Source organism: Amblyomma americanum, chromosome 10 (assembly GCF_052857255.1).
Source record: "Amblyomma americanum isolate KBUSLIRL-KWMA chromosome 10, ASM5285725v1, whole genome shotgun sequence".
NCBI classification, from domain to species: Eukaryota; Metazoa; Arthropoda; class Arachnida; order Ixodida; family Ixodidae; genus Amblyomma; species Amblyomma americanum.
The window spans coordinates 60,371,664-60,483,272 of record NC_135506.1 but is presented as its reverse complement, the minus strand read 5'-3'; the positions used below and the strand labels follow the sequence as shown (position 1 = coordinate 60,483,272).

At 47.3% G+C, this 111,609-nt stretch overlaps 4 protein-coding genes and 1 pseudogene across 10 annotated transcripts; 3 read left to right on the top strand and 2 right to left on the bottom strand.

The window, feature by feature from the left end:
* Positions 1-7,095: 7,095 nt before the first annotated feature.
* twf (twinfilin actin binding protein) lies at positions 7,096-25,299 on the top strand. The gene is made up of 8 exons (XM_077640064.1): positions 7,096-7,481; positions 7,991-8,068; positions 8,181-8,231; positions 9,470-9,597; positions 11,907-12,239; positions 16,116-16,266; positions 18,111-18,232; positions 21,667-25,299. The coding sequence occupies exons 1-8, from the start codon at positions 7,457-7,459 to the stop codon at positions 21,820-21,822; spliced, it is 1,044 nt and encodes a 347-aa protein (XP_077496190.1). The 5' UTR covers positions 7,096-7,456; the 3' UTR covers positions 21,823-25,299.
* On the bottom strand, positions 24,980-41,315 carry 140up (RPII140-upstream gene protein). Its single transcript, XM_077640065.1, has 7 exons — positions 40,916-41,315; positions 34,421-34,580; positions 32,691-32,779; positions 31,843-31,910; positions 28,891-28,969; positions 26,764-26,865; positions 24,980-25,404 (listed from the first exon to the last, which is right to left on the bottom strand). Exons 1-7 carry the CDS (start codon positions 41,056-41,058, stop codon positions 25,344-25,346), a joined length of 702 nt encoding a protein of 233 aa, XP_077496191.1. The 5' UTR covers positions 41,059-41,315; the 3' UTR covers positions 24,980-25,343.
* Positions 41,316-45,646: 4,331 nt separating this feature from the next.
* On the top strand, positions 45,647-86,747 carry LOC144106817 (RNA-binding protein 5-A-like). Of its 7 annotated transcripts, none has more exons than XM_077639763.1 (23): positions 45,647-45,818; positions 45,992-46,139; positions 46,207-46,327; positions 46,440-46,760; positions 49,853-49,922; positions 51,826-51,899; positions 56,240-56,362; positions 57,136-57,196; positions 58,835-58,888; positions 59,167-59,394; positions 60,885-60,924; positions 61,161-61,218; positions 61,364-61,396; positions 63,064-63,153; positions 66,613-66,663; positions 70,661-70,928; positions 72,278-72,396; positions 74,682-74,901; positions 75,750-75,946; positions 77,275-77,328; positions 78,507-78,616; positions 84,292-84,421; positions 86,517-86,747. In XM_077639763.1, the coding sequence occupies exons 2-23, from the start codon at positions 46,027-46,029 to the stop codon at positions 86,640-86,642; spliced, it is 2,661 nt and encodes an 886-aa protein (XP_077495889.1). In that variant the 5' UTR covers positions 45,647-45,818; positions 45,992-46,026; the 3' UTR covers positions 86,643-86,747. The 7 variants fall into 7 exon arrangements, with proteins under 7 accessions (XP_077495889.1, XP_077495886.1, XP_077495885.1 ...); XM_077639760.1 differs by having other exon boundaries at positions 58,829-58,888; positions 72,281-72,396; XM_077639759.1 differs by having other exon boundaries at positions 58,829-58,888.
* On the top strand, positions 79,429-81,744 carry LOC144107258 (uncharacterized; annotated as a pseudogene).
* A 1,150-nt stretch (positions 86,748-87,897) lies between the features above and the next one.
* LOC144106819 (uncharacterized) lies at positions 87,898-92,076 on the bottom strand. Its single transcript, XM_077639766.1, has 2 exons — positions 91,844-92,076; positions 87,898-88,692 (listed from the first exon to the last, which is right to left on the bottom strand). Exons 1-2 carry the CDS (start codon positions 91,913-91,915, stop codon positions 88,405-88,407), a joined length of 360 nt encoding a protein of 119 aa, XP_077495892.1. The 5' UTR covers positions 91,916-92,076; the 3' UTR covers positions 87,898-88,404.
* Between the last annotated feature and the right edge of the window lie 19,533 nt (positions 92,077-111,609).

Here is a 111,609-nt window from a genome sequence, read left to right as displayed (position 1 = left end):
CGTTCACTTCAAACGGCTTCGCAGAATGCTGGCGCGGTGCTCCCGGGTAAAAAACGTCGAGGATGTTGGTGTACCATTGATTAGTTCAGTTTTGAAGGAAAACAAGTGATTGACTTAAAGCAGCTTGTCTCAGATTGGTTGCCGAAATGGTACCCAGAATTCTGTTGCTGCGTATGAGTACTTAGGCGTTTTTTTTTATTCACGGGAGGGGGGAGGGAGGAGGAAAAAGGAGAAACCAATTTTTCCCCTCCCCCAGGGAGGAAAAAAATTGGTTTCCCAGGAGAGCAAATGAAATAATTTTTTCCCCTCCCCCAACTCGCCGCGGTGGCTCAGGGGTTAGGGCGCTCGGCTACTGATTCGGAGTTCCCGGGTTCGAACCCGACCGCGGCGGCTGCGTTTTTATGGAGGCACAACGCTAAGGCGCTCGTGTGTTGTGCGATGTCAGTGCACGATAAAGATCCACAGGTGGTCGAAATTATTCCGAAGCCCTCCACTACGGCACCTCTTCGTTCATTTTTTCTCGGTTCCTCAGTCAATCAACTTTATTTAGCCAAAAGGTGGTAGCTTGCTCCCCCGTGGGCCTCAGCCTAAGCCGAGGGCCCGGGGGTTGGGCTACCGGGCTGGGACAGAGAGAGACACACACGCCCAACTTTAGGTGTCGGGAATTAATGCAGGCGAGTCCTGTGTGGCCTCCCGATAGGGGCGACGTCCTGGGCCCACAAAATCAGTGCAATATGAGTGGCCTTGTCTGGCTGGGTGAGGAGCTGGTTCCAGGTTTCCGCAGAGGGGACGGTGCCGTTGGCCGGTCACAGCCTCGGCCGCCAGGCTGATGAGTTTTTCCTGTGCAACGGGATCCTCGCTTCGCAGCACATCGTCCCAGTCTGTTTCAACTCCGCAGCCCCCGGGTGGCTGCCACATTCTGTAGTTATGTGTGCCAAAGTACCTTTAGCTCCACAGTATTTACATGCCCTGCCCTCTACCTTGTGCTGATTGTGTATACCTAAGATTCCTGGCGAAAACTAGGTGTTCATTTGTATTTTCCTCCAGGCCATTGCTTCCTTTAGTAAGAGCGATTTGTCTGGGGGTGGTAATTTCCTTCTATTGAGTCTGTGGCCTTCCGTGATTTCTCGGTATGCGACCGCTGCTTCTCAGGTTTTTGCATGCTGGTAGCTCCATTGTTGCCCGGAGGTAACTTGCTCGGGCCAGGATGTGCGCTGCTTCGTTCCCTCTGACGCTTTGATAGGCCGGTGCCCACATTTATGTCCTGGTTCTCTCCCTATATATTCAGACCACTCAGGATGCATTCTGTCTCCTTACAGATGCGGCCTTTGCTGTAGTTGCGCAGTAATGCTTTGCTGTCGCTCATTATCTCCCTTGCGCGAGTTCCTCTACAGGCTAGCGCTACTGCAACTACTTCTGCGATTTCGATGTCTTGCGTGTTGATCGATCCAGTGATGACTGGATTGCCCTCCCCGTCTGCAACCGCCGCTACGGCAGCTCCGTCCTTTCCTTCTGTGGCATCCACGTATGCGACGTCTTCTACCGGCATTTATCTCTAATCTCTTTTCCAGGGCTCTGGCCCTTTGATTTCGTCTTTCCTTATTAAATTCTGGGCGCATGTTTTTAGGTATTGAAGGGTGGGGGGGGGGGGGATCCTGAGTAGTTCCCTCCGTCTATAGAGTGGGGCCCCTGTCGTGTTGAAGCCCTACCCATGACAGTGTTGCTCGTCCGGTGTCAGACAGACTGAGCCACTCTCTCTGTGTGGTTCGTGTGGCTTCTGTCAACTCGTCTACTGTGTTGTGCACAGTAATCCGTAATAAGAAGGAGTATCAAGAACGCACTCAGTCTCCCTCAGTCAGCCTCGACGACCAGAGAAGAAAGGAATAAAGAGGTGCCGCAGTGGAGGGCTCCGGAGTAATTTCGACCACCTGGGGATCTTGAACGGGCTCTGACGTCACACAGCACACGGGCGCCTTTTGAGTTTCGCCTCCATCGAAACGCGGCCGCCGCGGTTGGGTTCGAACCCGGGCGTGATAAAGTGCAAAAACAAAAAACAAATAGAGAAAATAACAGACAATGAAAAATGAAGGTAGAATGAGGACAGAGAAAGGCTTTCGAATTGGCGCTGAAGTCTTCACGTTTGCGCGTTTGCGCTTAAGAGAGGGGCAATCCTGTAATTTTTACGAAGACCTCCACTATGGCACATCTTTGTTCCTTCTTTCACTCCTTGCTATATTTTGTTTGACTTTTCAGTATTCGGGTGTGTGTGTGTGTGTGTGTGTGTGTGTGTGTGTGTGTGTGTGTGTGTGTGTGTGTGTGTGTGTGTGTGTGTGTGTGTGTGTGTGTGTGTGTGTGTGTGTGTGTGTGTGCGTGCGTGCGTGCGTGCGTGCGTGCGTGCGTGTGTGTGTGTGTGTGTGTGCGTGCGTGCGTGCGTGCGTGTGTGTGTGTGTGTGTGTGTGTGTGTGTGTGTGTGTGTGCGTGCGTGCGTGCGTGCGTGCGTGCGTGTGTGTGTGTGTGTGTGTGTGTGTGTGTGTGTGTGTGTGTGTGTGTGTGTGTGTGTGTGTGTGTGTGTGTGTGTGTGTGTGTGTGTGTGTGTGTGTGTGTGTGTGTGTGTGTGTGTGTGTGTGTGTGTGTGTGTGTGTGTGTGTGTGAGCCAAGCCCGCTTCAGGAACATATCGCACTACGCCACGATGGCGAAGTGGTTATGGCGCTCGGCTGCTGACCCCAAAGACGCGGGTTAGATTCCAGCCGCGACGGTCGCATTTCGATAGAGGCGAAATTCCAGAGACCCGCGCACTGTGCGACGTCAGTGCACGGTAAAGAATCCCAAGTGGTCGGAATTTCGGGAGCCCTTCACTATGGCGTCCCTCATAACCTGAGTAGCTTTGGTACGTTAAACTCCCTTAAAGCAAACCAAACCTCAAACCGGAGGTTAAGTCCCCCCTTAATATTTTTGGGCTCGGATCCCAGAGGCTAGGATACTCCACCGTTTACTTCAATATGTTGATCACTGAGTCATTTTTGACGTAGGTGTCGCAGACTTGCAATCGAGGGGTAGGAAAATTTTACACATTTTCTCAGCAAATGAAAAATACAAATTGATTTTTGGGGAAAGGGAATGGTGGAGTATCTATCTCACATATCGGCGGACACCTGAACCGTGCCGTAAGGGAAGGGATAAAGGAGAGACTGAGATAAGAACGGAATGAAGAGGTGCCGTATAGAGGGGGGGGGGGGGGGGGGTATATTCTAAATATACGTAGCCCTTCACTAAGGCGTCCCTCACAACACATGTGTCCCTTCGGGAAGTTAAACCCCACTCTTCGCCTTCACGGCGACGAGTACCGGCGAAAAAGGGGCTAAGGGCGAGATGACCATGAGCGCTGCTCCGACTCAAAAACAGGAGGGAAGTTCAAGGACCCGGTAGTCCCGACCTGGTACAAATTGACAAGCAGGACAGCCGCGCGGAGTTTCCGACGGGGTACCGATGAAGACGTCAAGCAAACTCCAACAAGGCGGGCCCTGGGGGTCGGCGAACATGTCCCTGGAGGACATGTTCACGGTGGACATAGTGCTCTGGTGGGCCACGAACGTTTGATAGAGTGAGGTACGGCTCCTGTCGATGTTGAAGCCGGAATTGTGATGCACACTGCCCGGGCGCCAGCCATGAAGTCCGCCTTCGGCCACGTGGCCTCGCTTACTGCGAGGAACCGCTTACTCTCCTTTCATGACATGTGTCACCAATACGGCCTCGGTCGGCTTGTATAACCCCTGCCCACCACAAAACCTCTCTGTATAGCGAGATTCTGTGGCGTCAGCTTCAGATTCGAACTTATCCTCCTCGTATACCTTCCGCCACCTCATCAACTCAGCTGTGTATATCCATCCTCAGCTTGTAATTTCTGCCCGGCCAGAGCCAACCTCGACTGCATAATGCGGGGCTGTGATCTTAATCCCCTTACCGAAATCCCTGAATATTAATTCAAAGGAATAGTGGGAAGCTTCCCTAAGCAGTCTAGAAGCGCCTGATCTCCAGGACCAGATCCTAGATTCGACTCAGACGATACCGGATCCCTACCCAGCCTAGGACCTCTTTCCCTCCCTCGCTGCCCCCTTTCCTTTTGGGATTAAGTTGTCACGCACTCACTTACTCTCAAAAGCAGCCTCAGTAGAATCAATAAACCAGTATTTCGTCCCTTATTTTGAAGCTTGGATATCACTGGGACGTTCACGTCAATTGGTAGGGCGGCATGCTCGTCTTCGATGCTCGACAAGGATGCAGTGGCGAAGCTATCCCAGCGCATGTGCACTCAGGACGTTCGGTATTCGTAACCCTTGTGTAAAGCTCTTGAGTAGCGCACTGGGCTCCAAATAAAGAGATACATCGCCACAGCTTCTAGACTCTTGAAGCAAACTTCGCGCCGAATAAAAGCCTCATAGACCTACGCCCGAGATGGGCGACATCTGCTATCTGATTTCAGGTTTCATTGATTGGTGCGTTGCGCACTGCTCGGCCGCTTTGCACAAGGATGGCGCAGACTATCTGCCGTCTGCTCTCTGCCTGCACGCGGCATCATCGAAGAAGGCGGAGTTTCAGCTGGGGACGCGACGCATGCCACGTGGCCAGATGGGCCAACAATGCTTACATTGACATTGTCGCACAAATTTCTCAAATCGCTCTCATTGCTTAACCACTGCCTGTGCTCTAGTTTCACTTTGGACGCTGCCCTTGTCTGGCGTTTACCAGGCTTCTGCTTCCAGTTTCGGTACTTTGCCTGCGCGGCACACACACACGCACCGATTGACCTCCTGGCCCGTCGGAGAGCGTTTGGCCGGCGGTAACCTGCAATTTCAACGCCTCTTTTCTATTGATTTTTACGTGTCGACACTTCCTTCCAAAGAGATGACGGGAGTTGGGAGACGCTCTTCGTTCTCAGCGCTGAAGGAAAGCGCACGTTTTTCGTCTTCGCGGACGAATTCACAGCGCCTCCTCGTTGGTTATAACCGAGTAGGGCGGCCACGTGCGGTTGTTCGCTTTATATGAGACGCACTTCCGTAGCCCTAATACATATTTTGACGGTACCTGCACCCTCGTTCGTAATAAGCGAGCTTTCGCTATAACTGCGACCGTTATAACTGGGTTCGACGGTAGATTTTAGCCGAATAAATTTCTTGTACTACTACTGAATGTTTTTTCGATAAATTTCTGATTTGATTTGAGTCTTTTAGGAGTGGATTACACCTTGCGGCTCAGAACTTATCCTGGCGCCGTTAACGGAAGGGCTTCTATTTGGCGAGCGTAGACTTGAGGATGTTGCCATCTTTCATGGGTGGCTTGGAGCTCGAGCTTCCGCACCTTGGTATCCGCCGCGGTGGCTCAGTGGTTAGAGCACTACGGCTACTGAGCCCGGGTTCGAACCCGGGCTCGAACTCGGCCATGGTGGCCGCGTTTCAATACAGGCGAAATACAAAACACATCTGTGTGCGGTGCGACGTCAGTGCGCATTAGATTCCGGCGCTCACAACTACAACACCTCTTCCTCTCTTTCATCTTTCACTCCCAACTTCCTCCCTTCTCTCAAGGCGTCTGTGTACTGTGCGAAGTCATAGCGCGCTAAAGTCCCCAGCTGGTCGAAATCCTTCCGGAGCCCTCCACTGTGGTACGGCATACTCCTTTCTCTCCCACCTTCCTCCATTCTCTCAAGGTTTCTGTGTGCTGCGCGAAGTCATTGCACGTTAAAGTCCCCAGCTGGTCGATATCCTTCCGGAGCCCTCCACTGCGGCACCTCTTCCTCCTTTCACTTTCCTCCCTTCTCTCAAAGTGTCCTCTGTGGGAAGTGATTGCACTTAAAGATCTCCGAGTTGACGAAATTATTCCGGAGCCCTCCACTGCTGCAGCTTTCTCCTTTCACTGCCACCTTCCTCCCTTCTGTCAAGGTGTCCGTGTGCTGTGCGAAGTGAGTGCACGTTAAATGTCCCCAGCTGGTCGAAATAATTCCGGAGTCCTCCTCTACGGCACATATTTCCCTTTTTCTCCTTTCACTCCCACCTTCATCCTTTCTCTCAATGTGCCCGTGCACTGTTTGAGGGCGGTTGTAGCTTGGAAGGAGTAAGGTATTGCGAGAGCGTAGGGAGCAAGCGGAGTGGCCTTCCGCCGTTTTCCTCTGCTGGTTCCCTGGTCGCTCAGGGAGTGACGTCAACGAGCTGGCTCGTCGGCTCGACCGCGACGCTCTTCAGCGAGCACCGTTGATCCCCTGACCCAAGCATTCGAAGGACGGTGGGAGACTTTCCCTGCGCTTAAAGAGGTCTCACCTCCGTCTAGATAAGCGCCTCAACCCAACTCCTCATCCATCACTCACCCCGCCGGAGGCTTGCCCTCTCTGGTGCATCCAAATGAACGCATTCATCAACCCTTCCCGCTTCTTTACCGCGCGCTACCTATCCGACCCCTCGTGTGCCAATTAACTGCCCCTCTTGCTGTGCTGACCCACCATATTGTCTTTTCGACTGGACCGCGGCTGCTCAGCAGTCAGATTCCTATTCCCGTCCCCCACTCCTTTACATCACCACCCAGGTCCTAGCTCGACTGGCTTGGCGCTGAAGGGGCAGAAGAACAGCGTCGGCTGTTTGCCCAGGCGATCGGCATGCTCTACCTGTGATTCTTAGTCAAATAAGTCCTTTACTATTATATACCCCAAAAAATATGGTAGCCACACGAGCCGAAGCGGTGAAGGCGCCCCCCCCCTCCCCCCCCCCCCCCCTATAACTAGAGCACTGTACCCCCAATTATAATTTTGTGATCGATACTAAAATATGCTGCCGGCTGTGGCATCGCGTGCTTATGTTTGGATAGCAAGAAAAACACTGGGTAAGGTAAGCACGAACAGGTATACCACGACCATGGTCCCGACGTCACGAGGAGGAGGAGGCGGTAAACTTTATTGAAGAAGAGTTTTCAGGCGTGGGTTGGGGTGCTGTTTTCCTACCACATCACTGCGTACCACAGCCACAACTGCAAATTCGTTTTCCGCGCCTTTTGGTGATGATGATAGTGACAGACATCGGTAGAACCCTGGTGGATAGAGGTAGGTTTTAATAGCTACGCTGCTGGTGGCGTTTCGCGTTGCGTTGGGCAGCGGCACGAGCAGCAGCAGCGTTCGGGGTCGGGTTGATCAGGCCACGCGCGGCTGGTCGTGATCGGAGCTGTGTGGACTTGAACGTCACGTCACAGTCCTGCGACGCCGCGGCGCTCGAAATTAGCTGCATCCTCAACGGCTCCGCATGAAGCGTCAGCAGTATTCTACTCGGGACAGCTGATTTGACCTGGGACACCTGTGTGTAAAGTGAAACGTGCTCGCGGCGACCTGCAGGGGCGGCTTCGAATATCCGGCAGGGTGTGTTTTAAGGACTGTGATAACAAAAAATCCCGCCCTACTAGGAGGGGAGCGCCAGCAGGATGTCTCACCAAACCGGAATACAAGGTAAAGGAGCATGTTTTAGTGCCTGTGACCCGTCGGGTAGGGTCTTTAACTTGGTTTCATTGTTGGGTGGCCTGAAGTGGCATAACCACTGTCTGTGTGCGTCCGTTTTGATCGAAAGCCTGCGTGTCCTTGACCTCAGCAGCGACGAAATCAAAGCCAAGTACTAGAAATAAACTTAGGTGTGCTCTAACACGCTGGCGTCCACCTGAAATCGGTACTTTGCGACCGCCGAGTGCCCCGAATACCTGCGTGTTTGCATATTTATGCTTGTCGCGTACTGCTTGTCACCGTTTTTGAATGTCTTGCATATGTTATGCAAGCGCTTCATTTCCTTCGCGTGCGATCGTTAACCAGCTTCTCTTGTAGTTGACACCCCTCGTTTTTTTTTGTTCTCATTTGGATGTCCATGTCGTCTTGTTTTCATTTCCCCGACTGTAAACAGAGCCTTTAAGAGGCCTTTGTAGTGGTCGGAAGTGAAATGAAAACAAATCCTTTATTTTTTTTTTCAGCGAACGAGGAGCTGAGAAAGTTCTTCGGAAAGTGCCGCAGCGGTAGCGCCCGCGTTTTTAAGGTGTCAATTGTTGATGGCAAGTATTGTTCTTATCGTTTCCACTTAATTGCCGCGCCAGTGAGTTGCACAGCTGTGATTGCTGTGCTGGTTTTTAACGGCTGTAAACGTTCGTTGCGCCATTGTTTCAGAGCAACTAACGCTTGTTGACGAGAAGCCACCGAAGGACAACTGGGAACGAGGTAAGAGCACTGTTTTTCACGCCTGAGAAGAACGGGTTGTTAAGGTCCGGAGAAGAAAGGAGACCCGGGTTTAAGCATAACTCTTGGTTGTAATTAGTTACTAAACACAGTCGTCTTGATCTGACATAAGTGAAAAAGAAACATTTGATTCACAGCAAACAGTGTAATATGTTCTTGACAAGTAATTTGTGATATAAGGTTAGCATTTCAAGTGTAACATATTTCAATACTACACTTTCCCGAAATCCTTTCAGACTTTTCCTCCAATTTTCGTTCTCTAGGTTCTAATCCGTGTGGAAATCATATTTCGTGTGCTCAGCCTTTAGACTGTTCGGAGACCTTGTCTGATTCCTGTGTAAAGCGATGGTGCTCGGGTAGTTTTCACCACTTAAGATAACATTGTTTCTTTGACAGCGGTCTACAGGAGTGTTGCTGCAACGTTTTGGCTTGTGTTGAAGAGGATAAACTCGAAATTTTTGCTTGTGCATTTTCTTTTTCAAGGATGCATAAGATGTTATAATACATATATTCCCACGTGGCATTCTCCTACGGCCGCTGCTTAATGTATAATTTAATTTCTTTATGTTTTTGGTTTTCGGTTTTTGGTTTCATCAACTGAACACTGGCTGTGACGTGTACGAAGTGTTTGGGTTGTGTGAGGCATGAAAAAAAAAACTGCTGAAAAGCTGCTCATGCTTAGTTCTAATTCACTACAATGCTTAAGCCAACCTGCTTCAAGAACCAGAAGGACAACAAAAGAGACGAAACGAAAACAATAGCTGTGACGTGCAAAGCTGTGACGCAAAGTCTTGCGAGGCAGGAAAAAAACTTCAGTATAACCGCTGAGACATCGTTTGTTTTCGTTCTAGCTCTTGAACCAGACTGGAGTAAGCATTTTAGTGAATTCAAACTACTTACGGCAGTTATTTTGAAGTTTCTTTTTTTTCATGTCTTACATGACCGAAACACCTCTTACACGTCACAGCCATCGTTCAGTTGAGGAAACTGAAAACGAAACATCATCTAGAAGAAATTCAATAATAATTTATATAGCAATCATAGGGGAGTACTACGTTAAGATCCATGTATAATAACTTATAGAGCGTCATTGCAAAGAAAGGAACATGCAACCAAAATGTGGTGTCTATTCTGCTTCAAGTATGTAGGATTCTTCTGTGTGTTGTACAAGATATGGAAAGCATTGCGTTGGCTAGCATTTTTTTTTATCCCTGATGCAGACTACGACACTCTTGTACTTCCCCTGCTCGAGCGTGGCCAGCCCTGCTACCTTTTCTACCGGCTTGATTCGACGTGCCCCAATGGGTATGACTGGCTCTTCATCAGCTGGTCACCTGATGATTCCCCTGTAAGTAAGGGTTTTCTTATCTACCCTAAGTCCATGTATTTTGGCAGTTCTTTCTCAAAGGCCTCTGGTATTAAAGAATCGTTCTCAGTCAAACATACAGGTTCAACAGTGCTACCAGAGAAAAGCTATCAAGCAATAATTGATTCCAGTCAAAAGCTGTTGGCTGAGTTCGAGAATGTTAATGCTTTCTAAAATTTGTTCCTCATTCTTGCATTATGAACTTGCATTGCAGCTGAGTCAGCTTGCACTTTCTTGTTTGTGCCTTTGCTCTATGGTAGAAGTAGCATCTCTCCTGCAGCCCCTCCTGTCTCACTGAATTGTGTTAAAGGGGAACTACCACGAAACTTCAGTTGTGGTTCGTTTCTGTGCACTGATACACGAGACATTAGTTGGCAGAATTTGCACTTGGAATTTGGCTATGCACAGTAAATAATTTATACCTGAAATTCTGTCATTGTTTTGATTTCAATTTCATTGGCTAAATGATGTCTGTTATGTTAAACTAGAACTTAGATCATGCTTGGCACTAACTAAGCTGCAGTATTGTAGCTGCTTGTTCATTCATTACCGTTTTTTTTTTTTTCATAGCAGGCTGGCATAACTGTTGCAAAAAGTTAGAAGGACAAAGCAGTGATTTTATCACAGTGTTTTTTATGCCGCACGTGATGTGAAGTTAACGTTGATGTCATAGCCACCATTTGGTTTTGAGGCCTATTATAGTGTGAGTGCCTAGCAAACTGCATTGTCATTGTCATCGTTTGCCTCTAAAAAGCTGCTTAAGCACGCCAGTGACGTCAGGCATTCGGCTTATGGTTACACAATGGTTTTGGGAATAAAAGATTGTTTTCTGTTGGACCATCGTCATCGCTGGTTGCTATTCATTTCAAGACCAAAACAGCATGAAAGAAGAAATTTTATTATAAATTTGTTTAGCAGGTGTGGACAAATTTTGAGTGGTGATACATGTGTACTTGCATCTTATGCAGCATTCTGAAGGAAAAAAAAAAGGGGAAAACTGCCTCTTCCATAATCGAGGGTAGAAGTAGGAATAAATAGCTTTTTTTTTGTGCTATCTCGAGCGATCTGTTCTGGCTTATAACTCTCAAAGCAATCCCTTTTCACACGACCCTGCCTAGCTCTCCTGTCATCTGGCTCCATTTCTGGGCTTTAGCAGTTCTCACAGCGACCTCATTGAAATGCAGAATAACCCAGGAGCGCACATGCCCATGACTCGACACAGGCCTAAAAGCTTACTGAGACAAACTGAACCTCGTTTCAGTGTATTCGTGTCGGCAGTGCGCACAGCTGGAGACCAGCATCACCGCTGAGCACTGACAGGGCAGGCTAATTAGAGCTGGTTACTGGCTGTGCTGATGGATGGCGCCACGAGACCTGTTCTTAAGGGTTCTCGGCGCGCACATTAAGTAATGACGGCAGCTCACGTGGTACTGTTGACTTGCTCATAAAGTGCCACTAGGACTGCACATGCACCTCTCAAGTTGCAGAAACTTTCACTCCTTCATGCTTCGCACTGGCTTCGCTAGCTTTGTCCACCACGAGACTTCAGAATCGCTGTTGTTGATGCATGCCCAGGGCAGTGCACCAATACGGCACTGGGGGGCAGACGGAAGGTTTCACCAACGTTCGTTCAGGTTTGCTACATGTCCTCAACCCATTTTGGCACCAGGGCCACCTACGACATGCCGACAACAGGAGCTAAAAGTAATTCATTAAGACTCAACCAGAAATTTTGGGCTTGTAGTCCTTTAGGTGGCAGCACAGTGTGCGTTCCTGTTGAGGCTGCACTTGTGTCCACTCCTAGCAAGCAGTGTGGGAGGTTCATGATGGTGTTTTGCCTGTGTCATAGTAATGGGAATCCATTCTCTTTGAAAAGACTTCCTTAAATAAGACCTTTCCAGCATAGCGACTTGTGCACAAGGAATTAAGAGCAGCTTGGGCATTGTTGCTGCATCACATACGGCAAAGCAAGGGTATAGTTTTAAGATATTCTCAGCGATCAGTTGTTGATTCACATTAGCAGTGAAAATTGCATGTTCTATTTTGCCAGTGTTGCCCACATCAGGCTTCAGGCAGTCAGATCTGTCTGACCAAGCCTTCCTCATTAATCAGCGTGGTTGCACGGTGCATATCGAGGAGCACTTTCATGGTGTGACAGCATTCAGAACTCACCCAAGCCAAGAGCAGAGGGAGCACCTTAGAGGCACAGAAATGGCAGAGTCAGTGGACAGATTCTCATGGCTTTTGTATTAGTCAAGATTGTTGCCTTAAACCTGGCTGTATTCACACAGGTTCGCCAGAAGATGTTATATGCGTCAACAAAAGCAACGCTCAAGAAGGAGTTTGGCGGCGGCAACATCACGCACGAGCTGTTTGGCACATCGCGCGACGAAATGCGCCTTCAAGGAGTGCGACGGGTGCTGGCCTCGGAACACGAGACGTCACCTGCTCCGCTGACAGAAGCGGAAAAAGAGCTTCGTCACATCCGCCGCGGAGAGGCATCAGCGACAGGTGGCGTCGACTCGCGGCACCAAACCCTTCGCGGCCTCCAGTTCCCCATCTCTGATGATGCAGTTCGGGCATTGTTCGACCTCAAGAACGGCGATGTCTCCTATGTTCAGTTGGTGAGAGCTCTTCACAGCGGCCGGTGGTGTGATCATTGGTGAATTGAAATCGTATTTGTAGGTTAGTGTAAGTTGAGCGTTGCACTGATTTATTCGCTGCTCAGAAAGTGATATTTACTTTAAGCTACTGATATCAGCCAATCATTCCTTCATTGCACTTCTTAAAGGGCCCATGAAATGGTTTTGAAAGTGGCTATAAAATGCAGAGTAAAGGCCATTGAGTGTTCATGCTGCGTACAAGTACTGAAGAGCGAGCCATTAGCTTGCAAGCATCTTACAAAACTTTATACCCATGAAACAGAGGAATCCTGTTAATGGACACTATGGTGAGGTGGCCACAAACCATATCTTATTTTCATGCAGAAAGCTCGAGAAACATAAGAAAAAAAGCATTTCACAGTATTTTATGAAAAGCACGTTCCTATCCACCCCAACTTAGTCTTGGGAGAGAATACTGTAGTAGGCTTATCGCTAGTTGTCAGATTTTTAAAAGAAAGAAATGTCCTCAGCAAATTTAACATTTCAAGGACTAGTCTACCAGCACAACAAGTGAGATGTTTCCAACTCTCTTTTTGGCACATGATAGCCTCAGCTGCTTATGCACCATAAAACTGAATGCACCAACCAAGCAATAACTTTTAGAATTATCATCACCACGCCTTACGATGATGTCCGATGCTTGTCTCATGCGAATCTTCTCATTCGACTTGTCATTCGCCCACTAGACCTCAGTAGTGAGGGGCTGTTTTTGGCTGACCAGAAACCGCAATGATGTTCATAGATGAAGGAGGCGGGGGGCACAGTAGGAAACCGTTGTCTCCTCTTGCGCTGCATGCATGTGCAGAAATAAATTGTTGTTAAACTAGTTCCCCTCTACACAACAGGTGCACTGGAACTAAGTTTCCTTCCCCTTGTGTGTCCGTGGACGAAGTGTGGTCGTGGCCTGTAACATTTACGAGTGCCATTAGGCACAAATACTGGAGTTTGTCTCCCCGCAGCCGCTGAGTGATGCCTCCGGCACCTGCAGTGTTCAAGTGCGGTGAGAAGGCAACTGGTACCAAAAGTGAGCATGCGTCATCGGCTGATCCAGTGAAGTGCGCCAAGCAGGGTGGAATGTGTATAATTCAAGTGGAAAAGCATAAAAAAAATCATTAGCAAAGCCATAAAGCCAGCCCAGGTAAAGTGAAGTGTAAATGCATCAAATGTAAAGCATAAAACTTTTAGTGGGCTATAAAAGCCAGCCATAGTAAAATGAAATTAAGTGGTGCAGCTTCCTGGTGATAGAATGTGGCAAAGGGGAGAGATCGTCCTTAGGGTGGGTTCTGCCCTCGCAGGTCGTCTCATTTGGCATCTGAGCATCATTTTTATTTTTTTCTGGCTCACTCCGGTGTACCGAGTTGAGAGGGAAAAAAAGGCAGAGACTTTTTTAACCGCTGACATCTTTGGTGCTAGATTGAGAATCTTTTCGGGGGATAATGGGCAATTCAATATACCATGTTTACTCTTGTAATTTGAACACTTTTTTCTTTAAATTAGGGCTTCAAAAGGGGGGGAGGGGGCAAACCTAACATGTCCTAAAAAATCTCTACAATGGTCGTAACACGCAATATAGACTGTACATCGCAGCCTATATGTAACCCCCATCTCGCGCCCTTCCGCTGGCCAAAAAAAGAGTTGATTTCAACTTTAAGACCCATATCCCCTCCCACCCCGCCCCACGTTACTTAGTTCCCCTTGGGATGGCATGACGGCGCGTGCATAGCTCAAAGCAATAAGTGAGCATGGATGCAATCTCCAAGCCAGCAGTGGGGGACGAAGGAGGTAACAGGCGATAAAACTACAAGCTTGCATGCGGCCCAGCTGATTAGGGGCGAACCGAACAGCAAACAGTTCGGTAGTTTCGGATTCGGGCGTACGCCCAACTGTTCGTCCGGGAAAGCGACTGCCAGCACGAGGCAGCTGTGTAAACGTCGCACAATTCGTGCCGTTGCCACTCGCACCTTTCACAACCGCACACGGCGACGCGGACGCGCCGTTCTTTCCAAGCCTGTCTTGCGCGCATCCGCATACATGCTGGTGGGCTGGCGGCAGAGAGCACAAAATATGCGAGTGAACGTTCTTTTCTTTTTTAAAAAAAAATCTGGGTGGAGAGTTGTGGCTGCGCAAATTACACATGTAAATATGGTATATCAGTGTTTCGCTTTCTTACCCTCAGTTAAAACCGTTTCAGGGGCCCTTTAACCTGCAGAGAATACCACTAACCTTTGATGGCGCTTCTGCACTCATTTCCACATGCATGCATAAAGAAGCACTGACATAGCTTATATGTGACATTTGTGGCATGTGGTGTGAAGGTTTAAGTGCTGCTGGTGTTTCACCTTTCTAGACATTGAAGTCAGCCCCACTTTTCAGCGCAAACTTTATTTGCATGAGAACGCTCACTGAAGGAGACAGAATGGTAGTATAAAATACATAACAAGCACTTCTTTAAAAAGCATTGTGAACTTGAAATTTGACCAATGTTGAGCTGTATATAGTGGTTTAGGATTGCATTTTGGGGTACACCGCTTGTACCTGTTTTAATGATAGCATTAGAAGCGCCCGTGTTGGAAAAATCTGGCCATCTGGAGCCTTGGTTGGCAGGGGGCAGTGTGGAGAGAGAGAGAGAGAGATCCTCTCTGGGGGAGAGTGAAGGTGGAGAGGGGGTGTGACACTGCTGTGTGTCACGCTGATTGATTGCTGGATTGGATCTGGAGAGTAAAGGGAGTGTGTACAGCACATCGCATCGCAGGGTGATTGACGGACTATATCACACCACCCGCTCACACGGTCTAAACGTGTCAAGCGGCAGCAGCTGCTCCTTACAGGGGGAATGCTGATGCTAGCGCATAATCTGCCACATCAGTCGCATTGATCGGCTGTAATTTTTTTCACCACTGGATGTTGCTTCATTTAGTCTTAACAAAAATTTTCAGTTAAATGCTCGAGACCACCCTTTTTTTCACACCAATCTTGTAATATGTTTTGTTCAGTGGCTGGTACCTTTGGTCCTTTTTAGTGCAAAATGTACAGTTCAGCTTGTCATAAACAGAAACACATTAAATTGCAGCTTACAATTACTCCTCAGTTGCGAGAGTGAACAGCTCTTTATTGTATTTCCTAAGTAGTTTTCCCCGGATGAATGAGCCTTACAATGCCCTGTTCAAGGTTGAAAAAGAACTTTTAGGCACCACACTGTCCTGTATGGGAAATAAATGACAGCACTATGTGCACATGTGGTTCTCCACACTGTGTTCCATGAGAGTGTCTACTTTGAGGCCCACGTAAATGATCTGACCGCTAAGGCCACATTCTGGACAACGTACCCACTAGCCAGTCCATGTATCCCTTTTGTTATCCATGTGGGCGCCTGGATAACATTCTCATGAGGCGGCAGGTGAATGCAGGAGTTTTTGATTGTGATGTACAATGCTGATGTCGATGCCTTTCACCTGGGAGAAAGTCTCGTTTATAGGTGTCACTATAAAAGGTAAGGTAAACTTTGGTTCTGGAGTGCCAGCTTCCAGTTTCCTTTTATATTGGACTGTGATGCACATGGTATTCTTGGAATACGGGGCGTATTTTGTGTTTGTTGCTCAAAGTAGTAAACGAGAAAATGTCCGAGCTTGTAACCCCCCATGGCCCCCTTTCCTCCGCCTTCCCTCGTGTCCTTGAGTGTTAGACCTTAGTGGTAATAACCTTTACTAACCAGCGTACACTTCGCTTGGAACATTATGGCGTGAGTTGTCACTGTGCCATATCACTATTACTACTACTAGTACTATACTCCTGTACGCTCGCCTGTACTCCTGTTCAACACTGTTTTTGCATTTGCAGAGTATCGACCCAGCCAAGGAGGAGATCAACCTGGAGGTGCGCGACAATGTCACAGTGGAGGGGTTGCCATCTCGTGTTCCCCGCGACCACCCCCGCTACCACCTCTTTCTTTTCCCCCACAAGCATCAGGGCGAAAAGTTCAAGAGCATCGGTGAGCAGTTTTCACCTGCTTTCAAAAGTTGCGTTGCTAAGGGATGTTCGTCAAAAGTAGAGACTGTGTGGAACCCTCGAATGACACATGCAATTCTGCATCTCAGCCCTGACACACACACACACACACACATCTTTCGTAATGAATTCCGGCATCCCACATACCATGCTGACATAAACGGCTGCTGCCGTTGGCGGATGTGCAAGGCACGGTAACAGTTTCCAGTGTAAAATTGGCCCCTCTCTCTTTGCGCACGTTGCATGAAATTCTCTACATGCTCTCTGCATGCCTTTAACTTCCCCAGTAGTGTAATGTTGCACACATGACAGGAGTCAGCCGTGGAATGTGACAAAAGCTTTAGCCTCCAAGTGACCCGAGATCATTACTGAGAGTAAGGAAACTGCTGTGTTTGACTGTTCATACAGTCGAACCCGGATATATCGAACCTACCTACATATTTCGAATTGTTGGCTATATCAAACACAAAGATTATCCCCTTGAATATACTGTGTAAAAGCATAGGACAGTTGCGTAGTATATCGAACTCCAGTTTCGCCGGCCGTTCGATATTTCGAACGCCGCGTCGAGTCCCTGGAAGGTGCACTTTCCCTAAAGACGCTCGCATTTCCGGTCACACAACGCGCGGTACGGAGGTGAGCGGTGACATTCGCAAGCCATGCCTCCTCGGGAAAGGCAGAAAATCCGCCCTAAGTGATGACGAGGACAACTGTGTTCCAGAAGAGATGCACCCATGCACAGCTGCTGAACTGGCATCAGCGTTCAGCCTCATTCAGCGTTGTTGCGGCACAACGGAAGGTACCAGGATGTCGCACCTGGACAGTCTCGAGAAGATCGAGACCAGTGTTTTCAACTTCACTACTCACAGCAAAAAGCAGTCCAAAATTTGCAGTTTTTTTTCCATGACAAAGTTCTGTCACGTTACATGCCCGGACTTTGTGATTCATGACTCTTGCTATTGACAAGCCTCAATTTGTCTTGATCACGAGTGCGGTGTAAGCCTCTATCTGTATATTGAATTTTCGCTATAACAAACTATTTTCCGATTCCCTTAGAATTCAATATATTCGCGTTGGACTGTATTAACACATCATGCGAGTGAAGACTTTGTTTTGTGTCTAGGTGCACTGCTCTCTTCAACTGGCCACAGTATCAGCTAACAATTTTACTTAGTGACAAGGTGTAAAAATTTCGACTGTTAAATGTAGGTGTTCAGCTTCTGTACCTTACTTCAGTTTTAAGAGCGTTAGCTCTTACTCATCACGTTTGTCGATTTCTTGGGGTCTGCTACCACCTCCCTTCGGCGTGAAATTTTCTGTCCCGAGGAATTCAAGATGGCGGCCCCGATAGTAAATCGATATAGCAACCCAATTGGTGATTGACTGGTGTTGTCATTAGTATATCGAATTGGTTGATTGATTGGTGACGTCACTTATAAATCCAAGATGTCAGATTCGTATTTCCATTGGTGTACCTCACTTTAATCTGGTTCGTATCAATTCTAATAAACCAAACACCTAAAGCTCGTTACTTCGTCTTCCAGACGGTGGCGGCTTCTTTCTTTTTCGGCTTGATAAATGATTATGTCACAGGAACCTCAACCCACGCACTTCTGTAAAAGATGTTAAGAGAGTAGCTTCAGTAGCGTGCGGTACGCTTGTACCATTCAAACTGTGCCCTTTATACAACCATAGCATTTTTTGTAATCTCTGTCTCGGCATAAGGGACATGTTGTGCTTTCCTCTGTGGGCTTTCGGCCTGTGTTGAAAGTAGAGAATCGCTCTCACTGCTTGACGCTCACTCCACCTCTGTGCCTGCGCGTGCAGTGTTCGTCTATTCCATAGCAGGCAGTGAGTGCCCCGTCAAGGAGCGCATGCTCTACTCCAGCTGCAAGCTCCCGCTTGTGGAGACCATCGAGACGCACGTTGAGGTGCCCATCACCAAGAAGGTGAGTCAGAGTGCTCGCTGCCATTGCCCTGGGGCAGGAGAACAGTTCATGTATGGCGACTAGCTCAGTTCGTGGCCCCACCTTGACATTTTTTGTGTAGCATGAAAGTTGCTGTTTCTCTCGTGTACATGATTACAGTGAAACCTCGTTATAGCGAACAAGTAAGAAATCGTAAAATAGCTTGCTATAGCCAAAATTCGTAATAAAATTTCGTCAAACGCGCCCAACACCGGCGCAATTTAGTCATAGAAGGGAATTCTGGCGATCCTTACTAGAGAAACGGAGAGGCGTTTTGCCAGGTTTTGAAGGCGTTTCGAAGGCACTCGCAGCTATTCTGAAGGCTACAAAAAAACAAACGAGCGCCAGTTAGGTTGACTTCCCCATGCAGCACCACAAGCGCAGGCCGAGCGTCGGTTACAGTGGCTTCTCCGCATCACAGTCGTGTCGCGTGGAAAGCGGTACGTCAGAGAGAAAGCTGGCGCCGTTTTCACTACCTCCGTGACAGCAGACGCGAGTGCAAGATGGTTACTGCAAGCCTACAACCGTCCCCGTCGCTGCTTCCAGGGTGCTGTTGACAGGTACAAGAGGCGTGAACGCATGCTGACTGCCGGACTACAACCCTACATGCCGCTGTTTGCGAATGCAGAATTAAGCAATAAGCGTGAAACTTAGCGTGAACACTTGCCACACTACCGCCAGTCACTTGTGTAGTGTAGTGCTGCGAAGCCTGTCACCTGCCATCTGAATGGGTACCACGTGGCGCTGAGGAATTCTATCTATCCGTTTCGAGGAAAGCCGCATTCGATATATGAAGTAAAAAAATTTCATGTGTTTGTTAATAACGTTTAGCAGTAGTTCAATATATCAAATAATTCGTGATATCTGTCTTTGTTATATCGAGGTTTGACTGTACATACGAGGGTTGATCCAGAAATAAGGTTCCCAAAGAGCTCCAGCCACACTGGAAGGTGCGAGGTGAAATCTGGCAACACTGCTGCGTGCAGCTGTGCCCCCACTCTCGATTCCCCCCAGCCGTGCTTAGCTGCGCCACTCATTCTTGGCTCAGCAGCCGTCCGATATGGAGGTTCCCATCGTTGATCCCGCCAAGTGCGAGATTCGTTCCGTAATTCGTTTTTTGCACGCCAAAGGGCTCCACCCGTGGATGTTCATAGTCAGTTGACAGAGGTGTATGGTGACAAGTGTATGTCCGTTCAACATGTCCGAAAGTTGTGCAGGGAGTTTAGTGCCTGTCGGAAGGCAGTCCACAGTGAAGAATGGAGTGAAAGACAGACTGTCAGTTTCGAAGGCGGTTATCGAGATGGTCCAATGCGAAGCGCTTCAAAACAGGGGGATCACTGTCCGTGAACTTGTTGCTCAGATTCTTGGGAATTCTTACGGTACAGTGGAAGGAGCTTTGACGGAAAAATTGGAGTATCACAAGTGTTGTGCTCGATGGGTACTGCGGCCATTGACATCAGACCACAAGGAGAAACGCCTCGACTGTGCTCGTCAGTTTCTTCAAAAGTGCCAAGAAGGTAAAGGATTGTTGGACTCCGTTGTTACGGCAGACGAAATGTGGGTGTTTCTGTTCACTCCCAAAACTAAACAAAAATCCAAACAGTGGCATCACCCAGGATTCACCAGTCACAAAGAAGTTCAAACAAACACCTTCTGGTGGCAAAGTCAAGGCCAGTATTTTTTTTTTTTATCGTAAGGGGATACTGCTGATCGATTTCATGGAAAGTGGGACAACAGTCAACTCAGACAGTTGTTGTATAACACTAAGAAAACTCAGGCGAGCTATCCAGAACCGCTGGCGAGGACGACTGGCTGCCGGTGTAACGCTGCTTCACGAACGCCCGACCTCAAGTCTCCTGTCAAACCCAGGAACTTTTGACAAACTTTGGGTGGACTGTCATGCCCCACCCACTGTAAAGTCCAGACCTCGCACCTAGTGATTGTCACTTGTTCCCCAAGGAACATTTGAGTGGCCAGCGCTTCCGGAGCAACGATGCAGTCAAAGAAGATGTGAAACGCTTCAACGGGTTGGCGGTGGAGTTCTACGACATTGGGATACAGAAATTGGAGCACAGTCTACAAAAATGCATAGAAAAATATGGCGATTATGTAGAAAAATAGAGCAAAGTTTCATCTTTTTAGTGATGTAAAGTCTATGAGAATAAACAATGCTGTCTATTTCTAAAATTGATGAGAACCCTATTTCTGGGTCAACCCTCATATATGTGTCAGTAGCGTAAATTCTCTCTTCCTAAGCCACTGGCTAGTTGCACTCAGATTTCACACAGAGGTGGCCCTTTTTGTGATGAGGCAGATATAATCCTGCGCTTGATTATGTACTGTATATTTTGAATGCTCTCAATTGCCTCAAGCAGTTACACAGGGTAGAGACAGGATCAAACTTAGGTATCCAAAGCAAGTTCCAGGTTTTCAACACCATGTACAGCTTTCAAGCAGGCAGGAAGGTCGTTTTAAGTCGTTTGATGTTCTTGGGTACAAAGAGGTTGGCACAAGAAATGGCTTTGGGTGGTGGCAGCCAGTCACAAAGAGGGTCAGCAGTCCAAGTTGACATATGATGGCTGAAGGAGCAGCTCTCCTTCAGGGCACTTGGAAATATTTTACAAAAGAGGCATGAGACAACTTGCACCACACGGTGAGGACTGCTGGGCGGAGGGTTAGCTGCATTGACGAGGCACTGAAATTCATCGCCGGCCTATTTTTCGGGCTAGTCAGGACCCCAAAATTGGTCCGAATAATCGAACAGTGTGAAAAATCTCTGAACAGAGAAAAAAAAAAAATTGCTCTTCTTCGAGAAATTAGCAGCAAATCCAAATATTTACGTATATATGTTCTAACGAAATCAATTTCATCCATTTTTAATGACCTGTAATATTTTGTATTCATCCTTTGTAATTGTTCACCTGCCTTTTTACCGAATGTCAATTATATTTTGCGTCCGGACTCAAGAACTAGCCACTTGATATTGGGTCCAGCAGTGCTCTACATATTCTTTGTACTGAATACGATGTTAATAAATATCTTCCTCTTAGGCCGATTTTGAGAGATCGCGAATTTCACCATCTCCCGCATTCCGTTTGCAAGTGATATTAAATCATATTTGAGCCAGAATAATGCTATCCCCCCCCCTACTGTCTCCCAGTCGGTCCTGCACCATGGACATCGTCGTCTATGCGTGTCAGACGCTGCTGCTATTGGTCATAAGTACATACACATACCTATGAGATGCCTGGCGGTTGAAAGTCTGAATTACTGGGGTCCGAAAAATCCGTATGCTACTGTATCAGCTTATTTGCACAAAATGAAGCGGGCAGTGCAGTTTTAGTTAGTTAATGTTACCTGTGTAAGATGCGTAACTGTACGGGCATGTTCAATTTTCTTTCCCTCTTCTGTGCCAGGTTGAAATTGACGACCCGAGTGAGCTGAACGAGGCCTTCCTGATCGACCAGCTGCACCCAAAGCAGAACATCTGCAAGCAGAAATTTGCCAAGCCAAAGGGTCCGGCCAACCGTGGGGCCCGGCGGCTCATTCGCACCGCCGAGCCGGAGAATTGACGCTGGCGCCACCCGTATTTATGGACTTCTGTGTATTGTCTCTTACATGGCAAGGCTGCGAGGTGTGGCGGCTGTTTAGCGTCAGCCTGTTGAAGAAGTGCTGGTCAGACAGAAAGCAGCCAGACCTCTCCCTAGTGCAAAAACATGGGTGGGCTCTGGCTCTCAAGATTATTATGCCCGCAGCTCATAATGTGCTGCTTCAGCGTGCCCACTTTAAGTGGTGTTCGTCTATGCAACACTGCATCTAGACGCAAAGGGATGGTCGTCACATGTCTTGCTCTGGTCTCTGCAGTTAGCTCGCTTGTTGTCCCACTCCCATGCGTGGTTGCAGTGGTGTTTGTATATGGTGTGTACATCTTCAACTATTACTGTATTGGTTTGAAAAAGAATGGCTGAAAAGAAAAAAAAAAACCCGGTCCCGAAGGTCTAACAACTTATCTCGAAGTGTTTGCTTTGATTGAGCGATGGAGTTTTTTTATTTCTTAAAACTGCAACTTTCTTTGCATACGAAGTCTTTATGGTTATTGCCTGCACACAGTGCCATTGCTGATGCAACAGAGTTGACAGCCAGACTGGCTTTTACTGTCTACACGAAGCTTCACAGTCTCCATCAAAAGTGTGCAGGCTGTCTTGTGCTTAATTGAAGACGTTGCCATGGTGTGACAGGGATGTAGAGACTGAGAGAGGTCCCTTGCCAACTCTAAAAACTCACAATTGCTGAGGGCAGCACAGGACGATTCCCTACAAGTGCCGGTGACTTAGCGTGCACACTAAGTGGCATGCATGCTTTTTGATGAAACTGTATGTCTCTGCTGACCTGTGCAGTGTCATGCTTGGGCACTATGGGCTTCTAGAGAACCCCTGCCCTTTTGCGTGCATCCAGCCACAATTGCCCCTCCACCAGTGTGTCTTGCTGTTGGAGCTCAAAGGCCTGTAATACAAACAGCCCTGTGATAAGGAACACGTGACATCACGCATGTATGTATACGTGTGCCAGAAGGTGACAGTGTATAGCTAACAGTGCATTTGTACTTTGACAGCGTGACAGTTCTACCGGTGTGCTGCAGCAATGTCAAGAATAGGTACCATGGGACAAGTAGTTGAGGCAGCCCTGAAACGAATAAATAAAATGCCTCTGCCAGTGTCACTGTGTATAACTGGCTTATAGGGAGTGGAAACATAGTCGAGGGTGGAAGAAAATAGGGCGGAGTGACAAGGGTGAACAATCTGCCAACCTATGCTGGCCACGAATGGCACGGGATTGGGTTGATTTGAGAATGCTGGCTAAGTCCCTTTTTCTGCAGTTGACTAGACTTTTGTTTGTGGTTGTGATGGCAATAGAATGTGCACTGCACCTATCTCGCCAAGAAAGTCGTCCTAAATGTGTGCTGCAGGACTATGGCATGCATCCAATGCATGGTGCAAACGCTAGCCCCGCTTGGCAAACATCTCGCGAGATTATTTGCGGTAAAAATGAGCTAGCTGGTACCAATTTCAACTACGGTTCAGTATTTAGCAAACCAATTCAGCACATTCATATGTCAGTGCTAGTGTAAATAACTTGAAAACTGAGGCTAGCTGCGGTAATTACTGCCATTTGCAACTACTAGATACTAGTCGGACTTCTAGACAGACACAACAGTCTATAGATGGCAAAAGCAGAGAGTAGGCAGTGAGGGTGATGGACAAGAGCAGTACACACACTATTTTTTCTCTTTCTAAATTGGTCAATGCAAGCAAGGTTCGTGCGGTGGTCATATGTAGCAAGTGGATGTGGTGGCACTTTTGTTGTATGTTCAACTTCAGAGTAACTGTATGTTAGTTCCCACAATGAGATCTCAAATTTATACTTCATATGGGTAGTGTCAACATGAAAATAACTGCTTTCATGCCGACTGAACAAAGGTAAATTTTTCCTGGAGTGACAACCGCTACTCTGACACAAGAGTTGAACGGTAGAGCCACCAATGGGCCAGCTATTGCCATGGATTTCGTTTGGCCTTCTTGCAAATGCAAACTGCAGCAGACCGTTTCATTCGAATATGTTAGCCCTAAAGTCTTCACCTCAGTACAGATTGACACACTCTGTACTCGTGTCGTTAGATTACAGTTCCTTGACCCAGATAGTTCCACTGCTTTGTAGAACCTGTAGCACTAGTGTTTTTCCGGTGACGATGTCTGTTTGGAAGTTGAGAGTAAGTGCTGCTGTAACTGGAACAGTGCCTTCCTATGCTTGCACAACTCACTGCCACCACAGCACAGTTAGAAACGAGAAGAGCTGAGGGTCGAAGGCCGCTTGTTTCAGAGTGTGGCTAAAGCCATAAGGAGACTGTGCGTATGGAATGTCGAGGTGCTCGCCAAGTATTTGATCATTGCTTTCTTGTTAGTGCGAATACCAGCTCTGTCATGGCTCACAAATGTTGTTTCATTGTGTTCGTGGACTTGCACCTCCATTGATTCGACAAAAAATGAACATGCTCAGGCACAACGCTGAGCATGCCATCGATTTCTCAAGCTGATACACGTTTGTATCATACTTTTTGTTAAACTGTGGTGCTACTTAATCATTTGTGAAAAATTTCATTTGGTACTGACAAAACTTATTTCTCAACAGCTGATGCGGTTACTCAACCACATAAGCCTATTCTCATTTCCTAGTGGTTGTCTTCCTGTGGCTCAGAAGCACAGTTTCAAAAGCAAGTTCACAAACTGGCTGTAGGCTGTTTTAGTATCTGTCACCGGGTGCAGTGGCTTCGAAAAATGTTGAGCTGTTGCTAAAAAAATTTTCTCACTGCTTCATTTGGCTTTCCTCGCATAACTTATACATGAAGATTAAGCAAGTCTTAAAGGAACTTAATTTGCAGTGCGACTGTAACATGCAACCAAAGGCCAGTGATGACAGTTGCCTGAAGAGTCGCAATTAAGCCTGCGCCATCTAGTGGTAAAAACTAGAGTGGTGTACTTCTAAGTGGTTTAGTTGTATTCAGTGTAAACTAGTAGTGTGCTTCACATTTCAGGATTGAAGCCCGAGAACTAGTGATCTTGTGACAGGTCGCAAAACAAGTAGAGGTACAACCTCTATTCAGTGCCTTGCATTATTAGTGGTGGGTACACGCAATGCACGCTGCAATCATTTTTTTTTCCCTTTAAGTTTGAGTCATGGTGCACAAGACACAAGGGACATGTGAAAGGCAGGTAGAACGTTGTCTCGTGAACACCATTCCAGCACAGCAAAACTGCTTCGGAATCACTCACTACTACTTCAAGAGGGATAAGAAACTTATGTATGAGACATTTTATTTTTTACCAATCAGGGTTTCGGTACCATGTTCAATTGGGGTTCCCAGAAGATCAAGAAACCAGTAGACGTGTTGGTTTTTACACACTTGGTGGCACTGTCCAAAGAGCCGGTTCTTGTATTGCAAACGAGGTACCCAGGAACATGAATGTGGTTTTAATAAAAGGATCTATACAGGGTTTAATGGGCAAGTCACTCTATTGAACAATTTTTTTGCCTTGCGTCACGACTGTGGCACTGCTGCTTTTGCTTCTTTTTCCTTTCTCCACATTTCCTTCTTCTCGCTGCAAAGTTAAGAAAAATATAAGCAATTTGTACACACCGCAGAATAGAACCAACTTGTTTGATTTTCTGTTCAAAGTGAAATGTGTATTTGAACTGAAACAAAAGAGCACGTGAGAGTTTGCTTTGACATTCCAGTGGCCATGGAAGGGGTTATTCAAGGAGCGGCTACAAAAAGTCTTTTAAAAGGCCTTGCATGCGGAGTAAAAATATGACAAAATATAAAGGATGCACAATCAGAGACATACCTGCCCAAAGGTGAAAGTGATCATTCTATAATGGCCCAAAACTTGGCTAATATCAAGGCACTACTTTTCTAGCGAGAAGCTCCTGCTTTAATTAAAAGGCAATGTCAGCTTAGGCTTTTATTTGACACCGCTGTCACCGAGTCAAAACCCTGCAGTTTCAAAACATTCATGACAGGAGGTAGGCACAACGCAGTTATAATCTGACACAACTCTAGAATGAAGCCGCAAATGCCCCTCAAGGGAGCCCCTCCAACCACTGGTATCGGCCAGTTTTCATGATGTCCTGGTTAATCCCCTGTCATGCTAATATGATGGGATTAACAACGTGACAACGAATTAACCATGCTACGTAGCATGATGGATTAACGACGACATCACAAAAACCGGTTGATGCCATTGCTTGGAGGGTCTCTATGATGATTCTTGAGTTGCACTACCTGACTACAGACAAAGCGGTAATGACTCGCATTCCGGTTAAACATTTCTTCGCAAAATGCCGCCGCAAGCACTGATCTTGCAGCCACATGTTGGAATGCGAATACACTAAATGTGCAGTCCCTGTCAAAATTATGCATGCCATCTAGCATCACTGGAATTGTAAACAGGCGACATGGTGGGGATTCCACGTCAGAAGTGGTATTTGGAACCTCGATTGAGTGAAAAGCATTGCACTCTTCTATCCCCCAAATCAATGACTTGCCTCAGGGCCCCCAGTACACACTTTAGCAGCATCTAAGGCTGGTTGTGCAGTTGCCTATATATACTTCTGTCAAAGACTGACTGTCAAGCTGTATTCTGTCTCGCACTTTGTGCGCAACATTCTCATCGACTCCATTCACACCTTTTAAGATGTGTCTCCCGTTCAAGCAAAGGAACTCTAAGCTCTGCTAAATCAACACACAATGACAGAATGCGTACATAATGTATGCGGCGATATATTGAGTTTCACATAATACCACAGCTTCAAGCAGTGCAGAGTTGATGGATAGAGTGACATATCTTTGAGCACGCACAACTTTTGTTGTTTGCATAGCATTGCAATTAAGTACGAAATGCATCGCACGTCTTGCAAGCTTAGATTAGTTCCAGCCACTGCTACTGTGGATGCCCTACCTGTATTCCCGCATCCAGTAACTATGCTGCCAGTACCGGAACTCCTGCACTGTCAGCCCACACGCCTTGGTACCTAGGCTCATAATTACCCCTCCAGCAAACCTGCAGAGGGAGGAGGAGGAGGAGGACAAGATGCAGTCAATCATCAGTCAATGCTGCATCTGTCATGAGCAGGAATCCAGTTGTGTGAAAGGTGATGAGCTGAACTTGAATGCAGGGCTTCCTTGTTATGGGACACCTCTGATCGAAGAGAAAAACCAAGATGAGTAGTGAAGGCAAAAGTTTCTGGACCCACTTGAATTGTACAACCAGAGACTGGACTCTCCACAGTTGCTGCTCCTAGGACTATATTTCATTGATTTATTAATTTTATTTCTTGCATACTGTGGTCTCGATCAGGCTATTTTTCAGGAGTTGAGCAGAGAAATGTGAACCAGCAAGGTTTTACACAACAAACGCTAACTGATCAACGCATTAAAAAGATGCAACGTCTCCCAACATTGAATTTACATACTAAGGCAAGGGATGGATGTTCACCAGGCAGTGAATTCCGAAGTTCAGCGATCAAGCAAGAAACTTTATTTGTATGGATCACCGTGACAATAAAAAGGAGAATGGTTAAGGCTATGAAAACTACTCTGCCTTATGACCCAGGCTCAGCTAGACAGCATTCTCTGTGAGCAACAGAATGCAGAAATTGTTAGTTATGACACACTGTGCCGGCGGCCAACCCAGTCTATCCCTTAGAGCTTTTGTTGTACAGCTACTGTGGTAAAAAAAAAAAAAAAAATTCGCCGATGGTTACTACGTCTGTGTAAAGTGACATTCGGCGACAGTAGTTTATGGTGGCCACTCAGATCCCGCCGCTGTGCAGAGGGCGTCGCGGACCAGTAGTGCGTAACGAACCACTCAACAATGAACAAAAGTAGTGCCATCTCCTCCCTCCTCCTCCTGCACCGCCACTCCTTCTATTTTTGACTGCGGCTCCCCTTAGGGGAGAAGAGGAAGCAAAAAAACAAAAAAAAGAGCACACAAAAACGTGACGGTGTTCGGCCAATGGGAATGGGAGGGCTGTACATCAAGGAAATGTGCAGGGAAGGAGGAGGGGTGGCATTCTGCAAAGGTTGGCATTACTTCAGTTCATTGACGAGCTCCCCTTTCCCCCCTCTCTTTTCCTTGCACCCTGCATTACACTGCAGACGCCATAGATTCGGGAAATGTGCCCTTGCTGCCGTTGCAGTATAAAGAAAATAAAACTTGGCAGCACAGTAATCAGTACAAGTAGTCTGCAACTGTAGGTGTGAATGCTACAACTAAAGGCCAGCTGCACGTCACATCTTGCACCCACACAACTGAGGCAGATCACGACTAAATGGAAGACCTTTTAGTGCGACAGCACTTAAGGGCACATTTCCCGGTTCCACAGTGTTGGCGTATAAAAACGAAGGAGCTGAGCGACACTGCGTCGCCGAGCTGCCCGACGGTCAAGTCCGGATCCGGATCCCAGTGACGTCCAATCAACCCTTGTCCTGTGCCACTTCCAGCCAACTTATCTCCGCAAACTTCTCTGCTGCATCCTCCTGTGCTTGGCTTCTCTCGGAATCCAGTCAGTTACCCTAAGTGAGAATCGATTACTGTTCTCCGCATTACATGCCCTGCCCATGCCAATTTCTTCTTCTTGGTTTCAGCTAGGCTATCGTTAACTAGAGTTTGTTTCATAACCCACTCAGCTCTGTTCCTGTCTCTAAGCCCATTACACCATTCTTCTCTCCTCAGCTCGTTGTGCAGTGCTTAGTTTCATTTGGGGCCTTTTCGTTAGCCTCCACATTTCTGCTACCAGTAAGGTGCAGTTGCTACATACCTTCCTTTTTTGAGGGATACCGGTAAACTGCTGCTCATCACCTGAAAGTGCCTGCCAAATGCACTTCACCCCATTCTTATTCTCCTAGTTGCTTCACTATCGTGGTTCGGACCTGCAGTCATTACTTGTGCTGGACGGATGTATTCCCTCACCACTTCCAGTACTTCGATGCCTATACTGTGCAAGTGAGCAAACCCAAAGTCTGCATGCTGTAGCTGCCTTGATTCCAGCAGTGCGAATGCAATACAGGTGCCCAGCATACTCACCCTAGTAGGCCTCCGAGGCCGGCACCGACAAGGGAGCCCCTAAGTCCCATGTTCACTTTGAAGCAGAAGCCTGCAAGCGCTGTAGAAAGGGGGGGGGGGGTGGGGGGGGGGGACTCGGTGCATGACGGCAATGGCAATGAAAGACCCAGAGAGAGTGTTTCCATGCAGTGGGCTTTTGAGCTGAGATAGCAGCCTTGAGAGAGTCAGAATAAACTTTATTGTATAAAAGAAGACAATAGGAAAGCTTATGTGCACTGCAGCATAAGTGTGATGGCAGACATTTTAGCACCCATAAAGCATACAAAGAAATAGCATAAGTGTGATGGCAGACATTGTAGCGCTCATAAAGCATGCAAAGAAATAGCACATTGATAATTGATAACTGCTTGGAGAGCAGTGCTTAAGAAAACTGTCGTGGGACATGTGTGCCGTTCGCGTCTCGCCTCCATCAAAACGTGTCCACTGTGACCAGGATCGAACCCGCGACCTTGGGATAAACAACCGAATGCCTAAGCCACTGCGGTGGGTCAATTCATAGATGCAAGAGATATGCTGCAGATGAAGTGGATATCTATTTAATTCTGATCGAATCAGACAAGTACGTCATCCAAACATATTATTGCAATAAATACTGTAGTGTACCATCTCTGCGTCAAATTTCAGCACAAAAGCACGAGTGGTTTAACTGAGAGCAGCATTTTATGGAGCGCGTTTAGCGTTGCAACTGTCAGTATAGTATACATAGCTTTAGCTGCATATGGGAAGGAGGGCCAGATTCGCAATGCTCGTCATATTTATGTGTGCATATGCAGGCACAACCAATGACCAAGATTTTCATCAACATCACGCCAAGAACCCTAAGCTCAGACATAAAAAATTCAGCTGGTACTTTCATAACACAAGTGTTCAGTAAGAAAGGAGCTTTCTCGAGATGCAACCATAATAGTCTGAGATGAGCCAACATGTTTTCACAACACACTATTAATCGGTTTTCTAACTCTTCAGTGTTAGCTGTAAGGTAAATTCTTAACCAACAATGCACTTGGTGTTGACAACTATTAACTTAAAATAGTTGAAGGTGAATCACCAGTGCACTAACACCATGAACTTTGCACTGTGTAATTTGGATGCTATATCTCGCTCGTGCCACACAATCAACATCATCATTAGCCTGACTATGCCCACTGCAAGGGAAAGGCCTTTCCCCATGTCTCTCTAATTAACCCGCCTATGCAAAACCATCGTATGCTAAGTGTGACCTCAATTAATCGTTTCTTGGATGATACTGTAACAAGTTGTACAGAAGGTTATTGCTATCACTTTCCACTGAACTTCACATCAAAGCCTCTTTTGAAACTTGTCGGTCTTAACAAAGTTGCTCCGAGTCAGCACTGTACCAACCCTAACAGGCCACAAAAAAGAATTGATGGTCGATTTGTATAGTTAGGCCAAATGCGAGTTAGGTACGCTATAGTAGGATACAACTTAAAAAAACAGCAGTTAACACTGGGCCACGGTCTGCGGCGATATTACTCCGCTAGCCAGTCACAAAAGTGAACGAAATCAGCTTTTTAATATTTGACTTTATTAAACAAGGCAGGTATCAAAATTCTTGAGCTTATAACTTTTTTCTCATGGTTAGCTTCTTGTTTAGGTGACAAGAGAAGTTTTAACAACGGCCTACATTTTTGTCGTGGAGGAATTCTGTGCGCCGGTCCTGAATGTGGGCGGAGCTTCACTGCAGACTTAAGTTGTATCCGACTATAGCACTTCGGTTTTTACTTGGGTTCCGGTGTTTGGATCCGCTGTTCATGAATGGAAGTTGTTCAAATAGGAATAATAGATTAACGCCTGTATAAGCATCATAGTTTACTTTACAACCATAGATCCCTTGAAGTCTTCATACCACATCTGGCACAGTGATGCAGTGGTTAAGCGATGCACCAGTGCCCTACGATGGCAGGTGCTGCCAGCGGTGGTGTTTGCAGGACCCGGGTTGCGCTTCCCAAGTAACCTCTTGCGACCAATCACTACATGAACTGCCACAACTGTACATCGTGTCCCCGACGTCAGGGTTTGCAGACGCTGTCTACCATGAGAAAACAAGCCCAGCATATGGAAAAAATAGGCTTTAAATTGTTCTGTTGTGTTTCTCTGCACCAAAGCCGGGTATTCGTTTATCTGGGCAAGGAGCTTTCGATCGGTGCAAAAAGATATATAGTCGATAAAAGTCGCTCTCCCTTCAAGTGTTGCCTTGACACATACAGTTTGTCATACAGTTCGAATGCCACAAAGTTGCACTTTATTCATTCATTGAAGCATCACAACACAAATTACCCTAGATTTACAGATAGCCAGGCACTAAATCAAAGCCTTTTTCCCAAGGAGACCACATTATTTACACCTCCATACTATCACGGCAACTGGCCTTCCACTTGCAATGGTTCCCCTTCGGTTCACAAAGCTTCAATTAATGTTGGCATCAACCATGTCTAGCCTCCTTCAAGACTTCAGAAGCACAAACACTGTAACTGAAAACCTCAACCAGCAACCCAGAGTGGTGGTATGCAGTACTCAGGGTTTAAAATCCCGAAACTACACTTGGCTAGGGGCAACATCATGGTGAAGGACTCCAGGTTACTAATATTGATCACCTGAAATTCTTTTATGCACACTGGCATCACGGGGCCCACATACTTCTTTTGCATTTCGCCTTCATCAAAATGCTGCCATTCCCACTGGTATTCGATCCCACTACCTTGGGCACAGCAGTCAAGTGCCAAAGTCACTTAGCCAACGCACCGAGCAGCTCAGAGCTTTCTGGCGACTAATGGTAACCAAGAGGCGTTTTTAGAGACATCTGTGACTAAAACAAACACGCAACTTCACGACATCACACTAGTTCTGAATTGGTTGGAACTCCCATCATACAGATTTTAAAGATCAACTTACCTCCTCCTACAACATGTTCTGCTATGCCAAACTTATTCCTATATGTGAATCCTGCAGAAACAGCAGTCCTGAAAGAAAGGAAAATGATGAGTTTATTGGAAACACCTTGTCCACAGGCTCAGCTTTTGTCTAAAGTGGACATCTCGAACCAGGTGTTCATAACAGACAGCAGGTGAATTCTGTTTGCTCGTTATGCTAACCTGCCACAAATGGATGCCTTCCAGAACACTAGCTACAAATATGCTGGCTAGATGTGAAAGTCTTGCGCCGCCCTCCTATGAATAAATTTATTCACTCAATTCTCTAAAGACTTGCCACATAAAAAAACAAGACCACCCTGTTAATAGTAGCAAAACAAAAGCAGTCACAGATGATTGATGCGAGTCATGTTGCAGAGTATGCGTTAGCATTAGTGTTTTCCGCCCTGACAATGGCAGGCGGCATGTCTCAGCCCATCAATCACCATGTGACAAGCTGTACTCACCATTCGTAGACTACTATATTACACACTTTTCATTACCACTCCTCTCGCACACCACATTATTCAATGGATGTCACTAGCTGCCCTTTATGATGGAGTTGACTTTCAGAAAACTTTTCAGGAATCTGTGCATGAAGTAACCTGAATTAAAACTTTCACAGGGTAGTTCCCACTCGGCTGTTAAAGCCGAAATCGAAACGTACGAGAAACACTGCGATTAAAAATCATTTACAAAGTATAGACTAATTCCCCACGGTGATTTACGTCCACTAATGTCTTGCTAGTCATAACAACACAGCAGAAATTTGGTCTCAGCGCTCCTTTATGACCACCAGCATTTCGGCCGCTAGAACTGCGCTATACTTACATGTAAATCATTGAGAAAGCTCCCGTCCTCCAACCAACCTTGAAGGCTCCTTTGCCGAATTGTAGAACCATTGTGTCCTGGAGTTCACGCTGCGAGCAAAGGGAATCAATTAAAACAGAAGTCCTTCCAAAGTCGTGAACACCATCAAAACTGGCACAACTCCTCACGGCCACAAATGATAAATATGATTGAGCATGCAGACACAAACAAGGCTTCACATACACACAGGAAGGGATGCTTTTCTAATTACAGCCATGCCAGCCTGACAAGGTACGGATACACTCATGCCTAAGTTGCCTGGCAGGACTGAGATGGTAACCACTATCGAAAATTTATTTAAAGTGACTTCGACACAGAATTTTTATTTCTTGTGTGAGGAGCATTGTTTAAGATTTATTGGTGCACTATGTAATTCGCATTCTCAGAGTCAGGCTGCACAAATCTACTGCAGGCCATATGGGAAGACGACGAGGAAATATATTTTTTTGTCCAGCACTGTGCTTCATTTACTTTTGACTGCACATGTACAATTTCATTACAAATTTACAAAGCTTCAAGGCACCCTGAACTTCTTCAGTCTCACAGACTAATCACTTCACAACAGCACCTTGCGTGCCGTGTGTTTAGTGCCGAGAGACAGAGTCTTGGCTCTGAACTCGACCATCTTCAGCCTGCTGACAAAAATTCTCGGATGGTGACAAAAAGAGATTTGCTGCCTTGAAAGCATACCAAGCACTGTTCCACTTCCTGTGGGAGCCGTACTTATGCAATGACTTACAACTTCGGTGCATGGATGTCCTTAACTGACATGTTTTCTTTCCTTACTTCGTTCTTTTTTCCCACTAAGTCCCCTTTCCCTAGTGTGGGGTAGCCAACCAAACGTTCCGTTCCTTACTCTTTCTCTAAACTAAAGGTGTTGAAACAGCGTCGCCATGGAATGCCATCAGGACAGGCAGACACATCATAGGCAACGGCATGTAATACCAGCTCTGTGGGCACTGCACATTTCAGCATGACATGCTTTCTAGAAACGATTTCAAATGCAGCACAAGCAAGTTTAACATTATCTAGTGAAACTTAACTGGAGGGGAAAAAATCCAAACAAAATTCCATCGACTTTTAAAAGGGGCTAAATGTTACTAGTACACCAGAGGTCTTAAACATGCAGCCCGCAGGATTCCAGCCATTGTTCCTGATGAACCTCGATCGTCCTTTCTTATTTTCCCTCTGATAATCTGTAGCTGTATATAATTCCTTGAAGTGTGGTTGCCATCATCGATTAGTGTTCCATGATAAGGGTCAGAAAGCTTTGAATACAACTGAAGAAGCAAGTGAAAAAGAATAAAAGTTTTGAATTTGCTTCTCTTTTTTAACCCTTTATTTTTTTCTTTGCTCCCTTCTTGATCCCCTCCATCTCAAGCCCACACTAGACAATTGGCACACAAGGCACCGTACATAATGCAAGAGACACAACTACTACTCTCAAATCTTCACATACTAAGGCAAATTGAGACTTTCTTTTCTCCCTTTTACTTTTTTTTCCCTCCTTTTTCTGTAAACTTGTGCTGTCACAGTTAGTCAGATAGCAAAGAAAGTTTTATGTTAACTACACTGTACAAAACGAAGGCAAAGTTATAAGATATGGCGACCACAGACTATACGAATATAGAGGTGGGATAGCAGGGAAATGTGAAAAAAAATCCCGACAGGCTTTTATGAAATGCACAGACCGCTGCCTGCCTGGCGTGGAGAAAGGCGTTGCCCTGGTTCTGACGTATGTAGTTGGCCCTGGCGGTCATGGCGTAGTTCCATCCACCGACAACGGACCCTGCGGCGGCTCCGAGAAAGCCCGCCGTCTGCACCATACACAGTTCCGGCCCCAGACCAGCACTGCAGAAGCACAGGTGTGAAAAGTAATCCTTTCTCACTTTAGCATAGTAGTGAGAAACACACGAAAGCAACGTACCCCTGTGCGTTCTTAGTTTTTAATTACTACTGCCATCTTTCCTATACATTATCTAACGAGCACCCCATTTCCTGTCTGCTCGCAGCAGACAGAAATAGGGGAGGTCTGTTCTGGCAGTCCGACACCATAAGTAGCATAAGAGGGCTCCCGCACAGCTTCCACCCTCATCGCTCAGTCAGCCGCCCTCAACGTTCGGTCATGTTCCACTTGACGCTTGAGGTAACACAGGGTGTTCTATGCCCGCTGCTGTAGACGAGGGCAGCGCTGGTGAACACTGTCAAGGTTAGGCTACATGCAGCATGAATACAATCGAAAGTACAAAGCGAGACCGCTGCAGCCATAGCCCAACAGGTAGGGCAATGCGTGCAATGCGCGGATGTTGTGGATTCAGATCCCACAGACAATGGATACCTTTTCGTCTACTCTCTTTCATGTCTTGTCTAAAATCACTGCACAACCAATTTCTCACTCTAGCCAGCATCAACATAAAAAGCAACAATCCCCAACACTTGTCTTGGTTTCGATGACTGTCGTCTTCTTTGATATGCACGTCCAAGTATGGTGAACTCGGCAAGTTTGTTTTGTTTTGTTTTTTTTAAATGATAACTGAGTAGCACATGAAACAATGGAAACTTTTTACATTGCAGTATCTCACAGCTGTGCAAGAGTAAACCTTTAGTCAAGTGAAAGTTGGAAAGATACCCCTCACAATGTACCCAATAATAAATTACAAACACATTGATTGTGCACGGCAGTGCATGCCACACATTTCAGTGAACACAAACAAATACTAAAAGAACTAAAAGTGTTTTAGTAAAGCACGTAAGTAGTAATAAATAACAGGCCTTTCAAGGTACAAACACTGCGTCTTCAGAACTGCAGTTTCAGCAATGGCGTGTCAGATGAATGTCACAGAAACAGCAGACTTGTGCAAACTCAACTGAAACAGCTCGCATAAACATCAATGCACATTCGGGATTGAAGTTCGGAACTGTGAGTCTGCACCGTGTCCCACATATCCCCATAAGTTTTACAACCACAGCTGCACTTTGGACTTACTCCTGACTGTGAATAGACATAGCATAGAGATAGCAGTCAAGTGGACGAATGAGGTCAGGACATTTTCAGGGGACAGGGTGGTGACATTGGCTGAGGAAAGGACTAACTGAATGCCAATGGGAGAGGCCCTTATACTGCAGTCTTAGTTGGGCTGATTATTATTATTGTTATTATTATTATTATAGCTATTATTATTACTAGCTGTAGTAGTATTATGCGATGAGCATAATACTACTCAACAGTGGCAGTGTTGTCACTGCCACTGTTGTTGCTATATATATGTATATAAACTGAAACTGAAAACTGAGAGGTCAGTACGGAGCTGACCCCAACTCACGTCTCATGAGGTGGAAGGAGCACAGCGCAGCTAATTACTGCCACTTCGTTGCCCTAAAGATGTAGAGGTTTTTCATGCCATCTTCCTTACCAAAGCATCTATGCTTTATGATGTACCTGCCACAGTGGCTTAATAGTTAGGGCGCTCGGTTACTGAGCCGGAGTTCCCGGGTTCCGGGTTCGAAGCCAGTCGCGGCGGCCACACTTCGATGGAGGCGAAACGGAAAAGACGACAGTGTTCTGCGGGATTTCAGTGCACATTAAAAATCCCCAGGTGGTTGAAATTATTTCGGCACCCTCCACAACGGCCCCCATCTCTTTCTTCTTCACTCCCACCTTCCTCCCTTCCCTTACAGTTCAAGTGCCCACCCAGATGTGAGACAATTACTGCGCCATTTCCTTTCCCCAAAAGCCAATTTTCAGAAACCAATTTTCTTTATAATGCACAGACAAAATAGAACTAGCAGAGTTATCAAAGTTAATAAATAAGCTCAAGGTAGCCGACGTAAGGGTGTTTAATATGGAGAGATTCGAGCATGCTCTAAAGAACGGAGGTAGCCTAAAAGCGGTGAAGAGGAAACTAGGCATAGGTAAAAACCAGATGTATGCATTAAGAGACAAGCAGGGCAATGTCATTAGCAATATGGATAAGATAGCTAACGTAGCCGAAGAGTTCTACACAAATCTATACAGTAGCCAACGTAATCAGAATGTTAATGATAGACCCAGTAGCGCACAGCAATGCGTCATCCAGCCAGTAACGAAAGTGGAAGTAAAGAAAGCTTTAGGAGCAATGCAAAATTATAAAATCAGCTGCTGAGGATCAGGTAACAGCAGATCTGTTAAAGGACGGAGGGGAGATTGTGCAAGAAAAACTAGCCACCCTGCATACGCAATGCTTTATGACCTAGACCGTACCAGAAGCTTGGAAGAACGCAAACATAATTTTAATTCATATGAAAGGAGATGCCAAGGACTTGAAAAATTAATGACCGATCAGCTTACTGTCCGTTGCCTGCAAGGTATTTACTAAGGTAATCACTAATAGAGTCAGGGCAACCTTAGACTTTAATCAACCAAATGATCAGGCAGGCTTTCGTAAAAGATATAAAGGATTGTCGACAGCCTCCAGCGTCACCTGAGAACACTAGGTGACAATATTTACACTGTCAATCAGGTGGTAGAGAAATGCGCAGAATATAATCAACCCTTATTATATAGCCTTCATTGATTACGAGAAGCATTTGACTCAGTGGAAACCTCAGCAGTCATACAGGCATTGCGGAATCAGGGTGTAGAAGAGCCTTATGTAAAAATACTTGAAGATATATATAGCAACTGCACAGCTACCATAGTCCTCCATAAAGTCAGCAATATAATTCCAATAATGAAGGGCGTCAGGCAAGGAGACACAATCTCGCCAATGCTATTCACCGCTTGTTTACAGGAAGTATTCCGAGGCCTGAATTGGGAACAGTTGGGGATAAGAGTTAATGGAGAATACCTAAATAATCTCCGATTCACTGATGACATTGCCCTGCTGAGTCACTCAGGAGATGAACTGCAAGTCATGATCAATGAGTTAGACAGACAGAGTAGAACGGTGGGTCTAAAAATTAACATGCAGAAAACCAAGGTAATGTTCAACAGCCTAGCAAGGGAACAGTAGTTCACAATTGGCGGCGAGGTGCTGGAAGTGATAATTAGGGCAGGTAGAGACAGCTGATCCGGATCATGAGAGGGAAATAACTACAAGAATAAGAATGGGGTGCAGTGCATACGGCAGGTTCTCACAGATCACTCAAAAGAAAACTGCACAACTGCTGTATCTTACCAGTACTCACCTGCAGGGCAGAAACGTGGAGGCTAACGAAAAGAGTTCAGCTTAAGTTAAGGACAACACAGTGAGCCATGGAAAGGAAAATGATAGGTGTAACGTTAAGAGACCGGAAGCGGGCAGAGTGGGTGAGGGAACAAACGCAGGTAAATGACATCCCAGTCAAAATCAAGAGGAAGAAATGGGCTTGGGCAGGGCATGTAATGCGAAGGCAAGATAACCGCTGGTCCTAAAGGGTAACGAAGTGGATTCCAAGAGAAGGCAAACGTAGCAGGCGGCGGCAGGGGGTTAGGCGGGCGGATGAGATTAAGAAGTTTGCAGGCATAGGGTGGGCGCAGTTGCAAAGGACAGGGTTAATTGGAGAGACAAGGGAGAAGCCTTTGCCCTGCAGTGGGTGCAGTCAGGCTGATGATGTAAAAAAGAATAAGACGCAAAAGAGAAACAAGCTTATGATAAGGATTCTGCTAAGCATCCACCAATTACTTCACCAACAAGTTCTACTGAGAGGCCAATACCCGTTCTTTTTCTTTCGCGTCTTTTTGTTGAAAAGTATGAAACCCACTTAAACAGCTCACCTTGGCATGATAACTACAGGCAATGATTGTTCAGCAAGTTGGTTGGATATTGCTGGAATAAAATAGCCTGAAAGGACTGACAAGGACGAAGACAAGGGCACATACATTACAGTAAGGTTGGACTTTTATATTTTTTTAATATTCTGCGCCATGCTTTTTTGTCTCTTGGGTAATGACTTAGTACAACATGAAAATGTTCACAAGTACGTGAAACAGACAGGACAGCACTATTGACAACTGATCAGTTGCCAGTAGTGTGCTGCCATGTCTGTCTCACTTGTGAAAATGTTACTTTGTTACTTTAGAGAATGAAGCCCCAAATAGCCCCGCGAAACATTTGCTTGACCACACTTTTTTGGAGTTTTTTTCCTTTCAAAATGTAATTTGCTTGTTTTGTTGTTGTTTTTGGAGACTACTATTTTCAGCGGAACAATTATAGTTTTATTTGGGGGGGGGGGGGGGGGGGGATTGAAATATGTAGTATCTCTCTAAAAGTAAAAAGTTATGCACAGCCTATTTTGGCTTTTTTGCTATCACTAGCAGTTGACAAGCCATTTGACAATCATACTTAGAGCTGTGCTTGCAGGAGGAGGTGTTATCACCAAAAAAATTTAACAGAAGGGGAATTAGTGGAATTTAACTTCTCTGAACTGGGCTGTGCAAAAACCAAATAAATGAAAAGCAAATATGCAAAAGCAACAGGCGAGCTTAATGCAGCACGTACCCTTGCCATGCTTAGGCAAGTGAAACCTTGACTTTATGCCTACAAGCCTTCACATTGTAAATCATTTTATCTGTTGTAATAGATGCACATGTATTTCTCCAGGAGTTTTCTTTACTATGTTGCATCTATTGACTTTTCCTGATAAGCCTCAACTTTGAAAAAGCCCTCTCGACATTCATCCCTGGGACAGGAAAGCTCAGCAGATGAAGGGCTGCAGGGGCTAAGCACAGCCACTTATCCTAGCACGAGTATTATAAACCGGATGGTGCCACTTTTGAAAGGGCTACGCACCTTTTTAGACCACAAAAATCTTGCTACACCTGCATCAAAATGCACAACATCTCAGAATACACAACCGTACTACTCAATCATGATCCCACTCCTTTACCATGCCCTTCGCTTCCGCACTTTGTTAATATGAGCGATCAAGTGTAAACTATTCTCATCCGCCAGCTAGCTAGCCATGGCATGCATTTTGAGGATACACACCTTTCCTGGACAGAGTTTAAAAGGAAAGACAAGAAAATCTTCAGTTGCTTTTTTTTTACAGTTCAAAGCGAAGAAACTCACCATTAATTATAGCAGTCATTCCGTCAACTTGTGTGTCCTTGTCTTTCTTTTTTTGCAGCATTTAATGTCTGCAGGAAGTAGAAGCACTGTTCCGTGTTGTATATCTTTATAGTATTTCCACCTCAACTGCAAGCTCGTTAAAGGTGAAACTGCGCACAGAGCCTGCATGTTGCAGTAACTTTTGTCTTTTAGCAAGTTTGGTTTGGTTTGGTTTGGTTTACGGGGTTTTAAGTTCCTTAAGTGACTCAGGCTATGAGGGACGCCATAGTGAATGGGCAGCGGTACTTACCTGGTTTGAGCGTGCATGATGTAAGCCTGTAATAATGCCTGTAATAGTCTGCGTGTCTGCAGGCCACACATGACGTCACCGCCGACTAACTTACCACAATATGCAAGCTCTGTGCGCAGTTTCACGACAAACGAGTTAGTTGTTCAGGCGCGAAAATTTTAAACAGTCACTACGACAACAATGCACAACACTATACACTGGTAAAATGATGGCTATGAACAAGACAGGTGTGTGGTTTAGTGCTACATGGACACAGGTGCGCCCAGGAAAGCTCTTTTCATTGAAACTGGAAGCTAGAAAGCAACTGTTTGCAGCAGTCGCTGTATATCTAGGGGCACACATTTAGACCAATTGTAGAGTGCACACTTCAGAAAAGTTTGAGATTCTTTGAATCTGCTTGTTGACCACTTCGTTACGTGTGTACTGCTTTTCTCGACGCATTTTTATCGCATCACGATTTCGCTGTGCGCATTTCTGACCACGTCATCTAGCTTGTATACTTATATCGCCCAGGACTTGGACACGCGCGTGAAATTGCAACAGCCTTACGGTCTGAATTGTGTCACCACAAGCCATGAAAACCATGAAAGCACGTCTGTTTACCAAGGTTATGAGCTTGGCATGTTCTGAAATTTAAAAAAAAAAAAACGAACCGAAAGCCGCGTACATAGGCACACTAGTTGCCCAGCACGCTTGCTCGTCTCAATTCGCCTATTTCGCGCGACGGATCCGGACTTAAGACACACACCTAGTGTAGCGACTGCTGGTTCTTTCCAGGCAAACTAGCAGCGACCGAAACAGAGGTGGTTTCATCCTCTGTAAGAGCACAAGCTAGCAGCTGCAGAAAGTGCTTGCCAGGCCAAACCTACCTGATATCGAACATCATTTTTAAGCGCTCCATGCCGGTTTCGTTCGCGAGGAGAGTGCTCATTTCAGGATTCTCCGGTCGAAATATTTCGCTTCGCAGGCCCTCAGGGGCACTGCTGATTTTCAAGTTGTCTTCGAAAGGCATCGTCGGAGGCTTCGATTCGAATTCGCTCGAACACTGTCGTTACATAGCACCGATTAAAAACTGCGCCTATGTTCCTCCTTTGCTAACGATGTCGAGTTCAAGGCAATGTGCCAATGTGTGGTAGACCCGTTGACGCCGCACAGCAATTCCGCCTTCAATATGCGCACAGTTTCTGTTACCGGTCACCTCCACCGCACCGGAGAAACCAACGTTGGTAGAAACCGCATCCGCACATCGCCATGCGGAATACAAAGGGCCAACAAAATAGCTCGTGGTAAGAAAGGGCCTATTTTCACGGCCTTTTTCAGCGCAACCAACCGGCGACCAACAAGGTTATAACAACTATAACCTCCTTGAGCGCGACCATCGTTTGGGCAAAAAGTAGTGCCTGACAATTAAAATATAAAAATGTGCGCAGTTCGGCGGGTCGGCCAAAGTTCAGCCAAGTACGCGTCATAAACAACTACATCATGCGGACCTCGCCTGGCCACTCTGCTAGGCTGCCAGATCCGCCAGCCAATCATTGAAGAGTAAATTTAAAAATAAATGGAAAGAACAGTCTTCAAAAAGAGGCGCGTACTTCGTCTCTATTGTAGACTCAACTGCGAGCATTCTCGCCTTTCGCACATCTACATGGAAGTTCGACCACATAACGTTCATGAACAAAGGCTGCTTTCAACTGCTGAAAAGTCTTGATTGGTTGGCTGCGTTGTTTCTGGGTGTTGTGTCTCAGGACACAAGCTTGCACGAACAAAAGATCTGCCGGTAGGAAAAATCACGTACGGCGGCTATTAATACTGCGTCACCTGTTAAAGGGGCTGTGAAAGGGGGTCTCAACAACTATGTGATGTACAGTACTCACGGATTGAAATAGGACATTCGGAGCGCGTGGCCGTCGCTTCATGGAGCGCCGCCCGTAGACGCTCATGGAACCAAGGTGGTGCATTGTGGTATGGCGTGAGAGGGAGAACATCTACAAAGCAGAATTGTTCCTTCCAGTAGCCAATCAGCCGGCCTGTGGTTTACCACATGCCTGCGTGGCACTGCAAGGCTAGCGCTCCGAATGTCCTATTTCAATCCGTGAGTACTGTACCTAGGATGCTAAAGGACGCCGCCTCACAAATATTCTCCAGCAAGAATTTTTCACATGCGTTTATGGAATCAGTTCTGTAGTCAAAATTTAAATTTTCCGCATCTTCGCGTTTTTCTCTCTCCTCTCGTCACTTTTTGCACGCTGAAATGTTGTCGCTCCTCTGCCGGCCCCTTGCACTCGCCTTTTCGCCGGCTGCCGCTAGCAGTCCGCTACAGAAGTAACGACATGACGTAAGAAGCGCAGATGTTGACGTAACGAGCGCTGATCGGGTTTAGGCTTCGGCCGAGCCTGAGATGCAGTGATTTCTAGTTCACTGTGCCTTAGAGGAGGTAGGGAGACCACCACCAACCGGAAATAGTTTTTCTGGACTGGCGAAAGCCCAGCACCGCAGGTCGCCGCTGTTAGGCGCGGAAGCGGGAGTTTTAACAATTGTATTGTGAATTATCGGCTCGCTTTTGAGGTCTTGTACGCGGCATGAACGCTCGATCGTTGGCCTGTACTCTACATAATGCAAGCATTTTATAGACAACCTTAAACACTCTTTTCCGGGACCCTTTAATGCGACGTCTCGGCTAACACGGTAACACATACATATTCATTCATATTCCAACTCCGTATGCTCCAATAAAGGGCGCATGCGCAGAAAGAGAGAAAAGGTTCTGCTTTCTCATTTTTCGTATTCGCTCGTTGTTTTTGTTTTTTATATATGCAGCCACGTGCATGTATTTTCTGTTAAGCACTTTTACTGCCCCAATTGGGCATAAAAAAGATTCAGTGCATGGAAAGAGGTTATTTGCTGTCCCAGAATTGAGGAAGGTTGATATCTGATGAAAGGAGCCGAATCCCAGGTGAAAACGGTTTGTGGGTTTGGTGATGGCGCGACTCCATGGCTTTGTCGTGAGTGATGGTAACCCGCCGCGGTGGCTCGATCAGTGGTTAGGGCGCTCGGCTACTGATCAGGAGTTCCCGGGTTCGAACCCGACAGCGGCGGCTGCGTTTTTATGCAGACAAAACGCTAAGGCTCCCGTGTGCCGCGCGATATGTCAGTGCACGTTAAAGATCCCCAGGTGGTCGAAATTATTCCGGAGCCCTCCACTACGGCACCCCTTTCTTCCTTTCTGTACTCCCTCCTTTATCCCTTCCCTTACGGCGCGGTTCAGGTGTCCGCCGATATGTGAGACAGATACTGCGCCATTTCCTTTCCCCCCAAAAAAACTTTTTTTGTGATGGTGGTGATGGATTTTTATGGCGCAAGGGCATCTGTGGCCAAATAACGTCATGGCACAGGATATTTTATTCTCCTCAAGGTGGAGTCAAATACCCATTTCCCAAGCATTTCACCCTAAATAAGCCGAGCACCAGACCAGGGGAAAGCTTGTACCCATTGTATCACCGGTGGGTACCCGGCGGCACTGGGTATCAAACCCCGCACCTCCCGCATGCGAGGCGGATGCTCAAACAAATATAGTCCACCGCTGCGGTTAGGTTTCTTGGGTTTCATCTGTTCCCATATTAGGAAGCCACATTTGCTCCGAGGTGAAAATTTCCAAATGGGATTTTTTATGGTCCCAGTTCAAATGGCTTATTGGCCCATTCCCTGTAGCTGCTGAGACCATTAGCTGCTGGACCAGTAGTATACCGGAACCAGTAACTGCATATGCTGATAGCGCAGGAACATTTATTTGGATAAATCATCCGCGTAATATGTTCTTAGATTTCTAACCTCTCTGACAAGTTACGAAATGATTTAAAGAGCTGCCTAATGATAATAACCACACCAAAAATTCAGGAAGGTGGAAGCAACCTACACTAAATGTGTTACCCTGCAGAAACCAGTGCAGATCTGCCTACAGCTAGAACACACGTACAGCTTTAATCGTAGCAAGCGCCAACAATTACCAAAGCACTGCAATACACATAACTTATATGAGAAACATGCACTCACGTTAATACAACTATGAGCTCATTCTATTATGTACTCCCTCATTAAGGGCATATATCCCACGGGTATTAGTGGGGAACAGTTAATAAACATAGTTTTCTCATTAAATTTCAGCACTATTTTTGCAATTTTAGCAGAAAAACTCGAAGAAATTTAGGTGAAAAATTTTCATTAATTGATGAATACCGTTACAACATAAAAAACAGAAAAAAGTCAATCGAACAACAAAAAGCTCTCTGTAAGAGCCAGTAGATCCCACTTCAGAACCAGAAAGCAGGGACCAGAAGATGCTCCTTACTTCTTACAAGGACCATTTCAACCAGCAGCAAACCAGAAGGCTTCCATCTAGCTGGGACCGGTAGACCCCAGCACAAGACCAGAAGACCAATAGACCCCAGCACAAAAGCAGAAGGAATTCCGTCTGGGACCAGTAGGTCCAAGCAAAAAACCAGTTGGTGCCCTACAGGGACCATTTCAACCAGCAGCAAGCAATAATTAAGGCTTCCTTCTGGGACCAGATGAAACCATTAGAAACCAACACAATCTCATTAACAAATTTCCACCTGGGGGTTGATATTAACATCCCTGTAGTGCACAGTTGTTTCCTGCTAAAAAAATGCCCAATGGTTTGCTGCCGGTTGAGTGCTCCCAGTAGGGCGCGCTAGCTTAATTGTTTTGGGCTGGTGTCCACATGGTAAATACAGAGGAGAAGGACGTGTATACAGTGTGCTCGGAGCATTCAGCTATAGGGATTCGAGTTGTGAGGGGTGAACTGCCACGCGCCAAGCAGCGCCTCTCGCTGTTTGCAGAGTGAAAGCGTGCACGAGGGCCACGTAGTTTTGCCAGCGTGCTCGACGCGAAATTAAAAAAATCGTGCTTGTCATATACTAAACAAAATGTAAGAGCAGGCTGCATGCAGATACCGCGCGCGGCATGCAACCTAGCTTCTTGCTTAGAACTGAAAACTGATCTCTGTGTGCAGCAACTAAGCATCAGGTGCGTGCGTGGACACAAAGGGTATTGTTTGATCAAGTTTCGAATCGTGTGCTGGATAGCCTCGCACACGTTTGCAAGTTTTTTTTTTTTTGACGATTTGTAAACAGCCGCACCGTCATCTATCCTGGCCATTGTGGGCTACATTTAATACTAATACAGGCCACTGATCTCAGTTTACAGCGGTGGCAGCAACAGCTGCCACTGCATGCTTTTACCATGAAATGAAGAGGACAGGTATTGTTTCGCACTCTCTAAAGCCTTCTGTAATATAACTACCATACAAATCAGGTAGGGTGGCACGTAAGGGTGGCAACAGGGGCAAGCTCCGAAGCATTATCTACATCTTCATATCTTTCACCGCAGTGTTCCTGTAACACTAATTCACCGTGCTAGTTCTAGGCTGCTGTACCGTGCTGGGAAGCGCCGGGAGCGCTCGGATACAGCATGATACAGTGGCTGGAAGCCTCGTCGGCTTCGTCTGCGCAAGCGGCTGATGTTGGCTAGAGCGTTGATTCGGCTTCGTGGCTTCTACTCGTGCACTCAGCGCCTCTGGAGGCGTCGGTGCGCGCAATCGCAACAACGCGTTTCCGCCATTTTGGTAGCGTGAAAGTGTCCCTAGGCGTCTTTTTTTGACGATCGCAGAAACGCCGCGCTTGCGTTTCGGTGTTTTATTTGGGCCCTGAAGCGAAATCTGTGCAAGAAGGAAGCGATCCGGCACTTCCACCCAAGGTGAGGCTCGCTGTGTAGGGGTTTCGCGGCCAGGAAGAACTGGAAGCGGCGGTATGCAGGCAAATGCGCAACGTTCTTTAGGCGCGTCAGCGAGCTCGATGCGGCTGGGTTCTGTTCCTTGTGGCTTTGTGAAATCCCGTGTGACCGTCTCAACCCTGGCTCGTCGTCTTCAGTGCTTTAAGGAGGAGCTCACGAGCCCGCTGCAGTGATGAGCATTGAATACCTGCGCGAGTACGGCGACATGGAACCCGGCGACTACGACGGCACCGCGATGACTGCCCCCCCGCCTGTCCGAGAGGAGCGCCAGAGAGATCGCGACAGGTGAGTAGTCCCCGTCCGGCGCTGGTCGTTCGCTACCTGCAACATGTTTTGCTCTCACCGACTGCAGGGACCGACGCAGCGAGCGAAGCCGAGGCCGGGACCGGGACTACCGTGGTAGCGACCGCGCTCGAGACCGGGACCGGGACCGGGCGGACCGTGACTACTACGACCGCCGCGACTACGATGCCGTGTGTGCTGGTTTCTTGGACAAGCGCTTGGGAGCTGTCCGCACGCCCTAACGTGTACGACGGTTGTTCGTCTCTTCCCCCTCCTTTTTCCCTTCGACTCCTGCCGCTGCAGCAGCCGGCGCCGCTGAGTCGCGACATGGCAGCCCGCGACGTGGACTACCGGGACATCGACGAGCCGGACCGGTACCGGCGCAGGGAGCGGGAGTACGACGCCGCCGACGGGGACCGCGACCGCTCTACCAGGCGCCGTGAGCGGGAACGGGACCGGGAGCGTTCGTACCGTGACCACTCGTGGGAGCGGGACCGCGGTCGAGACCGGGATCGCGACAGAGACCGCGATCGGGACCGCGATCGAGGCCTGGACCGGCGTGACGAGATACCCAACAGCACTATCATGGTCCGGGGCATGCCGGTCGAGACCACGGACGCGGAGGTAATGCCGTTGGCATAACTTCTGTGCGCTGTTGTATAGTGGGCCCTACCGTTTGCTAGAGGGAAGCTGTCGCCAGGCTGCGTCAAGTTTAAGCTGCCTCAGTAACACGGCTTTTGGGGCCCTTCGGAGTGGGCATCATGTGCTTAAATTTTAAGGCTTAGTTTAAGGTTAGATTGCTGTCATGAAGTTTGCATGGTCATTGGCTCCTGTTGTCTTTGAGGTTTGTGCTGTGTACATTGTGCAGCTGTGTGGTATTTGCACACGTGTACACAGAAGAGAAAACAGATCCAACAAAATTTGCATGTGAAGATGGAATTTCGGGAAATACATCATAGGTTTGCCAGGCCATAACATTTTGGGGAAGTGCATATCCCTGACAGTGTACGCGTGTCCCATGCGGTGCATTGCGTTGATGGAAAGGCTCAGGCGCCTTGTGTTCAGGAAACTGCCAGCAGTTCTCCTACTTCGCACTATAACTGGCTCTTGACGGTTTTACAGTGTGCAGGCCGGTGTATAAACAGAACCACAAGCAGCAGGAGGCTTCAGTTGGAGCATGGATTGCTTCGTATATGAATTGACCTGCACCTTGAATTGAGTAAAGCTGGAAACTGTTGTACTCGAGAACTTAACCAGTGCATGTGTGCTTTAGACCTCTTTTGTCCAAAGGCGTCTTTCCAGTCTTGTTATGCATTGTAAGCGGGCACGTGAGGCATAAATAGCGCCCCTAGTTTTCTGCAGTTCCACAAAAAATTGGAAATTGTAGTATTTTTTGTGGAATTGGTGTGAGGCATAAATAACGCTCATAGTGTTCCGTAATTCCGCAAAAAAAATTGCGATTTTAGCATTTTTCATGGAATTGGTGTTAGCAGCCACATTGTATGCTTTTTTTTTATGATGTAGTGTGCGTGGCCATCAGCAGGAATGATGGAATGATGGAAATTTGGTTAATTTAATTTCTGAATTTTTTCAAAAATTAAAATTTGGTAATGAATGATGTTCTGCTGATGCCATGACGTACTTGCTCCCCCATCCGCTAAAGCAGGCTAGCGCATCTGGCACCGCGGCTCTGGTAGCATTGTGCTCGCGTGTTTGGATGAGAAGACAGAGTCGTGATACTGGCAGCTGTCGAAAGAAGTATTACCGTATTTACACAATTATAACTCAGATTTTTTTTTCTTTAATCATCTGTTTCAGAAACTACTATTGCGATCGAAAGAAATGCAAAGAATGCAGTGCCTACGCCCTCTGCTGTTTGAATTTCTTTTGATCACGCTTTTATCTGGCTGGTAAAAAAAAGACGGAATCTTCCTAGAATGCATCACGGATTACTCTAGCGTCTTTTTGCTACCACTGAAGTAAAAAGGGTGATTTTTATTTTTGGAGCTTTCCTTTTTTTTGGGGGATACCTAAAGCAAGCTTACCCACTAGGCTCTTGAACTGCGAGGAAAAGCCAACTTCACGACAAACTTGGGCCATCGAGGCAAAGTGTGGCATGCGCTGGTGGGAAAAAAGGGGTTGCTAAAAAAATTGGTAGTAGACATGCGAAAGCAGCTGCTCATTTTTCAGTTGGAGGGGGAACTTAAGATTCGCTTTAAGTGTATAACGTGATATCTTTAGTGGGTTAGTGCCCATATATGCAGAATTGGTCATTCTCTGCATTCATAGATTGGGTCGAATCCCCATACCACTATCAGTGCAGTGGTTAAGAGAGGCTCCACTGCACTGGTAGGTGACTGTTTCTAACTGGTAGGGATTGTGCGACCCATGGTGCCCTTCCTCAGTGACCTCTCTCACAGCTGGCGTGACGCTCTTCTGAATATACGAGCTTAACCGAGTGACTCGTTGCTAGGCAACGGCGCAAGATCGTACGTACATACGGTGACAAGATTTTTGGACCATGTTGATAAGCGTGTGAGGGCTTTCACATTAAAACGCAGAAAGAAGGCGGCGCGGGCCGTAGGGAAAGAAGAGAAGGCAGTGAAAGAGCCGTGAGCAATAGGAAAGAAGAAAAAAGGGTCGGATGGCTGCATTCGTTGACACGCGGGAAGCTTCCTGTAGAATATTGCAGATTCTTTGCTTTCAGTCTGCGGAATTTCAGATTGTGCACTGCAGAAAATTAGGGGCTTGAGGCGTATAAAATGTGTGCCTCATGCACAAGCAGCACAGGTGGTAGATGGAGCACGCTGCTATGAATTGACAGCATTTATGCTTGATGGGTGTACAGCTAGGATTTAACTGTATGCTTCACCTGTTCAGGATTCATTTAAGAATTAGGTTGGGCTAGTTGGTGCTTCTGATCCACAGACTGCGACATATTACTAGCGTTAAAATACAAAGGACAAAGAGCAGAAACACACAGGACAGGCGCTAGACTTAAAACTGGAGCAGTGCACGAACCAGTGCATATACCTTGCTTCTGTACTTAAGAGTCTACGTTAAAATCAACAAGAGTAGAGGAAAGATAAAAACTCAGCAGTTCCCCAGCAACTCTTGTTGATTTTAACGTTGACTCCTACGTACAGAAGCAAGGTATATGCATTGGTTCGTGCACTGCTCCAGTTTTAAGTCTAGCGCCTGTCCTGTGTGTTTCTGCTCTTTGTCCTTTGTATTTTAACGCTAGTAATATGTCGCAGTCTGTGGTTCAGGATTCAGTGCCGTGGTATGTTGCTGTGAAAGTGCAGTAGGACGGTACTATAGCAGGCTGGATTCTGGTATTATGCTTGATAACATGCACAATCTTTTCACGCAGATATAAGCACACAAGTGCGCTGTCCTGTGATTTGTTTTCTTGTCATTGATTAAGGGAATGGTAGAAATCTTTGAAGTGCTTTCATTCTGGTATGTTACGTGCACAGTGTTAATTTATCTTCATGCACAGTAAAGGTGCTCACATTTGTGCATTTCATAGGGCTCAAATGGTCTAGAAGTATGTGGGGGATTCAATTGCCATTAGGAAACTTTATTGGGAACCTGTGGCATTCAAGATTTGTGTTGTGTAATTGCGCAGCTGATAAAGGCACTCTAGTGGCCAAGCATGCTTGAAGCAGCATTAGGATTGACAAATCCCCTGACTCGCACTTTCGTGTCTGCAGCTTCGAAATGAAGTGGTTCGCTATGGCCTTGAGCCTAAGGACATCAGGCTTATGAAACGCAAAGACACAGGTGGGGATACTTTCCTTCTTTCTTTACTTGCTGCATGCCCTTTTGAGACTTGCTTGAATTCTTTGTGTGTGTGTGAGCTGACCTTTGACCAGTTGTTTTTCACCCCGTGTGTTATAGTGATCCTTACAGTTATGCCACAGCCGTCTTGGATGCTGACAGCACACTACCTGATTTGAATTCCTAGCTGTCCTTGCAAATGTACAGGTGTAGTGCCTTTTGTTGGCACATGCGACCGAGTCTCATACTATTTTTTGCCTTCTGTTTGCTCAGTGGAAAGGCATTTCTGTACTTCTCGAGCAGTGTTGTTTGTTGTTTTTGGGTTTGGATGAGTTTGAATGACAGTTTAATTTATTTGTGCCCTCAAGGTCTGGGGGCACCAAAGCATTTGTGTATTTCTCGAGCAGTGCTGTTTTGTTGTCTTTGGGTTTGGATGAGTTTGTACAACGATTTGTTTAATTTATTTGTGCCCTCAAGGTCTGGAGGCACTCGAGACAAAAATAATCTGAATAATTTGTAAATAAACCTGTTTAGTGCACTTGTTAAGATGATAGTTGGAGCATTTCATGTACATCAGTGTTTTCTGACATTTAACATGAATGATTTTACTGCTTTTGAGTCGACTTCTCATCAGAGGTAAGTCTCACGCCGTCTAGGAATTTGCCAGGAACTCGCTTGCATGGACATTTGTTGTGGATATCCGCGGCTGACTTGGGTGCCAGTGTACTACCATTCACGCCTTGCTGAAACATTTTGACACAACTGTCGCTAACATTTCTGCATGCTGCTTTTACACTTCATGTTCATTTACATCTCAGTGCCTATAAGCATGCAAGTGGTACATAAAAACTAATTCTAAAGGCCCGTGTACTGTGCAGTGTCAGTGCACGTTAAAGAACCACAGGTGGTTGAAGTTTCCGGAGCCCTTCACCACGGCGGCCCTCATAGCCTGAGTTGCTTTGGGACCTAAAACCCCCGTAAACCAAACCAAGCCGATACATAAAAAACTAAGGCGAACCTTGAAACACCGTCAGGTTAAGCCTAATCTGTCTGAGGCACTGCATATGCGACGAAATATTATTATTATTTAGTGCACGAGAGATGTATAGCCCTGAATTAATTTTATTACCGAGTGATGAGAGAGTGCTGAAGCTTCACTCATGCATGGATAACTCTACGGACATGCTCTGTCTCATAAGATAAAGGGCCCTTGAAACAACCTTCATAGAAGCTGCTTGTCTCCTAGACCTTCCTTCTCTCCGTAGTGTTGCTAGGGAGCTACACAGTACAGGGCTGTGGCCAGTGCTGCGCATGCAGTGGCCTGACACTGCCTACACCTTCATGCTACATCTCTACGCATTCGTGAATGCACTCTTTTCTCGCATGAGGAAACTGGTCCCTAGCGGTGCGTTATTGGGTGATGGAGCTGACGCCACGAAGGATGGCAAAGGATTCAGTGAATCGCAAAACAGGAGTCTTACAGTGGCCCTTTAACAGTGTAGGCCAATCGCTGGAATCCACAGTTGGAATCTTGTCAAAACACAGCATAGCCACATAATGGCCCACTCTGAATATGAGCAGCATGCCTTGGAGGGGCGCGCCATTTCAAGTTGTCTCGCGTAAAAATATTCTTGCAAGCTTGCCATCCTTTCCTGCTGGTGGCTGGAAACACGGACGGTCGAGGTGGTCCTAGCACCTTCTAGAGACGACGGACTGCACGGGAATTCGGGAGCAAAATCAGAAAAAAAAAATGCCATGGGAAAGCTGAGAGCGGCCAGCGGAAGGCTTCAATGTGTTGCGGTTGTGCCGGAAAGTGTCGCCGTGTGGTGTGGCGCGCGACTTTGTTTGCCCCTCGGCGGGATACTAATGGTGCGCTCCCTTTGGCTTTGTGACCACCCCTTTGTAGGTGCCTCCAGGGGGTTTGCATTTGTGGAGTTTCGCTATCTCTCCGAAGCGGTTCGGTGGAAGGAACTTACAAAGGTGTCGTCCCCTCGTTCGGCCTCTTGGAAAAGCGGGCCCCATCTGTGCGCCCATCACCACCTCCTACCTCCTCCTCCTCTTCTGCCCTTCCCGGTTTCTCTGTGTCGGTGCCGGGAACAGGGTGTCTTTCTGACGCGCGCACGCATGCGCGCCGTGACATGTCGGCTGTGCCAGTGTGCAAGTGCTTTGCCCAGACTCGTGAACGCAGTAGACTGTGGGCTTTTTTGCCGAAGCTGGCAGAACTGCAGTTGAGAATCTGCCCCGGTTTAATGTGGGCGCTAGTTCTTTCAGTCAGGGTTTGCAGTTGATAATTTAGCCAATGGCTGCAGTTCTAGAGACTTAAGTTTTTGCAACAAATTTCCTAGAGCCTTGTGTAGGTATGCCAAAAGCATGGATGCCTTTTGATGTTGAAGGCACAGTCTACCGGCTTTTTTCGGACCATTGTTTCTATGCGGCAATCAAAATCACATTGCTCAAATAAACATATCTGGCTGTGGGGGCTCGGAAACTTGGCTGAGCAGTTTAAAACAATTTTTTATTTCACCATCTTGATTTGTGAGAGAGCATAGTGGCCAAGTGTTTTAATCAGCACTCTGTCTGTGCAACTTGAGTTGAAAGTAGCTGTAACCCACAGTGTACTGTAGTTGACGAGCTAGCAGTCAAGCCACCAGCTCAGCTCGCAAGCTCTTTAGCTTGACCTTGTGAGAAGCAAAAGCATTGGCATGTGGAAGATTTATACTGGGAAGCTTACACCTATTCCGTTATATAGCATTACACACTGGGCAGCATTTCTGGCACAGTCGAATGACCCTCGATTGATGTGTCGGGCCTGCAGGTCTAGGCAGCCATTGCGTGCATGCCGATAATTTGTTTACCACTCTGAATCCATTGGCCAAAGCATGCTATTGGGCACAAGGTGTGACCATGTGTGAACTTGTGCGAATTGTGTCTGGTTTTTGTGTAGGGGCCGTGCTTGGCTGGTTGCCGATGCATTTTGTTCCGAGTCGGAACATGTTTGAAAAAGGCTTGCAACCGTGGCATCAATCGAGGGTGCAGCTATCACATCAAGTGTTTCTAGCTGATGCGCCACATTATGCGCACTACAGCCGGAGCCTTCCTTGCCACCTCGCCTTTTTCGGTCTACACAATGTAGCTGCCATTACTACCCTGCTCGAAGGAGACCTGTATTCTTTATCACTCTGATACCAGTAGCACTCAAGCTTGTGGAGCTCTCCTGTACATGCTAGTCACATAGCGTTATAGCTGTTTTGTGCTACACTGCATCGTGAGCAACAGTAGAAACTGCTAGCAAGCTTGCAGATATGCTTTTGTGTCAGCCATAATGGCTTCGAAAAAAAATATATATTCCCTTACAAATGCGCTTGGCTTCCTTGAAGCCAAATGTTGCGCTGATATAGCATCCTGCACACTGTTTTATTCCCTTATTTGTCATGGGAACTTGCTGCATCATACTGAAGTTAATGGTGTCAGACACAAAAGTGTTGGCCAGGTTAGCTGAGTGATGTAATTGGTGTTGCCAGCTGCTGGGAGAAATTTGGGCACACCCAGAATGCACATTATGGCAGAGCTACAGGCTACTTGTCCCTATTTTACATGGCCAAATGACAGTACCAATGCAATCAAAATATGAAACATTTTGTGGTCGTTGATGGCTTTGGAATTTTAAGGCAAGTACTTCCTCAAAGTGCACCATTAAAAAAAAAAAGTGCAGAACGCCATCTCTTTATGACACTTTCATTTGAACAAGCGAGGGGTTCAAGTTTAATAATTTTTAAAACCTAGCCAAGATGTCATTAGCTTATGAATCAAAATTAAACAGCACCAGTGTTGTTATTACTAGTGGAAGCACTACTATAGAATCTCCTGAATTGCCTTGATGCTGTTCTTAATCCTCGCTGTTGAATAGGTCAGGGAGAACATCTAAAAAATCCATAGTCGATGTTCAGCAGACCTGCTGTTCAGTGAGAACCCATCATGCAATTCATACAGGCTCATGTTAAAGGGGCACTGAGGGTGGTCATTAAACTAACCTTTTCTGGTAGATTATCAGCTGGGAGCTGTTTTTTCTTACTTAGTTTCTCTTTTGTATGAAGCAACGACTTAAAAAATATTTGCCAGAAAGTCATCTGTTTCAAGAAAAATTGCTTTTGTGCATCAGTTCAGCGTGGCTGAAGCTGAGCCTTTGAGGTTATGGGCCTTTCTACTTTACTTCAAAGGGAACAGCACTCTTATGCTGCTGTTGTCCACTGCAACTACACTTTGTTGTCGTGCAACAGATATGAGATTGGCGAAACAGCACAGTGAAAAAGTGATGGCGAAGTTTGGTCAGTCTTGTCCAACGTAGTGGTAATTGTGCTAGACAGTACTGGTACCACAGATGATGCAGCACTGTTGCTCTGACATTGACATAACTTTTGGGCTTGCGAAAGCGTTGTTCTTGCTAAAAGGACATATGTTTGTTTCGCAGTAATAGCTCTTTGTGTGTGAAATAAATGGCATAGTGTGCCCATATATTTCCAATTCATCGCTTTCACTAATGCGCCATGGGGCGATGGCTTAAAAGTCTAAAATATCTTCTCAGAACAGTAATCCTTCTTAATGCTCGCTTTAGGTGCTCATTTAAAGAAACTATCTACATTGCTGATTCAAGACAGATAATGTTGCTTATGCATCTGAAACGGGACAAATTATTGGGAGATGTTGGGTTGTCAAAATTAAGTGGGCAAAATTGGGAAACAATATGGAAGGCTACTTATGGTATCCATGCTTGCTTCTCTTGCATTCTGAACTGCAGCTTGCAGAGAAATATTGTCCACACTACCATACGCTTGCGAGACTTTCTTTTGCTGGCTTCCATGCTAGCCGTGGATACGAGTTGTTCTATGATGGCTGTAGGCCTTTGTTGGCTTCATCTTAAGGGACCGCTATTCATGCGCAAGACATGTGCTTGTCCTTGTGACTAGGCCTTGTGGCCAGCAGGAAAGAGCTCACATTAGTGATGTAATCCACATTAATGCAAACTGCTAGAAAAAAAAATGGAAGGAATTTTCCTTCCTCCCCTGCCACCATTTTTTTTTTTCCCGTTTCCTTCTTTATAGTGCTGTACATCAACCCTGTGAGGCGACTAGACCAACAGTTTATCTTATGTACCAGTGTTGCACGGGTCATCTGAGTAGCTGCCAAGTGCTATGGGCTACAAAATTATCGGAGCCTTTTGTATATGGAGAAGTACTACCTGTGCTGATTGACTGACAATATTGCAGTGCAAGTCACATGAGAATGATTGACTAAAGGCCGTTGTGGACGACTGGAGATAACAAATGATAAAGGGCTTGTGCCTTAATGAACTGGCCAGTGCATAGGGTATTGTGGTTCCACTTAGGCTTCACTGAAATGACACCGCCTTTGCAAAACGGGGCCTATAATCAGCATGTCATGCACAGCAAGCCCAGATGGACATTCAGCGGCTGTTATGGTTACCCGTGTGACACCAGAATGGCCTGTGTCTTCAGAGTAGACACTAGCTGGATAGTATAATCCCCTGTAATGCCCTTCCTTTTTTGTAGTTATGCGAGGGCCGATTCACTTTTGATGTTGGCTTGGGTTAGGTAAACTGCAGCTGTGCAAGTTTTCTTCTGAACTTGGGTGCTGCAGATTTTTTGAAATTCTTTGTCGCATTACCTTGTGTCCAGAAATTGATAGGGGAACTAGGATAGTTGTACGGATGAGTCTACACTGCAGCGTTCTGTTGCCAGATGCATGTGCTGGCTGTTGGGCAATTTAGCCCAGTAGTACTTCAGTTTGGGCTAGTTTAGTGCGCAGTTGCTTAGCACTGTTGCCTGGACTGAAACAGTTGATGACAGCACTTGTGGTTGTCGTCTCTGACACGGTCTCTTTCTTGTTCAATTCAACCCCTTTGGAATGAAAATGTAGTTGCTTTGCGGCGCCCATGTTCTGAGGACTTGTGCAGGTGCGCTTAAGCACGTAGCTCAGTACGCCCACGACAAAGGTGGTCAAGGAAGGCGATGATGGCAGAAAACCGGCGGGTCATGGTCATGCACGCGAGTGAAGGGCGGCCACTGGCTTTGCATGCGGGAGACTCTGAGCGGCGTGCTGGACTGAACCAAGACGAGGCGCCCACCTCTCCTTCCAAGGGGTCCCCCCTCTGACCGGGTGTTCGGTCCACCGCGGCGGCAGCGCCCTCTGTGTTGGATGAGATGCGAGAAGGACGGAAGCGATGCGTGCCACCCACGAGGGCCCTCCACTTCCTCTTCCTGACTGACCGTGTGCGGGTGTGCCCTCTGTCTGCTCTCTTGCAGGGCATCATCCAGCTGGGTGACATGCGCTGCACACTCCACTACAGCATTCCAAAGGATGGCTTTGGTGGGGGCGGCATAGACAGGGGAGGACTGCTGGCACGCACGGACTGGAACTGCAGCAAGGTGGGTGGCAGCTGAAGGAAATTTCCAGCAAGGCTGTCTCAGGCAACTGCTTTGCCAGGGAAAATGGTTTTGGCTTGGAGGAAAAAAGAAAACTGACTGAATTTTTACTCTGTGTAGTGTTGTGGGAGGCAACAAAGCAATGATAGCTGTTATGTTGGGCTGCGTAACAAGCCCCCCACCCCCCTATGTGCACCATGACTCCAGCTCTGTGCCGTTTTATGTTGGGCCAGGGCACCTTGCACGCCGCGCTGCATTGCAGCTACGAATCCTCTCCCTTTGCGCTGTGCCTCTGTATTCAATCGCAACCTCACCACGTGCACATGGATCTAGCAGCTGCAGCGTAGCTGCCAGGTTCCTTATCCTCTGCATTACATTCTTCCCCCTACCATGTCGCACCTGCCATTCCCCTCCGAGTACACCGCTCCTACACCAGTGCGCCTCTTCTACCGTCCTTGCTGTGTGGACATTTATGCCAGTGTCATAGATTGGGGCTTCCCCCCATTAACAGGTATTGCTGTAAAAGATAACAGATTCCATGACTGCTCTACAGTGTTCTTTTGGTTGGCCACGTTTAGGGGGCAGCCCTGTGAGAAAGCCCACCTCTGCTGCCAAGTGGTACTGTTCAGTGCTGTATAAAGGGCACATTGGGCTGCACTGTGTAGATTGTAGAAGCACCTTTACAGTTTTTCACATGCATGTGCGATAGGTACAGCACTGCTTTGTTTGTAAATGCACTTTGCTGCTATATGTGGCGACTGTTTCTTTTTTCCCAGTGCGGTGTCAACAACTTCAGGCGCAGAGACAGCTGCTTCAAGTGCGGTGCAACTAGAGAAGGTGAGTGCATTGTTGTCAAAAATTCATTGTGTGCAGAGCAAAGCTCTGTTGCTGATTTTTGGCGGATTTTTGGTCATCTGGAAGCCCTGTTGTTGAACTTGATGGGCTGCCGAGCCCATGGTTTGGACTAAATCCTGGTGGCATTTGCTGCTTTTCGATGGAGAGGGAATGCAGAAACACCCATGTACTGAGCCTTTGGTGCTCATGAAAGGATGCCGATATTTGAAAGTACATAATCTACAGCGCTCCATTACAGTGCCACTCGTGGTCTAAAGTGTTGCTTGGACATGTAAGGCTGATTTGGTCAATCGGTACACTATGTACGTTTCAGGTGGAGTGAGTGAGTCTGACTTCTGCCTCACCATTGATGTTTTGTTGGTTGGGAACTATCTGGATGAGCTTTTGCATGTACTTTGGCATTAGTTGTGGGCAGAGTAGAATTTCGCTGCTTATTGTTTTGCTGTGCTAATTTCATAAATTATTGTAATTGCCTGGTCCATTAGCTAGGGAGGGTAATTTGTCACCCGTTCTGAGGGCAGAGGTCGGGATGGGCTCTTGAAATATTACGGGAAGTCCCAAGCATCTTCTCACGACATCTCCCATGTGTCTCGCTACAGCTGGCCTGCGTGATGGTGAAATGGCTTAAGGGGGGACACTGGTCTTTGAGACCAAAAAATGACCCAAAAATCAATTGAAAAAAAATTAAATTTTTGGAGCCTATAGCTATTATTCTTCAACTCTATCAGATTTCTCCTCCAGGAAATCGATATTTTGACCATAATATTAAATTTAGATCACTGCGTGGGCTCAATTTGTGCAGGAGCAGGCGATTTAACAGCATGAAAATTTTGAACACCTGGCTGTCTTAGTACGTCAATATCTCAACGTCTAGGACAGACAGACATGTCATAATGTTTGCTAAGGGAAGCTGAAGGCACAATGTATGCAATAATCGAAGCACAATTGTTCAATCACGCTTCAAGAATTTATAGTTTTGCAAAGTTTATTTATGCGTGATATTCACACTTCGAGTGCTACTATTCCAAGTGCTGTAAAATTACTAATGAGGGTGAAATGAAAAAACTGCTTTGATTATTGCACTATTTGCTCATCATACTATGTAGCCATGGGTTAAAAATTATTTTACTATTTTTTATGGAGCCATTTTTTTTGTACCGTGGTACTAATCAATGACTAATTAAAAATAATTATATTAGGAACTAACAAATTAAAAAGCAATTGCTTATTTGAAATCAGTATAAAAAACTGAGCAAGGTGATACAGTTTCATTAGGATTGGGCTAAAAATAATGAAAATAGGTCTAATACCAGTGTCTCCCCACAAGATTGAGATTAAGGCACGCGGTGTGTGCCGGAATGTTTTCCCACATCTGTGGTGTGCCTTCTTTGGCTTTCTGTCCTGGGGATCCATGCCGTGATAGGAAGTGGTCTTGGAATCACTGTTCACAAATTGTCCTGCTCATCTGTGCTTAAAAACTAGTGCGTGACTTGTGAATGACACATGAGGCCGCTGTGAGTAAATCGTGTTCAGGAACTGTGCTGGGGGTCCAGTGTTTGTGACGTGTATTGGCAGTGGCTGCTGCATGTCGCGCCCCTCTTTCTCTCTGCGCAGAGGCAGAAACTCCCGGCACTGGGGATGGCTACGATGAGATCAGCTCTGTGCCAACCAACAGTGAGTGGCCTTGACCTGTCCTCAAAGCTGTGCTCTAGTTGACATTACTGGAGCGTTTGCTTTTTTCTATGTGCAAGCTTTTTGTTTGCATTGTCCACTGATGTGGAGCCAGTATGTTTTACGGTTCAAATTACTTCCACCCATCCCACTTGTGTTCCGTCCAGTCTGGACGTGCACTTATGTAGATGCCAGGCCTTGCAAGGTCAGCAGCTTAAAAGGCAAGAGTGTATTACAGTTCGGCTATGGCACTATGTATGCGTGGCCTTGTGGCATTTCAGCGCTGCTGCTGCGCAACTTGGACGTGCTGACGACAGAGGAGCGGGTGCTGGCCGTGCTGGGCCAGACAACCAATGTGCCTATCAAGAGCCTCAAGGTGGCCCGGGACTCTGCCACGGGAGTCTCCAGGGGATTCTGCTACGTTGAGCTGCACACGGTTGCTGAGGCTGCCCAGCTGGATGACCTCCTGCTCAACCTGAGCGGGCAGTTCTATATCGATGGCCGCCAAGGTGCGTTGACTTACCTTGCTTGCCAGGGACGGGCCGGAGCATTTTTGGGGGTAGTTGGTGCACGCTTGGCTGAAGGTTGCAGTCCAAGAACACACAACCAAAAGGAATGAAGGGGACGACAGGTCAGCTTTAGGATTAGGGTTCTAGGATTAGGGATTTAGGATTAGGGTTAGGATTAGGGATTAGCACTCTGTCACGTCCACGTTGCTCTTTCATCTGCGTCTTCTTGTGCAGTGACCTTCGATCAAAGGATGGGCAAATGTAGCACGGTGTAGGGTGACATGATGCAGTCGCCTTTTCGCAACAGTGTTCATGGCCCCTCTAATCTGTGTTTCCGGGAATGTCTTGTGGAATAAGCAGATGGATGGTTCTGAGCAGACATGAGAATGTACTCACCTGAGAAATCTAAAATAAAGACTAATTGATGTAGAGCCCTGCAATGCCAGTTTTTGTTATTTTGCGGTGGACGCTTAACTGAGTATGCCAGCTGGCGATCCGAACCGGGGTAGTGAATGCTCTTGAGAGCTAAAGCACAGCCCCTTTTGGGTAATAGAAATGTGCCTAGTACAGAGTCGATCACACTTATCTGGAGCGCTCGGGCGGTGTGCTGCGGAGCAAATGAAGTGAAATCTTTTCGCAGCTGCTTTGCCAGCGGTAAGGCGCTGGTGCCTGTGCGGTTCACGTGTCTTTTCTGCTGCTCTCCAGCGCAACCATTATCAGTGAAAGTCAATACCTGCTTTAGAATTCCGCTTTATTTCCCTTGAATAGCACCTCTCGAGCACTCTAGACAAGTGTGATCGACTCTGTACTATGCGGATGTGCCAAGGAGCAAAAAATAAAAACAAAAAAATGTGTTCCAGTTTTCCTGTCAATTCTGTGTTGCGCTCTTATTTTTGGGTCATGCCAAACCAACAGGGGTAAGGTTAGAATGTTCATGTTTTATTTTCTCTTTCTTTTTTTAGTTCTGTTTTCAGGCTGTGGTTTAACTTGTGTAAAAAAAAAAAGAAAGAACAGTCGTGTAGCGGGGCTTAGCCAGACATTGCATGCTGCCAGTGCAAGTTTGTGTAGTGTTTTATTGTGAAAGCATTATATGGCTCGTTGGCAGTGAAACCCGCTATTGTCTGCCGTAAAAGTGGTCACGAGACATCCCAGATGACGTTGCCATGGTATCAAAGAAAAATAGATCTCTTCCGGAGATGCGAAGTATTGAACCCAGGACTTTTAAGATTTCAAAGTGAGCACGCATACCATACGCCACAAAATCATGGTGCTTCTTGGCAAACAAAGGTAGACACAGTATACGCGGTGCCTTATGACTGTATGCTAATGAGTAGATGTGTCATTAGGAAGAGAAAAAAATAAAAAGGAAATGAAAACAAAAAGAATGCTTTTGCATTCAAAGCACGTAAATAGTCTTAAATGCCCTCCATAATTTTTTGCACTTACCTGAAAAAAAAAAAAAAAAAAAACCTCTCTCTTATGGTGTGCAGTGCTCGTCGCCTACGCTCGGAAACCAAGGGTCACCTCCAGGCAAGTCTCCCACTTTGTGGTCGTCGTCTTTGCATGAAGCTGTGGCCCTCTGGGTTTCGTAGGAATGTTGTTTCCGTTTATGTAAATAGCCTGATCGGAGTTGAACGGTGCCTCAACAGCAGTTCAAACCAATTTTGAATGGGTGTTGGGCATCTCAGTTTCTTTCCTTGAATGTTTTACTGTCCCAGTTTTTTACGTGTAGCACTCAAGGCCATAATTTTTTTTTTTTTCCGCAGTGCTGTCGCAGCTAATGTGGCGAGCGTTGCTCTGGCGGCGGCGCAGTGGACGAATCAGGTTGGTGGGGGAGGGAAAAATAAAATAAAAACGAAAGGTGCCTCTTTGATGATTTGCTCGTAATTTTTAACCGCAGTTTTTTTCCTCTCTTTGTGAACTTCTACAGGATTTGTAATTTCTTCCTGTTTTTTTTTCTTCCTTCCAGCCCTCAACACCTGTTGCTGCTGTTGCTCAACCGGTGAGTTTGCTAAACGCCTTGATTGAAGCCTTTCAGGCGTTTCATTCAACTTTGGATTGTTGGCAAATTTGTGGTTGCGTTGTGAGACCTTGGCTGTCTCTTGCTGCATTTTTTTTCCCCTTTCTATGTTTCGCGTTTGAAGAGCTTTGTGTGCAGTTATATTTATTTTTTCACTGCAACTCTGTTCTTTCTGCTCTGAAGACTGGTGGCTTGCAGGCATTGGACAGAACTGCTTGGCGAGTGCCTGAGTTATCGTTTCCAGCCCTTGAAAAACATTGGCACAGCTTTTTGACATTTAAGGAGCCTTTGCACCTCAGATGACTGCTTGGTGTTAGAACCATCGGCTAAATCACAAGCTTGCCCAGTCGTAATGTTGTGTGTTGCATGAGATTGCAATCTGTGGTCAATTTAGGAGTAGTATTGGTGCATTGGTGGTCACGCAGCTATCTATGCTCAATTGCATCTTTGGTTTTCGCCTCTTCAGTCCTCATGCAGAGAAGCCAATTATTTGTGCTCGCTGAGCAGATTGTTCACTTCTTATTGCGTAACTTTGGTGCTGTTGCCAAACTGGCAAGACCTCTCTGCCAGGCTATGTGTGCAGCCCAGAGTAAAGAGAGGGTCTTCAAGGCGGGATGCTGGTCTTAGACCTATTTTCCTTATTTTTAGTCCAATCCTAATAAAACTGTATCGCGTTGCTCAGTTTTTTATACTGATTTCAAATATGAAATTGTTTTTAATTAATTCATTAGTCACTAAGCTAATTTTAATTAGTCATTTATTAGTACCTCGGTACAAAAAAAATGGCTCAATAAAAAATAATTTTTAACCCATGGCTACATAGCATGGGGAGTAAATAGTGCAATAATCAAAGCAGTTTTTCCATTTTGCCCTCATTAGTAGTTTTCCAGTACTTAGAATAACAGCAGTCAAAGTGTGAATATCATGCATCAGTAAACTTTGAAAAAATTAAAAATTCATGAAGCGTGATGGAACAATTGTGCTTGAATTATTGCATACATTGTGCTTTCAGCTTCCCTTAGCAAACAATATGACATGTCTATCTTCCTAGATGTTGAGATATTGACGTACTAAGACAGCCAGGTGTCCAAAATTTTCACGGTGTTAAATTGCCTGCTCCTGAACAGATTGAGCCCACACAGTGGTCTAAATTTAATATTATGGTCAAAATACCGATTTCCTGGAGGAGAAAACTGGTAGAGTTGAAGAATAATAGCTGCAGGCTCCAAAAATGTCATTCTTAAAAAATTATTTTTGGGTCGTTTTTTGACCCCAAAGACCAGTGTTCCCCCTTAACTGGTGCTGAAACATCACATGTGCACATCGTCTTCTTTTGGCAGCGTTTTACTGCAGCTGACATTGGCCCATCCACATGTGGGGGATGGACTACATGTGTGCTATAATACATTCATAAAATCAGTAGTCATTCAAGCAAGTTGAAAGCAAAGCTGCTTCCTTCATCACCGTCTTTAAGCAAAGGAGAAAAAGTCATCTGAAAATGGCATTCTTCGCTCCATGTGTTGGCTGGGTGGTGCTGTGAAGCACTTGGTTGATGTCGGGGAAAGAGGAGAGCCCTGTCTTGCCACATCTTGCGAATGCCGTGTGAGAGTGTGGCGCAAGTGTGTGGTAACAGCGTGGGTGTGGTGCAGGCAGTGAATGTGGCGGCTGCGCCCGTGACCTACGGTCCCCATCCCCCCGAAAGCGGCATCGTGGCTGCCGCCACTCCTACAGCAGGCCAGGTAACCACAGTGTTCCTACACTGCACCTTTCCTCCTACCCCTTCCGGCTTGCCTGCTTGCTTCAAAAAAGTGGTCTTGCCCCCCCCCCCCCCCCCACCCCCCCCCCCCCCCCCCCCCCCCCCCCCTGTAGTGGTGCAACTAGATGGCATGTTTGTTACTGTGCCTGCTTGTGCTGTGCATGGTAGTGGTGTTGGCCAAGGACGTGGATTGCGGCCCATCTTAAAGTTGGTTAAGCTGCTGGTTGAACTGGGGCACGCCTTAGAGAATGCATTTTCTTGCAAGATAATTAGGATGTGTTCAGGTGGTTAAGGTGTGTTGGTGATTTATGCCTCACATCAGGAAACAAAATTTAAAACAAATGTGGAGTTCATTTGGTGGCTGGAACTGGCGCTGCCTGCGAACACATACCTTGCCGCAAAGTTTCTGGACCAGGCTTCCAGAATGCTGCTGCTGTTTTTCTGTCGGTGCCCACTCGCACCCAAAGCTTGCTGCATGGTTTCTCAGCATGTACTGCATGGCTTCAGCACTGTGGGTATGGTGGGTGACATGAGCGACCGCCGAACGCTGCTTGATGCAAGCCATTCAAAGCAGTCCGCTTGTAGCAGTGGTTTTCATGTTTGACTGTCACATGCTGGCTTTAAAGGAATTGTACCCATCACACTCGCAGGGTACTCTTTCAGGGTACGGTAAACACACAAAAGAAAATGGCAGAAACAAGAATAATGTGGTTCTGTTTTTGCCAGCGTAACAGTATTGTGAAATAAAAAGAAAAAAAGAATGTTTGAGTTGCAGTGGAACTGCTTGAACCTGAGCGGAATGTGCTTTTAGACAGCTGCCTGAGGAGCTTGTTTTTGAACTTCTATTGTCTCGCTTGGCAATTGGCAATTTGTTTTGCCATATTATCTGGGTGGCCTACATTTGTACTGCTTGCAGAAACAGCCGAGAGCTTCATTTTTGGAAAAGTTTGGCCTGTGTTAGTGTTTTAAACCTCAATAGGGTCCCGGCCGCGGGCGGGTCGAATTTCGATGGAGGTGAAATTCTAGAGGCCTGTGAACTGTGGCGATGTCAGTGCACGTTAAAGAACCTTAGGTGGTCGAAATTTCCGGAGGCCTTCACTACGGCGTCCCTCATAGCCTCGTTTGCTTTGGGACGTTAAAACCCTGTAAACCAAACCAAACCTCACTAGGGGCAAGAAAGCTCTTTTATTGTGGTTATACTGTCCAAATGAACTGAGCCTCAGTGTGTTGCGTGAAAAATAGAACTTGTAGGTGGCTTTAGCAACTAACTAGCTTAGCTCATTTATCATGTGTTGTCACCCATGTAGTATGCTCCTTAAATTGACCCTTGATGCTGAAGGAGTACTCTCGTTTTTTCACCCAATCAGTGGAGTCTGCGGAGTCGTCCTTAACAAATGGAAGTGAAAATGAGAGCACAGATATGGGGTTGACTCCTGTTTAGCCTTACCTGCAGAGCTGCTTCACCTTGCTATAGGACGTCTTATTTATCAACATAGATTCAGTCAGTGAGGGTAACCGCCTTAGAATTGTCAGGCTGTTGACAAAGAAATTTTCACAATTTTCAGTTGCTTTTCCTGGCTACGCTCACCTGACGGGTTTAGTTCTTCAAAGTGTCTCATCGAGTGTCCATGCTCTAGTAGAATCTTGGGGATACAAACATGACTGCTATGGATTAAGTGTGATATGAATATGTAAAACTGTGTACAAGGAGCAAAATAGTGGATGTTCTGTACAGTCTTCCGTGCCCCTAGGGATCATGAAATGCAGGAACTGCGGCCTTACCTCACGTTTCCAACACCACCTGGATTGCAAGTTGCAAAGTGCACACCACAATCCTCAGCCGTGGTGTGCAGTTGTAAATAGATCTCTGCAAATGCATTCCTTACGCTTCAGCATGTGGATTCTGTTTGTTTTTTGGCAATGGAAATTTGTTGTGATAGAATATTTTTGTTTACCCCCTTGAGATTCATACAGCGATATTCTACTGCGTTTGGAAAATGGTTTTGACGAGTGCATTGACAGGCAGAACTTGTGTATCGACTGCCCACCATGGCTGTTCCCATCAAACTGAACCTGAAGTTGTTTAGATGCTATAGGAGTATCTGTTACGTTGCTGTTACTTCGATGTAGGCATGGTTGGGATGCAGCTGCTAAGTATTGCCTCTTATGCCCCCCCCCCCCTTTCATCTTTTTTTTTGTTTTGGTGCGCACTGTAGTTGGTGCCTGTTTACGCTATATATGTGTGTGGCAAACTGTAAGATGAGCATGAGTTTGGAGCAGTTGCTGCCAAGTGTTCGATAAACAAGTTCACTGTTGCGCTACTTTCTTGATTGTGTTCTGTTGGAACTTTGTCGTGCACCACTTTCCCTTGCTTCTTTTTGTCTGAGGTTTTTGTTTGCATGAGGTTTTTGTTTGCCTGCGACGACAATTTTCATGCACTGCGTGCATTGTATTCTCAAAGGGCTGTTGAGTGTGATGGTGAATAAGCAAATGAAATTGTTCTGCCGTTAATGCTCTTTGCTGTTGCACACCGTGGTGAATTTGAGGGGGGCATCTGTCAATCGAGCTGGAGCTGTGACTTACTGGCAAACAGTTGCTTCAGTGTTGAACGTCAGTCTTCCAGGCAGGGTGTGTTGTGGTGCAGGATTTTTTTTTTTTTTTTAAGTTTGCAACCAGTTTGCTTTCTCATAACTGCAAGCCCATATGAGGTGTGCATTGCCCAGGCACGTAGCCTGAAATTTTTTTTTCAGGGGGGGCCCGAGGCAGTTATATAGGGCAAAGCTTTGGGGGGGGGGGGCAGGGCCCATGCCTAACAAGAACACTGCTTAAAGGGAGGGGTGTGTGGGGGGTGGGGCTCGGGTAGTTTAGATTGGCTGCCTGGATTCAGTGAGTTGGCAGGTAACAGCCATTTTTTTGTAGCGAGAAAGCTACCTTGGCCACGAACTTGCAGTTTCGCCGTGCTCGCATTCCCACTGTGGTCGCACCGCACCACATGACTGGTCACGTGACCAACCGCATGACAAACCACGTGACAACTATCCAGACAGCCAGACTAACCTGGACTTGCAGTCAAGATTAACCAAGGCTGACCAAGCTATGCCTTAGCTTTCGCTACGTATATCCTGGCGTAGCTGAGCCAAGCCACTGCCAATTTTTTTAATTTCGTCATGACGAAACTGACAAGTCCTGCTTCGGAAGTCATTCTAGACAAACTAGAGCATAGATTTCAACCTCAGCACTAGGCTTGGGCCTATGAATAAATCAGAAAGAATGTTTTTAAGTTGTCTTGAGAAGGTTCGGGTCCCCCCGTGGGCCTATGAATAAATCAGAAAGAATGTTTTTAAGTTGTCTTGAGAAAGGTTCGGGTCCCCCCGTGGGTTCACATGAAGGCAGTTCCTGACTTGCCCTGTGTTCCTGCTCCCCCCTTTGTCCCCCCCACTAGGATTCTGGAGCGACAAACGATCACGCCGCCCACACTTCCAAGGCCAGTGCTGTAAGTGTGGTCTTGGCTGCTGTTGTCTTTCCATTGTGTCCCATTCCCTGTCTCTAGCCGTGAGGTTAATAAATGGAGGCAGGTTTGTCAGTGCCGGTACATGGGAAGGAGAATTGTACTTGAAGCGGTTTTTGGCGTGTGGCACCAGACTTGACCTCTCAACTGGGAAGCGCACCTTTAGACATGCATCTCTGGGGCTTTAGCTTCTGTCAGCATGTCTTAAAACGCAGCTTCTTCTTTTTTTTTTCCCAAATGTAGAAGGCACAACGCGTGACTAATTGCTTCCACCTATTGAAACCAATATGGACCGTGTCTGAACAAATCTAGTTAAGGGGAGAGCCTATTCTTGAAAAAAAAAAAGTTTTATTAATGTAGTCATAATTATGAAACCTTCAGGGAATATATATTTTTGTGTGCCGATTCTAAATATGTCATTTAATTTCGTGTAAAACAATTTCTTGGGCATTTATGTAATTTTTATGCAAGTATTTTGTGAAGAGCTTTGAAGAATATGTGGTGCAGTAAACTCGCTGAAATATATGCCATTAGGTTCTCATGATACCAAGGAATGCAATAAGGGTAAAATTATCATCCTGGCTATCATTAGAACCCGAGTTAAAGGGTATCGAAGCTGCCACTTCAGAAACAGGAATACACACTTCGCATTTCTGAAGCGACGTCAAAATCCTATAACTTAAGTTCTGTGGTAAGCAGGAAGACAATTTTACCCTTATTGCATTCCTTTGTGTCATAACCCAGTGGCATACATTTCAGCAAGTTTCCCGCAGCAAATTTTTTTCAAACCTCTTCACAAAATAGATGCATAAAAATAACATAAGTACTCAGAGAATTGTTTTATATGAAATTAAATGACATTTAGAATCGGCAAGACCAGGCTCCCATCTTATGTTAGTTTTAGTGATTTGCGATAGGTGGCGGGAACATTGGCTGAAATCTGCGGGATATGCGAAGTCTGCAGCTTGGATGCTCGAAAACGGCACAAGTCTTTCTCTGTGCCCAACCGTGCTTCAAGACATTACTTGAAAACGTGAGGGGCAAAAAAAATTTCAATTTGAGAGCGAGTTCTGTTTGTTTCGCGTAGTAAACTCTTGCGTTCATTTTTGGCGAAAGAACTCTCCAGGGTATGTGCAGCAGGAAAAAAAATTGCTCAGTTGAGGGGTTAAAAAGGGGTCGAGTCGGCAAGTTTTTTGTTGCATGTCCTTTTTTTTCCATTGTATTTGTGTGTAAGACATTAGTGTCCATACATCACTGCATGGAATTTGCCCATGCCCAGTAAGTAATTATTGAATTTCTTCCCTCATGAGGTTGCAATGTCAACAGCTGAATGGCGGTTATGATGATTGCTCAAGGCTTACAAAGACTGTAGCACAGTCTCTCTTTTATCATTTTAGTTTGCTCCAACTCTCACACTTGCCTGTATGTACCAGGAGCTGAAATGATGCTTGGTGAACAAACAGCAATTTTATTTAAGTTTTTGTGTGCCTCGCTTGATCCCAAACCTACTCATGCCATGACAACTACCTTGGCCATTTAAACTGGATCATTTTGAGAAGAAATTCAGTTATAGGCAAGTTCTGCATTCAAATTGGGCAAGTTCCACATTGTGATCTATGCTTACTAATGCCCTGTGTGTCATTTCAAAGGAAGAAGAGCAAAATATTTGTTGTCTCATCTCCTTTAATGCCAAGTCCTGGGTTGTGCTGTGTGTGCACTGACAAGTGAGCCTAGCATATGCACATAGGAGATGTAAGTTTGTGCTTAAGTTTATGCTACGTGCACATGGAACAGGATGACTGCTGTCTTTCAACACCTTGATTGATGTGTGAGGTTATTGTCTTTCCAGCCTGTGTTTGAGTGTAATCTAGGAATCTTGTAGACCAGCCATTCTTTCAGAATTCAATGCTGCTGAGTTCCACTAAGTGTTAGTGCTGCCTGCAAAAGAGTCGCGAGGTTTTGGTGATGTCCACCACAAAGCGCGCTTACCAGTGAGTGCATTCAGCAAGCTTGCTTCGCTCGCTCTTCAGCTTCTGGCGTGAACTCTGTTGCAGCTGTAAGTGAGGATGCCCGTGTACCATGGTATTTTATAGATACGTTTCGGTACGAAGTTCGCATTTGGTCTTCTTTGTGTGAACTTTTCTGTTAGCATTGCACTTGTCACAGCTTGCTATAACCAGGGTACTATTAGTGCACTCATTTGTCATCTGAAAAGAGGACTGCAGAGTCGTGTTTCTTGTACGTGCCGTCACTAAAGGCAGAGTGTGCTCGTGTGCTGCCACCTGGGAACTGCAAAATGTAGTGCACTTGCAAGCATTCACGCTTGCATGAAGAGTTCCACGAAGCGTTCACATAAAAGGTTGCTCTGGTTGACTTTGTGCGCTATTGTCCTAACCGAGGATTGTGCCTGCGTCTATGAGTATTTGTTCAGCAAGAAATTCTGCCTACACACAGTGTAGCTAAGGGCCTGATTCTGTCAACTTATTGTCACGGCAAGTCAAAGCATAGGTGGATAGATAGTTTAGCAGTTTATGACTAAAGCTGTTGATTGTTCAATGACTCATTTCTGGTCTTGCTGCGCCTCATTTATGTCTTAATTGAGCTCAAAACTGCAGTGCGTTTGTGACCTGGTAAATCTGGACAGAATCCACCTTTTTTGCACATCCGCTTTGCGAATGTGTGCGTCTCTTTCTCCAGCTCTACTGGTTGAAAACATACTGCTAGCACCCGCTGTGCAGTTCATGTTAGCGACAGCCACGTCCGACAGGTGGTGGTAGCTACCAGCCCACACTTTCCGCCTCGCAGGTATTGTCGGCACCTCGTGAAACCGTATTGCACCTGCGTCTACCATGTCCATTTGTTCTCAGCCAGTAGCAGACGAATTTTTTCGATTTACCCAGAGGGCACCACATCTTGTGAAAAGGTGGATTCAAGGGATAAATCACTTCTGTGTTTCGGTATTTGTTAACAGTGGTTGAGGTGTATTGTGTTAAATTGTGTAATGGCCGTGGCAATTCCGGATGCGGATTGTGCTCCATTTGTGTAGTGTGCAGGCTCTATCCGTGCATCTGAAATCGCAGCACAAGAAAGGTGGTTGTGTGATGACCATGACATGTTAGGTTCTGCTGCCAAGGGTATGAGCCTGACTTTGTCATACTCCTGCAAGACTTGTTATGGGATGCTGTTCTGATTTTCCTCACATATACAGCAGTTATCACCTGTCATTGGTTGCCGCATGGAATAGTTTTATTTGAAATAGCGCTGAAGACTACCATACACCACAATGAAAAAAAATCCCCCTGTGCATTGGTTTTGATGACTTTTGGCTTTCTTGTTATCTATAAAATAGGATTAGTCTCTACAGATGGAAAACGTTTTCCAGCTAAGTGTGGACTTGCTTGTTCATGTAGCTGGAAACGGACTTTTGCGGTAATGGGAACAGGGCCCGTCTGGAATGTGTGCTGCATGTTGACTGCACTGTTTTTGGGTGTGGAGGGCAGAGCTCTACGACAAAGAACATCACAGGACAGTGGATAAACGTGGTTCCTGTTCATAGCATTTTGTCTCATTGAGCTGTGCTGTCTTCATCCTGGGGCACTGCAATTTTGTATTTGTGATTATTCACCATTGCAGTCATTCTGTGCTGAAGCATGTGATGGGGGCGTTTTGTTGGCGAATGTGAACGTCTCCTCACTGGCCAGCATCGCTGTTGTGTGATTCATGGTCTTCCCGGGTTTTCACCGTACAGCACCTAGAGACAGGGTTTAAGATGAGTTTCAGGGAGTGAAGTTGAAAGCGAGGAGAAACTCTTAATCATCTCATCTGCTGGGTTGTCAGTGGTGTTGCAGTTGGTGTGTGGTGGAGTGTAAACTTGCTGTGTTAAGTGCTTGTAAGCGTGTAACACTGTTATTGATGTCGCACAGAAAAGTCCTTTGTCTCTGTGGCGGCCACAGCGATAACTTAACTGACCCCCTCTCTGCAGACTGTGTCAAGTTTGGGCACTGTTGTCGTCGACGGCGTGAGCTACCCGCGCTACCCAGTGCCCGACGTCTCGACCTACCGGTATGACGAGAAGTCTGGCTACTACTATGACCCCTCGACGGGGCTTTACTACGATGCCAACTCACACTACTACTACAACTCCGAGGCACAGCAGTACATGTACTGGAACAATGAGAAGCAGACCTACTTGCCGGCACCCACATCCACAGCCACCACCACCACAGGCGCCACTGGTGACCAAGCAGCCGGTGAGTGACCGCTGCATATTTTCGGACCCTGTTGTGACAAAGATAATGCCAGTTGTGGTGAAAAAGCATCGTTTTGATGAGGAGACGTGATGTGGACACGGCATGTGGGCTAGTGTTGTGGAGCTGCAGTTGAGTTGTGAGAGACTGTGCAATTCAAGGATTTGTATGAAAAGGTTCCTGCTACGGTTAAAGGCTATCGAGCACTTAGCCTTTGACCGTAGCAGGAACCCTTTCATACGGCTATCGAGCACTCATGCTGTGTACAAGTTCTCGAAAGCGAGCTGATAATTTACAATTAATTTTGAAAAATTCCCTGCCTTCAAGGAGCCTTAGGAGCCCGGTTTGGGAACCTCCTTGTCTCTGCATGTGTTATGTGTTTTGATGTGCTAGCGGAGATGAGATGTGCATGTCGGATTTGTAGTGTCCTTTTATTTCTCTGATTGTGGTGGGTGTACCTGAAGCTATTTTGTCAACCAGACAAGTCTCCATTCAGACCTCAGTTTCTTAGCCCTCTTGTTTGTTTACTGTACCACTTGTGCTCTGCAAATATAGTATCAGCTACTCTTCCTGAACCTAACAACGTAGCCCGTTCACTGTGGATAGGACACCTGCTTTTGATGACTTGCCAAGAGCAGTAGACCGGTCATAAGACCATTTAGGAACAGTGTAGAGGGTAGCTAATTTCTGAAACCATCTGCTTAGCTGAAGAAAATCTGGCAGTGCCTCGTATTTTTAACGTGACGGCGTTAAGGGTTCCGTGCCACAAAAGGCTGGCGTCATCGGCGGCATTGGCCATGAGCGAAAAACGCTGACGGAAGCAAAGAATTAATAAAATTCAGAAACGGGTCAAAGAATGTTCGCATTGATGCCAAATTTTTCAAGGAGGTTCCTATAACCAAACGAAAGTTACACGAAAATTGGGTGAGTTTGGGTTCGGGTGGGAATCGAACTTAGGATGCTTGGATTGCGAGACAGGCACGCTACCCATAAGCCACTTAGGCTCGTTGGTTCAAGCTGAGTAAAGGTGGACCTAACGAATGCGTTGTGGCCCTTGACTTAGTGAAGTGCCTTAGAGACGTGTACCGATGTGTAATTGAGCAGGCGATGCGAACAGCACCCCATAACTCAGTTGCAATCTACTCTTAAAGGCGAAGCTTAAGTGTCCCCCTAGTTTGTTTGTTTTTGCATATTTATCCTTCAAATGCCTTGTGACGAAAAATGTCAGTCAGCACCTCTTGCCATTGTTTACTCGTGTTCCTGAGGAAGTGAGAACTGTCAGAATGCTCTGTAAGTGGTGTGCAGGCTTATCGACTGCATTAATAGAAATTTTTTATTTGCTTGCTTGGCAGCAGCCGCGGCGGCTGGAACCGCGGCAGCTGGTGAAGCCGCCGATGCCAATGATAAAAACAAGGGAGCGAAGGCCAAAGACAAGGAGGATAAGGTCAAGATTGCCAAGAAGATTGCCAAGGTAAGCCTGTCTTGTGTCGTCATTTTTAGCCCAGGGGTGGCATAATATAACGATTCCCAAACCTAATCCATGCCATTCATTGGTGGAAGTGACACCACACCCCACGTTTGCTCTTGGTGATTGGCTGGAGACTAGGCTGCGGTGTCACTTCAGCCAGTGATGAAGGGAGGGAATTTCAAAAATGAAATTGATTCGGGAGGAAATCGTTATATTATACCGACCCTGGCTTACTGAGAAGCTGAGCCACACCAGTGCATGCATTTACTCCCCCTGCATAGCGTAGCTTGTTGCCCCAGCCATTTTATTATCAACTGTGCATGTTAGAGGTAAGGTCACTCACTTGCAATTCAGCATTGCTCTGACCAGCTGGAATAATCAGTGGTCTAATTCAGATTATTCTGTCCGCTCTTTTTGATGTGCTGTTGCATTGTGTTTCCTTACACAGTGCAACACAGCCGTGGTATCTAATCACTCTCGTAATACAGTGGAATGCTAGTCAACATGGCGTTCACAGAATTTGTGTTGACGAATCTGCATGGGTTGAATGGGGTCTGTGGTGTTCTTATTGTTCTTGTTGGTGCCTGTGGGAAGCTAAATGGTCCGGAGGTGTCCGGCTTGCAAGAGCAGTCAGCTTGCCTGTGCTTACCTGCACAGAATTTGCAGAAGTGATGTGATTTGATTTGAAGGGAGTGCATACTGTAGGCATGATGGTGGCGAAGAAGGCAGTGTTTTGTTGTGGGATGGGTTGGAGTTGGCTGGCTGGAAACGCATCAAGTGTCTACCTTCACTGGATGCCATGTTTTATTGGAACCTTAGCTTGCTGAAGGAATGTGGTGCCATTGCTAGCCCCAATCTGGGGATGCATTCATGGAGAGGTCAGCAGAAATAGCTTCTCTGGATGGATCAAAGCTGTGACGTGGTGGGAAGTTTGAACCCTGTTGCTCACACCTGTGAGTGGTGTGTGTCCATGAAATGTAAACTTGAGATCATGGAACTGAAACCCTCTTGGAAAAATCATGGAACATACAAGACCATTCTGTTTTCTGAGTGATGGCCCTCATTCGCATCGCATTACATGGGATACGGCTTTGTGATTACCGCTGTGTTCTTTCAAGACGGCAGACGTCTAGGTGGGTCTTCCAGTGGGCGAACAATCTGGGAACAGCTCTCAAGTGCTCTTCCAGGAAGTGCTTTTCCAAGGCAGAGCACGCAGCCTCCAGTGGTGAACAGGAGCTTGCATTGCAGTTGTTCATTGGGTGAGCAGGAATCGTCCCCATGTTGACAGTGGAGGAAACTTGTGGGGTGGCATTCTTGCTGCCGTTGTGCAACCAGTCTGCGCTCCATTTATGAGGGAACAGTCAAGACTGGAGAAAGTCGTGGGCAGAAGAGCATTGTAGTATTAGGTTTTTCACTCCTGCTCGCTGAATGCTTGTAACATTTCACTGGCACAGGGAAGGTAACCTTGCTTCTGCGCCCCCATTGACATTTGCAGGAAGGGCTTTCAAAACCGTTCAGGAGCGACGACTGCTGCAAACGAACCGAAGTCACACTGGTCACTGTTTTGTGCGACAGGCTGTAACTTTCCTGTATGCAGAATCCTTAGTTCCTTCTTTCACACTCCTCATTTTTGATGCGGCTCTCTCATCTCCTTCTCCTTTATATCCTCCAACCAGTGCAGGGTAGCAAACCGGTACCTTCTATTCGTTAACCACCTTGTATTTCTTTGAATCCTGGTTGATCCGTCAAGCCCTGCTTTGCTGCGTCCGTTGCACAGTGCCACTTGTTTGCCCCAGACTGCTGTCCAAGTGGCATGTGTGCGTGCTTGCTGGTCGAAATTATTCCGGAGCCCTCCACTACGGCACCTCTTTCTTCCTTTCTTCTTTCACTCCCTCCTTTATCCCTTCCCTTACGGCTTCAGGTGTCAGGTGTCCAACAATATGTGAGACAGATACTGCGCCATTTGCTTTCCCCAAAAAACAATTATTGTAGCGATAGCTACATTACAGTAGCATTTCGAGCCTTCAGCGTGGCGGTGGCGGCACCACCATCCTGTGGCTGCGCCGCCATGCTGTCATGTGGTTGGTCACGTAGTGGGGAGCAGCTGCCGGCTGCGCGGCGCCAGGGCTAATCACGTGGTTCGTCACGTGGTTGGTCTCGTGACCAAGTTCCACTCGGCCAGCTGTAGCTATCGCGTCACTCCAGGTTTAATCAGAGCTAAACCACCGCCAATTTTTATTATTATTATTGCTTGCATGCGTGAACCGTTGTTCCTCATGTGTGTGCAGGACATGGAGAGGTGGGCCAAGACGCTCAACCAGAAGAAGGAGAATGCCAAGCAGGGCCTGGTGGCCTCCGCCCAGAGCCTGGCAGACGAGCGGCAGTCAGCGGCGGCTGACGCAGGCTTCGCCATCCTCGAGAAGCACCAGGCCACAGCGCCCGTGGACCGTCTCGCCTTTGGGGGTAGCCTGCTGCAGCCCAGTGTGCCTGAGAGTCCCCTGGCTGTTGGTGAGATGCCCCTGTCTTCTTGTCTTGGCAAACAGGGACAGAAAGCAGATACTATTAGGAGCAGCAATGTTTCACTCACGGGCTCTTACTTAATCAGCCTAAATAAAAGGGTCTCGTGTGACACTTGGGCCAAATGGTTCTGCAAACGAGACGACTTAAGGTTGCCAAAAAGAGTGATATGTGAGCAAACTGGTGTGGCAACATTTTGGAAGATGTAAGAGCATGAAGTTGGGTACCGGTCTTATTGCTGTTTTACTTTGTGCTGTTTGATCTTCAAGAATGGAGCTCGTCATTAAGGGCTTGCTCATTGAAATTCCACTGCACTCTTAAAAAATTGGCCTTGCTAGGCACGCCACGCCAGATACCTTGATGCAGGTAGAGTCACTGGCAGAGCTGCTATCGGAAGCATGTGGTGCCACGCACTGCTTTGCGCTGAACAGAACAAGATGGCTTGTGAAATGATCAAAGAGCAGCAGCTTCTACTACACTTATGTTTGTTCTGTATATCCTTCAGCAACAAGTAAGCACTTCATATTCTTTGTAGATTTTGTGTCTGAGCAGCCTCTGGTTCACTGTGCAGGAATTCTGAGCCTGTCTCTTCAGCATAGCTTTTGCCAGTGATACTAAACAAGGTTCATTATGTTCAGCTGCTGTATTTTGAGTCTGTCCACCATTCTGGGCAGGCGTGATGTTCGGCGAGGGAGTAGCTCAGGGAGTAGCCCAGAAAAGCACACAAGATGAGAAGACTGGGCGAACTTGTGCGCTTCATTTTTGCAGCTCACTTTTGGCTTTGAACAGGGTCAAGTATTGAACATTGCCTCCTGCTTGTGTGGCACCACTTTCCGCAGCGGGCGTAACCGGTGCGCGCGAGACAATGCTGGTGCCCGAGTACGGGGGTGGCTCGGACTCAGACTCGGAGGCAGAGGCCGGCGGGGACGAGAGCCACCTATTGGACTGGAACAAGCTGGCATGCCTGCTGTGCAAGCGCCAGTTCCCCTCCCGGGAGGTCCTGTCCAAGCACGTCCAGCTGTCGGGACTACACAAGGTGTGCACACACGCTTCGGCATTCTGTGGCGAAAAGCAAGGCTTTGCCCAGCTTTAGCACACCAGCTGTCATAGCCAGATTTCCTTTCCCCTTCCCAGGTATTGCCGCGAATCTTTGCAGTGTTTGTTCCTTCTTCAAATCTGCCGCCACGCCACTTTATCGCTTTGTTTGCAACGCAAGACGCGACCAGATTTATCTCGATTGATCGTATCCTGGCAGCGCTGATTCTATGTTGTTCCGGAATGTTCTAGTAACTTTGCACGCTTTATCTCGAAAGTTCGCTATCAGCTTTAAATTGAGCGCGCCCGACAGCGGCGGGGATTCTGTTCGATGACTGCCGAGCACGCTTGTCGCTTCGCCGCCGCCGAGTGATTCAGTTCATCGTGGGCGCAAGTCAGCCCAATAAACAGTTTTCTTTTAGAAGACCTTTTTTCCGTCTTCATTGCTCCTTCGACTGCCGTCACCACTACGTGACAACATAGTGGTCATCCGAACGAATGGTGTCGCGACATCATGTAACTCAACTGTGCTTCGTTTCTTACATTGCAGTCAACGCTGCCAAAGCTAGTGCGCCTGTTTGCGCAGGCTAAGTCTGTGCTCAAAAAGTAGTTCACCGTACAACCAAAGTGAGCACAGGCATATTTCGTTGCGATAAATTTTAAGTGCCGTGACTGGCAACCTCATAGACTCTTCCGATATTCCTGTCCTGTGACTCACCGAGACTTTGAGAGGTAAGAATCACATGTGGCGATACGACACGTGGCAGGTGGGGCCTGACTCTATTCATGTATAAAAAGTAGTTCACACTCAGTGAAAATAATAGCCAGAGGGCCCAAACACTGAGCGCTTCACATCTTCAACCATGATACCCAATGCTAGCACTTTGGTTTATACCGCACTTTGTCTCCGTCCAAACACTCACTGAGGATTCGAGAAGAACGAATCGAATGGTATGTGGCGGAATAAGATGATTTTGTGGGTGCAATATTTCAGCAGCCTCCGCAACTTTGACTGCTATGTATGAAACGGAGTATAAGAAGTCTGGTGTTCCCCCAGAACAGCCAATGCTGAAGCTCGTGTCCCGTGAATGCACACATGGGAACTTGTTTGTTCTGCATACTCTTTGTGTGCTCTGGTCCGCTGTCCTCTGCATTGTTTGCTACTGCGTCTCAGTTGTAGTTGCTGCTGGGCAGAGTCACTGTCGCATGTTTCCGGGCAGCAGAGCTCGAAAGTGTCATCACGTAAATGGGTGTAATCACTGGTTTTATTCATTGGTGGGAGTGCATCATTCTTGCGCAACTTCTCTCTCTCTTTTTTTTTTTCTGCAGCAAAACCTGGAAACACTTCGACTCTCGAAAGGCGGGGGTGGCGCAGAGGGCCAAGTGAGTGTTTAAGCAATGTTTCCCTCTGTTTCACCTGCCTGTGAGGTGTTGCTTACTGCAGTGTCAGCCGTGTATTAGTGGACTGTGAATAGAGCAACACTTGCGTTTGGGCTAGTGTGTCTGCCGTACTTCCAAGAACCAGCACTGAGAAACACAAAACAGGCAGAGAAGAAACGGTTATGAAATGGACTGAGCTGTGCAGTTCATCACCTCAGCCTGTTTCATCCCTCCTGTTCCTGTCCGTTGTGCTTGGCTGTGCTGATTCTGGGAAGACTTGAGAATATTAAAGTTCTTTTCAATTTTTTAGGAACTTTTTATCGTTGTGAAATTTATGAAGAGTTTAAACATGTTTTGTGTTAGTCTTCATGTTGTTGTCATTTCTGGCCCTGAATGTTATGGGCACTTAGCATAGGAAAGTGTGGACACTGATGTCTTCCATCATTTCATGGTGAAAGGCGTCAGTGCCACACTTCTTGAGCACCTGTCAAGAATCGCACGTCAGGCCATGTGATTCTTGACAGGTGCTGCATGCCAGCAACCCGAGCAGCGTGCTGTGTGTTTTTGGAGAGGATAACAAGCTGGCGGGCAGCATTGAAGCATTGCTTGGATGTGTAAAGCGTGTACTTATGTTTCAAAAACTTTGAATCGGGTACTTGAGTCACTTGTACCCTTATGACTGCTTGGAACTGTCACAATGTGGCAATAATACGGTCGCCCTGCTGCACACTTTGCTTGCTTTTTTTTTTCTCAATTCAGCATCTAAGACTCGTGGTAGTAGACAAGTTCATTATGCAACATCGATGTGTGCACAGCATCAACCGCACCACTTCCTCACACACGGCCAAGCAAAAGTAAAAAATGCTGAAAAGAGGCATAGTACTTGTGTTACAGCAACGATCACAAATGACTGCAAAGCTGTAGCACACTTATCATCTGGGTGTGCAATAAGACTGCACACTTTGAAGCTCTCGTAGAACAAGTTTCGTGTTGTGATGTAACAGGCATTTTGGAGGTGGCTCAAAAAAAAGTGGAGGTGAAAAAAATAAATTACTTGCGTGCTTGTGAGGATGTACTTGTGTAAGGGTTGCCTGGGTGGCCGCTCTGGGGAAGCGCATGTGAGTTGTTGTGGAGGGGCAATATCAGGGAGTGACTGACATTGTATCTGCTCTTTGCCACAGGCCTATCGAGACAGGGCCCGGGAGCGGCGGTTGAAGTACGGCCAGCCTGAGCCACCCCAGGGCAGTGGCACCCTGCGGGAAAAAGTGGCCAGGCCTACACCGGCGATCCAGTGAGTCCTCCCAGCACCCTTTTGTTTTAGGATAGTACTATAGTGGGGTGGTTCCGAATGGACAGGACTTGGGTGCGGAGGGGAGGGAAGCCGCGTGTCACTGCTAGTCACTGTGTTTCTCCTCCTCCCCCTTGGAGGTGCAGTAGGCAGTAAAGTGACAGGGGAGACTGGAGGGAGGTGTGTAAATGGTTTGTTCGTGACAACTAAATAGGTGAGTAAGTGGGGCTTCTTATAATGAGGCGATCAACCCTATTAAGGGGGGACGCGGGGATCAGATCGCGAAAATCGCGGAAAAAATCGATTTTTGGAAAACGGCAGATTCGGATTCTGCATTACCTTTTCTATCACAGCTAAAAAAATTTCCGCCGAAAACAGTCTCTAAGCGTACCTAAAAAATATTTTTCTAACCGCGGGTCGCAAAAAACTGGCCAAAATCCGCGCAAAAACGGCCGATTTCAGAGCGCGATACCGCCGCACCTTCACCGCCGCCTACGGCAAGTTTGGTGTCACTGGAAAGCTTGCTTCACCGCGGTTCTTCTCCCAGTGGAACCACGTGTCTACGATAAAAAATAAATGCGCAGACGTGAAAAATACGAGGGCACCTGCGAAGTCGCAGCTAGGCGCCGATTGGCCGCGCCAGTCACGTGGTGCTCAGCGCGCCCTGCGATTGGCTGCCGAAAGGCATGCCGCTTCTCTGGTTGTCTGCTGCGCGCGCGCTTCGCGAAAACGATAGTTTGCGATTCAACTCGTGCTGTCCGTTCTGCATTTTCGTCAACTCATCTGCTGCGTGTGGTTTCGTATGTGAGCCCGCGATGGAGCGTCGCACGGGCCAGAAGTACAGGACGAAGTATGCTTACGGGAAGCGTAAGCGCAAGCCTCCTATTCCAAAACAGAAGCTGCCAGCAGCAACTGAATCGCACGAACGGAGGTCCGCTCCGATATCCAGTCACGCCGATGTGTCGTCGGAAGCAAGCCTGCCCTTGGAATCAGCGACCAGCAGTGAATCTGGGGGCCTGGCGCCGTCCGCTAGCCATGACATCGCAGTGCAGTACCGACCCGGACACAGTTCCGTTTTTGCGGCAGCGAGTGGCGGTGCGGTGCCGGTTCAACGGGATGACGGCGAAGTTTTGCCTAAGCAGAAGCACACCGTTCAGGTGCACCTGCCCTCGGAATCAATAACCGGCAGTGAATCTGTGGGCCTGGCGCCGTCCACAAGCCGTGACATCGCAGTGCAGCACCGGCCCGGGCAAAGTTCCGTTTTTGCGGCGGCGAGTGACGATGCGATGCCAGCTCAACGGGATGACAGCGAGCTTTTTCCAAAACAGAAGCGCACCGTTCAGGTGCACCTGGAACCACGTTTTGTGACCTTGGAAGCAGCTGAGGAGCAAGCGTGCAGCGTCCGTGCTACACTTCGCGCGGTGTCGTCAACGGAGCGCAAATTCGGGTTCGCGCGGCAGACAGAGGAAGAATCGGCCCCAGATGAAGATGAATTCACATTAATTCAAGCTAGTGTAATGAATTCGATAATAGGGTCTTTACTGTGCCCAAAGTGCTCTAAGAAGAGGTTGTCAGTGAAGCACGAGACTAAACGGCCTAGCAGTAAAATTGGTGCTTTCCTGTGGTGCTTGCGGCCCTATTGCTTCACATTGGTCATCAAAAAGGAAGTCTGAAGGAAGGACTTTTGAGGTCAATATAAGAGCTATGCAAGCCATCAAGACCATTGGAAAAGGGCCCACTGCCCTGAACGACTTCTGGGCCACAATGAACGTCTCACATCGTGGGCTGCATCAAAAAACCTATCAGGGCCACCTAAAAAAATTGTTTAAACCTGGAGCAGAGGAAGCTGCACAAAACATTTTTGCAGATGCTGTACTTGCTGTAAAAGACGTCTACAGCAAGATGCAACCATCCAGCCCAAGTAACATAACAGTTGTGTATGATGGCACTTGGCTTACACGAGGCCACAGCTCTCACATTGGTGTAGGATGTATTATCGAATTTTATACCGGGCTTGTGCTGGATTGCACCGTACTGTCAAATTTCTGCCTAGGGTGCTGTCAGCAACCAGCGGAGAGTGACCCTAGCTATGGCACTTGGATTGAGCAGCATCAGTGCCAGAAAAACACAGATGTTGCCTTAGGTCAGATGGAGGTGGAAGCTGCACTAATACTTTTCAGGCGTTCTTTCAGCAGCTATGGCCTTCGCTACACGAATGTCATATGTGATGGTGACAGCCGAACATATCTTGCACTCTGCAAAGATGAGGTATACGGCTTCATACCCCTGACTAAGGAGGACTGCATAAACCATGTGCAGAAGAGGATGGGCACTGCACTCCGCACACTGGTTGCAAGAGCAAAGAAAGGGGAGCCATTGGGTGGGAAAGGTGGACTCACGCAGGACCTAATTAAAAAACTGACCAATTACTATGGTTTAGCCTTGCGCAGAAACACCGAAGTCAGTGACATGCAAAGGGCCGTGATGGCCACATTGTACCATGTGACATCTGCAGATGACGAGCCTCATCATGAGCTGTGCGTACAGTTGGTGCAGACATAGGTCAGCACAGGCCAAAATGGAGCCACCACCGCCTCGTAAGTACAAGCTACCAAGACGTGTAGCAGAGGCATTGCTACCTGTCTACCAACGCCTGTCTGACCCGCAACTGCTGGAGCGTTGCAAGGGCAACAAGACGCAGAATGCTGCAGAAAGCTTACATTCTGTCATCTGGTCAATGATTTCCAAAGATCAGCATGCTTCATTGTTTGCAGTGGAGACTGCAGTCCATGAAGCAGTTGCACGCTACAACTTTGGTAACTTGCGTGCCTACACTGAAGTATGCAAGTCTGTGGGCATCAAACCCGGTAGCCTTGCCCTTGAGAGAGCTCAGGAGAAGGACAAACAAAGAAAAAGAAAAGCATGCAGTGCAGAAAAAAACGAAAGAGCAAAGGCATAAGAAGACCCCTGCAAGCAAAGACACCAAGTATTACAGCCCTGGGGCATTCTGAAGAACATGTGGCGGCTGTGCAACTTTAGAGCCAGTTTTCTCAGAAGTGAGTTTTGAGCTGACTGTCCTGCTTGCAGAAAGCATAGAACAACTATGCCTTGTCGGATTTGCATGAGGTTTATTGCGTTGTATTTCTTAGTAAATTCTCTGTGCAGGGACATTCCTATATTTTTTAATAACTATCTCATTTTTTTACTGCTTAGCTAAATTAGCGCGTTGATAACGACCTCATTTTTCAGACATGGATATGTTGTCCTATGTAAAAAAAATGAAGAGTGATAAAATTATTTGGAGAATGTCACTGCATGAACTATTCATTTTGCTAAAATATAAAAGCAACTGTGGGCTTCTACCATGTTTTTTTGTCATGCCAGGCTTTCTGCAAGTTGAGTGCAAATAAAAATTTGTAATATCAAAACTACTCAAGATATATCAATGAAACTTTGTATTTAGTCATTCTGCACACTTTCCAATAACCATGCCAAATTTCATTGCTCTACTACAAAAAATAAGGAAATTGACTCCGATCCCCACCTCCCCCCTTAACTAGAGGTGCGCGAATGTCAAATTTGTGGTTAAGCGAATGCAGTTAGTAAAAATTGGTTGCTAGTCGAATATTTACGGATATTTTTGACTGTCAATAAGGTAAATTTTCTTTTTAGTTCCTTTTCCTGCCCATTCTACTCCGTTGTTAGGGTAGCCTCTTGTGCCGGTTGGCGGTGCAGGCGGGGCACTGTTATTTTTTCTTTGCTCTTCTGGCCGTTCCTAACATGTCAGTACAGCTTATTTTCAAATAGTTTCCGATATCGGTACAGATAGTTTAAACTAGAAACCAGTGCGTTACAAATTTTGTTTTCACCCATTGTGAGTGTAATTTAGCGTACTAGTAAGTGCTGTGCCCTCTTCTGTGTTGTAGCTTGCTAGCGCTTGAAGTATTTCACAATGAACGTATACCAACTTGCTCAAATTTCTGTCCTGTTATACCTGTAAGACCCACAAGGCCTTAATTAGGGGTGGGGTTATCACGTAATGTCAACAGTGGTAACACTATGACAGTTTGACTGGATGTTTACATGACAAAAGAGCTTACTAAATGCTGTCATTGAGCACTGTAAGATGGTCAGATATTTTCTTATTTTCTTACCGGAGGAGTAATGTCAGTGGTTGAATAGTGGAGGGGCAAGGCACAGAGTCATGTTGTCAAAATGTAATGACTGCTCGTGAAATGGACAAAAGTGCGGCAGCTTGAGCTACAACGGGAGTGGGACCGCCCCATTCACACTTTCTCGCCTGCCTGAATGCTAAGTGCCGCCTGTGTAATGCTGCTCCAAACGCAGTGTTCACGACTACACGTAGTCGCTTAGCTTTTGCAAGCTTGTTTCGCCACACTGTAAGCGCCTTGATGTGTCCAAACACTGTCTCAAATTCAAGGCATTGAAATGAAACCATGCCATGTAGTTTGCATGGTTTTATTTTCCCTTACGCATGGGTTATGTGTAAGGGTGTGAATCGAATAGTAAACGCTATTTGCAAACTATTCGAAATGCCGTATATTCACTCACTCCTACTTCATTGAAGGGTGCCTTTAAAAAGTCATGCAAATGGTGTGTCTGCTGAACCTGCAGATCAAGTCTAACTTGGCAGCATCATGCCTGCAAAGTCTTTAAGTAGTTTTTTTTTTATTTCTTTTGTAGCAAAGTGCAGTGCCGGTGTCAGCACAGTATTGCAAATTTAGAGGCGTTTTTCAGATCGTTTGCTCACACAAGTGAACGTGGCTAGTGTCTCTCAGTTATGCAGTGATGGGGCAGAGTGCTTGTGATTCCACTGTGGGTGGTAGTCGGTGATATGGGGCACAGGGCTATGAATTGTGGTTAGGTAAGAAAGAGCGTGGGTAAACTTGAGAATTTGAAAGACGTCCCGCTGCGCTGAATTAGCACCCCTGCTTATGAGCAGACCTTTCTGAGCTCTGTGAGTACACCCAGTGTTGGGCACCATGCCATAGCAAGTCTTGCCCTGATTATTGTGACCTCACTGATGGCAAGGTTTCAGCATAGTTGTTAAAATGGAATCCATTTATAAAGGAAACCAGATGTGACAGTGCGATTTCTTATTTCTGCTGACTTTGTTACATGTAGGCTACTGCACTGTGAAATGGTTTCCTTGTGCAGAATGTAAGCACAAAGCGCATGCAGATGTATGCAGTTATGCATACGTTTTTATCATATACCATTCACAGAACTGCTTTGAAACCCAGTTGTTCCCTGTGGACATTTCGCGTTGGTAGAGCAGATCCAGGTGCCATATAGGTGTGGCAAGTACAAACTGTTACTGTTTATTGTCATTAACTTCAGAAGAACTGAAATGAATTACTTGTTTTAGGTTTTCATTTAGCTCTTGAACTGTTACACCTATGCATTTTTGTTACTGCGTCTGTTTCGTGATTTTTGTTGCCAATTGCCAGTCTTGGAGTTTGTGATCCATGCTTATTTTGCTGCTCACGGATGTTGTGATGGTTGGCTAACCTCATAGTATTGGCCAGATCATAGTAGGAAGTTCTACGACCGATATGATGAAGGAGCTGTGCAGTTGTGCGGTGCATTCCTGCACTGGGTGACTGTTGGTATGCGTTAGACACTAATGTCTTCTTTCTCTGTCTGCTGCTACCAAGGAGCTACGAGGAGCCCACCAAGCAGGGCATTGGTGAGGACAACATAGGCAACAAAATGCTCAAGGCCATGGGCTGGTCTGAAGGACAGGGCCTGGGCAAGACCAACACTGGCCCTACGAACATCGTCGAGGTAATGTCTGGCTGCTCTGCTTTATCGCCTTTGCTCCATTTGTTGTTGCACTGGCATGTGGCTGTGTTGTGTAAAGCAGTGGCCTCTCTTGGAGGTACTGGTTAGTTAGTTAGTTATGAAGGGTTTAGTGATGTTCATTCGTGGGCAACAAATGTTGTCGTGGTCTAGACACTGGGGCAAATGTGTGGCAGGCATTCTGCTGTGGCCACAATAGCGAAATCTTTTCGATGATTGCGAGCGAGCTGTGTGATAGATAACTAGGTTGAAAATGTGACTGGAAACAAAGTGCACAGAACTGGCATTAGAGTGGTTTTAATGTTCTTTCTGTCCTCTTTCATTCATGCGTGTCACCTTTAGTGCCACGTGCTCAGGTGCTAAAACGTTATCTTGATACTTGGTTGTACACTGTGTGTTCTTCAGGTGGCTATCTATCTGGGTGCTACTGATTACAGGGGCAAACACAAATCTGAGAGAGGGTCAGCTTGTTTGCTGACCCTCTCTCGGCAGCTCTTGCATCCCCATGTAATGTTAGCCTATGTGTGTCGCCTCATAGAATGCTGCCACAGTGTTATCCGACTTTGCTCAAGAGGCGGAGAGAACACATGCGTGAGTACGTTGGGAGGGGGAGGGGGAGGGAAGACAAGGGAGAAAATGGCATGATGTACAATTGTCGGAAAAATCAGAAATGTTGAATATGTGGGCCTGATCTATATTCCTCGGGAATTCTCAATTTTTTTTAGCCTCAGGGAGCGCAACCAACTCTAAAAGGGAGCGTGTAGACACGCAGCCCCTCAAAAAAAAAAAAAAAAATGCCCATATTCAATTAATGAGGACCAGGTGCATTGTGAAACAGTGCTGTAAGGAATTACAGTACGATTAGTCAAAATGAAACGGAAAGGTGGGAGTTGAGCCATGCGTGGATGTAGGTGCTCGGAGAACCCAAAAACCACACCAAGGAAACTTTCGAAGGAGCCAGCTTTCATGCTTTGTACTGTATTTGCTTGCATAATGAAGGCACATATTCAGCAAAAAAAAAAAAATAATAATAAAAAAACCAAGAAAAAACAAAACGCCAATTGATAAGTGCATTAATTGCGCAGGCCAAAACATACATTGTGGGGAAATTTTAATTTTCTGAAATTTGATTGGTTAATCCAGTGGAGGTTCATATTAGGTGAATGTGTTGTGTGTATAAATATTGTATTTGATGGGCAGTCTTGTGTCATAAATAAAGGAGCTATACTACTCATTAAGATCACCCAAAACATATGGCTACAGAGGAGAGTTCTTGTGATAGTATACGTGTGTTTAGTGTAACGGGTAGGAAGCAGTTGTCTGTTTTGTGCCTCTCCAAGGCTCTGGATTATGGGAGCAGCTTTTGTTGCAACTGAAGCGAACTTTCACTGCGGTACGAGTATAGCAATATAATGTGAATGTGATCGCAGACATCAAAGAGCTTCATGCATAAAAGGTAATCTGTCATGTCATGCTGTAAATATTACCGCGGCGCAGCCGCAGGATCTTCAGGAGGCCACCTACTTCTTATGATTAATCAGCAAAAACTTCAGGCTGCCTTGTGATAGCAATTTGACATATTTTCCATACCCTACACAATTAGCACATGCTTTCGCACTGATAGTCATACCCCGAGGCTACTCGGAGCTTTTCAGTGGGAAAAGTCACTTTAAGGAAATCGGATCAGCACTTTCTTAACCAGCCAACTGTGAACTGGGTGTATTTAAGAAGTCTTGTATGGAATATAGTTACTGCTGCTTTGTGGATGTTATTCCACTGAGCAGAAAGCTTCTCATGTAATGCCACATTGTTTTAGGAAGGCCTAACTTGCAGCAAGTTACAGTAGACTCTCGTTGCTGTGAGCAGGTCTGAATTTGTTTGAAATAATGGGAGCCTTTTTAGTACACCTGATGTTGATGGGACGAAAGTGTCGGTTTGGTTAAACTGGCGGTCTCAACCCTAGCATACTTGTTTCCTCACAGTTGTTTGTGGCGGGCAAGCTGCTAGCAGGTGTTTTTTTGTGCGTGTGTCCTTGTTCGCGATGTGTACAAAGGAAAACACATGCGTGTACGGGGTGCAGGTTCAGCGGAGGGTAGCCAGTGCGGGTCTGGGAGTTCGAGGAGCCACCTATGGGGCCACCGCTGCTAACACCTACAAGGAGTCGGTGAAGAAAGCCATGGCCGCCCGGTACAACGAGCTGAGCTAACTCGATGCTCGTCGTGCCACCTCTGTAATATATGTGTATGTAGAAAGATGGGGTCCACACACATCTGGGCCCTCAGTGCCAATAAAGCAATGGGGTCCAGTCTTATGGCTTGTCTCGCTTTTATGAATGCGGATTGATTCATTGGTTGATTGAACACCATGAACTCTCAGGTACAAGAGGGAATGGTCACATCACTTGTTTCGAGAACTTGCTTGTTTAACAAAGCATATCATCATTTCAAAGCATTTCATTCGATTCACTGAAGCAATTATATCTGCCACTAGTTCCCCAAGTCTTTGAAATGTCCAACTCTCTGAGGTTTCATTGTTGCTGCATAGATAAATCGGTCACGGTCGAAACATTCAGTGGAGCACTCATGGCAATAGTGCCGTGGATCACGTTTACCCTTATGATAGTGGGATGTTCAGCGACCGAAGGGGCAGTACGAAATACTGAAACCAGTGAGTGTTTAGAGACTATGGGCAGGGGTGTGGATGTGTGTTTATGCCGATACACTCTCATTTTAAAGCCGTGGGTAAGCTCTGGAGAATTTTTTTCTGAGTGTGTTGGAGTAGTGATCTGGGGGGTGCATGCAGACATAGATGCCAATGACACTGCCACCTGCACAATTTTGCCAACTGTATCTTGTGCAGCTGCTGCTGAAGAATAATTAGCATGCAGCTTCAGTCCAGTTAGAGGAAAGCAATATTTAATGCAATTTTTGTGCCAGTGTTTTGCCATGCTGTGGCAACACTTTGCACTTCGCACTTAATTGCTGGTTGCTATTTAGTTTTGCGAAATGAACCTTTGTGGTAGTCTAGTAATTTGCTAACTTTTGTTTTGCATATAGTAGCTGTGAGCACGCTTTATCCAAGAGAATCATTGCCATTGAAGGCTTTTGAAATCTTGGAAGAGCTCTATGCTGCTCCATTGTCTGGCCTGTTCACTACGGCCACTGAGAATGCCTGCGCAATAGTGCTCATTTAGTTGGCAGCTGCCGATGGGACGAGCATTGCACAGCAGTTCCGACGTTGCACTGGAGTATGCTTGTTACACTGTTGGTGGATTGTATTTCAGGCTAGCGAGATCACACATCAAAGAAAACACGCAGTGTTCGTTTCTCGTGGCATGTGGCCTCTTCGTGAGCACACTGTCGTTTGTAGCTGTAGCAAGTATATGTGCTCTTCGGCTGACAAGCCATGTGCATTCGTCAAGTGTTGAGAGGTTACAAAACTTCAGCAGATCACAAAAGCAATTTCATTTGCACAGCAGAGAATTTATTTTTGCACTTCCCACCACAGTTTATATACATGGGGGCTGTCGTGCTGTCTCACGAGCTGTTTTTGTTCGAAGACACGGTGCACATCTCTCAATGGCATAGTTACGTGCACTTTACACCGTACACACACGAACACACAAACGAACACAAAGTAACTTGGCCAGGAAAGAAGCATCATTTGTACAGCGAGCAGTTGTTGCTGGACGGTGTCCACTGCAGTTTACAAAACTCAAGTTTCTTGAACATTGGCAGGAGTTCACAGCGTCCTAGAACACCACTGTGTACCGAGGAAGACTATGGGAGCACAGTGGCAAGAAATACCATCGGTCAACAGGTTTTCCGCAGAAAATGGCAACACCTGTGACCAGCGGTTGAACATGGGTTAGTCAACCTCCACAGTGGGCACTGTCCTATCACACAGGTTGTCATCTTTGGCATAGGTCACTGATCCACAGCTCTTAGTGAGCGCACAGCTACTGCACCTTAGGTGTAGTGTCGGGTGTCGTTGGGCACCTTCTCGTTGATGCAGAAGTGGAGGCACAGCATCCAGAGGGAGTAGAAGATGAAATCCTCGAACTGGTATGTGTCTAGGAACAGGCTGCGGTAGCCACAGAAGAAGAGGCTGTACACGCACTCGCTGGCGCTGTCTAACAGGTCAACGAAGCGTGACTGCTTCATGTCCTCCAGGTCCTTGGAGGACGACTCGCCGCACGACATCTCGCAGCAAGACAGCAGCGAGTCATCGTCCTCGTCGTCGGTCTCTGCTGCGACCTGCGGAACAAGAAATGCAGCTCTTAATAGGTGCCTAACAGAGTTCAAGTCAAATGAGGACCAGTAATGCCTTAGTTACAGATTTTGAACAGTAATTGCACCACACTGCTGCCAGCAATATCTGTCAACCATTTCAATCAACAAACAAAAGCACAGGTCCTCCCACTGACAAATTAAAGTCCCTCAAGATGAAAGATAACAGGGGAGCGCGTGGCCTCCGCAAGGCTGCGATAATGGGGGACACCATGCGCATGCGCGAAAAGAGCAGTCGGCCGTGCTTACTGCGCTTTCGGCGGCAGAGCTTCGCGAAGTGCGGCGACCACGTGCTCCCTTTCATATTGAGCGACCCTCTGTATCATACGTTAAAATGCAGTCTCATCCGACCGATATGCGCTTTGCACACAGCCGTTTCATGCTCCTGGCACACGCCTGACAAGCTTGCGCAGTTATCTTCGCTGTCACAGTCTCGTACACGTCTTGCCGACACTAGTGCAAGCACGGCGCCTTCCCCTGCGTCTGTCCTCAGTACCCCTTAACTTCCAAGGCAGTTGATCTTCACAAGAAGGCAGAACGAAATACATGAACTTCGGTCCCTCCTGTACTATCGTTTTTTACTGGAGATAACGGTCCACCGTACCAGGAAAAGTTTACTGTCCCTGTCCGGCGAAGACTAAGCGATATCTAGAATGCATGCTGTGTACCGAGTCCCGTTTCGCCGACTCTTTGAAGCATCGCCGCTAAATGAATGGAAAGAGATTTGTATTTTATTTTTACTGTTCGGGCTTAGGAGTGTTGGGCACGCAACTACTGCTGCAACCAAAAACACCGAGCGACATGGCGCCAGGTGGCCGGCTCAGCCGCACAGCTAGCGGAGCAGCGTTGCGACGGCTGGAGTAGTTCCCGCGATGAGTCATCGCAGCAGACGACAAGCAGGTTTTCGAGAAGGGGGGGTTTTGCCGCACCATTGTGCGCGCTCGCGAAGGAACTTCTTCGAAAACTTTCCTGCTGGTTCGTCAAATGCTCGGCGAAATTTTGACGAGGAAACCTCGTTTCTCGGGAAACGAAGCTATACCTACTGCACTTCACCGAATCAGGTTCAAAAGAGTGCCCAAAGGGCTCAAATTCAAAGCTTGCGCCGAGTAACTCGCGCGACATCTTCTAAACAAAGAGCTTTAGTTACAGTCAAACATTAATGCGAGGGTTGGGTCAAGCAAGACGTTCGTTTGAGCTAGTTGGTTGTATCACGACATAATTTGCGCAAAAACAACATCCACTCAAATGACCACTGAGGCGCACCGACTTGGCTAGCTTTCTACTTTCACTCGCTGTTTTTTTTCTTTGCACGGGCTGTTTCTGAATATTGCGCATTTGAAGAGAAACCAGCACACACACACGACCATGCACGCAGTTCTGCAGCCGACACGTATCACATCTCTGTTTGCAACGTTCTACCCAATGCGCTTTACTCAGCTACAGCCTCGCACGCGCGGCTCTCTATCTAATCTATCCACCGGAAACATGATTCACTACTACATGCGCCCTCGACAGCGACCAACTACCAAAGCTTTTCATGTTAATAAATGCCAAGCGCACAGGCACGCCCACTAGCCTAGATACAGCAGTCTTATGAAATGGAGGCCTCTCCTCAGAAGAGCTGAGGCGATGAAAGTGTCAGCTGTCCTGCGAGTAGCGGCAGTCGTCTTTTCCGCACATTAATCCGCTTACTAGCGATTTTTATCTAATCCACATTCGTAGTCTCTCATCATAAATCCTATAGTAGCCCCTAAATAGCCAATTACTACAATCTGCAGACTGACATCTCCATGGCTGTTTTCAAGTCGCAAGCCTTTCCAGACGCTCACGGGTTGCTCCTGTTCCATGGTTGTCATGCCCGCTTGCAGCAACGGCTTATGTCGCCGACACGCTGAAGTATGATTCTCTCCCCCTCTTTTATTAGTCTGTGATGTGTGTGGGTAGAGTTTGTCTGTCGGACGCCGATGATGCCTGACGGCGGAAGGTCGGGTTCTCGAGCGAAGCGTTTCAGAATACAGGATCGGAAACGTATTCAGCGTGACTCGAGTAGCGATCGCAGCCCAGCTTCCAAACCTCGCATAAACAGTTACTACTCAAAAGGCACGGTTTGATAGCTCTACTACTGCACGCAAAACGAGCTGTATGCCCTGCTTTTGCCGCCCCGTGATGCAACACACAAGCCCTTCATGGCCACCGCCACGGTTGTGTCAGCGGAGCTGCATGAGCAATCGCCGCCCCATTGTTCCGAAATTTCGCGGCGAGCCACGAACAATAATTACCTCGTCATTCGTGCTTCTCGGTCCCTTGTCGCGCGCGCCTCACACCACCACCCCCTGACGTGCCCAACGAGTTTCCGGAGCGCGCAGTACGGCCCGGTTCGCCGGGAACCTTTTAAAAATTTCGCTTTACCAAAAGCAGAAAAAAAAAGGACGAAGCCAAACATAACACAAATCCGCTTTTGTGCGGTAGTAAGGACCCAAAGAGCAAATACAAGGGACCGGTTTTATGAAACGAAACGAACAAAAACCCAAGCTCCAACTCGCGCAGCCTGTAACGTAAGCGTTGACGACCGTCTACTAAAAAAAACAAAAGCTCTCCGGCGGAGCCTGGTGGTGCCACAGGGGCATTTTGCATGGCGCCATCAAGCGCAGCAAATAAATCCCAGCTTACGCGCGTAAGCTAACCGGGCAAACCAACCACGCAAGGTTTGCGCGGATTTTGTTTTGAGACGAATGCGATTCGCTACGCCGATGCACAGGCCCAAACTTGATTTGCATCTCCACAGCCAGATTTTTTTTTTTTTTCGAAACGCCTGTTATCGGTGCAGGTTCGATTAAGCGGTTAAAAACTATTCCTCCTAGCCTGCATATACTCGCAGCAGACACGCAGTAAATACGCGATCATGAAAATTATATCCGCCGCTCGCGGACCTACTAGTTCCAGGGCTGCTGAGGCACGGAATCGGCGGCGCGTCAAACAATGCCGCCACCGGCTGTCACTGCTGCCGCTTCCTCACGGTGCGCTACGCACTTGTTGCGCGCGTGCGCACACCTAAGTGAGAACTACGCCGCACGCGATATGCTAAACACATAGAGGTAGCACACACACGCACACTTACCGAGTCGTGCTTCTCTTCGCACGAAGCTTCTTCGAAGGAGCCGGAGCACACGGTAACCGCTTCGGGGGCCATGGCTGGCTGACTGTTGTGCGGGGATGCACACGTACGGCGGTAACGAGAGAGCCGGGAGCGCAGCGTACGTCAAGTCAGCCCGCGGCGCGTCTTCTGGCAAGGGCGCTCGCGGAGCGGCCGTTGATAGCGGCCGCTAGTGGCGGAGTCGGCGGTAGAGTGGCGGCGCACTACGGCGCGAGAGCCAGTTCGCTTTCTCTCTTACGTAACCGCCGCCGCTACAGCCCACTCGTCCCTGACAGCGGTGACTGGGAGGACGCCGCCGCTGGCTGCCGTGTCTGGAGGGCGTCGGCGAGAGGGGCCTGTCGTTTCCCCTCTGCTTCCCCCCCTCTCTCTTCCTCTCTTTTCTTGCCCTTTCTATCTTTCTCAGCGGGCTGCCGCTTTGCTTGCTCCTGCGCCGGTGTTCTTCGCTCTCTCTTCATTATTTCATCACGCTTTAATCTCGTTTTGCTTTTTGTTGTTGCGGCGATAGCGGAGAGGGAGCTAGGCTAGCCGCTAGGTGCGGCTGGCATTAATTCCTTTTGTCGTGCGCGTGGCGACCGGACGGCGTTTCTTGGTGTGCCGCCCATGTGTCTCTGATTGTAGCCAGTTCACGGTCAGTCTTGTCCCACGGAGACATGTGCGACTGGTTTGCGCGCAGCCGTTGCCCGTGCCCAAGTGACGCGTTTGGAAAGTTCGGAAAGGGGCCACTTTTCGTCGTGCCGGAACTGATAAACCAGTGTTCAGCGTATGTTCCTGGACTTGTGGGTTTCATCCGGCCTGTTGCAACTGGACTGTCAATCGCTGGGGACTTTTTTTTTTTCATTAGCGCACGTATTATTGTCGTTATTCTCAGTGCTTCATTCTCGTTATCATTCTCAGTGTTTGTGTTTGTAATCCGGTCAACTTTTATTCGCGCTGCGAGACCTGCTGCTGGTAAGCTACAAAGTAAGCAATCAAAACGGCGCTCGTTAACTTAGATTGGAAGGGTGATCGGTCGTTGGCCAGAAAATTTGTACCACGACTTTCTTTTTTTTCTTTTTAGCTCTGTGCGTACAAGGGACTAGTGAACAGCACAACTGTGAACTGCTAGCTCAAGCCGTTTGTTTCCGAAAAGTTTCGCGTTAGTTCCAAAGCGCTTGGGTGGCGAGAATCGCATTTCAAACTGACGTGTAGCTTTATTCACCATTTACAGGTTCGTTTTGTTCTTCTACGAAACCGCGCTTGCAGCACGTTCGCACCAGTTCCGCTGATGACGCTTTATCTTTCGCTTGATCTAAATATCCCTTTTGACGACATTCGCAGATAGGCTGCGCTAATCACAAGTCGGAGTGCGCGGAAACGACACAGGGGTTAACATCCGGTGGGAAACAGAAACGAGCTTTTTATGTTTCGGTCTGAATGTATTTGTACGAGATGCCCTAAATGGTCGTGGCCGACGGCTCTTGACGCGATATGGGCCTGTACAGAGGCCGATTTTTTAATGCGAAAGCGGTGCGTGTGTGTGTGTGTGTAGGGGTGGGGGGGTAGGTGGGCGGGTGGGCAGTGCCATACATCGCGCCACCGGAAGCCGCAGGAAGTGTAGTGCACTTCTAGCGGCACGCCATTTCGTCCCTGGATTTCATTGCAGCCAGTTGTGTGTGTGTGCTTGTGCAATTAACAGCGAACCATCAACGCTTTTGCATTCCCAGACTTAAGCAGTCTTAATTGCCTCTGCCGAATTTTTTTTTTTTTTCCTGGCAAGGGGGAGGGGGGTCCCAGGTCGGCACGTGTTTTGCTGCCGACCACGCTGGTTGGCACTTGGCCAGAATAGTTGGCTGGAGGTCGTGCGGCAACCGGGGCCTTCTTTCGCGCGTCGGAACGCGAGGTCAAGTTAGACCTATTGTTCCTAAGTAGGAAGCTGGCGCGAACTTTAAAGCTTGCTTTAGGGCTGGATCTCTCAGCCGATGCGAAATTATAAGGCGTGACTGCACAGCCTTATACAATTAATGCAATAACTTTGGAACGAATGCACTATACAAGAAGTCAGATATGCAAGATGTGGCCTCATGTGCAGGATTAACTGAAGGCTCTGCGCTCCAGCTGTGTCACGGCGCTGTGTGACAATTACCTTTCAGCATAACGGTTGACACATACAGCAGAGGGAAATAACGTAAGAACTATGTGCAAAACTAATGAGTTCTCACTAATACTTTCGAACCAGGCGGATTTGATCGATCGGGGCAGACATCGTGCTCATTGTATTGCGCACATAACTATGTGCAAATCTAAGGATCAGTCTCGTTTCATTTTCCTGATTAGTTGCGCGAGCTCAACACCTGTGCTCCCTGGGAACTCGCTGGAACAAAGTTTCTCTCTCACACACACGCGGGCGCGCACATATATCGTCTGCTTTATAAGCAATTTTATCTTTCAGTGATAAAATAATTACACTATTAATATACCGTTGATTAAGCCCACAAACAATTAATAATAAATGTTTTTTTGGGGGAAAGGAAATGGCGCAGTATCTGTCTCATATATCGTTGGACACCTGACCCGCGGCGTAAGGGAAGGGATAAAGGAGGGAGTGAAAGAAGAAAGAGGTGCCGTAGTGGAGGGCTCCGGAATAATTCCGACCACCTCGGGATCTTTAACGTGCACTGACGTTGCACAGCACATGGGCGCCTCAGCGTTTCGCCTCCATCGAAACGCAGCCGCCGCGGTCGGGTTCGAACCCGGGAACTCCGGTTCAGTAGTCGAGCGCCCTAACCACTGAACCACCGCGGCGGGTCCACAAACAATTAAAAAATAGAGAATTTCGGAGTCTTAGAAACGGTATAAGACACGCGCAAAAGACACACCATGCTTGTCTTTTACTGTTTCTGTCCCATGTCGTTGCCTTGCATGCGCTTTATATATTCATCGCTATAGACACATAATGCGCTCTTTTTTTTACAAATGGCGTAAAATACATTTCTTTTGTGCACAGTGTCTAAAGAGGATATGGCTGAGTACTGCAGTGAAAGAAAAGGTTGAGAGACTATTACGTTGGTCTAATTGCAACAGGAAAATCTGAACTCTGCCTGACAATAAAAGCTTAGGTGAATGTTGCGTGCACTGTGATTTCTCACACAACCTTGACATGAGTGAGTATTAGTTCCGGCACAAAGAATCGGTGATCCGTTTCGAGCCTTCCTTGGCCTCATCTCTCTACGCCGGGAAAGCTGAAGGCGTCCGAAGGAAGTGTGACGAATAAAGGAGTCAGCATCATTATTTATAACCGACACAAGGCGGTATTTGGTATGTAGGGTTAAGTTGTGGTTCGGTCAAGAACATCTGTTCCCTCCGGACTACGGTGGCTTGCTATCTTTTTCCTGCTCTTTATTTTTGATCCCCACGCAAAAAGAAAAAAAATTGACGGTCGATTTGCGATGTTCAGCCGAACGCGAATTCAGTGCGGTAGCACTTCGGTTTCGATGTAGAGATTCATTACTAATGGATGGAAGTTGTTCGGATGATGATAATTTGTTAGTGCCCATATCTGCGGAATTGGTCATCTCCGAGTTCGCATTCATAGATCCCCGGGAGTCCTCAGACCATTCCTGGCGCAGTGATGCAGCGACGCATTACTTCGCTGACCAGTCAGGATGGATATAAAGAAGTCAGAGGCATCAAAATTTCTGAGCTTATAATTTCGTCTTGGGGTTGGCTTGTTGTTTAGGTAACAAGAAAACCTTCGTAGTCCTTATGTCAGAGTCCTTATGACATTCATAAACCTTATGACATTCATAGTCCTTATGTCACTCATAAGTCATTCATAGTCCTTATGTCACTCTTCCCCAGAAACCTCTCGCAACCAATAATAGTGTTCCTATATATGCTCCCGCAGGGAGCATATACAGGAAAACTAACCAATAATTCATCTGACTGCCACCTACCACGGTGGGCAGTTTGACCACAATCCGGTGGGCAGGTTGTGATGACGCCACAAGGTCACGTGACCCAGGTGGCCCACCTGCCTCGCAGGGAGCATATACAGGAAAACTAACCAATAATTCATCTGACTGCCACCTACCACGGTGGGCAGTTTGACCACAATCCGGTGGGCAGGTTGTGATGACGCCACAAGGTCACGTGACCCAGGTGGCCCACCTGCCTCATAGGTTGCTGCTTTGGGTTGCTTCTCGCGGTCAACATCTGCGACATCACCTTCACCCAAAAACTTATGTCGAGTGAATTCGACAGCGTTTCTCGCAAACTTAACGCTATGTGGGCCCCTACAACGTTGTTAGGAGACCCCATTTCTTCGTGCGTCTCTTCTTTAAAAGCGTTTCGTAAAGGCCTTTTGGAAGGTGCTTCAGGAAGTCCTCAGCTCATCGTTACAACTCCGCTTGCGACAACGAGGCTTGAGTGACAGGAAGGAGGAAGAAAAGCAGAGGGGCTTCGCGGACGCGGATTGCAAAAGGGGACATCGTCACGGATGTCCGCTGCTGTCTCCGTCGATGCGGAGGACGGCTCAGCACCGCCAAGTGGCTTGCGGAACGTAAAAGAGGTTCCGGCACAAGGAATCAGGCTCAACAAGCGCATGTTGGCGCATACAAGGCAGTCTAATACCGTGAACCCCGAGCCAGCAACAGCAACTGCGCATGGGCAGTTGGACTTTTGTGTGTCCGTATCGTCGTATCGCATTACTGAGAACTATAAAATCAAGCACCCTGGTATAAACGATACCCTGGCGTACGTTGTGGCGGTAAAATGGTTGCCTCTCCCCCTGCTCTCTCGGCGGCATTGTCACGGCGGCTCAGCGGTTAGACTTGGTGCGCTCGGCGGCTGAACACGAGGAGGTGGGTTCAGTCCCGGCTGCGTGCAATGGAGGCGAAACGCAAAGGCGCCTGTGGGCTGTGCGATGTCAGTGCACGTTTAAGATCCCCCAGGTGGTAGAAATTATTCTGGAGCCCTCCACTACGACGCCTCTTTCTTCCTTTCTTCTTTCACTCCCTCCTTTATCCCTTCCCTTACGGCGAGGCAGTTACTCCGCCATTTCCTTTCCTTAACAAACAGTTTTCATAAAGCATAGTTTTGTCTGCTGGCTGTACCCTGCGGAAAGGAAAAGAGTCAATAACTGCCTTGCTTATTTCGGTGGACACCCGAACCGCGCCGTAAAGTAAGTGAGGAAGGTAGGAGTGAAACAAGAAAGGAAGAAAGAGGTACCGTAGTGGAGGTCTCCGGAATAATTTCGACAACGTGGGGATCTTTAACGTGTGTACTGACATCGCACAGCGTTTCGCCTCCATCGAAACTCGCCCCCCGCGGACGGGTTCGAATCCGGGGTAAGGTTCTCAGCCTCTTCTGGTTAAGATCAATTGTGTAAACTCGTTCGCCGGTACCTGCTGCGAAAATTCCAGCGGGTCAACATCGAGGCAGTCGCTGCTGAAGCGCTCGGCTCTTGGGACACCTACAGCGACGAAATGATGAGGCGTCTTTGTAGCAAGAGCTACTTGCGCCTCCAAGAAGCTGACGGTGAGCGACACCATCTCTGTTTCTCGCGAAGTGTACTCCAAACATGTGGCTGCAAAGTGAGGGGCTCGCACTTCGGTGGACCTCGGCAGTCACGAGTTGGTAAGACTTCGAACACACTCAACAGCACACTGGCACTACACGGCAGTGAATAAAGCTTACGCACGGTACTTCGGATAAAATGAACGAACAGAAACCAGATGTGGGGATCGGCGGCGGTTCGACTACTGATCCGGAGTTCCCGGGTTCGAACCCGACCGCGGCGGCTGCGTCTTTATGGAGGAAAAACGCTAAGGCGCCCGTGTGCTGTGCGATGTCAGTGCACGTTAAAGATCCCCAGGTGGTCGAAATTATTCCGGAGCCCTCCACTACGGCACCCATTTCTTCCTTTCTTCTTTCACTCCCTCCCTTAACCCTTCCCATACGGCGCGGTTCAGGTGTCCAAAGATATATGAGACAGATACTGCGCCATTTCATTTCCCAAAAAACCAATTATTATTATTATCGGCGGCGGCGTTTTTAGGGAGGAAAAACGCTAAGGCGCCCGTGTGCTGTGCGATGTCAGTGCACGTTAAAGATCCCCAGGTGGTCGAAATTATTCCGGAGCCCTCAAGTACGGCACCTCTTCCTTTCTTCTTTCACTCCTTCCCTTATCCCTTCCCTTACGGCGCGGTTCAGGTGTCCAACGATATATGAGACAGATACTGCACCATTTCCTTTCCCCAAAAACGAATTAAAAAAAAAACATTAGCGAAGAGGGCCCGTCATCCTTCAAAAAGTGGCACGCAGGCGGAGCGGGGACATTCCAGACGCGAGGATGCACGTGCAAAGGGGAAAGGGAGAGAGAGCATCACGCGAAGAGCGCAAGGACTCCCTCATCGATAGGGTGTCGTGAATGTTTTCTCGTGTTTATTTTTCTCTTTTAGCCAAGCCCTGGGTTTGAGATAGTGCCCAACCTACAGGGGGACGAGTTCTTTGTCTTTATTTCAGTTTGTAATTGTTCTCTGACCGTTTTCGGGCGAGGATCTGCGAAAGTTTGCGAGAGTTCGCTTTAGACCAAGCCGGCATCACCTGCAGATATTCCACGGGGATTCCCCGGGGCATCCTTCGCGTTCCTGCAAGCCCCACTGTTGCGCAAACTTAAATGCATTGAACCGGTCAACGTGCTACTTATTATCTTAGGACTGGCATAATAAGCGGTAGTATTATCCGTGCGTTCCGCTGCAAACATCGCTTAGGTTGCATGATAATAATAATTGGTTAATGATTTTTTTTAGGGAAAGGAAATGGCGCAGTACCTGTATCATACATCGTTGGACACCCGAACCGCGCCGTAAGGGAAGGGATAAAGGAGGGAGTGAAAGAAGAAAGGAAGAAAGAGGTGCCGTAGTGGAGGGCCCCGGAATAATTTCGACCACCTGGGGATCTTTAACGTGCAGTGACGTCGCACAGCACGCGGGCGCTTTAGCGTTTTGCCTCCATAAAAACGCAGCCTCCGCGGTCAGGTTCGAACCTGGAAACTTCGGATCAGTAGTCGAGCTGCGTTTTTATGGAGGAAAAACGCTAAGGCGCCCGTGTGCTGTGCGATGTCAGTGCACGTTAAAGATCCCCAGGTGGTCGAAATTATTCCGGAGCCCTCCACTACGGCACCTATTCTTCCTTTCTTCTTTCACTCCCTCCTTTATCCCTTCCCTTACGGCGCGGTTCAGGTGTCCAAAGGTATATGAGACAGATACTGCGCCATTTCCTTTCCCCAAAAACCAATTATTATTATTAGTCGAGCGCCCTAACCACTGAGCCACAGCGGCGGGTCAATTAGGTTGCATGGCCGCTTTCGTACCGCTGTGGTAACCTCCGGCCTTCGCTTTGGAAGGCACCCTCGAAACGGTCCCTAACTGCAAGGAAAAAAAGATGCAGCATGCAGGGATACGGCGCCAGCTTGGAGGGAAACAGCAGTGCAGAGAGCTGCCTTCGTAATAAGCTCTTGCTTTTTTTTAAACTTTTGCTCGTAACCTTGTGGCGCTATCCCGTCCGCACACCTGACCAAATTAGCCAGTACAACTCTCACCTAGCAACATTCTCCATATGGCTCATCGCAGTTGACTCATACACACCACCACCACTTTTAGATATGAGACTGACTGGAACAAAAGCAAACGCAAGAAGACAAAACGTTGTATCAGAAGATGTGGCTGCCGCAGGGGCTCAGGGATTACGGCGCTCGGCTGCTGACCCGAATGACGCGGGTTCGATCCCGGCCGCGCCGGTCGCATTTCGATGGAGGCGAAATTCTAGAGGCCCGTGTACTGTACGCGGTCAGTGCAACGTTAAAAACCCCAGGTGGTTGAAATTTCCGGAGCCCTTCACTACGACGTCCCTCATAGCCTGAGTCGCTTTGGGAAGATTAACCCCCCCATTAACCATAAACCAGACCGTATCAGAACATTTAGATGGACGGTGCGACACGTATCCAAATCGAACTTGACAGGCATTCTCTGTTTCCCATAAGGCCATGTTTTTCTGCCGGACGCTGAAATATGTTATATTAAGTCCGTGGTCGCATTTAGCATGCATGAGACTTGGCATGCGCACGTACGTTGTACTCTCCCCAAGTTGCGACACACTAACGCTCTGCTTGCCAGATACAATAAATGTTGGCCCTTTAATTGGAGCGTCGAGCCACGAGATGCGCCTTCGCAAAGTCCAACAACCAGACAGGCTTCGGACGGAATGACGAACGACGCACTCTGTCCGCTGTGTGCAATTAGGACCAGGTGGGGCTTGGAAAACCCTCGTTTCCGGTGAACCCGCCGCCAAGTTTGCAGCTGTACGCACGGATAATGCCACCTGCTTATTATGCCAGTCCTAAAATAATGAGTAGCATGTCGACTATTTCAATGCAGTTAAGTTTGCGCAACAGTGGGGCTTGGAATAAAGCGAAGGATTCACGGGGGGAATCCCCGTCGAATATCTGCAGGCGGTCTAAACAAGCGCCCGCAAACTCTCGCAGATCCTCGCCCGAAAAGCGGTTTGCGAGCAGTTTCCAACTGGAAGGGGAAAAAAAAAAACTTCTTCGGGCGAAAAAAAATTAAAATTGGTTTTTGAGGAAAGAAAATGGCCGCAACTGTCTCTCATTTCAGCTGACGCCTGAACCGCGCCGCAAGGGAAGGGATAAAGAGGGAGTGAAAGAAGAAAGGAAGAGGTGCCGTAGTGGGAGGGCTCCGGAATAATTTCGACCACCTATGGGGATATTTAACGTGCATGACTTCGCACAGCGATAGCTGATTTAATATCTGCAGCACGTCAATGGACCTAAGATGTTAAGCTTATTTTTTTGAATATGGCGGAGTGTTTGACTTGAAGTTCTCTTGCACGTGTCGGCCCGGTATTGCACTGCCTCCGGGATCGGCCGGGACATATTAGCGCGGGCGCGTCTTTTCTTTCACTCTTTGCTCTCCTATCCTTTAACTCTCCTACTTTCAACACGCGGCAGCGAGCGTGGCTCGGCTTGAGCCAGTAGGCAGGCCCGTGCTCTTTCCTTTTTCCTTCTTCCTCTCAGCAACATCAGCAGTCAATCAGCCCACGGGCGCCTTAGCGTTTAGCCTCCATAAAAACGCAGCCGCCGCGGTCGGGTTCGAACCGGGGAACTCCGGATCAGTATCCGAGCACTCTAACCACTGAGCCACCGCTGAACACCATACAGCAGTTGTGTCATTGTCATGCATAGCCCACCTAGGGGCGAAAACTTAGAGGCTAGCTTCAGTTCTGTGTTAATGTTGCAAATTGAAGACTGATTTTTGTGGGAAGAAAATGGTGTATGCAACTGTCTCACATATCGGCTGACGCCTGAACCGCGCCGTAAGGGCAGGGATAAAGGAGGGACTGAGAGAAGAAAGGAAGAAAGAGGTGCCGTAGTAGAGGGCTCCGGAATAATGTCGACCACCTGGCGATCTTTAACGTGCACTGACATCGCAACAGCACACGGGCGCCTTTTGCGTTTCGAAGAGGCCGTGCTTCGACATGTGCGCAGGGAACTACTGCCAAAAAACGTTGTTGCTAACATCTTCTTAGCAGGATACGGGTTTACGGTTTATAGGTGTTTAACCTCCCAAAGCGATTCAGGCTATGAGGGACGCCGTAGTGAAGGGCTCCGGAAATTTCGACCACCTGGGGCACTTTAACGTGCACTGACATCGCACAGTACACGGGCCTCTAGAATTTCTCCTCCATCGAAATTCGGGCCGCCGCGGCCGGGATCGAACCCGCGTCTTTGGGGCCGGCAGACGAGGTGCCATAACCACCCAGCCACCGCGGCGGCTCTTAGCAGGATACGAATTCAATTGATTCTTTGCTTCTACCGGACATATTGCTGTTCGTACGTTTGGTAACATGTCCATGTTCTTTTGTATTTCTGTCTCTGATTGGACCTTTTTAATTAGTTATAATTGAAGGAAGTTTTTTGGGTTAGATCGCATACCTGTTAGTGTACACGACGAGTAAAAAAGATGGAGCGCGTCAGGAATCAGTGGAGTGAGGGAATGGCAACGCCATAGTGCTGTGGTGCCGACTGACTGATTGATGTTGCTGCGAGGAAGAAGGAAAATGAAAGTGCACGGGCCTGCCTATTGGCTCAAGCCGGAGCCACGCTCGCTGCCGCGTGCTGAAAGTAGGAGAGTTAAAGGATAGGAGAGCAAAGAGTGAAAGAAAGATATTAAAATTTTTGGATAATGGCGGAGTACTTGGCTTGAAGCCCTCTGGCAAGGATCGGCCCGGTATTACACTGCCCTCCGGGATTGGCCCAGGGGGCATATTAGCGCGCGCTGTGGTGCAGCAAGGTGATAGCGGTTTTATTTAAAAAAACAAATTGAATAAACATGGGTGTCGGCAGCTGCAACTGCACATGTGTAGATAACAATAGAGAGCCAGGATGTTCCCTCTGTTCAGTTTAAGAGAAGTTCTACAAACAGTCTTCGACTGCAAATTACTCTTATTTCTGTTCATTTTTGTGACAAGTTTTCTTCCCAGGGCGACGGGTAAGAGCTTACAATTACTTCATATTTTTGTTTGGCGTTTACTACCGCTCAGAATACACTTAGCCGCGCGGCGGAATTTGAGGATTATGAATGAAGACTATTCGGAATACTGACTTGAAATAATGGTTTAGTTTAGGTGCAGCCGAAAGTAGTCGACCCGTCGGCGATTTAGTTCGCCGAGTAATGCTTTGGGCGATAACGGGGCTTTAATTGAGGTGCAATTCTTACGAATTTTTTCCGAATGAATTTCTGCGAATGAAGGTATCGCTGCTCGCGACATTCGAGCCAAACAGAAAGTCCATGCGCACAGTCGCTCATGGCCAGCAAACGCCAGAGTCAGCATAGCGGTGCACCAGCGGTGGTGTGCAAACATGGTAACGGCCAGCACTGTCGCATGTCGGCGTGTTCGCGAATCACAGCGCCTGCCGGTGCTTGTTCGTCGCCGCGGTCGTCTGTCCTTTGTGCTAGCTTTGTCTAGTTTGAGGATCTAAAGCAAGTCGTGATGGCAGCTGTCAATAACGTTTTCAATGCGAAAGCATCAGATATCTACGTTGACGCCGCGGAAGTGTCCGCAAAAGCACACCGGAGGCGTATACCGTTACCGGACGCCTCCTGCGGCATGCGCAGTGACCCCGCCTGCCCCAGCCATGCCACTGCGCACGCGAAGGAGGCATCCGGTAACGGCATACGTCTCCGCTAATACGTCTCCGGTATGCTAAAAAGCCTCTTCTGGGATGTCTGCGGGGATAGGGTTCCCGCAGCTGGCGGAATATAGGGCACGGTGTACGGGGGAAGCCATTCCCTTGAAATAGACGCAGTTTGGTTGTTGATGATGATAATGATGGAAGCGCTGGAATACTAGGTCTGACATTTGTGTATTTGGTTCGAATCAGAGTTGCCACTAAAATCACGGCTCGGAAATGAAAAGACGAGCGGGCATAATAATAATAATAATAATAATAATAATAATAATAATAATAATAATATTGGTTTTGGGGGGAAAGGAAATGGCGCAGTATCTGTCTCATATATCGTTGGACACCTGAACCGCGCCGTAAGGGAAGGGATAAGGGAGGGAGTGAAACGAAGAAAGCAAGAGAGAGGTGCCGGTAGTGGAGGGCTCCGGAATAATTTCGACCCACCTGGGGATCTTTAACGTGCACTGACATCGTACAGCACACGGGCGCCTTAGCGTTTTTCCTCCATAAAAACGCAGCCGCGGGCATAATAATAATAATAATAATAATAATAATAATAATAATAATAATAATAATAATAATAATTGGTTTTTGGGGAAAGGAAATGGCGCAGTATCTGTCTCATATATCGTTGACACCTGAACCGCGCGCTAAGGGAAGGAATAAAGGAGGAAGTGAAAGAAGAAAGGAACAAATAGATCCGTAGTGGAGGGCTCCGGAATAATTTCGACCACCTGGGGATCTTTAACGTGCACTGACATCGCACAACACACGGGCGCCTTTTGCGTTTTGCCTCCATAAAAACGCAGCCGCCGCGGTTGGGTTCGAACCCGGGAACTCCCGATCAGTAGCCGAGCGCCCTAACCACTGAGCCACCGCGGCGGGTAGACGAGCGGGCAAAGACTCATATCGAGTACGCAGATATGTGCTATAGTTAAAGCAAATTGGTTTTGGGGGAAAGGAAATGGTACAGTATGTCTCGCATCTCGGCGGACACCTGAACCGCGCCGTAAGAGAGGGAATCAAAAGAAAGAGGTGCCGTAGTGGAAGGCTCCGGATTAATTTCGACCACCTGGGGATCTTTAACGTGCACTGACATCGCACAACACACGGGCGCCTTTGCGTTTTGCCTCCATAAAAACGCAGCCGCCGCGGTCGGGTTCGAACCCGGGAACTCCCGATCAGTAGCCGAGCGCCCTAACCACTGAGCCACCGCGGTGGGTAGGACGAGTGGGCAAAGACTCATATCTAGTACGCAGATATGTGCTATAGTTAAAGCAAATTGGTTTTGGGGGAAAGGAAATGGTGCAGTATGTCTCGCATCTCGGCGGACACCTGAACCGCGCCGTAATAGAGGGGACTCAGAAGAAAGAGGTGCCGTAGTGGAAGGCTCCGGATTAATTTCGACCACCTGGGGATCTTTAACGTGCACTGACATCGCACAACACACGGGCGCCTTTTGCGTATTGCCTCCATAAAAACGCAGCCACCGCGGTTGGGTTCGAGCCCGGAAACTCCGGATCAGTGCCGAGCACCTAACCACTATGCCACCGTGGCGGGCAAGTTAAAGCAAACAAACACACAGTTAGTTCAATTCAGTTTAGCGTCTGTCGTGCATGCCCACTAACAAGGCGCGATGATAGGCGGACAGCAGCAAAACAGCACAAGATATTTTCGAAAGGGGTCAGCGTATCGCATCTGCCCAGACTTTGCCCGGCGCAAAGCGCGTGCAGTGTTCGCTGAATCTATAAAGAATACGTGCCGAAAACCACGAAAGCTCACAAGCTTTTTCTGTCTGTGTGAGTCAGCTGAGCAGGTTTATCCAACCAGCAACGTGACCGCGCATATCGCTCGCATTTCCCGCAGTTGAAAGCTCATCTTTCGTCCTGTGTAAATATCGTGTTTGACGTCACTTGGAGGAGATCACCGCTTCTTTTCACATTTCCAACGGAAACGCGCTGTTATGTATAAAAGGGAAACGAGCATCACGTGACATTGGCCGAATCAGAATGCCCCGCTATGCATAAGCTTGACACTGTATAAAAGGAGGCGCACTAAGGAAGTGTTTAGATGCAGGGACACAAAAAGAAAGGGGGGAGAACAGAAAATAATAGTAATAATAGTTAGTCTAAACGGAAAACGCAGAACCTCTATCATTGAGGGTGGACACCCGCTATAAAAAATTGTTTTTTAAGTGAATGAAATGGCGCAGCAATTTCCTCACATATCGGCGGACACCTGAACCGCGCCGTAAGGGTAGGGAGGAAGGTGGGAATGAGGGAAGAAAGAGAGAAAGAGTTGCCGTAGTGGATTTTGGCTCGGAAAAGTTCCCGGGTTCGAACCCGACCGCGGCGGCTGCGTTTTTATGGAGGAAAAAACGCTAAGGCGCCCGTGTGCTGTGCGATGTCAGTGCACGTTAAAGATTCCCAGGTGGTCGAAATTATTCCGGAGCCCTCCACTACGGCACCTCCTTTCTTCTTTCACTCCCTCCTTTATCCCTTCCCTTACGGTGCGGTTCAGGTGTCTAACGATATATGAGACAGATACTGCGCCATTTCCTTTTCCCCCCAAAACAATTATTATTATTATTAAAACGTTTACTTCCTCAAAATGCAGATGCAGACGGCCCGGCCCGCGCTATAGATGGCCTCCAGCTCATGGCTAGTGGCGACCTTGGCGGTCCACTCGGTGGCCAAGGCTCGAATTCCCGGGTTCGAGCTGACCATTACGCCCCCCATTGCTCAAGAGAAGGAATTTGTACTAGATTGTCTCTGGAATAATTTCGACCACCTGGGGTTCTTTAACGTGCACTGACATCGCACAGCACACGGGCGCCTTAACGTTTTGCCTCCGTCGAGACGCGGCCGCCGTGGTCGGGACAAAACGGCTCAGTTTATCAAAATGCTGCCGTCGGACACGCATGCCTTCAATGGCGACACCCGCGCTCGAGAACTGCGCGGGAAGCTTTTGCGCTAACATCCTACAATGTGCGCGAGGAGGAATAGCGATGACCGGCGGTGGGCCTTTGTCATCGGCAAGTCTCGCGCACTGCGGTGTTTTTATAGCGACGCTTCCGTAAGCTAGTCCAAACACAAATGTCTGGATAACGCCTGACTTTTCAATTTAATGCGATGAGCGTGCAACCGAGCATCAGTTCTAAGGGCGCGATCGGTACTGCGCACGATTTGCTCTCCGAGTGGCTTGTTGAGTTCGACCATTACATAGCGAAAAAATTAGCTGCGGTTTAACTACTGCTGAACCTGGTTAGAGAGCGAAAGCTGTGGTACGTCGGGCAAGTAGACGCGGCCTTTTGTCTTTAACGTTGAGTGCGTTCCGCACACTGGATAGGCCTGGCAGGTGGCAGTTAATGGTTGATCGCGAGTGGTTGGCCACCCAATGAACGCTGCGCCGTATTTTATCGCCCTCTATCGGCGAATCGAAAGGTCAAATGGTGCGACACCATGGTGGACCACATATGGTGAGGCCTATAGCTACACTTGACCTCTGGGTTACTTGAATGACAACCAGCAACGCACAGCGAAATCGGCTTCACCTAGCGTAGTGAAGCCTTCGGTTCAAAAAATGCGAGCTCCAACTCATGTTTGGCTCTCTGGCTGCAGTGACAACGTTCTCTTCACCAAATCCCAAGTGCAAGATCCAACCACCGGACATGGGCGACACTGACTCGCTCAGGATATGATGATGTTGATGATGATGGCCTCTGGCTGAATGACACGTACCCATGGTGGGGGATTGGCCAGGGTACATTGTTGATACAAGCGCACACATGGGTAAGGAGTGGAGTAATTGGATAATTTTGTGAAGAAGACGCAAATTTCGATGAAAAAAGGTGAAAAAAAGGAAATGAAAAAGCTGTGAATTCACATTTTAGCATAAGAATCGACCTGATGCAATTATATACCCGCGAATAAAATCGCACTCAGGTTTCAAGGCATATCCCCTGGCGCTTGCCCCAAAGGAGAGTAGGATCGGAATAGATAGAGGGAGCCCCAGTCGAGCGAGGGGGATCGCCAAATATGTTCTACGGAGAGAAGCGAGCCGCCGGCAATAGAGGAAAAAGTTTCAACAGGACTTGTCGGGCTAGTTGGTTGATCATAATGAGGAGCATTATGAGGAAAAAGTGATCTATTCACTATTTCGCCACAAGACTCACAAAGGTTGGTCAGCGATAACCCGATCGACATAAATAGAGATTTAGTCGCGGTATTCTGTAACGCAAGAGGGTCATGGACACCTAACATTTCCTGGAACTGCATATCCGCACACTCCAAGGAAATGCCAGGTGTTGAAAATCCGCTACAGCAAGGAGAAGCTCATGGCTCAAGCAGTGGAGGCGCTGGAACCGTTGGAAGCGTGCTGCAGTCAAGAAGACAGTATTCCTCAAGATATCCTGTCATCGGTGCATCATCCAGCTCATGCTGATTGCGACTGACGCACCAGATGGTGATCGTTCCGGTTCGGATATCTTTGTTCACTGCCGCGGAGTTGATGAAGGCCATGTGGATGTGGCAGACTGCGGATTGCATCAGCAATTGCTCCATAAAGCATGCTTTATGAGAACGCTGTGGAACACTCGCGTTATTACACGTATGTGCATTTGCAACAACGCGTTGTTGATGCACAGATGGACAGATATGATTCAGCTTGAGATGCCTTCGTTGGTGCAGATCATGACGCAGACCATGACGAAGCCATTGCAGACTAAGTACAAGCGCTGGCCGACTGGCGATAATCTGATGGCGATAACTAGGAGGTCGACGTGCCGTTAACGCTTTAACTGCGATTTGTTATATATTTTTTAAAGTAGCTTAACTTGTCACTTCGGGCCTTATGCGATATATATGAAGTCTGGTTTGGTTTATGGGGGCTCAAAGTCCCAAGGCAACTCAGGCTATGAGGGACGTCGTTGTGGAGGGCTTCAGAAATTTCGACCGGCCTGGGGTTCTTTAACGTGCACGGGACATCGCACAGTACGCGGGCTGCTAGAACTTCGCCGCTTACGAAATGCGACAGCCGCGGCCGGGATCGAACCCGCGTCTTTCGGGTCAGCAGACGAGCGCCATGGCCACTGAGCCACCACGGCGGCTTTTGAACATAGCGTATGACCGTACTTGAAGGCTTGGAAGCAGCCATGATATGATCGGTCTCTTTTTGAAAGAGCCGACTCCAGTAATAAACTTTTGTAAGAAATAAACGCCATTTTCGTTGGACTTCCTATTTTTACTTGTGAAATGAGAAGTCCACTTACTGCGAACCTTGGACATAGCGAACGCATTCCGTGTGGACCTAGCTCCAGGTCCGTTACAAATGGGCTCGACTGTATTTCACCGCTGTTGGGAAGCGACTTGGCTCTCCAGCCTCTCTTGGCTGGCACCGGGGCCTGCATAACTGCCGTTGATAGTAAACATAAAGTAGTTTGAGAAGGGCATAATTCTAAACGGGGCACTCTGCTTGCTAGAGGAGAAAATAGGAGGTGGTTGGAGAGCCCTGCTTGCCTCCGCCAGACATAGCGCTCAAACGCAGTTTCACCTACACGAGAAGCCGCTTGTACGTGATATACCGCACACACATTCGAATAATGTATGCTGCAGTTTGATTGCACCGCAAGTGAGGCGTGTGAGGTTCAACCTAACGTGGAGCCCAGAGTAGCGACGGGATTGAACTCTTGGCAGTTTAACACAATCTTAGTTAACACAAACTTTAGTTGAGAGTCAGCGCTTGTCCTGTGTTTTATAACCCCTCGTCCCCCGTTTTTCGCTGTTATTTTTGAATATCTTGGCACTTTGGCGCATTGTAGCCATATCTGGAATGATATATGGTATGGTGGGGCATGCGGGGTTCAACGTTTCGAAGCAGACGTCGTAGCGGAGGATCGAGCTCCGGATTAATTTCGCCCCCCTCCCTCCGCACACACACAGAGTGTTCTTAAACGTGAACTTAGATCGCACTACGCGTTCGAGATTCGTTTCCACGACTTTGGGCTCGGCAGCCGAACGCCTTAGACACACAGCCGCTGAGCGGGTGCAGTACTGCCGCACCTGTTTGGGGGACCTCTGGGAAAGCAGCGGCGTCCGAGTTTGTGGTAACAGCAAACATTTTTCTTCTCTCCTGCTTTGCAATAACAGTGTTATTTAGTTAAATTGAAAGATGTCACGTGATCATGGTCTTTTTGGTCCATCCGGGCCGTGGAGTGGGCTGCGCACCGCTCTGACAGCAGTGTGTGGTTTCCCCAAAGACAACCTCCCAAAATGTAAAGTCTGCAATGAGCTACTTCCTGCTGACGTATCCCCTCCAAATTACCGCCGAAGGAAAAACAACTGCAACACATAATAATGTGAGTACCGGGACACACAGGCATCGCGGAGAGTGCCGAGGCGGATAGCAGAGCTTACAAACCAAGCCTCCAACCAAACTATCCTCGAGCAGCCTGACGCGGAACCAGTGCCCTTAGGATACTCAGAAATTCTGAATTACTATAAGGGTGTCAGGATTAGATATCCCCCACCTCACAAAGATCTCCACGAGCAGGAAGCGGTCTGTTGGAGACAGCTACAAACGGGAACTTTCCCGAATCTAAACATGCTAAGCAAGATCCACCCAGGGCTATATAGCAGCAAACGCCCGTGGTGCGAGGACAAAGCCACGTTAATTCATATAACGTGGTGTGAAAAGAGAACAAATGCGGCCGCAATAAACAGAATCCCGAGTGCGGAGCAGTGGGAGAGGATGCTTTCCAGCGAGGATCCGGCGGTCCAGGCAGGACTGGTCCGGAAAGCCTACCTGGCGGCAAGACTCAGTGGGGCCCTGGACTAGGGGTTCCAATACTGCCACAATAGCCACAGACCACGTAGAAAGATGTGAAGAGTGACTCGACTCCGAGACCCACCCATATATTTCTATGAATAAAGTTATTACTACTTCGGCTCGAAGGTAGAATGAGCGACAAATTTGGCGACTAGAATCAGCGATAACTTCAGCAGACCAACTAAATTTTTGTCAAATTCATAGAAGAAGCATTAAAACTGCACCAGGACTAACAACTACCGGACAAAGACCCTGGACAGATGGTCACCATAACACCGACTGCCAATGTAAAGTTCTCTACTTCTTTTCCCCAAAATAAGTGGCAGCGATGACTGCGTCGGCTCGGCCGTGCAAGGGTACCGGGTAATAAGCACCTCCACTCGCATACACCGTCATTAAAGTTCACTTTGATCTGTACCGCATGACCATTCCACTACATCATGGTGTCACCTTGGCGAACGATGCGGCGACCGCCATTCAGAAGGTGCTCTCGTGATCTTGCCACGTCACTTACTTCTTGGTTACTGACAGCTCCATAATAATAATAATAATAATAATAATAATAATAATAATAATAATAATAATAATAATAATAATAATAATAATTGGTTTTTTGGGGGAAGGAAATGGCGCAGTATCTGTCTCATATATCGTTGGACACATGAACCGCGCCGTAAGGGAAGGGATAAAGGAGGGAATGAAAGAAGAAAGGAAGAAAGAGGTGCCGTAGTGGAGGTCTACGGAATAATTTCGACAACCTGGGGGTCTTTAACCTGCACTGACATCGCATAGCACACGGGCGCCTTTGCGTTATGTCTTTATAATCGCCGGCATCGCATGCCAGGTCAAGTATACTGTAGAGCAAGCGCCTCTCCCACAGATCTCCAGTAAAGGCTGGCCCTGCGACCGCCACAGCCGCCTACTATCGCAGCCTGCTTCCTAATCTCATCTCTACATCTTCCTACCTGTCTACTTCTCTACGATTATTTCCCTTCCTTTGATATCATTTCTGTTTATCTTAAAGAACATATGCGTTATCTGTTCTCCTCATTACATGAATTTTTCAAGTTAACTTCTTTCGTTATATTTTAGGCTTTCCTAAGCCCTTCAACTGTCGGTCTCGATTAAAGCTTTTGTTACCTTCTAAGTTTACTCTGCACAGGTGTGTACTGATGGGAAAAATTTGTGTGCTTTTTTTTAAACGAAATTTATTGCCCCAGGGCATCAATGATGGGTGAAGGTGTGATGAATGATGTAGTAGAGATTAAATGAATGGAGAAATGCTAGCTGATTTCATGAAGTCCAGTAGAGAACGATGGTACGGTCCCTGCGTCCAGGCAATGTATGAAGCAGGGTTGCTTCGTGAAAGACCTGCTACCATCAGGTGCCGAATCCTTGTAGGCTTGAGAGCTGGGCAGTCCCACAGTAAGTGATGAATGTCGGCCTCAATGTCCTCGTGTTTACATATCGGACAACCTGGCCGAGGAAACAATTCTCGGTATTGAGGCCACTTCCGAGTGATGGCTGGTGTGGGGGCAACCCCGACTCGGATCCTTCTAAGCGCAACCTCCTCTGCACGGGTAAGCCGCGGGGGAGGGTTACCGCACACGGAGGGTTACCGCACGTGCACAAAAGCACGTTTTGTGTGCTTTTCTTTTCAGTG

Excerpts from the sequence above, each read along its gene's own strand:
- twf (XM_077640064.1), top strand. The coding sequence starts at position 7,457 with ATGTCTCACCAAACCGGAATACAAG. Across the intron at positions 8,069-8,180 it reads TAAGGTGTCAATTGTTGATG|AGCAACTAACGCTTGTTGAC; the intron begins GCAAGTATTGTT and ends CCATTGTTTCAG. Across the intron at positions 9,598-11,906 it reads GGTCACCTGATGATTCCCCT|GTTCGCCAGAAGATGTTATA; the intron begins GTAAGTAAGGGT and ends GTATTCACACAG.
- 140up (XM_077640065.1), bottom strand. The coding sequence starts at position 41,058 with ATGCCTTTCGAAGACAACTTGAAAATCAGCAGTGCCCCTGAGGGCCTG. Across the intron at positions 32,780-34,420 it reads TCCACGCCAGGCAGGCAGCG|CGTGAACTCCAGGACACAAT; the intron begins GTCTGTGCATTT and ends CTTTGCTCGCAG. Across the intron at positions 26,866-28,890 it reads GGCCTCGGAGGCCTACTAGG|GTTTGCTGGAGGGGTAATTA; the intron begins GTGAGTATGCTG and ends CTCCCTCTGCAG.
- LOC144106817 (XM_077639759.1), top strand. The coding sequence starts at position 46,027 with ATGAGCATTGAATACCTGCGCGAGTACGGCGACATGGAACCCGGCGAC. Across the intron at positions 57,197-58,828 it reads GTGCGGTGCAACTAGAGAAG|AGGCAGAAACTCCCGGCACT; the intron begins GTGAGTGCATTG and ends CTCTCTGCGCAG. Across the intron at positions 66,664-70,660 it reads ACACTTCCAAGGCCAGTGCT|ACTGTGTCAAGTTTGGGCAC; the intron begins GTAAGTGTGGTC and ends CCCTCTCTGCAG.
- LOC144106819 (XM_077639766.1), bottom strand. The coding sequence starts at position 91,915 with ATGGCCCCCGAAGCGGTTACCGTGTGCTCCGGCTCCTTCGAAGAAGCT. Across the intron at positions 88,693-91,843 it reads GCGAAGAGAAGCACGACTCG|GTCGCAGCAGAGACCGACGA; the intron begins GTAAGTGTGCGT and ends CTTGTTCCGCAG.